Source organism: Periophthalmus magnuspinnatus, chromosome 16, assembly GCF_009829125.3.
Source record: "Periophthalmus magnuspinnatus isolate fPerMag1 chromosome 16, fPerMag1.2.pri, whole genome shotgun sequence".
NCBI classification, from domain to species: Eukaryota; Metazoa; Chordata; class Actinopteri; order Gobiiformes; family Gobiidae; genus Periophthalmus; species Periophthalmus magnuspinnatus.
In genome coordinates this window covers 27,420,692-27,564,870 of record NC_047141.1, presented here as the reverse complement: position 1 = coordinate 27,564,870, position 144,179 = coordinate 27,420,692, and the positions used below count along the sequence as shown (strand labels likewise).

The 144,179-nt window shown below is 40.0% G+C and overlaps 1 protein-coding gene across 1 annotated transcript; it reads right to left on the bottom strand.

Moving 5' to 3' along the window:
• Window positions 1-38,528: 38,528 nt before the first annotated feature.
• Window positions 38,529-137,443, bottom strand: efna3b (ephrin-A3b). The gene is made up of 6 exons (XM_033981306.2): window positions 137,078-137,443; window positions 136,559-136,873; window positions 53,847-54,139; window positions 53,041-53,106; window positions 52,065-52,142; window positions 38,529-40,884 (listed from the first exon to the last, which is right to left on the bottom strand). Exons 2-6 carry the CDS (start codon window positions 136,666-136,668, stop codon window positions 40,766-40,768), a joined length of 666 nt encoding a protein of 221 aa, XP_033837197.1. The 5' UTR covers window positions 136,669-136,873; window positions 137,078-137,443; the 3' UTR covers window positions 38,529-40,765.
• Window positions 137,444-144,179: the final 6,736 nt, after the last annotated feature.

Below are 144,179 nucleotides of genomic sequence, written 5' to 3'. Positions count from 1 at the left end.
GTAAAGCACTGTACTTAAATATAGTACATCTTAAAGTGGATATTTTTTACTTTTACTTCACTGCATTTGAGAGCAGGTATGTGTACTTTTGACTCTACTACATTTTTGAACAGGACTTTTAATGAAAAGTCTGAGGGTTTATTTTTAACACATAGTTCGAATAAACAAAAATATACAAATAAAAACAGCTAGAAAACACAACTGATTCCATTGTTTCTACTGAACAAGATTCAGCACAAATCTTTATCAAAATTAATTCATTTGAAGCATTATAAGGCCTCAAAATCTTCACAAAATGCTTTTACTTTTTACTCTTCAAGTACATTTTTAAACAGGTACTTTAATACTTTTACTTAAGTAGATTTTTTTTTCATGTGATAGTTTTACTTTTTGCCCCAGTATCTGTACATTTACTTAAGTACCAAAGTCGAGTACTTCTTCCACCATTGATTTTCTTATGTGATGTTGGGCAGTTTCTCAAAAAAGCACTGAATTTACAGAAGAAGATGAAGTCATATGCTGTAATCACATTAGTGAGCAAATAGTCACTTGTTTTTTTTTCAAAAGCATCAAGTGAACTAAATGACCACAGGGTGTGAGGGCAAATGTGTAGACTTTGTGATCATCTTCTGGCTTTGATAACGCCCATCTGTTCCCATCATGATACTGGCCAAATCTGTCAAACGTGCGAGTGCAGTATTAGGATATCAGTAAAGAATGTTAGATGTTTGGATTGCAACATATTTTTGTAACAACAAGAATTTTATGACCACCAAGGAACTGCAGTTACAGATGCACAAAGGACCCACAACAAACGCTTGCAATTTGTACATAAGGGTGTAATAAATCAAATGGTTGTTATAGTGTGATTCAGTGCTTTTCTATTTAAAGGTGCATTATGTAACCTTTCTGGTCGGGCTTTTGCAATCTGGTTGTGTCCATGGAGATATTATCGCTTTGCCTGTAACAGTGTGGTATTAAAAAGCAAGGATTTATTCCATTAGAGGTGTTTTTATTGCTCAGAAAAATGCATGCACGTTCGGTCGCCTCTCCACAGATCTGACCTGTAACTGGGCCAGGTGGGTAAACAGCATGGCAAAAGAAAAATTCAATTCTGTCAACTGGAGAAAAGTTTTAGAGTGAAGACGTTTTGCAGCTTCTTCAGTTCTGGTCAGATTTCTACTGGACACAGCCTTATATCTGTCTGAAGGAGGAGCTAACTACATCGAGAGCAACACACCTGTTGGTTTACAGTTTCTGACTAGGTTTACACTAAATTTTAATCATATTTTTGGATAATCGTTCAGACCCGGTGCTCTCACGCCTGTTAGCATAGTGGCTAGCCTGATTGTTCTGATTAAGGTCTGAAGATGGAGTTATAAATAGGAGATAAATGATGTCTAAGACCCTCATTCCTGTTCAAAAAAGGATTGTGACTGTGGAATGTTCTTGGCAAATAAATCATATTTCCATGGACACAAACAGATAGCGGACATCCCATCAGAAAAGGTACACAGTGCATCTTATATATTGTTTTTATATGATTGTTTTGCTGCTAAGTTGTGCCTGTTATTGACGGATTGTTGATGGCGTAACACTTCTGACTTGTTCTCTTCCTGAACTGTAACCTGCGTACACTGAACTGCGTGGAATCACTGAGCTGGAGGTTGGTAGAGGTGATCTGCACTAAAGGGATAGGTCATTACATTACATAATCTACAATTAAAGAGCATAACCGGACGGATTATTTCCTCTTTCCCTGTTCGTCTTTATCCCATTGTTACCTCCCTCAGATTAAGCCCCAATCTCATTAGTATCCTTTCCATAAGAAGAGGAGGTATGAGGAGGATGCTGGGTAAGGCTGCTGCTGTCTGGCTTATAGGGCTCAAGTCTGTGAGCCTCAGAAGACAAAGGATCAGCCGTCTCAATGTCAATATTCTGTCTAATCTTTACAGTTTTTTCTTTTTTTCACAAAGCTTACATCCGCTGTAACTATGATACACAAAACGAATCCAGAGCAGCAAAACAAATATGAACAAGTATTATAGATTTGATCTGGTTTGTCCATTCTAAACGAGATGTCTAACATGTTTGTACTTTGACCTCACTAAACTCTTGGACGTCTCTATAAAAAGAGAGGTATAAAGAGGCACATTGTTTTATCCCTGAACAAGTCACTGCAATATGATTAACAGGATCTCATTTACTTAGAATTCAACTTAGATGAACTTTATTGATCCTATAAGTAAATGTAAACGACAATAGATCAAAAATGTACAAATACTTATGTGTGTTTGAGTAATCTGCATTCAAGGCAGGATGGCTCTGAAAATTCCTGTTTTCCTCTAACCCCATACACGCCCACTGTTCTGTATTTAGATTGCTAGTTAGTTAGTTTTTTGTTTTTTTTTCTTAAATGATACAGATAGTATCCAGCGTGGTTGTATAGCTGGCAAAAAAAAAACAAAAAAAAAAAAAGAATCTTCTCATTTTGACCAGCTCCGCATTTCAGCTCCCCATTTCATATTGGATGCAATTCAATGTTATTCATTGTGTTTAAATGTCTTCACTTTATTTGAGGGAGTTACTGCAGCTCAAAACTCCACCCAGAGCCATGAGGTCATCTGACCAGCTCCTGCTGCTGCGCCCAAAGCCGAGCTCAAGACCAGAAGTGACAGAGCCTTTTCTGTGGCAGCGCCCAGACTCTGGACCAGCCTCCCTCCGCCTGTCAGATCCTCTCAGTCTTTAACATAGTTTAAGACTAGACTGAAAACCCACCTCTTCTCCCTGGCATTTAATTCTAGCTAGACGGAGCAGCTGAAGATGTTTTGAATGTGCTACATAAATAAACTTGAACTGAATTGAACTGAGTAGTAACCACATGTATTTACATTTCTTTCACCTTCAGATATTATTTTTGTAGTTTGTCTGTTTTTTGCAGAATTTGTGCATTATTTAAAATATTGCTAATTACATCAGCCCATAATTACTCAATATTTATACACTCAAGTAATTTGCATCACTACTTTTGAATTGTACTTGAGTAATATTATTTTAACATGACAGTTGCCTACTCTTACTTGTACAATTCTTAAAATCTTTGGCTACTCAGTCGACCTACATTCACACACACTGTCCCTTTTGCGTTTCATATCAAACACAACCTTTAATTTAACAACTGTAAACCTCGCTGGAAATCTCTGGCCCTCGCTATATTTTGAGCTAGAAATTGGTTTAAAAATCACAGCAAATTTAAAATGTCAGGAAAATTTGATGTGAAAAAGTCAAGCTCTCCAGAATGTTGTGAGGAGAGGACGAGGCCTGATAAGAAAAACCAGCAAGTTTGTGGATGCTGCTACGGAGGCATTTTTAAATATTCAAAAAGCTGCCGCCACACTCTGTCCAACTCACCAGTATAATCCCAGGTCAGTGTACAAGCTGCTGTTTCCTCTGCACTTCCCTCACTATTCTGGTGCAGTCTTAATAGCAGTGCTTCAGTGTGGTTAGCTCCCTGTGGTTATAGTCATGTGAGCAGCAGTTTGCATATAGTCCAACTTCACCTCTGTTGTCCCTGTGTCCTTTAAAATAAACTAGACGCCTATAGTTTTGATGGCGCTTATAGGAATGGACGATATGGACAAAAATAAATATCAGGATATATTTGGACATTCTCCTTATATGTTTGATGCGTTCCAAATAGGAAGTGAGCATGGGCACGCTTTCAGCTCCATTGATTCTGGCTCCAATTCACTTTCTATTGAAAAGAACTGTTGCCGCTCTCTCCGTAACTGCTGCTGTCAGGCTCATCGTTTTGGTCTTGTGTCCTCAAGGTTGTTCCCACTACCTTTAGCAACAGGTTTGATTACCAGTGTTTCTGCTAAACCAGCGGTGTGGGCGGGATAGGGGCGTTACCTTCAACAGCTTCGCTCCTGATTGGCTCCTGAATTTCAAATATGGAAAATGGCTCCAAACTCACCCCTATAACTCCTCGATGAGTTTCATTTGACTGGAGCCGAACACTGTGGGTGATGTCACACTCCCTTAGTCCACTTCTTTATACAGTCTGTGGTTTGAAGGTATTGGGCTGATCGCTGGAGATGTGTCCCTCTGTGTTGCCTTGAGGTCTGAAAAACATGGAAAAGTTACACAGAGCACCATTAAAAGTAGTAGTATTATTATTTCTTCTTTGCATCTTGAGTTCTACCTTTTTGGTGACATTAAACGATGTATTGCCCACCTACCCCTGCTGCGCTCTCCCGAAGTCCACGCTGAAGTCTAGACCAGTAGACGACTATCCCGGTCTCAGAGGTACTTGCAGGTTCAATTCCCTCCCTGGCCGTTTGTCCTGCACATGTCTGTAAAAGGTGGAGTAATGGTTGAGCCTACACAATAGGTCAGCAGTGTTGTTTCTAATTACAGAGCTGGACGCAGCACAGGGAGGGCTCTTAGCGCAGTATCCGCGCCGCGCTCTGAGTGAGTACTATAATTACAATCAGGCTGGATCTGGCTGGCAGGGCTGGTCTGTGTGGGGCAGCGGTGTTAAACCACCCGTGGCTCTCATTAAGGACAGCAGCTAACGAGTCTGGTCTGCACGCGCTCAGACAGGGTTCACAGAGCTTTTACGGCGCTCTGGCAAGCACAATTTCACACTTTTGGCTCTCGCAACACACATTTACATACATATATTCTCACACACAGCACTTACCAGACCAAGTGAGATTTCAAATGAACTTATTATGAATGGAGCTGAGAAGGAGCCAATTAAGAGAGTGTGATTCTAATGAGGCCATTGGTTTTACTGCGCACAAGTCCGACAGGGATCTACAAGGGCAGGGGAGTCAGCGGCAAACACGGAGGGACTTTGAAACGACGGATTGGATGTTTAAAACTGGTACAAGCTGAACAGAAGTGGCCAATTTATCATCTACAATATTATCCAAAACAGTCTAGATTAGAAGAAAATTTTATACTAATTTCTGAAAACAACCAAAGTGACAATTATTATTAAATAATCAAACTCAATGAGAATGAAACGCTAATTTGTACATGCTTCTATGGATTTTCAATACCAAAGTATAGCAGTTTGCATGTGCTCTTATACTTGTTCCTAAAGGGTCATTCTTCAAAATTTTATAGAGCACTTTTCCACCGTCAAGGCACTCAAACTGCTTTAAATTAAGGAACCAATCATCCATTCACACGCACATTCATACACCAGTGTACGCAGACACTGGGGGCAGGGTGGGTTAAGTGTCTTACCAAGGACACAATGACAGTATTCATCTGTGCGAGCTGGAATCGGACCGCCAACCTGTGGGTCAGTGGATCTGACCACTCAACCAACAATGTTTATGTCAAGAGAGGCATTCGAAACTGGATGTACAAAAATGTTCTATCAACTGAGCTACTGTTGCTTCTAAATAGATTAAAAATATCCTAAAAACTATTCAGGAAAGATCCAAACTTGTCCTATTTATGTGATTGGACAGTCTCAGTGCTCGATTAACTGAGTATCTAGTCTTGATATTCAATTTTCATAACAGACACGATAAGACAAGATGCAGGAGGTGGGCAAAAGAAGTAGATAAAAAAGATTATATCTGAATCTTTATAACAGTTTAAATTTTTATCACGAAGGAGAAGGAGAAAAGTAGGGAGCGCATTTGAGCATAAAGCTGCAATAAACTCCCAGAGAATTCAGAATCAATCATTATGTCACTCCCCCCAAGTGGTATTATCGTATTTGCTCATTTATTTTACAGCAGATTTTCAAATTTGTACACAAAACAAACACTTTTTGATGCTGAAAACTACACCGTCTCATGTTTCCAATCCAAAGTATATCACGACTTTCATTAGGCCTTTGGCAATCTCACCCACCCCTGAGAGGAAACATTCAGAGATATAAGAAAGTAAGAAGACAGGGAAGAAGACAGCGGGAAGAGCGAAGATAGATAGAGGGAGACAGACAGAAAGAGGGGGAGGGGGGTGCTCGGGAGTAACCTGATATGAGTCCTGATAAAGCCACATTTATTTTGGAGGGCAACAGAAACAGCTCGGTGTCACTACGCAGATCTACGGGAAACAGAGCGGTAACTCAACGCACTTAAGTCATCACAGAATCATCTTATGCACTTACGATTAACACGTGTAATCCAATACAGCAATTAACAGGTCCTCACATTTTTATGGCACCTTTTTTTTTTTTTTTTTCATGGCAATCTCTGTCCAGTTGAGGAACCTTTGATTGAATATTTGAAAGTTATCAAATTTGACCAGCAAATAATTGAGAATAAACAACATTTTCAGAACAGCAATATTATGTTTCTGTCATAAAATCTTTGGTACATAAACTTTCTTGGACCGTCCCAAGTTAGGACAGAGATTTGAAGCCCTTAGGGTCCGGTTCCAGTAGTAGAAAAGACTGGCTGATCAAGTAAATCTTTCATTTCATGCGTTCAGTTATAGTTGTTTATGATGCTAACAAACATACCTTGAAACACATGCATTCTTAGAGTGGGCAGGGACGCCTCACCACAGATCTGACCTGTAACTTATGTTGGTTGCGTCACCTGTTTGACTTAATGGAGATACGTTCAATGCCATACTGTGGAACATTCCAGGCAAGTCAAGTGAAACGTATTTATAAAGCACATTTAAAAACAACCACAGTTGCCCGAAGTACAAAGGCAATAAAAGTGCGACCTTATAAAACAACACATGTAAAAACACAATAAAACAATACAATACAAATGTCCCCCTCGGCTTGTGTTAAAACCAGTGCATACAAATGAGTTTTCAACAAAGATTTTAAAATATTTAAAGATTGGGCTGTTCTAATACCCAGAGGAGGAGTGTTTTAGAATCAAGCTATAACATCTTTATAGAAACAAATTGGTGTTGAATACTCACTAGAAAAGTTACACAGTTTGCCTTTAAGAATATCAGAGGACTTAAACAACTCCTGTGTTTCATGTTTGAACTTGTAAATAGGTGAAAGTTGCTCCTCTTACAGTCTAAGGGTTAAGTCTGTGACAGATCAAATCCATTTGAATGAGAGTAAGATGGATGTTTGTGTTATGGGGTGATATGATCAGCTCGTCCCGCAGTGTCCACGTGCTGCACACACTCCCTCTCTCATGGGCCTGGGCGGACTTGTCTCTAAGTGTCTGGGTGCGGTTTGCTCGGAGCTAAAGCTGTTTTATTTGGACCCATTTCAACTTCTGCTCCATTTGGATCAGCAAGCTCAGATCTTAGTTACAGGGCAGATGTACTACAGTAGTTGTGACCTGACCTATATCAAGGCCCATAGACGGCTAACAGGAGGCTAAGCCCTTCTTAATTCAACATCACAGACACCTAGCTTAAAACAGCCTGTTGGATCAGAGCCATCAGTGCACAATGCTCCAGCTGAAATAAAGTCAGCTAAGCCCAAAGGAGAAAAGTCCACTGTATTTAGGGCAGTTCACAACTCGCTGTCCTTAAAGCAGGGTCCACTCTGCTCCGCTCTTTCAAATCACAAGTTTGGCTTGGCACTTGTGAGACTTGACAAAATAATTGAGTGAACAGTGCAGACAGTCTGGCATGTCCATCAAAACAACACATTTTTCTTGTTTCGGACCTGTCTGAAAAGCTGATGAAGAGAGAGAGAAAGAGAGAGAGACATACAAAGAGCGAGAGAAAGACAAAGAGGAAGTGAGCAAGAGAAAGAGAGATGAAGGAGAGGTTCATAGACAGTAACTAACAAGCACAGACATGGCAAGAGTCTGGAAGAAGACTATAATTAAGAAGCTAGTGTCCAGTGGGTCAGTTGCCTTGGGAACCACAGATATAGATGAATGACTTTATTGGATTATGGAATAAAAAGGCACCTTTTACATTTATCTTCCAAATCAAGCCTAAAGTGCTCATGTTGTGACCTGTTAATCCAGCATATACAACCATAAGAAGCACTAAGCATTAAGACCAATCACTTTTTTCTCACACGCTTGCCCTTCTTTCTTTTAAAGTAACACTGCAGAACGTTCTGGAGGTGTCTACGGAAATAGGAATAATAAATAATCGGAACATGTCATACTATGAAATATTAGGCAAAGGAACACTATTTTCACAGAGACAAACAGGTCAGTTTGAGGCCCTCCTCCAGGTCTGTGGAGGACACAATAATACGTATAATATATACCGGTAGTATAATATATAGTATGTTTTTCAGTGCAATAAAAACATCAAAAGTGAGCAGTTTTATTTCAGTCTATTTTTGGTTTAAACATTACACAGTGGAGCTGAGGGGACAAAATGAAGGACACCCACTGCTTTGGGAGTGGGCAGTACTGTAGAAATTAAATTCTGACCCTGTGAATCAGTGCTTTTCTGGTTGATGGTCAAACAGCACATGCAGTACTTTTCCATACTGGTGAGCCTTTTTCACACTCACTGAGAATTAGCTACAGGCTGACTTGTGCAATAATCTCATCATCTCCTTCTGCAGGTGGTCTCATCCTTTTTTTCATGCTTGGACCCTTGAGGGTTCTGTGCAGTATCTTTGCTGTTCCTAGTACTTCACTTTTGGGGGTCACTGCCCCGAGTGCTCCGATGACCATGGCCACCACTGATGCCTTCACCTTCCAGACCTTCTCCAGCTCTTCTTTGAACCCCTGGCATTTCTCTAGTTTCTCTTGTTCCTTTTTCTTGATGTTCCCATCACTTGGTACTGCAGTGTCCAGCACAACAACTTTGCTCTGTTGTTTATCCACCACCACAATGTCCGTTTGGTCCATCACCATTCTGTCTGTCTGTATCTGGAAGTCCCACAGGATCTTGGCTCGAACATTCTCCACCACCTTTGGAGGCGTTTCCCACCATGACATCTCCAGTCCGTACTCTGCACAGATGTTTCTGCACACTGTGTCCGCCACTTGGTTATGTTCCATGTGTTCTTTCCCTGCCAGCATCTTACATCCTGCAGTTATGTGCTGGATTGTTTCAGAGGCCTCTTTGCACAGCCTACACCTTGGGTCTTCTCTGTTGTGGTAGATCTAGTGCTCAAAGCCTCCTGCTCCTGTGCAGCCAGGATGATGCCTCTGTGCTGTCCTTCAGACCAGCACTCTCAAGTCATTGGTAGGATTTCTTGATATCGGCCATTTCAGTTATGTTCCAGTGGTACATCCCATGTAGGGGCTTGTCCCTACATGGGATGTCCTTTTTTCTCCTTTTTTCACCTGACTGTTGCAATAATGTCATGCTTGGCTGGTAAGCTTTGTATGTGATGAGAAGCATGTCGCTTAAGATATTACGCCTGAAGTGCTGCCAGTGTACGTGCCCAAAGTCAGTCCATTGGAGAGGCGTGTGCAGCTTGTTCCAGCTCTGATAAGCTCCATATAAAACAGCAGCTTTTTTATCTCTCAAGTGTGGGCAAAGTTCAACCCCGTTTCACAAGAAGGACTTTGGAAAACGCTGTGTTGTTTTGGCCGAAGTTGGTGACGTGAGGTGCAGAAAACCAATGTATTTTCTGTCCGAATCTGGAATATATTCAGATGCCACGGAGACAGGCACAGCACTGCTCTCACGGCCCTATTGTCTGCTCATCAAACCACTATTGTGTCCGGTGCATGCATGTATGCTCTGATTGACTGGTGCAGAGGCGGGTGGGAATACAGGCCTGTGTCTATGTACGATGGCATTCCTATCCACTAAAGCTTAGAATGCAAAAACAACACTCATTGAAGTTGGATGTGAGAAACCCGGGACAAAACAACAACTTAAATAGGCACAGGAGAACAAGACAGGAGTAGAAGTAGTACTAGTAGTAGTTGTTGTTGTTGCAGTAGTTGTAGAAGATGTAGGTGATAGTAGTAGCCTATAGTTTTGCTGACTGCTTCAACTTATTAAAAGGTGCACTATGAACCTTTCATACTTCTCAAACTTTTCAAACTTTCTGTGGAAGCTCCAAAAGCAACAATTTGTATTTATTACATTTTATTAAAGGGACAGATCATTAAAAAACAACATACGTACCTATAAATACGCAGGATCATGACCAAGGCCATAATTTTCTCCCTTAGTCCTTTGCTGAAGAGTATGTCCCACAGCATAGCATTACATTTATCAATCTCCATGGAGACAAGCAGGTGCCGCCACCAGGCAAAGATACAGGTTGGGTCTGTGGAGAGGCAGTTCAGCGCACAGTAAAAATGGTTTTCATAGCAATAAAAACATTTGTAATAAACTAGAAAGAGGAGATACATCTAATTCCATACTGCGGGACATTCAAGGCAAGTATATAGTTTTGAGTTTTTACAAAAAAAATTTAAAAAGTAAAAAAATTCAATTTCAAATGTTGCAATTATTCTTGGAAGGCTTCAGTTACTTGCTTGGTTAGCTTTGCAGTTCAACCAGTTAATCATCAACATGGAAGATAAAATCCACTGTTGAAGTACACTGCACTTATTAATACATTTATTATTTATTCGTCTGTGTACTGCTGCAGAGTAGGTTTCGTGTAACCTAAAGTGACGTTAGCATTAGGCAGCATATTTCTTCCCGCATCCCCGCATATTGCCCTCTTCTTATCGCAGCAGATGACATCACGGTTACTGGTCCGGGCGTTCGCTGATACTACACTGTTGACATCATGTGGTAACTCTAGCTGTGTTTACCTCTGCACCTGCGGCATCACTGTGAGCTAACGGTGTGGTCAGCATAATTACAGTCACTGAAACTCAAAACTGTGCACTAGCCTACTGTTAGCGCCGCGGTGTGTTCTCATGGTAAAGTATTATAGACTTTAGCGAGCTGATAACGCCTGTATGCTGCTGCTAATTGTAGCCTGTGAGGGTTTTGTTGGTCTAGTGTGGAGCAGTAGGAGGATTTGGTCTGGTTTCTGGGGACACACTGAGCTGAGTAAACAGTAAAATGTTGTGGGATTAACTTTTGCCTGTAGCCAAGTCTCTTTATAAAGCTGTTCATTAATTGTGAAATCCAAGGCCATATCATGAATTATAGCAGCATTTTAATGAACTCAACATTTATTTTAACTTTGTGTTGTGCATTAACTGTTTTAATTGTGTTTTTCTACAAAATATTGACATCTTAAAATATCACTTTGATACATATTTTTTTCAATATTTATCTAATATATAATTTGGATCTTTGAAGCGGATTACCATATGTTTTTGATGTTTTTAGTCAGTAAGTCAGACCCAAGCAGAGAACCAACTAAACCCTAAGGCCACCATGAGTGCTTTTCTACTAATAAAACTTTATAATTACATTTAGATTTAGCAAATAATCAAATATTGCAGGAGTAAAACTGTATTAGAACTAACTAGGCTAAATCGAATGTATTAAAAAGTCTTAGAATATAACTAGAGACAGACCGACACATTGGCAATATTTGCACTTTTTAGCGTATTGGCTATCGGCCTTAAATCTCCAGCTGAGCCTGGTGTTTTGTTTGGCCATCCAGCTCCCTCCATATCCATAGAGAGTATGTGTGTAAAACTTTATTTGAACACTTTAGTCCAGAGAGGTACTGCAAAACATAATACAGGGGTGTCCAAACTTTTCTCATTAAGGGCCACATATAAAAACACAGACAAAGCTGAGGGCCGATTGAGGGCCAGAGACTGGTCGCCAATACAGTGAATATTTCAAATCTGTGTTATTATTTCAAGTTAGACTGAACCACTAGACCTTTATTCATGCTTACATCCACAATGGGACACAATGAATATTTGATATGGGCAGTAAGTAGACTTTCAGAAATGTACAGTAAAATGTACTGTTTAAGGTAATATGGGCCAATTCGCCTGGAAACTTGAGGGCCAAAAAAAATTGGCCTGTGGGTCGCATTTAGCCCTCGAGCCACAGTTTGGACATGCCTGATATAATAAAACAAGGTTGTGGATGAGTTTGTTCCAAATTCTGACTTGATCATTTGGCTAAACTTACCAAAACTGACCCAAAAAATATCGGTAGAGATTATCAGCCATTGGTTTCTCTGGATTCGAAACAATTGGTATCGGCATCGGCCTTGGAAAACGCACATTGCTCCATCTCTAAATATAACACTATATGATGTCTTGCCTTTGTAGCTGATATTTGGTGATGTTGAAATATGAACATTATATTTTCGATACACAGTGTTGTCTCAGCAGCTTATCAGGAGGCAAAAGTGCTCACCTCTCCCTCCAGCTACTCCCTCTTCTCACACATTACTTTAAAGGTTCACTATGTAACGTTTCTGGTTGAGGCTTTGCAACATGCTTGACTTCCTGCAGATGCTTTTGCTTTGCCTGAAATGTACCACAGTTTAGCATTAATCTTATGTATGTTGTATTTTTCAACTACAGGGTTTTTGATGTTTGACGACACACTGAAATCATCCATGAGGTATCGTCTCCACAGATCTGACCGGTCATTGTCTTCATGAAGATTATGGCCATTTTGAGGAACATTACAGACAAAGCAACAGCATTTCTATGGAGATAACCAGGTGGAGGACAGACTCTCCAGCAGAAAAATGGCACAGAGGAATAATAATACTTATTAAACGTGGAGATGAAAAACCCTCCACATCCTCTCTTACACCACTGTTTAGTTTCAGTGGCGCTTCCTCACACCACAGGATTATGCAGTGTCTGTGTGAGGCGCGCTTGTTTTATGCTCTGTCTGTGTGAGGCGCGCTTGTTTTGTGATGGATGCTGTTTGTGTCCAATGGGAAACAATTAGTCCAGTGTGTGTGAATGGGTCGGTGTGAAAAGAGCCTGTGATCAAGGCCAGGGCTGAACAAACTCATTAACACAGCGCCGGTTTGGACAGGGACACAGCCAAACAGCCAAACATGATATGAAAACCCCGACAGGGGGAGAGGGGGAGACATCGAAGAGAGGAGAGCAAACAGGAAAGTCAAACAATGCCGCTGGTCTGGGCTGAAAAACCTGGATCATGGTTTCTGTTTAATTAAAGGTACACTATTTAACTTTTCTCTACTTGCTTATCTCCATGAAGATGTTATTGTTTGTGTTCCACCAAATCACATTAACATATCTATTTTACATTTAATCAATAATGTGCAAAAATACCTCCTTTTCTCTGAACGGGGCCGCCTGTCCGCAGATCTGAGCTATGTCACGGCCTGGTTGAGTCACCTGGGAATAAATAAGTTTAATACAATACTGCGGAACCAGAAAAGTTACCTGGTTCATTACAGTAGTTCACTTTATGTGCATTTGAACCTCGAGCACATGATGGATTGCAAAACATCCTCCATTTATTAATACTGCTAACATAGGCTGCTTAGATGTTTATTTTGGTCAGCATCGCCCACACCTAAAACCTCTATGACTGCTATGCTTATTCCTGTGTTAACATTTACATTAGGATGTTACTTTTTACCACCGTGACCGTATGCCAGTTAAACAGTAACAGGAAAGGAAGCAGACACCTGTTAAACGCACACGTACAATTTGGACTGAACAGCTGAGGAGCACAGGTGTCTACAGAAGGTCAAAGGTCATTATGTAGGGTGTCACTTTCTGTAGATCTGTATTTCTGTTTTGGGTATTTCTTGGTTTCTTTCTTTCTTGGTTTGTTTGTTTCTTTCTCTGTACAAATTCATTCATCTTACAATTTGTGCCAGATTTTGCTACTGCTACATCTGCAGGGGAACACACATTATAAATACACATTTGATTACAATTACATTATAAGACTAACACTTCATCTTTAACATTAGCAGTAAAATACAAAACTGTCCCCATGTCCATTACATTGTTTTCTACAGTCCACACAAATATTAAAAATCATTATGTGCAGATTTTTACAGTGAATACAGAACAGTACACATTTACATACAGTCAAAATGACATAATGATCAATCTACAATTACAAGCATTTTGTCTTAAGCTTAAAGTTAAGTTAAATTTACTCAACAATAGAGTCATCAACTTTATACATGATTTTGGATCGAGTTATGTGGGTAAATAATGCTCCTTATATCCAGTGCAAAAGACTATAACCAAGAGCAACCGAATTTTTCTTATTGTTTACTTCTGTCTACTATACCAACTGTCCGTCACCCTCTTGTCTCCATGGAGATGCTAATGCCTTGCCTAGAATGTTCCACAATATGGCATTAAACTTCTCTATCTCCACAAGCACAAGCAGGTGACACCGCCAGACCAAGTACCACTTCAGATCTGTGGAGACGAGATCCTCCTCACAGTAAGAATGCATGTTTTTCAAGGTATTTCCTGTACGGTGCTAAAAATGCTTGCAATTTAATCAGTGTAAGATAAATATGTGGATGTGTGGAACATTCCAGGCCAAGGCAAATAACTTTTCAAGGGAGACAAGCAGGTGGTGGCCAGAAATGTTATGCACCTTTAAATGGACATAGGCCTAATAAAACATAGAAGGTTGTTTATGTAGGTTAGCGCATATGCTACATTACATAGTGCAGTATTTGTGTGATTTATGTAGGCTAGCTCATATGCAACAGTACATGGTGTAGTACTTGAGTGATTTATGTAGGCTAACTTATGCACTACAGTAAACGGTGTAGTATTTGTGTGATTCATTATTGATTATAAAGTGTAATCAGAGTGTGTGAGATGTGGCTCCAGGTGCAGGATAAGCACATAAACCTGCTGTGTGTTGACATTAGCATTAGCCCTGAGCTAGCTCCACCAGCTCAAATACAGGTGTTTGTAATTACTAATTAACAAAGGCTTCAATCCCAGAAAGCAGCTGAATGTCATCAGACACAATCAGCTCTGGATCATCCTAAAATTCCACTTCACAGGAACCGTTCTTATCCAGTAACAACAAGTGAGAACAGTGTGAGACTTATGCAGTGTGTCAAGGCTCTGTGTATTTGTAGAGTTAGCCACACATTAAGCAATCATTTTACTTACCATTTTGGAAGATGAGAATGTCTGCGTTGAGTAAATCCAGCCAAATGAACTCAAAGGAGATGTCTGCTCTAATAAGTCCTGCTTCATAACACATAACACAGTGGTGATATGTCAGGGCATGTTCACTTTGATGACAGCAGGTGCTTATGGGAAATGTAGTCTTTCTCGGGCTACTGTGCAAAACAATGCCTTGAAATGCTTCCTTGACAAGCAAATTAGACAAACCACCACTCGCTCAAATTAATTATAACTGAAATCTTAATAACATTTGGGTGGTCTGATTCCATCTTGTCAAGACACTTTTCTCTTAACGACTGACAGGGGGACCAAAGATTAAGAACTCAGGTAACAGTTTAACAATGTTTATTTTACAGCTTGTAATATGCAAATGAAAGTAGATGGATCAGACAGCTGAGAGCGGGGTTGTTTGCAGTAGTCCTTGAGTGGATCGTGGGCAGCGGGGTCAGAGACGAGGTACTCCGTAGCAGTCGTGGAGAGCTGGGTCGGAGGCAGAGGAGCTGAGCGGGATCTGACGAGGAGCAAAAAAAAACATCCAACTTAGTGAAAAGCAACAAAGGCAAAACATGAGACTGAGCCAAGCAGAGCTGTACCACTGTGGATACTTGGACGATCTGGCGCCGAGTGTCAGGTCCTCGGTCCCTTTGTCCTCCCCAGGTGCAGTTTAATTAGCGATTAGTTGCAGGTGTTTATGGGAGGAGCCCGATTCTCCGCCCTGACACAGAAGGGATCAGCACAAAACACAAGGCAGACGGGGATCTTGACACATCTACTCCTCGCATTGGTCATGTCTGTGAGTTCAACCAATCACAAACAATCAAAGTCTGGATTTTCAAAAGAAGCTAATTCCATCAATTACTTCTTCTTAAAAATAATATGATGAACAAACTTGTGATCTCGGGTGGCTCTCTGCACAGATTAGCTGCAACATCTGTGCCAGTCAGCCCCGGGGCAGCTTAGTGATTGAATAATGCAATGTAAATCAACTTTCAGTGTCCCATAGAATATTATATGACACATTATTGCTATTATGTTATTGACTTACGTGTCCCACTGACTTACTGCAGCTCAGAGCATTTGTGTAATCCTTCCTTTCCATGTTTTGGCCCTCCCTCGCATGTGTTTTATTATATTGTCTGCTATTCAGTCCTTGTTAATCTCTTCAACAGCAGCTTACGTGATATTTTTGTCCTAGTATGAGTATTTATAGCCGGTAAACTTGAAATAGGCTAGTTCTTGTTACTTATGATGTTATGATAATATGTTTTGTTGGGTTAAAAGTACATTTTTAATATTCTGATGAAAGCTAACCAGTTGTAAAGTAACGTTTGCGTCATTAAAAATAGTCAAAACAAAGTCTGCAGGTCATGAGGTTCACCTTTATTCTTTATGCAAAAGTTTGAGGACTTATTCACATTGAAAAGATATATTTTTTTGTTTTAAATAGTTCATCACTTTGGCAATGATCCACATTTTTCATATTTCTCCATAGCTGATAGTGATGATACTATAAAAAGTTGAATATACGCATTTATTCTTTCAGACAACTTTCATTTTCCAATCGAACGGTGAAATTGCAGACGCCATATGCTACACAATATGTGACAAATATGTGATATGGTTGAAAAGTGTTTCCATTTGAACTGTGGTATAACTCTATAGCTCTACGGCATATGCGTTGTGTGAGCTGCCTGAGACGCACTCCCTGAAGCCCTGAGCAGAATGAACACATCAGCACGTGCAAGTGTTGTTTGTGATCAGAGCGCATGGCCGGCGGGGAGCAGTGTCCACGCTTAAATCACAATATCAGATGACAAGACGTATTTCCCGTTTTCCCCCTATAGTGCTGCTGATGCCGGTCAAATCATATATACAGAGCAGCGAGAACAATCACCGTCAGATTGGAACGGAAATTTGAATGTTAGTTGTGATTTTAACAACAAAATATCCCGACTTTATTGGGTCTTATTATGTATATCTATAACCTGATACCTATGTAATTTAGACCTTTATAAACTCACCCTCGTCTGGCTGGATGACTTCATATCTGGCTGGAGACCCCTATCCTGGATGAGACCCCTCTGTCCCTTAGTCTTGAGTGTACTCTGGCCCTACAGACTTGTACTTGTACTCACACTCTTTTCTATAATGTACATGATGTTTTTAAAGGTATACTAAATATGATGCCATTATTCAGATGTTTTTACTGCTCAAACACGCATTCTAACTGTGGGCGGGGTCAGCTCTCCACAGATCTGGCCTGTAACTTGGCTTATTTGTCTCCACACAGATGTACATGTTTAATAATGTTTGTGTAATCCCTCAGTCGTCCAGGTCTTATCCATATTAAATACCAAAAGTACAGTACATTTGGCGTTTACTATGTTTAATACTGTACTGTGGAAGGTCCTACACAAAGCAATAACATCACCATGGAGACAGGCAGGTGGCACGGCGCTTGTGTAAAATGTCTTTCATAATCAGAGTTAAGCCTGTATGTGCGGTGAGTTGTAACCTGCTAATACTAATAACATTAGAAGGACAAAACAATTTAATTTGTTACATAAAAATATCGTGGACAAACGTACAGCGAGACCAAACGTATGTACCTGTAATCTGAATAATGATTATGAATCCCTGGGTTATATGATTGTAACAGTTATTCGTGGTTGGCGTAAAGGTCAGAGGTCACAGACAGGCCAGTGGATGGGTTATGAAACCATGGCAACATCACAAGACATATGAGAAAATCCCTTTATGTAGCGGTTGCATAAATGTGATTTTGGATGATGGATTTATTTATTATTTAGAAATGAAGCTACACATGATACAATTTAATTTTCAAGATTTATATATTTATTTTTTTTTATACGTGGCTGGGGTCAGACAGGAATTATAGAGAGTGAGACGGAGGAAAGTGTGGAGTGAACCAGTCAAGCCATCGACTGCAGCTGTGATGGACGAAGTGAGTGCAATAATTGTGATTAAGATTAAAGTTTAAGCCGCTTTGCAAAATCTCATAAATGATTTTTAGGTGGCGTGGATGTAAACACCGAATGTTTATGTCACAAACAGTCAGGGGATGAACAGTGTGAAATGTAGCACGCACAACATTCATACTTGGAAAGGTGGGAGAAGAAGTGACTTGCCCAACCCTGATTAGCTCCAGAGATCAAATGAGATGGGCGTGGATGAAGTGGTATGGACACGTTGAATAAATATGATAAAAAGAAGTGAAAAGTAGTAGAAGAAACGTAGAACTGAAGAGCGGACGCACAATGACACAGAATCAGACTGTGACTCAGAGTCTGAACGCAGCAGCACCGCTCTAATGCTGTAATTACACCAGATAAGAAGATGAACATCTGACTGAAGGAGAGAGAGAACGAGGGAGGGAGGGAGAGAGGGAGGGAGAGAGAGAAGGAAATAGAACGCAATGAGAGCCCGAGAGGGAAAGAATATAGGCATGAAGAGTTAGGGTAGAGAGAAAGTGAAAGAGGGAGAGGACAGAGAGAGAGGAAAGATGGAAGGAGGTAAAGTGTAAGAAGAAAAGAGATAGAGGCAGGGAGAAGAGAGAGAGGGGGAGAAGAGAGAGAAAGAGGGGGAGAAAGAGAAGGAAAGAGGACACAATGAGAGTCTGAGAGGGAGAGAGAGGGAGAGAATATAGGCATGGAGAGAGAGAGAGATAAGGGAGGGTAGAGAGACAGTGAAAGAGGGAGAGGGCAGAGAGGAGAGGAAAGAGGGAGGGAGAGAAAGGGTAAGGAGAGAAGAGAGAGATGGAGAGAGAGAAAGAGGGACAGAGAGAGAGAGAGAGAGAAGGATGCAATTAGAGCCTGAGAGGGAGAAAGGGAGAGAGGGAGATAAAAAGAGAGAGTGAGGGAAGACACAGAGATGGAGAGAGAAGAAAAGAGAGAGAAAGAAGCAATGAGAGACCAAGAAGGAGAAAGAGAGAGGGGGAGAGAGGGAAGGGAGGGTAGAGAGAAAGTGAAGGAAGAGGACAGAGAGAGAGGCAAGAGGGAAGGAGATAAAAGGTAAGAAGAAAAGAGAGAGAGGCAGGGAGAAGAGAGAGAAAGAGGGGGAGAAAGAGAAGGAAAGAGGACACAATGAGAGTCTCAGAGGAAGAGAGAGGAAGAGAGGGAGAGAACATAGGCATGGAGAGAAAGTGAAAGAGGGAGAGGGCAGAAAGGAGAGGAAAGAGGGAGGGAGAGAAAGGGTAAGGAGAGAAGAGAGAGATGGAGAGGGGGTGAGAGAGAGAGAGAGAGAGAGAGAAGGATGCAATTAGAGCCTGAGGGGGAGAAAGGGAGAGAGGAAGAGAGAGGGAGATAGAAAGAGAGAGGGGAAGACACAGAGAGAGAGAGAAGAAAAGAGAGAGAAATAGGCAATGAGAGACAGGAGAAAGAGAGAGGGGGAGAGAATACAGACATGGAGAGAGAGAGGGAAGGGAGGGTAGAGAGAAAGTGAAAGAGGGAGAGAACTGAGAGAGAGGAAAGACCGGAAGAGAGAAAGGGTAAGGAGAAAAGAGATAGAGGGAGAGAGAACAGAGAGATGGAGAGAGAGAGGAGGCAATGAGAGACAGACAGGAGGGAGAAAGAGAGAGAATAGAGCGATAGCAAGAGAGAGAGGTTGGAAGAGAAAGAGATAGAGGGGATAGAGAGAGAGGGGTCATGTGTGCTTTTCCAGATGCACTCGCTGCTGGAGCTTAGGCCCGTCCAGACGTCATGTGACCTCATGATCCTGCAGCTCACGTGTCGTCAAACAAGTCGACTCTGATACTCTGGTAATGCTTAAAGGAGACAGATTGTGCCTCTGTATGCACTATAGTTATAATTTACAACACCCGTGGATCATTATGTTATAATTTCCACATTTTAAATCACAATATTCATCTAAAACGACTTAATAAAAGAAACAAGCCGCAGTGTCCAGTGGGAGCTGATGTCGGCCGTCAGCCTCTCCGATGGACAGCTGCAGATCACACTAGCGAGAAGCGTTTTTTTTCTTTTTTCATTTGTACCAAAATGACTATGCGACGCTGCCAAATCCTGCATGTATCACCGATTAAGAAAATAAAATCTAAGAACAAAGTAAGTACAGAGCAGTGGAATGGGGATTGATCCGCAACGTGGCGTCTGATTAAAATTGCTCAAACATGCACGAATCACTCCAAAAACAACTTCTAGAAGGTAAACGAGAAGAGGAAATGACTATAACATGGCTAAAAGCTCTTGTATAATAGGTCTGTTTTAAGAAATATGTAGTCAATAATTTATAACATTTAATCAGAAATAAGAGCCACAACAATAATCTATACATTTATCTTTATTCTTCAAATGAACCTAATACATCCAGAGTGAATAAATAGTGAACTAGTCAAACGTTTCTGCCTTAACTTTAATACATACCATTTATTGTATCGCCAAGGCCACTGGAGAAAATTCATTGCAAAATCGCCTTGACAACCACATTCAACATTTGCGTGGCTGTAAAATTGAATTAAAAATGATTGAATTGATGTGATAAGGGCGCACTCTGATAAAGCAATTAAAGAAGCCGAGTTTGCGCTTGGTGTCCATCTGTGAAACGCGATAAGGCTTTTAATGAACTCTGTAGACCTGCCATTCATTCAAGACAAACGGCGGTAACATTTTCATACATCCATACCGGAATACAACGCATGAATCTCTTTTAGACTCCGTGTGTCCTTATAAAAACACATTTGTCGTAATGCATTAGTCTGCGCTTGTGCTTACAGACAGAATTGGTAGTCGTAAACAAGTCTTTTACTGTAAGTTTGAATACAGCGATAATAAGTGGGGTAATGAGGCAGGGGCAGATTAAGAGGGAATCTAGGGACACAAAAGGGCGCGATGATGTACCATATGCCCCATGGTCTCCCCCCTGCAGTGAGGGAGGCTGCAGACTGCCAACAGGACAAGACTATAAAGACAACGGGGGGTAGAGATAGACTAAAGTAATACAGCTATTTCACTGTTATTTCAAGACATTATCACTCAAAGTAGTGGTCCAGGAAATTACTGAAGTTAGTAATGGAAATGGTAAAGCAAAAACATGAAACGATGCACGATATCTGGACACACAAACAAACACAAATGTTCAAATATTGTCAACATAAAGCAGATGTCATACTTTTTTGTCGAGAGGGCGGAGACAGACGGTGTTGCCGGGTTAGGCTTGTACAAATAGGGCTTCTGGGTAATTAGAGGTGTGGTTGAGGTGAGCTGTGGTTCGCTGGAGAGGAGCAGGAGGAGGCTGAGGCGAGGTCCTGCTCCTGAATCTCAGTTAATCATGTTTACTTCATATAATATCACACTGTAAACATAACTCAAGGTGGAGTAAATGATGATGTTTGAAAACTACTCTAAGAAGGACAATTTGTTAGTTGAAATATGTGATCCTACCGCCAAAAACAACAAGATTCAACATGATGATGGTGGATTTTCAGCGACTAGGCCTTTGCTCAACATGTGAAATCATTATAGAAAATTCTGACGTTGGCTTTTCCCATAATGCCGTTTTGCGTAAGCCACCTTTAACCCGCTGTATGGTTCATTTGTCTATGATGCATACTTGTTACCGGGGTTGATAATGACTGCCACATCTCCTCTGTCTGCCCCCATGTCAGCTGTACGCTACACATGCACGTCACTTAAAAGGACCCCAGTGTACACTAAGGACACATGAAGTCCAAAGAATAGTTTTATCCCCCTTACACTCAGCTCATAGGTAGATATGTTTCACTGTTGTACCCAGAAAACCTCCAACTCAGTCCTTGTTATCTGGCCTACATCATTAGCGGTTATAATACTCCCTACAACTGAAGCATGGCCCGACTTGAACTGACAATAGGCCTTTTAAAATACAGTGTCATTACCAACTGAAATCAAATGTGCAGTACCATAATTCATTTGAAATTACTCATCAACATTGTCTCTAAAAGCTAAGAATTTTGTATTTCTAACAGTTACTTTATTTCTCTATTACAAGGGACAAAAAAGTACAGTTATCTAGCCGCAAAATTGTCTTTAAACAACAAACAAATACAATTCTAAATGTTTCCTAACCATGCTCTGTTGTTACTTACATTCAAATGAGTTTTATTATTTACCAAACAATTTTCCAACCAACAATTTTCACATTTTATGATATTCTGTTGCTCCTTTGTCCATTGAAATTGCATTGTGTTTGTTTAGAAAAGGATCTATTCACGAGGCAAATAATTCCTTCCTGCTACCACAATGTGTTGAGTGTTCCTGTGGGTCTCGTACTGATGGTAAATAAACTTCTCCTGCATAAGACCTCCAGAGTCTCCTGCTTCTCAAACTCTCTACTACTTCAGGTATTATATGACAACAATACCTGTGTGAGTTTCTATATATAGGAGATGCAACAGTTTGTAATGTAAACAGACTATTGCTGCATATATCTGCTCTGTGCGGAGAGGAGCGTAACCCTGACCTGACATGTGACTCACACAAACATATTGAGATCCATGTGAGAGCCACAAATACATGAACACATGCAGCGCCGAACACAGCATCACACCGAGCCCCACTCAGAGGAGCACTACAGGGATAAGACCATAGAGGGGGCTCAGGTAAACCACTGTCACATGTGAGGTGGCTCTGACGACAAATCTATCGTCATTTCTTAAACGTATGCGGTGGTGGTAGAGTGGCATTTTCACCCCGCGAGGTGCTGGGTTCAATCTCCAGGCCAGCTGGGGCCTTTCTGCTTGGAGTTTTCCTGTTCTACCTGGGCCTGGGAGAAAGGGCTAATCCTACACCTTGCCAATTAATTTCCTCTCTCTTTCTCTTTCTTTCTCTCTTTCATTTTGTATTGCATTGAAAAACATAAAAACATGCACTTGTTTCCATGGAAATGTTGTTCCTTTGGCTACAGTATTCCACAATATGGCATAAAACGTATTTATCTCCATGGAAAATGTTCCGAAGGGTGGTGTTAACTCTCCATAGAACCATGCAACTGAAATGCCACCACCACAAAGTTCAACCGTCTCTCTTTTAGTTTTATTTTCAGCTTTGGTGTTTGTCCTGTGTAGCGTGTAAAGTCTTCTTCTGTCAGTTGAAACGGGTTCGACTGGTTGTTGTTTTTGTCTGGGACCTGGCACATTGCTCAGTCAGATACAGGACAGAGGCTTAAGGTCATCTCCACAGGAAATCTCTGGTCAGATAATCTGGAGATTACAGATCTGAGGAGGAAGACACGACTGCACAGCTCCCATTAATCTGTCTGTTTAAATCCATTAAGTCTATCTAAGAGTGTCTGAGTCCCATAAGACCTGCAGTAGGCCCATGTGAGATGATGGCAGATAAGAGTGCAACATGGATACTGTGTGGCAAACAAAATGTACTTAGTGCCTCTTACCAACAATCAAAAAAAAAAAAAAAAAAAAAAAGTACATTACATACATTTTTAGATGGACTGTACCACAAAACTGTAGGAGAGGGACTGTCAAACAAAATTGTCTTGCCCCAATACAGAATTCTATGATGGAATTAGTCTTTTAACGGCCAAAATGCTCTTTTGACCTAGTTTATGGTTAGTATCTGTAATTCTTTGCCCTATCCACATGAGACTAAAACTGACACAAAGTTCAGCACCTTTTTTTTGTTAGAAGAGAATTACCATAAGCCATAACTTTAATATGGCAATTTATGGAACCAATCCATAACAAATAATAAGCTTCAACGTTTGTAAATCAAAAGTTTAGTTATTTCTTTCTAAACCAGTAAAATTTCCCATAGAGTTATATAGACCCCTGCCCTCCGTCTGAAACGATCCCATTACGCATTAACCTACTGGGCTGTGCTGATGCTGTTGTGCTGCTGATTGTGTGATAAACAGTTTGGAGCTGGGGGAGAGGAGAGAGATAGACGAGGAGGACAGGGACACACGGGGAAGCCATGGTGACACGGGGACTGACGACTGAACGACTGATGGAGCAGCCGTTTAGAGGGAGGAGAGGAAAGAGGAAAGAAGAGGTGTGACAGGGACAAACCCGTGGAGAAACATGTGACAGAACTGACGTACACATTAGGAAGTCAAAGCTTTGGTTACGGTTAAGTTCAAGTTCTGTATTTTTGGGCAAGATACTTACTTCATCCACTTTTATGATTTTGATGTGTGAGTCTTACCGGTGACATGGACTGGAGGTGTCACCCATGTCACACTTTGGAACTTTAGACTGTATATATAAATGTACATTGCTAACTTACAAGCTACTCCTTATTCTCCATCGACTCTGGCTCCAATTCACTTTCTATTGAAAAACTGTCACCTCTCTCTGTAACTGCTGTTGTCAGGCTTGTCATTTTGGTCTAAAAATGTATGATTAACCTGCTCTACATGATCCTGATATTTATATTTTACCGTTATGAACACTAATACCAGACAAATGATGCTTGCGGTAGGAATTCCAAATATGGAACTTGGCTCTAAATTTGCCTCCATAATCGCCACGCTAGCCTTGATGAGCTTCATTTGACTGTCGAACGCTACGGGCGACGTCACACTCCCTTAGTCTCCTTCTTTACAGAGTCTATGTCTGGAACATCTCAGACAAATCAATGCCTGGCAACTACCAAAGTAGTTGATTAAAGCTAATAAGAAATGTTATTGTTATTCAGTCAGTCGTGAGCGCAGATTAGCACGGTGTTTCATTATTTCTGTGTCACGTTTTGGCGACGTAAAGAGAAACAAGAGCCAACTCTGACTGTAATCTGTAATCCAAACCAATAATGTGTGCTGCATGTAAATACGTCAATGATGAGCTCCAGAGAAGGGAGCCTTTTTGTGACTGAAAACTGCGCGGAGCATCCCAGCCCTGTGCCCTCCCTGTGAAAACGTGACACAGGCGAGCCACACAGTAACACGTGAAATCACCAAAACAACATAGTCAGTGTTTTGTCACACTAATATCGGGAAGCATATGGCTGTTATCTCAACTGCAAGTGTGTTTTTACTGGTAATGAATAAAAACGTGCGTCTCAAATTGTTGCTCAAGTGTTGCAGTGACGAAAATACATACAAAACCTGGACCGTGTGCAATAGACCTCTGCCAAAACATCACAACTCCACCCTGGAACCAGTGATCCAAAGCCACACCAATGAATACTCATCAATTCCTTTCCATTGCAGATGTTTGGGAATCCTTTCAAATATGTCTAATACATTCTGAATTAAGTTACTGTTAAAGATGTTATTGCTTTGCCTGGAATACTCCACAATATGTCATTAAACTTATCTAGCCTGCATTTTTAATTACATGTGTTTTTACTGTGAGGGGTGAGCCTCTTCACAGCTCTGACCTGTAATGTGGCCTGCTTCTCTCCATGGAAATACACTCCTCCAGGCAAGTTACATATTGTACCTTTACATACATCCAGTTTTGTCATTGTGTCTTTATGCAGATTTGTGAAATAAAGCTCTTTTGTCTGGGATTTAAAGGGTTAATAATCCAGCACTTGAGTGGAGCATTTTCATTTTACTGCTACATATATTTCGTAGTCATATTCCAGGAAATGGCTATTACTCGACTCGGAAAATCAGAAATATAAAATGTCACAGATGATGACTCTAACCTTAAGGCGTTTAGTTTGAGAAATAGAAGGATCAGCTCTAGTGATCAGTGATGGAATTGCCTTTAAAGCCACAGGGATCTGTCCAGAGCGAAGCAGAGGGTCCTATAGGATCAGACTGTCAGAAAGAATTACAGCAGAGAATGCACACGCAACACAAATGTGAGGGAAAAAGACATGTTATATACAACAGTGGTCTGACCAGTCAAATATTTCCAAGCAGGAGGGAGATTTTTGGCCTAGATAGTAGTAGATAGTGTAGAGAATAGTTGCCTTATAATTGTAGATTAGTGCATACTGTCATTGTGTCCTAGAGCAAGACACTTCAACAACCTTGTGTGTGTGTGTGGTTTCAGGTTTATTTTTCTCTTTAAGGCACACTGTGGAACTTTATATAGCACTTTTTTAGACACTCACTCCAAGCTCTGTGGTGGTAAGCTATATTGTTGCCACAGCTGCCCTGGGGTAGACTGACGGAAGCGAAGCTGCTAATCTGCGCCATCCGACCACCAGCACTCAATGCACACACCACTTCCATACTAGCAGGGCCGGCCCAGCCTATTGGCAGATTAAGCAGCTGTTTAGGGCCCCAAGGCCAACAGAGGGCCCCTGAGAGCCCATACATTTATATTGAAAATAATGATTGGAATGTTGTTGTTTTTTTTTTTCGGAAAACTAAATGGCGCTCGGTGTTTATTCTAATCTAAATATCCTTCTTAGATGATTAGATGTGTTTTATTTCCAGTAGCTACATATGTGCTGCCTACATTTTTGGGTCAGGCAGTGGTGTGGACAGCTACACCGGTGTGACGGACCCAGGCAGCAGAGGTATAGGCGGAAATCACGGGGGGTACGGGGGTCCGGACCCTCCCTTTGCTGACTGGTGTCTCCCCTCTTACTGTCTGTCTCCCCTGTACTGACTGTCAGCAGGGGGGCTCTTGCATTAACGGTTTATGACAAATAGTAAATTATGGTAAAACCTATTTATATATTAGAATATATACAGTACAGTTGACTGTCATTAAATAAGTCTTAAAATGAAAAATCGTCCACCCCTCCTTGTTGTTACACATTGGTTTAATCTGTTGCTCTGGTGACGTGCACGTGTCAGGGCTGTACATTTGCTGTAATTTTTCGCGCCAAAGAGATAAAAAAAATCGACAAAAGTGTTTAGCTAATGCCAATAAAGCCTCATTGTATCATTCAGAAATTCATTTTTCTTATTCTGCTTCGTTACTTTATGTAAAACGTCACATGTTCACAGTAATGTCCAAATATGGAGAAAAGGCGAGTGGAGATTGGGTCATAGTCCAACAAACACAGAGTAAGTTACTAAACTTCACGATTTGCCATATATAATGTTATAGACTTTGAAGTGTGACTATATAACTTAATGTCGTAGGCACGGGATCCTGAAAAGGAAGGAGGAGCAGGCTGTTACAAACCTTTAACCACTCTCCGTCTCACATAAGTTTATAAGTTTAGGTTTATACAATTATGACACAATACCAGAGGGAAACGATGAGTTTATGTTTGATAAGTACAATATCTGAGATAAAACAAATACTGCCAACTGAATAAACAGAAGCTCAGGTCACAACACAAGACACAACTGTCCCTGCGCCAACAAATGCACCACTCACATTTTAGACACTGGGTTTTAACTTTTGCAGTGTATTTTCTTATCGGTAACAGAAGAAACTGCAGCCTCCGTGCGTAAAGTTGAAAAAAACTCCTCCTCGGTCCTCGTAAAAGTGTAATTCCCAGGTAAATGTGGTGTATATCCATGTGGAGCGTGTGCGTAAAGATGCAGCCAAATGAGTGTAAGCGTAAAGCTCCATAATCATCCTCTTTCACTCAGAAAACCCCACAGTAAAATCTAAATCTAGTAAGTTATCAAAATAAAAAGCACGTGCTTCGCAACGCTGCATTTGTTATTGATCCTAAGAAGGAGAAAACGAAAGTGAAACTTAAGTGTGTCCATGTGAGCTTCAGCTGCGCGCACTCGTTGATTTGCGCGTTAGTTATTAGTTATAACTGAACACATCTACATATCACATAGCCTACATATTTTTAATAAAGAAATTATAGTTGATTATAGTAAGAAATTGTAGTTGTTCCTTTCATTTACACTGTTTAACAATAGTTACTTTTATATGTTGTTGTGAATGTTAAACAAGCATCTATTCTTCAGCCTGTTTTTAGACTAATATCTGTGGGGAGAAATCTGGATTATGGGGCCTCCATAATCTCCTCTATTAATGGGACACACTGGGTTTGTGTTCTGTTAAAGTGTGTTTAAAACATTTACCACTTTGATAACAGATTTTTTTTCTAAATCTAAAGAAAAAAAAGTTGAGTTGCTGTGACAACCATACCATACTAACCAGATAAAAAAACAGGTCTAAAAAGTTTTAAACTTGAACTAAAACAGGTTTAAAATGGACAAAATCACAAACACAGAAATAGACCCAATCACACACACAGAAATGCATACACCACATGAATACATGCCTCAGAAAAGCAACACACCAGCAGAGCACCCTCTTGATGACAGGCTGAAATCTGCAGAGCAGACGATTCTGGAACTGAAAGAACAGCTCCAGAAAGAGAAAAATGAAAAGAAAGTGCTCCAAGAAGCTCTAGAGGCCATGAGAGAAGAACTAGGCAATGTGTCTGAGAAGGCCGACAGTTTGGAAGATGACCTTCAGCGCAGCAATGCCAAAATCACCAACCTTTTCCAGAAGCTGTTCTGGAAGAATGAGAAAATCGGCGAGCTTGCAAAGGAGAACAAGAACCTGGAAGCAGAGCTGAAGCAAAACAGGCATTTGAACCAGGAGCTGAAACTGGAGGCAGAGACAGGAGCACAGTAGCCTAAAGGATGCACTGAAGAAGATATGTGAACAAACCAGGGACAAGCTCCAAAAAAAGAATGACCTTTTGCAGGAGATGGAAAAATGCAAGTGCAATGCCTGGCAGGACAGACAGAAAGTTCTACTGCTTGAGCAAAACCTCCAAGATGTGAGTGAAGTAAGGGATGCATTAGAGGAGTCCATGAAAGAAGCTGAAATAGCCATGGACCGGCTCAATGTCGACCTATCCAACTGCAAGAATGAGCTGGAGGTAAAGAGACGTGCTGCTCAGGAAGACAATATCTTGAAGGAAGAGTTACAGAGGACGATTCTGGAACTGGAGCAAACTCAACAAAACACAGAGAAGGAAAGGGTCCAGTTAAACGAAGTCCTTGAAAAAACTTACAGAGGGATCAGAAAAACAAAGAGGACCTGGTTAAAAGGCTTCTGAAAGACCTGGAGGAGGAGAGAGAGCAGAGACAGGATTTACAGAAGGAAATTGTCCAAAAGAACAAAATCATTGATAAACTGCATGAACTGAAGGGAGCATATGAGAAGCGGCTTGATCAGTGGAGAGTCGACCGCAAGGCCCACAGCGACAAGCAAGAAAACCTCAGAAAGCAACATCAGAAGCAGCTGAATTAGATGAGACAACGCAACCAGAGGTTAGAGGAGCGAGTGTGGTCAGGAGGCAAAGGAGCAGAGGGAGGTAAGACACATCCAGGCCACTACACAGACACAGGGACCCAGAGGAGAAGACGCAGGAGCAGGGATTTTTAAATCTCCCGGAGGTCTTGGGATTCGTGTGCGATTAGACTTTGAGTAAACAGTGGAGGGGTTTTGCTACACAGCCTTTTTATTGGTGAATATGTTCTGCCAATAATCCAAGTCATTTCGTCACGTCTGATGGTGCGTTCACACCAGGGCGTCAAAGACGCGCTGGACACCTCTATTTGGACGCCTGTACATTATGAGGGCAGACGCCTTGGACGCACGTCCATGAGCGCCTCTAGAGCATCCAGTGTTTTCCCACTGTTTGTGCACAATGGCAGACTATGTTGAAAGAATAGATTTGGTGTATTTACTGCACAAAATTCATCAACGGAGGCAATCGGCTCGCCGGCGGCGTGTCTGGGTTCGTTCAGAGTTTGGCGAGTTCCATCACTTGCTCCAGGAGCTCCGTCTGGATGATCAGCGCTTTCAGCGGTATTTCCGTGTGACCCAGGCCCAGTTCGATGACCTGCTGTCCCACATTGGTGCGCGGATAACGTATGAGGACACCAACTACAGGAGCTCGATTTCAGCTGCGGAGCGCCTGTCCATCTGTCTTTGGTTAACACATATAAATATTAATATTTCTAAGTGCAATAATAATAATTTATTTAGTATTCATGTATTAGCAGTTAAAAGTAGCTTAGCGCCTCAGAATGATGTCGCTGTGTCACTGGAGCGTGGTCTATGATTGTTTGACGCTGCGCAAAAAGTTCAACTTTTTCAACTTCTGGACGCTCAAGACGCGGCGCCCCGACACCAGATTCGCTCTGCTCTGGACGCTCAAGACATGCCGCAAAAACGCAGGACTCCCGAGACGCGCATCCACTATTGACTTTGCATGTAAACTGGACGCCCCTGATGCCCCGGTGTGAATGCACCATGACACTGTTGGTGAGGGACAGCCTTGAATATCTATGATTTGAGGAAGTCCCTCAAGAGAATCTTGTGTGAAGTTACTGGGATAACAGGCAAAAACATATTCATTCTGAATGTTTGTCAAGTCGACAGATACAAGGCAAATATATTTGTAAAGTACAATTCATACATAGAGCCAAATGAGTGTAAGCGTAAAGCTCCATAATCATCCTCCATCACTCAGAAAACCCCACAGTAAAATCTAAATCTAGTAAGTTATCAAAATAAAAAGCACGTGCTCTGCAGCGCTGCATTTGTTATTCATCTCCAGAAAGAGAAAACAAAAGTGAAACTTAAGTGTGTCCACGTGAGCTTCAGTTGTGCCCGTGCTTGTTGATTGGTGCGTTAGTTATTAGTTATAACTGAACAGACATCACAGTTTACGTATTTTTAATAAAGAAATTATAGTCATAACGTGATTAAAGCTTGAATACAATTATTGTTTAATATTATATATATGTTTAATATTTTTTCCATTCATTTACACACTACAAAAATGAGATGTAGTGCATCTATTTAATCTTTTAATGGTTCTTTTTAACAATAGTTACTTTTATATGTTGTTGTGAATGTTAAACAAGCATCTATTCTTCAGCCTGTTTTTAGACTAATATCTGTGGGGAGAAATCTGGATTATGGGGGCCTCCATAATCTCCTCTATTAATGGGACACACTGGGTTTGTGTTCTGTTAAAGTGTGTTTAAAACATTTACCACTTTGATAACAGATTTTTTTAAATAAATCTAAAGAAAAAAATAAATAAATCAAGAGGCTTACATGGAGTTGTTAGAGTGTGTTGAATTTGTTTCCATATTTTCACATTGTTCCAACAGTATTTTGTACAGTTGCACACATTGTCATAGTTCTACCTGTTTGCTTGTTTTTTCCTCAGTCCGGCTCCGTTTTTCAGCATTTTCCAGCCCTTCTTTTGTTACCTCCCTGGTTTCCCAGCAGCTGCCTCTCGTTTGTTAATCAACTCAGGGTTGTCTATATAAATTGCTTCTCTTCAAGTAGTTCTTGCGAGATTGTTGAACAGACAAAAACAACTATTAAGCCCTGTATCTGTATTACCCAGCTGAAATTCTGAACGTGTTTCTCTCTGTTTGAGTTGCCTGTCCCTGAGTTTATTTCCCCAGCCCCTTTTTGAATTCCCAGTCTTGGATGAGATTTTCGTTGATATTAAATAAGACTTCTTTCCTCAGTTGTTTATTAACCTGATTTACCATATTCTGAATTACCTGTTAAAAGGACACCTTCTGTTGTAGTTTCTAAGACCTTTTGATTTCTCACTTTGTGTTGCATTTGAGTCCAGTTACCTGTGTGATACCCATAGCTTATTTGTAAATAAATTAAACTGTTTACTGAATACCTTTTCATTGTTCAAATGGCAAATCTTTGCTTGTAGGCTAATCATAATAACATAGTTATTGAATTTATGATTAAGTATCGTTACAATGACCTAGAAGGATAGTTCGAATTTCCATCAATTTATAGTCCCCCCTCAGACCAAGCTGACAGTTTTGCCCCTGAGCAGAAGTACATGTGAATGGGTGTTTTACAGATTAAAAGACTTTAGTTAGTGAAGTTAAGTTTATCTAAAGTACAGGACAATGCATTAAGAGCCCAGAGGAAGATTGTTTTGGGGACAGGACTTTTCTATCTAGTCCCATCATTTTACTGATGTTTGATTATAGTAGTAAATCAAATTAATTTCATGGGATTTTCTTCCATCTTAGAATTCTTCCTGAAATCATTGTAGTTAGCATCTGGCTTTAATATTTACCACTTTGTCTTTGCAGCTGCGTTAGCATGCTACTACACAAGCACTGTGCTGATATCCTCTGTGAACTATAAACACATTTTTAGAGTTATGTTTGTTGTAGAGCTAAATATTTGTATATTTCATGTGACCGTCGCATTTGATTACAGTTGTGCTTAATGTTACAGTTAAAGTGCATCTTTATTGCCACCTCTGCCCGGAGCCCCACTGCCCTCTGTGGGGAGATGAGATGTGAGCGTCAAATAAGAGCCAGCACATCTACAGTGGTATCGGCTCTTGGTATCGGCAGTCCATTGACGAGTACGAGTACTGGCACCTAATACTGGTATCAGTATCTGTGCATTCCTGCTCATTAATATGCACATTTACTGAAATCTCTGCAAATTTTGTATGCAAATTTATGTCTTGTAACTCAACTCTGCATCCAAAGCCAAAAAACATAAAAATAATGTGGTCCTAAAATCCTCTTATTTAATGTTCAGTCCAAATGATCTGATTATTATAAATCTGATGTTATGTCCAGGCTGTTTCTGTTATGCCACTCTTAACTTGGATCACTAGTTTGTACTTTCTTAACAGATATGATTTTGAAGTAAGTATACCCTTGCTTAAGTATATCTTCTGGCCACTATATCCGATTATGCATTTTATGACATAACAAACTGATAAATGTAAGCTCTGTTTATTCAAATGGAACACATTAAAATGCACCAGAGACCAAGAAAAAAAAGGGCAGCTGTGGCTACAAATGCTAAACAATTAAGCTCGTTGAAAAGGAGAACTACTACTACTAGACATGACATCTCCAACAGAGGCCTGACCAACCACAACACCGTCAGGAGCAGACTGGATGATTAAGCAGGTGGGTGTTATTTTCTTGTGATTTTTTTTTTTATTTGAATTTGGCCTCGGGGACCTCAACGTGACATGGGCTGAGTCACTGTGCATCACCTTCGGTGGATCTGGTGTTTGGGGCTCACATGGAGCTCAGACCAACACAACGTGTGTGCACATGTTCCTGCCGTCTGCTCGTATATGCTAAGAGCCTGGAGGGAGAGACATTACAACTCTACATGTAGGCACACAGAGGTGCTCGTGTGAACTGAAAGCAAACAGTCCCCAACGGTAATGGTAATGGTAATGATTTTTGTTATTTTATTTATTATAGTAAACTAACAAAGTGGCGTAGGGGTGGATGATATGTAAACAAACAAAACCAAACAAACAAAAAAGATTAATAATAAATCATAATAATATAATTAATAATAAATAAAAAAAAATGTAATTTTATCATAATTAATGTATAAGTGTGTGTCTTTATATTGCCACTTATATTCACACTTTATTAAAATTGGTTAAATGCACTTGTCATTCACTCAGGACATTGAGATCACAATTCAGTTTTTATTTCCATATTGGCCAGCCCCAGTGGTGGAATATAATGAAGTAAAAGTATTAAAGTACTAATACTTAAGCACAAGTTAAGTTGATACTTTTAACTTTTCTTCACTACATTTGAGAGAAGGTACATGTACTTTCTACTCACTACATTATTGTCTGAGACCTGCTGAAAAGTCTTAGGGTTGATTTTTAACACGTTCATAGTTTGAGAAACAACAATATACAAAAATAAAAACAGCTAGAAAAAATGATTGATTCAATTGTTTCACAAAATTCAGCACAAATCTTTATCAAATCTATAAATCTGAAACGCTTATAAGACCATAAATTGTCCACAAAATACTTTTACTTTTTACTCTAAGTACATTTTTAAACGGGTACTTTAATACTTTTTCTTAACAAAATTGACCTTTCAGCAGGATTACATTTATACATGTTCAAGTTTTTTGTTTTTTTATGGTAGAGGTTAGTACAGTCAACTCACTCAGAGGTCCTCAGACTGGGTCAGCAGCAGCACCCTAGTATTATGCCCCTAGAGCACCACTGTAGCCATGGCTGCCCTGGGACGGCCTAAGGACACAACAACAATGTACTGGTCATTGCTGCAATCTCCCTACCTCCTGACCCACTGTATTAATACTCTATATAAGTATATACAGCTCCTCACGCCATAGGTTTCAGAGTTCATGATATTATTTTGCTTTGATGACAAGGGCACAAGAGACATGGGCGTGTTTGCCTAATTGTTGCTCTCTACAAGATGTAATTAACCGTATCGAGTTTTATTATGTCTAGCTTCTGTAAAATTAACACTCATTACAGGGTTTTGATGTATTTGAACTTTAGCCTGATTGTGTGCATGGAATAGTATGAGTCATGACTAATTAGTGATGATGTTTCTAAAGATTCAGGTTTGACCTTTTGCTCTTCATAATGATCACTTGTGTTGTTATCCAGGGTTTCTGTTGACATGGATGCACACAGCCTTCTTGTGTTGACTCGTCTGGGAGGTGGGTTTTCAGTTACATTTAAAGAAAGTGAACTTGTCTGAGTGGCTTTCTAACACCATACCTCTATTAGTAAAAGAGTAAAAGTTGTGGTTACTATAGACTCGACATATTACATGAGTGGTTGTTTACTTTTTTTATTCTTTGGAAATGCTATACTAATAAACTAGCCTATGTAGCTTCTCAGGTGGGTGTTTGCCGCCATAGAGATGCATTTTTTTCAGTTATTCAGAGTGTTTCTTGTGTTCAAAAATGCTTTTAAAAACATAATTCTTGCCTTACCTGTAAATTCACCTGGTGGCATCGCCTGTTTATCATTTATATAGAAGCCTGAAAACAATCACATTTCCATGAAAACAAGCAAATGATCTCACTAAAGTAATTTCTACTACAACTTTGAATAGTAAACAGGCCTACTCCAATAGCACGGACATTACATAGTTATATTTACAGGCTTGACCAGGCATGACATTGGTTTCTTGCAAAAACAAACACACAGAGAGTTGACTTTTCCCTATCGTTCAGCTTGACTCACTGCGCCAAATGAAAGCCCATAGAAAGGCTGCGTACGTGTCCGTGACGGGAGACCTTGGCGCTGAACAGTCATTTGTTAAATCTACGCATGAACAGGCCTAGCAGTTGCATAATTTGAGTGGTAAGCTTTAGTGCACATATAGTAGTAACACCTGTGAGAGAGATGAGTACCTCATGTTCTCCAAATGCATACAAATACATAAGTCAGGGTGGTGCTCCTGATCTGTTATATCACAATACAATGGAATACGTGTTATTCTGTGCGTCTGCTGTTACTCAATGGACCGGAGTGGATTGGTACAGTTAGATAAAGGATTACAAATCAGAGGTAGATGGATCAGATCAGAACAGTGCGCCTGAACTGACTGAACAGCAGCACCTAGTGATCAGGTTGAGATCCTGCATAAAGGATAAACCACCAAAATATGAAGTTATGTGCAGTGTTTTAATATCTTTGGAGAAAAGGAAAAATGTGCTTTAGCTAAATAATATAATAGCTCTGTAACCATCAACACTTCCCCTAACACCAGGACTATGTCTAACCCAGCCTAAATATCACATAGGCTATTTAAAACTTAAAAATGACGTCATAACCAGATATATATGTCTACAATTCCTTTATAATTTGATATTCAACTTTGCTTTGGGGCCTGCTGTTATCATCCACCATTAGCAAACGCACTGACAAAATATAAAAAGAAATACAAAACCTATTCTACCTTCAAACATTCTTCCTGATCGTTTTTTGAAGTGACATACCATTTTGATACAACAGAAAAAGAATATGATATTGCATTTTTTTTGTATTGTAGACCTATACGTCCCAGGATTTCAGGATTTGACCTACCGTTTTACCATGTGCCTGTGGTTTCTGCTTGATATAAGTTTATGAGTACATTTAATACGCAGCAGTGACTCATAAACACTTTCAAATAGTCCCTTTTTTAATGATGTTCTACAATCTGTCCTTGAAAACGTCCATCCTACACAAACGCTCACGCTCAGATTCTGTCCATTGATAAGCGACTCACTTCTATAGCGAATCACTTTCTATATAGTAACTAGTTTTTACTTCTTCTTTTTTCCTCGCACATTTCATTGATATCTGGTAACTGTACTCACCTGTTTGATAACACCTGTTGTGATCACAGAGCCAGCATGAAGCCTCCATATCCCATTATCACACACATTGCCAGTCTGTTCCATTGTCATTCAAATACCACCCCTGTGACTAAAGCATTCATCTGGCCTAATCGGCGTATGTACAGGTATTACTGCAGTGGGGAACATCGCTACGCTAACTTTGATATGTAAAAACGCCATCTGTTAGCTAGCAAACAACATTATCTTCAGAGGAGTGAATGCAGCAGGTAGAAAGGCGCTGGTTTTTCCATCTGCTGTTAAGGATTAGCCTAGCGCATATCTTCAAAGACCAAAAATGGCGCGTGTGAGCTGGGGACAAATAAAGACGCAGATGCACATTGTTAAAAGTAAGATTTGTAAGCTTATTATTTTGTTATGATCATTGTTATAACCTCTGTTACAGTCTGTTCAGTTTACAGTATTTTTCAAGTTCGTTTAAAGTCATTCCAGTCAAAGGTAAACATGATTGTAAATGGTTGTTGCCAACGCTAGTAAATGCTTTTGTTGTTTTGCCAGACAACATTCGGTCACACGCACTGAAAAAGCAGAAACAAAACTTCTCAATCATTTCACCATTCAACTCACATGAAACTAAAATAAAGATCGACACTTTACATACAGCACAGTTATAGCATGATAATAAGATGCTAACAACATGTGTACTTCTGCTAATTACATGGTAACTACTCATTGAAACATCCGTCACTCTTTATTTTATGATAAACGTGAACTGAGTATGAAGAAGCCTGTCCATTACAAAGAACATGGGTATTTTTTTAATAGATTCTTTTATCAGACCAAGGTTTAGTTTGTTTTCATACCAGACAGTTTCAACAGCCTTCCTCAGGGTGGTCATGCGACATTGCTGTGACGATTTAAACAGGTTTTTGGTGGACTAGGACGAAGCAAACATCATTGGGAAAGAGCACAACAAACATCATCACTGGATTAAAGGAAGTTGGAAACTGAAATACGGAAACGTGCCCACGGGACTATAAACCGAGACGAGGGGGCCTTTTTATTCTCACACACCTGGGATACTGTCTTGAAGAAGCCAGACTAAAACCTTGATCTGAAAAAATAAATTAACAGAAGACCAGATGAACCTCATTGGACTAAGAACATGGTTAGTATATTCTTGACACAACCCGGTGAAATGTATTGACCCTCTGTTAAACCATGCTACTCCTACCCGATTAGCATGCTATTACTATGCTGTGCTGTAACGTGCCATCGCAACATCTTTCCGCACTCACGAACCAAAATGGACACATGCATTTTCACGCACACGCTGACTTGCTTTCGTGTCTAAGTTTATAAGTGCAATTTTATGACGAGTGATAAACTTTCTTATACAGATCTAGTAACCACATCATACGACCCAACGCAACCCCCCGAGCCACACTGCGCACACGGGCCGAGGACAATATATATCTGTTACATCATTGGGTGAGTGTGTAAGACAATATAAAACGAGTTGTGATCTGATCCCATAGTGAGATCCTTATATTGTGATGTAGATAGGTTTAATCAACTTAAGGCAAAATAGAGAAATGTAACTTAATTGTGGTAAAAAAAAATCGTGACCATTATGTAGGCCTTTTTTGCGATATCGCTCACCTCTACTTTTGGTGTACAGTTGTGCATCAGTGGCTGTAACTGTAATGACACAAAAACATACAATCAGGCATAACATTATGACCTCCTAAATACTGTAGTAGCAACTCACTCCAATTTGAACCCTTTAAATTTGGTCAATCCCCATGTATTTCTATTTGTCTTGCTTCTATCACAGAGGAAGAATGTTCACTTTATGCAATATAACCCAATAACATGCCTCTCCTCTGTCAGTGGTCTTAATTTTATCCCTGATCTGGGTGTCAACAGGCTCTGTGCACATGGCAACCTCACCGTTTGCGTCACTACTTCCTGTCCAATTTTATCTCTAAGGAGGTTTTTGAGTCATGTTAAAATGAATGAATATTTAAAGATGAAGCAGTGGACAGGGAGCTGCTAAAAACTACACAAATAAAATGAATACTTTACCAGAGGACACATTTGAGTTCGCGAAAAGAAATGTTTGCATCTCAGGGCTAACGCAAATGCTAATTTTGAGGCATAATAAATATGAAACAATGCCACAAACTGAAGCATTCTACAAATAACTGGGTAGTCTTTATTTTAATTACCAATCCATCCATTTTCTTTCATTTATCTGGGGTGGGTCATGGGGGCAGCAGTCTAAGCAGGCACTCCCAGACTTCCCTCACCCCAGACACTTCCTCCAGCTCCTCCGATGGGACCCCAAGGCGTTCCCAGGTCAGCCGAGAGACATAATCCCTCCAGTGTGTTCTAGGTCTTCCCCGGGGCCTCCTTTATTTTTAATTAACTTGCATTTTAAGAGGTTGTTTATTTTACGTTTTCCGATTTTAATAAAAGTGACTGTTAGCTTTGAGACATATCGCGCTAGCTAGCCAACACGATGCTGTGCACAGAGCCTATTGCAGTTTGAACAGAGAAAGAAATAACATAAACAATGCAATGGAAGTGAAAAATAACAAATAACTCTTCATGATAATATTTTTCCTTCTTAAAAAAAAAAAAAAAGAAATTCGACAAATAGTATCTCAGCCCAAGTACCACAGTTTTCCCCCTTCAGTTCAACCAAATATACATCACAGCAACAAAACAAACCAGATAAAAAACACAACCACAAACAAAACTGCAATTCAAGTTTGTCAAAAATGCTTACATCAACGTTCCACCTTCTCGGCACAATAGCTTTACCATCCTTTTTGTCATTTTTCTTCTTTTCAAACATTTACAATAGATTTTCTTCAACATGCCGGTGGGTTTCTTTCACAGTCATTCAAAAGAGCAGTACCATCGCCTTCGTGTTATTGTCGTCAGCTACTATGGTAAGCTAGCTAGGCCCTACTGGAGTCCGTCGGTGACCAGATAAGGGAAGCCATGGTAAGGTGCTAGTTGCTATGGAAACGGCTATCCGGATGGTACAGTTGTTGTTGTTGTTGTTATACTGAAGTTTGAGTCTCCTACCTCACCGTAAGTTCTGTAAGTTTTTCTTGTCGTTTTTGATTTTTTGATATTTTCAGATAAGATGTAGGTGGTGAAAATGCTAACAGGCACAAATGACATAGTAACTTCTCATTCGGACAGATACATGTAGCGTTATAGTGCACCCATACTTTACATGGCGTGAGAAGTGATTTCACATAGAAAGAGTCTAGTACACTGACAGTACACCACTTTGAATGAACGTTTATGTCTTTCTGCTCCCAATAAACGTAAGTATTCCTTTTATTTTCTGTATTTTGAGAAGGCGAAGTCGGTATTGCTGAGTATATCCATGGCTCCTCTCCTAGTCCCCTTCCGCCATGTGCTTCGATAACCTCAGAAATTACAAGAAGAAACGATAACACGATAACATAAAGGTCCTATATGATGTTAAAGAGACTTATTGAGCTTTTGACCACGTATGTTTGCATGTTTGCGTCATCTTTTATGACTGTCAGTGTCTCTTGATCTGAAAACACTCTGTTCCACCTTGTGACATCATCCATACTCTAGAAGAAAAGGCTCCTTCATGTTTTTTTACACCTTCAACATTCTCTTCAAAGCTGAAATTACCTTCAACAAGATGCATCTCAGTTTAGAAGTGGTCAGTTATTGTTTTAAACCTCATTTAAACTACCTCACTCATTAACACAACAGCAGAAAGAAAAGATTTGCTGGCGATGTGTTTTGTACGATCAGGAATCAGGACTGAATTAGACATTATTTAAAAACATTAAGGATTTAAAATATGTCTAGGTGCTCATATCATTCTGAACCGTAGTCTTTTTGTTGCCGATTACGACGTTTTTGTATCTGTAATAACTGAAATCATGGTTTTATTTAGTTAATTTCACAGTCCTAATGTAAAGGTGGTCAAAAATAGTTCAAAAAAGCCTGTATAACACATGATATAGGACCTTTAACAAGATGGCACATTAAAATCTCTTACACAAACAATTGGTTGATTAAATGCTTTATATGTTGCCCCAGAACCCGTCCAGTCCGTGTCTTTCCTTTTTAGATGATTTGACGATGCCCACAGGATGTCAAAGCAGAGCGGAGATGACAACTAAAACTGGCGTTGTACTTCCAGGGATGTGTGTTTTTCATCTAAAAGCTACTTTGATCATACACAAACCAGAACTGTTCGTCATCTGGTTCCTTATGTCTTTAAATTGGGCTTCTTCTTCCTTTTCCGCAGCCTCAAAAATGAACACAAAAAGGCCATTTCGATTCACTTTAGTTCTGTTTGAAGTTTTGTTGCAAGAAACTATGGCAACTAGCCCTAATGAAGTGCGTACAGCCAATCGGATCCATGGAAAAAAAAAGACTTTGAATGATTACTAATTAGATGGGTGGATTTTGAATGTCTATTTTTGTTTTTGTTTCGACTGCGCCATTCTTGCCGTTTAAATGCTTTGTGTGCAGGATCAAACAGGCTGGACTTGTGGCCTGTTTCCACACTCTTGTTTTGACTGACTTAAGCGTATTACACAGTTCTGCTTTTGTCAGTCTCTGCCTTAAGGCTTACAGTTCACACACCCAACACACACGCACATTCACACTATTAGAAAACTTCAATCATTTTGGTCTTCTGGTCCCTCTCTCTCTTTCTTTCTCTCGTCTTTCGTCTTTCTTTTCATCCCCCACGCCCCCTGTCCTGCGCTCAGACGCTGCACCTGCCTCCGCCCCGGGGCGAGTTGGCATGGCGACACCGATGGCGGGGTCGTCGCTAGGAGACGAAGAGAGCGGCGAGGAGGAGCATCGTGACCGTGAGGAGGAGGCGGTCGCGGGACGGGCTGCTGCCGCTCACGCTCTTCTCCAACTTCGGTATGAACGTGTTGTAGTCGTCTGTGAATCAAAGCAGAGAAGGATTAGTGAAAATAAATAGGTCAAGCCGAGGTCAAAGTTTATTTCTGTAGACCTAGAACAGTTAAAAAGTGCATAATATTTTTGACTGAATATAAGTAAAACACAAGATATTGGGCAAGATATTATAAAATCAGTAAATAAATGACATAACTTAAAAAATAACTATGGAAAATCAGCTTGTTTTAAAAGTAAATTAATTAATGAAAAACAAGTAGATTCAAGTTGTAGATAAACTTTTAGGGCCAAAAACAACTCAAAATTCTTTTTAGCGTAAAAAAAAAAGACCAAAATATGATGACATTATTTAACAATCTGAATATATATATATGTATAATTATGCAAATGTATAAAAACACATACAATTGTTGCTATTTTTATTGGTTAGAATAAAAAAAAAGGTTGCCAATCAGTTTGTTTTAGTACATTTGAATAGACATGGCAAAAATATCTTTAACATTGTCAGATATGGTCAAAGTCAGTCTTATTGTTAATTCTACCATGTTATAAGAGTTGAAATCGTTAGCAAAAGACAGAATTTAATTTTTCTTTTGCTATGGATCATACTTGGACGACTGAGGGATTACACAGACAGCTGAAATCCTGTCACTGTCACACTTGTGATGCAACAATAGTAAAGTAAACTCCAACCACAGTCAACATTACGATTCTGATCCAATCCACCGTTCACTTTGTAGTCATACCTTGTACGATCATTTGGTATTTTGATATGTCAGGTCTGATTTAAGTTCTCCTGTATAAACAATGCCACAGTGCTGCCCTGTAAACTGCTCTAATTGTGCTGATAAAGTGACACATTCTCCGTCTGACACCCCCTCTCACACACACTGTGCTCTGTTACTCCCACTATGAGCCTGTGCATCTGCTGTGGGTCCAAAATAACTCTAGTTAATGTGTAATTCAAATGAAAAAAACACTTATGAGACAGTACCTCACAACACGCGCACCTAAGCACGCCCAAACTCTGACTCCAGAAATGACTAAGAGGCATGAACTCACTGGCCCATTACAATCCACTGTCTGCAGGGCATCTGGGTTAAAACAGGTGGTAGAGGACTCACGCAGCAGTGTTCATTTAAAGGTCTGCAATGTAACCTTTTTGGTGGGGGTAAGCCAACTAATTTCCTGGAATGTTGCACTGTATTATATATAGCATTTATTCATTTTCATGTTCATGTTTGTACGAAATATCGTGAAAAACCTGCATTGTAACTGTGAGTGGACTCGCCTTTCCACAGATCTGCCCTTTAACCAGGCCTAACGGTGTTGCATGCTTGTCTCCATGGAGATACACATGTTTAAATGCCATTGTGTAGTAAACTGGACAGGTGTTTTGTCTCATTCACACATGTTTAACACACAAACTGCATATATAGGCTGAGTTCTTCTCTTAAAAAGAAAACACTCTGCTCCACCTTGTGATGTCATCATGTGGTAATACAGGAAGTGCCACTGTGTTTTTAAACTCCACACACCTTCACTAGAATTATTTGAATAATTTCAGCCCTGGAATCGCCAATCTCTACTAAACTAAAGGTAAAAGGTCGCTGTTAACTTGAAAACTACTACTACTACATGACATCATAAGGTGGAACAGAGCATTTTGAGCTTTGGAGGTGTAGACAGATTCATAATGCAAGATTAATTAAACATGTGAATGAAACAGAAGACAACTCAAGTATGTTTGATGAGTTAACAGTATTATATCATGGCTAAGAGTCAATTATGCCTTTTAAATACTTGTAGTCTTTGTAATTTGATAATTTCCTCGATAAAACTACTCTTAGAAGTAGAATTAGATCTAAAAAAGTTAGTTGCGTGAGGGAAACACATTGCTCCGCAGCGCTGGTTAAAGGGGGTTAATCTATGCTAGCCTGTATCTCAGTGGGGCACGAGCAGCTGCTGGCGGGTCACACTGCAGCCTAATATCTGTCTGACACCTGGTTTTAAAGATGCTCTGAGCTGCTCCTCCATAGCTCTTCTAATGAGGTCCGAGCTGCAGGTTAAACGCTTTGACCGCTGTGTAACTGAAACTGCACACGGAGGCCAGGACACTGCTGACGCACACACACAAACACACACACAGCAGACGGGACAAAATCTGGTACAACTGGTTATAGCGCGTGGCTCTGACCTAATGGGGCTATTACAAGTCTGCACACAGAGATGTGCTGTCACGAACTGTCAAACAAACACCATCACACACATAAAAACAAGTTATAGAGTGAGCGCTGTGCTGTGTGTGAATCTCTATATTTAACACAACAATAGATGATTATAGTGAGGATGAAGACTTATTGTGTACAAACTTAAATAGCCTGTATTTATCTAACACTGCTGAATATACACCTACAACTTAATGTGTTGTGTAAGTGTTTCCCAACTCAGAGGCTGGCATGGAAGGGAGTTATGTAAATATATCAAAACATACTGAATTATTCATTATTAGTAAGTTATTAATGAAAAAATCAATTCAACATTAGCAAACCATTACTTGTTACTACTTTAAAACTACCTTCAAGTTACTACATTCATTTTAACCACCGCCTCTTGTGTTTTTGTCTGTCTTGAACCATGAAAGAAAGTTTGTACACAATTCGTACTCAAAGTCATGCAAAGTGCTTTACAGAATAAGAACGAAAAAAAAAAGAAAATCAAAATATAAAGAAATCTAGACAAAAATAATCATCAGAAAATCCAACATTAAAACAGAAGAGTGCAGAATAAAACCCTTTCAGTCACAGGTACAGCTAAACAGAACCTTTTGGATTTAAACACTGTCAAAGTAGAGGCCTGTCCCTGTCCAAAACTGAAACTGGGAATCAGCAGAGGGCCAGTCCCTGAGGTCCTCACAATGAGGTTCACATGGCACTAACATGTGGGAGATGTACTTTGGTGCTGGTCCATGGAGAGACTTGTTCACAAACAGAGCTGCTTAAAAGTCTTTTCTCTGAGCCACAGGACACATGCGCTTGTACTTCCTGGTTCGAGTTAGGACCTGAGCAGCAGTGTTCTGGATGTACTGCAGCTGTTTTAACTCTTAAATTTAGTGTGTTGTGTAAGAGTTTCCCAACTGATAGACCAACATGGAAGGGAGTTGTGTAAATATGTCAAAATGTACAGTGTTATTTATTATTAGTAAGAGAACATCAATTGCATATTCAAACTGCTTTAAAAGTGCCTCCAAACAACCACATCCATTTAAACTGCTCTTAAAATGCCTCTTGTGTTTTTGTCTTGAACTGTGTGTCATGAAAAGCACTAAACAAGTGTTATGTATCATTATACAGTACAGAATGGTAAATTTGTTATTTTTCCTTCCTCTGATGCACAACAGCCACTGCTTTATTACAGCTAAAAGAATGTAACCTTTCAAACAACTTTCTGAAATGATAAGACTGTTATTGTACAGGCCTGTTTTTGCTGTATGTGCTGCAAGGTGATTCTTACAGTTCTGCTTTTTTATTTAGGGCATCGTAAATATCTTAAAAAATATAGTCTGGTTAACTTTACTTTATTGTCGCCATGAAGACGTCTGTCCTCTGCATTTGCCTGCACAGGAGCAGTGGGCAGGGGACCCATATCCTGATGTTGAGCTAGACTTGGTCAAGACTCCCTTAGCTGGAGAATCTTTCCTACTGTGCATGTTTTGGGTATGATCTTTAGACGCTGGCCACATTCATGCTTTCAAGTGTGTCATTTTGGCAGTACCGGTGGTGTAAATGATGAAATCTTTAATGATGATGAAATGATGAAACCTCAGTATGAGCAATGAACATACTGTGTGCCATATATAATTTTACATTGAATGTGTTATATTCGCAGTTTCACCAATGTCATTATATCAATCAGATGTTCCCATATGCCCACAGGATGAGGTCCAATCACCCAAGTGTCTTTAACCAACCTAGATATACACTTTAGAACACTGGACATTTCTGCATCTCTGTACTGATCTTCTGAATCTGGATATTATGGACCTCTTGTCTGTCCATTTGTTTTGTGTTTTTAGTTTTCTTTTATAAGAAAATAAGGAGAGTGTAAAGACTGATGATGCTGCAGACTAGGAGATTATGGACAAGTCAGGTTAATTACTTTTGTATAGGGTGATATTACAACAGCAGTCACCTCACAAGGCTTCAGATAATGCTTTACTTAACCAAGAGAAGAGTAAACTAAAATATATAAGTGAGCTGAAGGACCGTATTCGCCAATTGGCCTTTTTGCAGCTGCTGTGTGTTGAAAATCTCATGTCTCTGCCCAGTGTGTAGTTATTAAATGAGCCAAATTGGTAAAATTGTGAGACTACGGTACTAAAATAACTGTACAGGCCAAGTTAAAGGTCAGATCTCTGGAGTGGCAAGCCCTAATGTCCAAGCCAACACACCGCAGCTTCAAAATTGCAAGACAGGATCATTTTGTAAAACAGATCTCTACAGGTAGCATCTTGTTTATTTCAGTTCGTCTCTGCAGTATTTGACCATTTAAAAGCCATTATAAGAAATAAAGTGGCAGAAATTCTAGACAATCGTGAAAATGACTGCACTTACGGTCCGCTGTAACTCTACGCCTCAGTCGCACGCAGGACTGATGATCGCTACAATAAAAGCCACTTAAGAAAAGATTGTGATTCCTGCTCTATAATGTCCAGAGCTGACGGTAAAGCTGCAGAAACCCGATCACACGCAAAATGAATGTTCTCCCACTGCAGCTAATCACAAGCTAACGCAAGCCCATCTGCGGTGTACATGTGCGAAGTGTAAGCTAATACTAGAGCTATATTCACAAAAGGACCACTGTTGAACTAAAGACACTGCTTTGGTCTGAGTGGTTAGGTTAAAAAAAAGTGAGTTATAATTAAAAGTTTCAGACAAAATTGTAAGTTTAATCAGAAAAAATCAGAAAGGCTGCATTTATAAAGTATATGTCACATGCAAACGACAAGAAACCCAGTCACCACAAGGTCCTATATAGTAATTACGTGCTGATTAAAATGTATACATCGCTGTTAAACTCATTTTCTGTCAGTTTAATCCTTTAATTCCTCGTAAGTGTGTCTGCTTATGTTGATTTTCCTCTGCACGTTTTAAAACTCAGCACTGCTAAAACCTGTCATCCTGCCGTATAAGCTCTTTAAAGGTCCACCATGGTGCTGCCCGATTGTCGCCATGGAGATGTGATTACTACTATGACATTAAACGAACCTATATTGGGTTTTTTAAAATAATAACTGGTGTCTTTATTGCTCCAAAAACCTTGAAAAAATATGCATTCCTATAGTGTGTTGACTCGCCAATCCACAGATCTGACCTCTAGCTTGGCCTGGTCGCGTCACCTGCTTGCCTCCAGATAGATAGAGAGATGGAGAAGTTAATGCTGTTCTGTGGAATATTCCAAGCAAAGCAATTGACCTTATTTTTTGTATTGGTAAAGCGAGAATCTGTTTCATTTCAATGTGAATTTGGGGAAAGTTTTGCCGCTAAAATATGACGTAAAGTAGGTTTATTTGGGTAAAACGCTTTATGTTCATGTCCCTGGGAGGCTTTAAAACAGCTCCGTAGTCCGTTTAGAACTTCTTTACTGTCAAGATCTGCAGCCTCACGCAAAATAATACACAAAACTTCAAGAGTAAGGTGAATAGAAATAGTCTACAGAAATAAGCAGGTATCACACTTACACATTTATCATGAAAAGCCAAAGTTATTGTCAAACTCCAACCCCAGATTCAGATCTCACTTTGTCCATAAAGCCCCCACCATTAAGAAACAATACAAATCGTGTAAAGCGTGTACATACCTTCTGTAGTATCCTAATTAGTCTTTTAAATGTGTGTGTACGCTCTGACCGCACGCTTCTGTTCATTTCACATATCCCTGCAGGTTTCCTCGCTCCCTCAAACCACATGGGACTTCCTATTAATTTAATTGGTAACACGGCACTGCAGGTAAGAGGGACCCAGAGGAGCAGAGTCATTTGTGTTGTGTTATTGCTACTGTAATTCACCCAATATTATCCCAGGATCCCAAAGCGTTTAACACAAAATGACTGCACTCCTGTATTCTGATCCTGTCTTTTTCAGGTGGACATTTATTCACCGCAGCTGCCCGCTCTTATCTCCAGGTGTCACTTTTCTTCAACATCGAGTCATTATTACGTAGGCTTCATCGTTTCAGCGCTCCAGTCGCCTATACAGGTATTAAACTCCAAAGCAAACAGACAAAATCCTACAAATACAGCAACTAGGTTTTATTCCTCAGTCGAAACAATGAGCTTTACTGACAATTGCACTATTTCAAACTATAAAAACATCAAAACGAATGAAACGAAGACTAAACAGACTAAAAAAAGCAAACATGTTTATATAGACTGTCTCCATTTTACTAGAACTGCTTCAGGAATACATTTCAATTACTCACTTTAGCACACGTAATGATAAAACCACAATGTTTGATGAGGTTAGAGTTACAAAAAGCACTCAGAACTTTTCATAATTTGATCAGGAATCGATTAGCATGAAAACAAATTCGATTATAGATGTTAATGTTACGATTTCAACCAGGTCTTTTAGATGCATTTGTAACTGAATTCAAACACGTTCAACATTTCACACTAATAAAAAACTACATTTTTTGGGTTCGCTTTTGTCATTTTCACGGTAAAATAAAGTTTCATTTGTGTAGGATGTTTTAGACGCAGAAGCAGCAGTGCAGTTGAGGTTTTAAAAGTCATTTTCTTTTGTTTATATCGACCTTCTCCATTTGACTAGAACTGTTTTAGCCATAGTTTCAATTATTCATTTTAGCACATGCGATAAGAAAAGCAAAGTGTTTCATTAGAGCGATATTCACAAAGGGACGACTGTTGAACCAGAGACGCAGCTTTGGTCTGAGCGGTCAGGTTAAAGACGACGGTTATAATTAAACGTGTCAGACAAAATTATAAGTTTAACTGGAATGAAAGTGAAATTGGAATTGGAATTGTTCAAACTGGAAATCAGAAAGGCTGCATTTATAAAGGAAATGTCATACGCAACAAGATAATAAGAAATCCAATCACCACAGGGTCTTATCTAGTAATTAAGTGCTAATTAAAATGTATACACCCTGGTTAATTAATTTTCTGTCAGTTTAATCCTTAATTCAATTTAAATACCTTGTAAAAATATGCATTCCTACAGTGACACTTAAGAAAACCAGTGTTTCATTAGGTGAGTGTTACAAAAAGCACCCGGAGCCGCTCATAATTAGATCAGAAATCGATTAGCCTCAAAACTAATTCAATCACAGATGTTATCCTAATAGAAACGTTACTATCTACAAAAAAAATAAATAAAAAGTGGAGGCAAACTCAATTTCACACATCAAAAGGTGAATAAACCGCATTTGAGTAGTTTTCCCCTTCACTGCTTCTGTCCTCCAGCGCCAGGAGTAAAATGGGAGGATGAGGCAGGCATAGGGAGAGAAGAGAAGAGAGGATGATAGAAGGATGACAGAGGAAAACTCATTTGACCTGGGGCTATTTGCAGCTCACAGCCGTTCTGATGACTTCCCTTATGACGCTTGCAAAAACTGACAAATTTATTGCCCACAATGCATTGCTCCTACACAGATTAACAGCGCCGTATTTTACCGGTCGGTGTGTGAAAGCTCCCCCGCCTGACTGTAGCTAATGCCAGCCCTCACCGTCATGCTAGCAGGTATTTTTAATGTTTTTTAGTTGATGTCAAGATTTTTCCCCCAAAATTCCCTAAATTTTCCACAGTTTCAGCAGCAGCAGTAAATGCAGTATGATTTAGGTGATATATAATCCTGACAGAAGCAACAACACAGCACAAAACCATTACATGTCTGAAAAAAGTGCTGTTTTTCTCTTATTTCATTAATTTATTTATTTTATTTAAATGACTAAAGACCTTTAGTATTCTAATATAGGGCTATTTATTGTTCCAGCTCTTTCCATAACGTCTAGGTACATTTATGAATCATTATCAATATTTGTATTTTATAACCTTATTTTTTTAAATGATTGAATAAATAAGTCATCTTTATTGTCTAAAATTCTAAATAGTCTCAATTTTATTTACATTTATCTTGGCAAATTGTCACAAAACTATTGAAGAATTTCACCTTTTCTGGTTTTTGTTTTTTCAGGACTTTTTCACATCCAAAAGAGATATTTTAATCATATTTTGTTACATAAATATAGATATAAAAATAATATTTTGTATACAACTGTTAAGATAGAAGATAAGATACAATACCTTTATTTGTCCTACAGTGGGGAAATTACAGTGCTGCAACACAAAGTTCAAAAACAGTAGGAGAATAAGAATTGTTAATCACTATGATAATGATGCCAATTTTTCATGAACTCCATGGATATATATTGCAAGACAAGGCCATTCTCAGGATATATGGTATGTGGTCCTGTCTCATCCCAAATCCAGGCCCTGAGACTGTACATGAGCCATAAGGAGAAGACTGAGGACTAGATCCAAGACCCATAAGTTCATCAACGATCAGGCCCCAACAGATGACGAGCTCAATGCACGTCTCAGAAAGTGGAGCGCAGAGGAAGACATGCTGGAGGAACTATCATGGGAGGACAAGCTCCTGCATGGGACGTACCACCAGAAATCCTATCAATGGCTTGAGAGAGCTGGACTGAAGGACAGAGGCATCATCCTGACTGCACAGGAGCAGATCTTGAGCACCAGAGCGATAGACGCCCAGATCTACCACACCAGACAAGACCCAATGTGTAGGCTGTGCAAAGAGGCCCCTGAGACAATCCAGCACAGAACTGCACGGTGTAAAATACTGGCGGGGAAAGCAGACATGCAGCGGCATAACCAAGTGTTGGGCATAATGTACAGAAACATCTGTGCAGAGTACGGACTGGAGACCCCAAGATCAAGGTGGGAAATAGGTGAATCATCGAGCCAAGATCCTGTGGGACTTCCAGATACAGACAGACAGAATGGTGATGGACGGACATTGTGGTGGTGGATAAACAACAGAGCAAAATTGTTGTGCTGGACACTGCAGTACCAAGTGATGGGAACATCAGGAAAAAGGAACAAGAGAAGCTACAAAAATACCAGGGGCTCAAAGAAGAGCTGGAAGGTGAAGGCATCAGATCTCTCAGCCCAGAAAAGTGCAGTACTAGGAACAGCACAGATACTGCACAGAACCCTCCCAGACCACTGCTACAGGACCTGAGCTCGGAAAAAAGGTGAGACCACCCACGGAGTGTGAAGAAGATATCCAAGTGCAAAGTCACAAAACTGAGTCTAGCTAGAATGTCCCTGCTAAAAGGCGTATGTATCCCTGTGGTTATACAGAGATTAACCTCCTTGTTGTTCCCCATCTCAACATTACAAAAAGAGATTTTGTCTTTATCTAATTTGGTGAAAGTCCCAAAACTTGGTGTTGTGGTCTTTAGCGAGTGGAAGTGTGCAGTCTGAATATGCATGAGTTCAGTGGGACGTGCAGCCTGCCAGGCCAGCTGGTGCTGTGGAGTTAACACAGTGTCTCTGTAGATGTCACTTCTGATGTCCTTTTAAACAGGTCAGTGGGGCTCTCACTCAGCAGTGGACAATGGCGGCATTAAATGAACAAATACACAAAACATATCTGGTATCACCAGTATGTTTTAAAATCCAAATCTGCATGAAAGTTGAAGGCTTCTTTTCATGTTTGGTTTAAAACTTAAAAGCTGAAGTAGAAATAAACAGTATAAGAAAATCACAAACATAATGATGCTGCTCATTTTAGAAAATACATTAAACAAATTTAGTCTTTTTAAATCAAGTTAAAATGATAAAGGTGGACTGTGTAACTTTTCTGTTGGGAAGTGCACCACCTGCATGTCTCATGTGTTACTGATTTGCCGCAGTGTGGCCTTCAGCACGTCTGTGTCTATTACTCAACTGCAGTGTTTGAATTACTGCTCTAAAATGCCTTGAACCATACTTGGCCTGGTGGCACACTACTCTGCACCGAGATGGAGGAGTTCAATGCCCTACACAAATCAGGCAGTGAAACCGCCACCTGAAAAGTTACACAGTGAACCTTTAGGGATAATAAGAGCATTTATACATCACGTGCACTGTACATGTACTGTGCAAAACACGTGGTCTTAGTATTTAATTACTGTAATCATCCACCTCATGCAATTAGATTTTCAGCGTAAGTGGAAATTGACCAGGAGACTATTCCAGACATAAGATTATTTCAGTCTATGATTCCTTTAAATGAAATAAAACTAATCAGGTTTACAGCATCTAGGGATCATGTATAAAATAAAGAAGCATTTTACTGTCAGCAGTTTGACAAGCCTCACTTATGGATGTAAAAATATCTGAACACTGCCCCCATTTGGCTGACAATGGAGTTATTAAAATGCCTGTGATTTGAAGAGAACTATCTTTGTCTCATTCTTATCCCAGAGCCTCCAAGCCTCCATATTCAAGTCCTTGTGTATATATAGACTCTTTTGTAACAATGAGAATGAGCATTGTGGCTTATTTTCAGCTAATCCTTGATATACGGTTCATGTTCCATAAATACACCACCGCCCGAACTCATTTAACAACATACGTCCCGTGTATCTTCAGTAGGAATGCATGTCATCTGCTAAGACAAGTAGAATTTATGTGATTTTCCTTTGCACCATCCGTTTATTAACTGATGCAGAATAAGACGCTCACTTCGGGTTGCCAGATTCCACGACTAAAACCAGTTATTTGTACAGATTGCGGTTGTGATTGTCGCTGATGTTTTCATTTGGCGCGTTGATTTTCAAGACAATTATCTAATCAGAAAGCAGAATGAGTCTCACAGTGAGGTTCTCATTTGGGTTGCCAGGTTTCATCGCCGAAATCCAGTTGGTTTGAACCTAAAAGGATGATCTGAACTGAATCGTCAGCACCTGCAGCCAATCAGGAGCGAATTCTGGAGGTTTTGAGCGTTCACACGAGGCCTGTCCATGTGCTGAGAGCGAGAAAAGCGTCTATGTGTCTCTTTTTGCAGGTTACGCTCTGGCAGCCCATGTTCAGTTGTGATTCTACTTCATTTTTTAAACCAGTAATTAGTTTAAAGTTTAAAGTTGTCATATTAACTCTAACCTTCATGACTCACCAATATCATCGATCTTTAGGCCTGGTCTGAGCGTATAGTCTGCGTCTGTGGGCTCGGGCTCGTCGTGTGCATCCGAGGCTGAGGAGGAAGAGGAGGAAGAGGAGGAGGAAAGAGACAAAAGGTTAAACTTCCACTCCAACCCAAAGCTTTTAATTACATCTACAAAAGCGACGCGGCGAAAGGGTTAAAAAAAAAAAAACAACCTCCTGCAGCGCACAGACTGAGGGGGCGATCAAACTGAAGACAAGTTGTGAGTGTGAATGAAGAGAGGGAGGGAGAAAGAAAGAAGGAAAGAAAGAAAGAAAGAGGGAGAGGGAGATCGGTGCTGTGGAAGTTAAAAGGACCGGACAGGCCAGGGATCAAAGTGAGTGTGTATATGGGCGTGCAGAGGGTTGTGGAGAGAGGAGAGAAGGAGGGATGGAGTGAGAGTGAGAGAGGAGACGGGGGGGGGAAGAGAAGAGATAAGAAGAGAGGTGAAAAAGAGAAAGGAAAAGAAAGGCAGGGGCAGAGAAAGGAGGATAGAGGTAGATAGGGATGAGACAGAGAGAAAAAGGGAGGAGAGAGAGAGGGAAAAAGCAATAGAAAGAAGGAGACAGAGAGGAAGAGAGGGCTTAAGAGAGTGAAAAAAAAGAGACAGAGGTTATGTTATCAGCACATATTTATACATAGCAACTCACTGACCGAACACGGCGATAAATGAATACTGACAACGAGAGAGAGAAGAGAGGAGGAGAGAGGAGGAGAAGGGGAGGAGAAGTGGAGGAGAGGGGTACAGCGCCTTCAAACATGCTCCTCTCTGTAGTGAAGGGGAAGAGGGGAGGAAAACAAGATGGGATCAGGAGTGAAAATGCCAAAGGGGAAAAGTCACAGTATTCATGAGTGTATTCAGATCGGTGCATACGGCCGTCGCATTGAGATGGGAGGAGGTGAAGAGGGAAATGCCAGTGCGGAGGGTCACGGAGACGGAGAGACTCACCCGTGGAACAGCAAACGTAGACTCGTAGCCTCAGACAGTTGCGGCCGTGGCGATGTGTGGGCGTGGCTAAGCACAAATACAAACACATAGACACGTTGGTACGCTGTTGTGTTGTTGTTATGTTCACTCAAATTTAAAAAGCCACTGCGTAAATTTACCATTCCTACTATATGTGACGATAATAACATGGTTTACAGGCTGCGTGGGGAGGCCTCTCCGCAGATCTGACCTATAACTTGGTCTATGGAGAGGCTATTACTTTGCCACACTCAACGATTTGTCCAGTTAACAGATTTAAACTTTGTCTTTTACATTGCTTTGCCTAGAATATTCCACAGTGTAGCTTTGAACTTATCAATCTCCATGGAGACCAGTAGGTGGAACCATCACCCCAAGTTATAGGTCAGATCTGTGGAGGGGCAATGTTTTTCAAGTGTTTTTAAGCAATAAAAACACCCATAATGATATACCTGTCCATGTCAGTTAGATAAGTTTAATGCCATACTGTGGAATATTTCAGGCAAAGCGATGATGTGGCGTACCCTCCACTAGAAAAAAAAGTTACACAGTGAGTCTTTAAGTACAGACACGATTCTACTTTTGTAAGACAGGACAATTAAAATACCAAATTGTGATTTTTTTTCGTGAACTATGCGTCTCAGACAAACTGCGCTAACGATATTAAAATGGCCGTGCAAATATTGGCGTATCTTTTTGTGTTACATCTACTTCATATTTGAGCTTTACAAATACTCGGATATTTACAGTGATACAGGCAAAGCGAGCCCATGTAGCCGTGTACTCACATATGTAGTAGTACTCTTGTCCCACGTTGAACTCGTAGCCCAGGGAGAAGGCGCTGTACCGCTGGAACTTCTCAGAGAACTTGATGGGCGCGTGGGGGGCGTGGGGTCGGTTGCACTCCCACCTCTTAAAGCCCAGCTGAGGGTCACACGCTCGGTATCCACGGTAACTGACCATGTAGAGGACGTACTGCTCGCTCGTGCCCACCATCCGCGTGCTGTCGTTGTAATGGGGGCAGTAGATGTCCAGGTAATCGTTGACGTTCACCTGCATCGTGTAGCCCTCCCGTCGCAAACTGGAGACGCAAAGGAAACAAGGGAGGAGAGTTCGTTAATAAAGGATAAACCCCTTAATTTGAAAAAGTTTTTTAAATCGTTTTAGGCTGCATCACTGCATTATGAAAGTGATTAAAGTCAATAACTTAAGAACTCGATTCAGTGCACAGCAGGAGGTGGATCGTTCGCCGCGCCTCCCCTGACGAAACAAAGATAAACCTTTTTTTTTTTTTACAATTGTTTAGGAAAACATTTTGCATTTTCACGTCCCAAACAGCACGGTGCTATAATAAAGGTGAAATAACAACAAACTTAATAAAATCTAGTGCTACGTTCAGACCGTGGAGTCAAAAAAAATGAGAAAAAAGCTGCGTAAACAAGACTCATAGCTACTCTTTGACAAACGCAGTCAGCAGAGATGTTGAAAATAATTTAACGGCTTTGAAATAACTCTATGATGCATTAAAGTACACTGCGTAGCTTTTCTGGTGGAGAATGTACGTCATTTCTGGTCTCTACGGATACGTTATTGATCTGACTCCGTAGAAAAAAAGCAGCTGCTGTGTTCTCTCCCAATAAAGTTGCACTGCGCACCTTTAGCAACTGACAGATTTCTTCTAATAATGAAATAATTAAAATACAAAACAGTCATAATTGTTTTCAGCTCCTGCGGGTCTGAGTCAGGCGGTGGTAACTCTATTAAAATGGCGGTAAAATGCTTATTCACGTTGCAAATAGTGGCACATTGAGAGTTATAAATGCTTGAATATTTGCAGTGACATAAGGAAAAGTAAATTAATGAATGAAAAAAAAAAAAAAAACAGTTTGTAAATAAAACTTTGCATTTTCACATCCAAAACAGCAGGTCGCTATAATAAATGTGACATGAAGAGTGAATAAACTGGAAATTTAAGTAGATTTGAAGCTATTAGTAAAATATAATGACATGTTCAGACTGTGGAGTCAAAATCGCACACTTACATATATGAGAAAAAAAAAAAAAAAAAATGTAAATTAAGACTTATACCTACTCCTAGGCATAAACATTTAAACGCAGTAAGCATAGATGTTGAAAATAATTTATAAAAGCTTTGGAAATAACTGAATAACGCCTGATTAACCTAAACTTCTGCTTCTTCTCAGCTACTTTTCCATCGCCGTCCGGAGCAACTTTGACAAAACACTTTCTGTCCTCCATCTTATTTACAGCACAGAGCCGATGTGATTGGACTGTTCTGTGTTCCTCTGCTGCACCCGGAGCTCCAGCTTTAGCATCTGCACCCCAGGGCGCGTGTCTCTTCTCTGGGTGTCAGCGCAGCACCGTCCCCTAACCCCAACGCTCATACATCAACCTGAACACAACCAGTCAGCCGTCAACACGAGCCCGGACACTGTTACCCCCTCTCCAAAAACCCATATATCAACCTCAGGACCAAAAAAGAGGAAATGAGACAGGAGGATAAGAGGGGAGTTCTCTATATAAACTATGTGTGAGCAGAGTCGAGGCTCAAGGCCCCAGTTCTGTATCTTCTTTAATAGACCTGTGTGACAAAGATGGGTCACTGTGAAGTTACTGAACCCTCATGTAGATCCAGAAGGTAATATTGGAATGACTGTTTGGTAGATTGGCAGATGTGGAAAGATAAAAGAGGATCTGGTAAAAAAAAAACAAAAAACCAAAAAAAACAAAAACTTGAAGAATACAAAAAAAAAAAAAAAAAAATTACAAACTGATATTTTTAAGTGTAATAATAATAACAATGAAATAATAAAATAATAAAAAAAATAATAAATAAAATAAATAAATAAATAATAAAAAATAAAATCATAATAAATAAATAAATAAATAAAATAAAAAATAATAAAAAGAAGAAGAAGAAGAATGAATGAATGATAATATTGCCAATGTCGATCTGATGGTATGCAAAATTAGGTTAATTGTTTATAGAAAAAATTAAAAAAATAAAATAAAATAAATAAATCATAAAACTCTTTAAAGTTCTGTAAAAAGATCTAATTAAAAAAAACAAAACAAAAAAAAACAACTTAACATGTAATTAATAAAGTGATAGATCTGCATGTTTGTGAGTAATTCTACAGTTTTTTCATGTTACTTGAAGCTTAACTAACACATTTAAAAACACATTTGAGCACATTTCTGCAGGTCTGCCAAAAACATCATTACTGTACTTAACAATATCACCCAGCCCTAATTTCTACACTTGAGTTAGGTTCAAATGCCGTGAAACGAACCACAAAACATCTATCATCAAGCATGTTTTCAGATGGATGCCAAAAATATCATCTGGCCATCATTATTATGCAGAATAATGCTAAAAGAAAATCCTCTCCCACTCCACTGACACAAGTAGTGACGCTACGATGCCACATGAGGGCGCCAGTGTGCCGTCCTGTTACTCTGCTCTGCCTCTCTGCCTGGAGTTCTAGGTCATGTCTCCAGGGAGATTATTATTCAATTATTAAATGAAGATCGAAACACTGCTTTCCATGTCTCCGGCTCTGCATCTCCCCATTACAGCGCGCCTCCGATCCTGAGTTTGATTCCTGCCTTCACAATATAACAAACATAAATGAGATGATTAATACGTCTTCTTTTCCTGCACTTTCATTACATCACATACTCGCCTGCAGATGAGAGTCAGTGGAGCTATAAAAAGTATACCATGCTTCCAGGGAACTATTTTTAGAGTAAACCCAAGACGAAATCTACTACAAGGGAGGTGCAGATGCAAATTGAGAGAAAAGAAGCAGAGTTTGATGCTCGAAAAGAAAACATGGACAAAAAACAAAAAAAAAAACAAAATGAAAAACTAGAGGCAGGGCAGCTCAGAGCAGCTACAATAATCAAAACACAAAATCGCATCCCGGAGATAAAAAGAACCCGGAGTGAGCACGCGGAAATGTACGTGCGACTTGAAAGCACATCAAATTAATCTGCCAACCTATTATCCTTTAGACTGTGAACTCAGGTATGACACAGTAAACACACACAAACACAAAGAGCTCACGCACAATGGCATCTGTTTCTGTAGGTTTGAGTGGGTTGAGCGCTCAGGTATGAAACAATGTGTAGATGATTGCACTGGAGATACAAGATAACGGGAATATTATATGTTTATAGAGGCGACAATTACTTCATATTTAAAAATCAGGCGTGTTGTTTACAGTGGTGGACGGTAACGATGTACACGTAGTAAATTTTACAGTAGATACGTTTTACTACATTTGAGAGCAAATATCTGTACTTTCTACTCCGCTACATTTTTAAACTGGACTGGAGTAAATAAAAAGTACTTTTCGTATCATTTGAAAGGTTATTTTTACCATGTTCATTCGAGTTCAAGTTTCAGCTTTGAGCAAACAGAAATAACACACAAAATTCCTAAGAAAAATTAAGAAATTGCTACTCTTGGCCAAAATCTGTATAATTTTTAAACAATATAACTACATTTAACACTCGAAATGAACAACACTTGATAAAATAGCTTTACTTTTTACCATTAAAGTACATTTTAAACAGGTACTTGAATAATTTTAAATATCATCTGAAAAATTTGACTTAACAAAACTGACTAATCCAACCCCCATTGCTTATTTCTAATAAAAACTCAAGAATTAGCTAAATAATAATGGAACAAACACATGCTGTAATCTTCAAAACAAACACATAAAAAGAAATAATGTGATATTTCTGCTCTTTTGTGTCTTTTTGTCCCACACAATTTAGCGCGCGGCCATTACCTTTTTATCAGGATACGCAGAAAATATAGATCACTGTTAGATGTTGACATTTTGAAGTTTTTTATTAAAAGACTTGATCTTTGGACTTGAGCTGAAGAAAATGAGCAGAACACGAGCGTAAAGTCGCAGTAGAAACATGACAGACTTGAGGTGGATGTGTTCACTGCTGCGTTGTTTTACCCGTGTGTTTGGTGTTTGTTGACGTTTTATGGGATGCACTTTGGTCGGTTTAAGTTGTATTTAAATGTGATATGGCAGTAAACTTGAATTGTAAGTGTAAAAAGTCATCAGTCCTGTGCTAGAAGTAATAGAACATTTGAGCAGAAACTCAAAAACTGGAACCACATCCACACCAAACATAATATTCGAGTTTTAAACAATTCTATTTACTAAATGATCAATGGAAATTCAGATTTAGCATTTGATTTGAGTTTTAGCTGATCTTAAGTAAACCACAACAGCTACTAAAACTGCTATTATTCTGCGAGAGGAGGGGCGGAGCCTAGACAAACATACAAGGGGCGTGGCCTAAAGGCATAAGGAACAGTTTGATCGGTCTAAGAGGAATACACATTTACGCTTTTATTGTCTTTTGCTTTATAGTTTTTTTTTAAATAAGCTGCAATTTTTCATGTTTTGTTTTGCTTTTCTTTTCTTTTTTTTTTACTCTGTCAGAGCAGTACTTTATAAAATATACAATATAAAGAGTATTTGTAACATGCATGCAACATTTACTCCCCAAAATCAATGTTTTTCCAGCAGTGAAACGCATGTGAACACCGGTGCTGCTGGGTATTCCATTAAATGCCTTGAGGTCTTCTCCTGCATCTATAATTACCCAGAATGCCCTGATCAGATGCACCACAGAACAGCGGTGATGGACAGAGAAACGCAGCGGAGTTCTGGCTGAGACATGGGCCAGTCGGGGTTAAGAGCTGCGCTGTGTGCTCATATGGGACCGGCCTGCAGAGGGGAGGGGGGAGAGTACTGCAAAATCATCTGCACTGTACGCTTCAAATGGATCCAGGAATGTGATCTCAAATATTAATGAAATAGTTTGATGGATCTGTTATTAGTTTCAATTATTTTTTGTGTGGTTTTATTATGTATTTTGTTGCTGGTTGGAAAAAAGTTGTAATAAGTCGACTTTTCTTATTCAGCACGTTACAGCTTAAAAACACACATAGAAATAACTAGGTCAGTGCAATTAATTAATTTTAATAAAGACTGAGATGTTTCAAATCAAATATATCAGTGTCTACAGGCGTCGTCCTACAGTAAAAACACGTGGTTTGTAGCAGAGTTCAGACTTTGGACCAAGAAATGTGACCTTTTTTGCGTTAAACTATAATTTTAATCAATTACGTCCATTTATTACTTATTTTTATATAGCGCTTTTTCACTTTTAACACACTCAAAGCGCTTTACATCGAAGGAACCACTCACACATTCACACACACATTCGTACAACGGAGTACGCAGACACTAGGGGTGAGATGGGTTAAGTGTCTTGCTCAAGGACACGACAGCATTCATCTGTAAAAACTGTAATCCAATTCTGCTCACGGACTACAGATGGAAACTAGCTTCAGATATAATCTGGTGTAAAGCATCTTTAATGTTTTTGCACATTGTCCCTGTCAAATAAACTAATAAAGAAAGAAAGAACCGCTAATCTCTGACTGCTTTACCAATGATGATGTGATGTCAAGGGCGGGTTTGGAACCGTCAACCTTCGGCACGTCACTCTACCAACTGAGCTACTGTCTGAGTGAGTTAATCCTGTAATAATTTGTATTTGAGCCTTGTGATAAGAAAAAAAAGATAATTATTTCCACATATTACAAAGCCATAGAAATACCTGATCATAACGACATAAATAATAAATTGCGTTGTTCATATCAAAGTCTTGTTTTTCTATTACATCACAAGCTCAAAATAAACCTGTACCAAAACCTACCTAGAAACACACAGGAAAACCAAGAACTATGAAACTCAAACGTTTTTACAGTGCAGTAGTGAGGGAGGAGCGCACGGCCGAGGCTCGAGCTAAGAGCGAGATCAAAGCAGCCCTGGATCAATGTGCCTACAGTAAAAGGCAGATGGAGCAGAGCCTATGTAGCCTGTATAAATCAGAGGAGGGAGCATAACGCCACAGTTAGCCTCTGCCCCGGTATCATCTCCCAGGCCGACGCAGCATCAATAAACTGCCCTGACACGAGTGGAGGCAGTCGCTTTGTAACTAGAGCCACTCTGCTTACGCGCTCAGCTCCGGATTTGTACCAAAGAGCGCAGTTTGTAATGAGAATTTGTGACTTTGTCTTTTAAAATCTTCACCAAATACAGCGTGCCGCGATTCTTTGAACTGTGCAGATCGATGCTCCAGATTCAGAGGTGCTGGAGCTCACTGGTAGTATTCACTGGGAACTTTTCACAAGACGTTTTTGCCATTAGTAACTGCTCCTGCTACTACAACCATTACTACCATCACGAATCCTATTTGATTTGATTCTATCTTATGATTAACATGTAGAATTGCTTTTAATATGAATGTGCTTTAACAAAAACACAAACATTTGACACAAAATATACATCAAATTTATTCTGCTCTGAGCCACATCCTTTTATAAACAGAAGAGCAACTCTGGACCTGTTGCTTAAAAAAAACTCAATTTGCAAAGACTGGATCCCAATTTGATTAAAATTCACTTCACTGCAGGGCCAACTACTACTAATAATGATGCTTTACATTTGAAAGGCCTCTCAAAGTACTACACTGCAATCATTATGCACACACAACACGCACTCTAAGGAAAGTGCCTTGCCCAAGTACACAACAGCAGCACTACAGGGGTGTCAAACTCATTTTCACCGAGGGCCACATCAACAAAATGGTTGCTCTCAAAGGGCCAGGTGTAAATGTAAGATAAATGTCACTACGTTTTAATCTTGTTAATTAACCGTTTCTATATTTATTACTTCAATAAATATAGTTACACATATCACATATGGATTTGCATAGACATGAAAAAAAAGTCTGTTTAACTGTGTATCTCCTGATAAACTGACATTTTAAGACAGTCATACCTTTTAATTTACTTTGTCGCAGGCCACATAAAATGACATGTCGGACCGAATTTGGCCCACGGGCCTTGAATTTGACACTACTACCATTACCACTACTACTACTACTACTACTACCACTACTATATGCAACCATGCCAGTCTCCATGCAGTACTTATACTCAAAGTACCTTAAAAATTGCAAGAATTATACACTCGAAGATTTATAGCAAATAAAAGTTTATTAAAAAATGATAAAACTGCTCTCCAAGAAGTACTCAGAGAGATTACTTGTGTGTCTACTTAAACCCCTGATTAACTTTACTGTAAAGAGTGCATCATAAAGACGAGTTTTTCTCATTAGTCAGTTGAACTTTTAAACCATTGTCAAAGCGTGGCTTGTAAAGTGGCTGTGTGAATGCTCTCAGGTGGCAGCTGTTATTAAACCACAATCTGCAAATGGTTAATTAAAGCCTTTTAGTATGACAGGTCAGCAAACAACAAGAACGTCCCTATGCGCCCGTGAAGGAGGAAACCATGGAAACACAAGTTAAAGCACTTTAAAAGTCTGTCGAGGCCGAGGTGAGTGGTCCTGGCAGTCAACACCCAGGGCAGCAAAAAACTACATTTTATCAGACCAACTTTGACACAGTAGTGAGGCTGGAAAAGTGTAATTTTATATTGAGGGAAAATAATATTAAGGTGCCTTTGTGACTTTTCTGGCACAGGGTTCGCCGTGTGTCTCCATGGAGATAGATACATTTAATACAATACTGCGGAGGTTTTAAGGCAGTAACACCTCGATACAGACAAGCAGGTGGTGGACCCTCCAGAGTTATATAGCACTTTTAACAATATTTTATCTTTTTACACATTTCAAAAGTCCTATAACTAATGACTCACTGTTTAAATTATGTAGCCCACAAATGCAGATAATAGTGAGATAGAAAAAAATAGTTGTTAAAAATATAAATATATTTTCCAAGCATAGTTTATGACTTATGTGCATCTCTACGACTGTAAACCAGGACCTGCCCAGTCGATCATTAAAGTCTGAATATACAAATAAACTCCGCCCAAAACCACAAATACAGCTGCTAAACTGCATGGTGGACTAAAGGGAAGAGTGAGGGGGAGTGATACAAGAGTGAGGAGAGTGAGGGGGGAGTGAGGGAAGAGAGTGAGGGGAGAGTTAGGGAAAAGTGAGAGAAGAGGGAGGGGAGAATGAGGAGAGAGTGAGGGAAGAGTGAGGGGGGGAGTGAGGAAAGAATGGAGAGAGAGTGATGGGAGAGTGAGGGGAGAGTGAGGGAAGAGTGAGGGGGGGAGTGAGGAAAGAGTGGAGAGAGAGTGATGGGAGAGTGAGGGGAGAGTGAGGGGGGGAGTGAGGAAAGAGTGGAGAGAGAGTGATGGGAGAGTGAGGGGAGAGTGAGGGAAGAGTGAAGGGAGAGTGATGGGAGAGTGAGGGGGGAGGAGGGGCGGGGTCTAGAGGTATAAGGAACAGCTTGATTGGTCTAACAGGGATCCGCACTTGAAACTCTGCGCCTGCAGCTATGAGTTTGTAATCAGAAACACCTGGCTCAGGGCAGTTTTCTGTGATATCACATAGTACTTGGAATTATAGTGGCCACTGAAAGCAGGACACACTTAGTTTCAGGCGTTTTTGACCATAAAGCAGCAAATCCGCATTAAAAAAAATACTAGTAGCAGTAGATAAAAGGGAGAATATAACTCTCAAAACTTCTTAAAACATAAACTGTGATCAACTCGTCCAAACTCAGGGACCTTATATAAATGAATAGTAACTAGATTCATAATTGTATGTCTTGTGATTACAGGTATAATCTTTGAGCCTTTCTTTGCCCGGTGCTAGTCTTCAGCTTTGTTCTTGCTAACTGCCTTCTCTGTGATCTGGAGCAGCAGCAGCAGGTGGTTGATTGGCAGTGTGCAGAAATGCGCGAGGAGCTGGAAAAGCATGCACGGCTGCTTAAATCAAGGTTAAAGAAATCAAAGGGACGTTTGTGATGGGCACCAGGTTGTGACTGGGTTAGGCCCTGTCCGACCGCGTTACAAATGATTGCCAATCAGGACATAAAAGCCCGCGCCTCCCGAGACCGCACTGCCTAAGCCGGCTTCTCTTCAGGACAGGAGGAGATGCTAACATTGTTGGGGTTGACTCCAATCAGCTGCACATAATTGAACCTCTGGCCTGAAAGTAGACGGGAAGGGATCCACGGTGTCAATGAGGCGACAGGACAGTTTTTGCACTGGCTTTACGCAGGGGTAGTTAGGAGGAACTGGCTCTGTGTAGTGTAGCAATCAGACAGGCAGCTGCAGTGGACAAGGGGGTGTCTCGAAAAAGGTGAGGAGTAAGCTACAACAGAGGACTCCGAGGTAAACTCCAATTTGCTCACGGAAATAACGAGCGGATATATACGGTCAAGAAAGGACGTTATTGTTTTCACGGGTTGTCAAAGAAATAAAATGTATGAAATTGTATCAGTCCTGCAGTAGTAAAAGGGCATGATTATCTTAAATGTAAAGGTTTTTTATTGCACAAAGTGGATTTTTTGCAAGCTATTAGCCATGTTATAATGCTGTTACCTCATCAAAAACATAACCCGAGTTGTGTTTTTCATTCACACGTTTCAGTAATCTTTGTTTATTAGTTTGTACATCTCCAAAAAAGCTCAAAATGCTCTGTTCTACCTTGTGATGTCATGAAGTGGTAGTTTCTAGTTTCTTTAATTAACAGCTCATTTTTACCTTTAGTTCAGTAGAGATTGGCAATTCCAGGGTTGAAATCCTCCAAACGATTCTTGTGAAGATGTGTGGAGTTGCAAAACGCGGTGGAGCATTTCCTGTATTACCACATGATGACATCACAAGGTGGAACACATTGTTTTGTGTTTGTGAGAAAAACTTAGTCTAAATATGTAGGAATTGCTTGTTAAATGTGTGTCAATGAAACAAAAAAAAAGTGTTGTAGTGTTTTAAAAATGTTTTAGATGAGGAAACAACATTATAACAGATCAGAAAATGGCATAACATTCCCCCTTTAAAAGCAGTTTATTGTTGACTTAAGTCATGTATATATCCTTTTATGAGCTGATGAACAAAAACAATCAACACATGTGCCATATTCATATCCATTTTCTCGCATAAAGTCACCTCTTAATTTTAAAACATCTTATTTGTCAAATTTCTGTCTGTCTAATGCACATGTGTCAAACTCAAGGTCCATGGGCCAAATGTGACCCACCATGTCATTTTATGTGGCCCGCGACAAAGTAAATTAAAAGGTATTACTGTCTTAGAATATCATTTTATCAGGATATAAACTGTTTACACAGCCATTTTTTCATATCTATGCAAATCCATATGCAATATTTGTAATGTGAATAAATAATAAATATAAAAATGGTTAATTAACAAGATTAAAAAAATAATTGCATTTATTTTGTTGATGTGGCCCTCTGTTAAAATGAGTTTGACACCCCTGGTCTAATGCATCACTTTGTTGTTGTCATATGTTATACAGTATATACATATTTTTTGCCATGAACTAGAGGTGGATGATATAGACAAAAACTGATTAAATTCTATGTGTTCAATTTGATATATCGTCCATCTCTACCACCGACATAAATATACATTATTTTCCACCAGCAGACCCAGGATCCATGTTTAAAGTAGTCCTAAGGTGCATTTATTGCCACAGAACACTGAATCTTGGATATAGGCAGAGGTGACCCGAGCCTTCCTCAGTAATAAATGACATGTGTGAGCAGAGGCTTGGCAGTTATCACGAGGGCCTGTCCCCGATGATCGCATCCAGGCCAATAAAAGTTGACATTGAGGATATTGACAGGCCTGAATGCTGCTTAGGTCTTTTGTCTTCCCCATCGCTCCGTCACGTCTCCGTGGATGTCTACAGCTCCAGAGGGCTCACTGCTCCACCTGTGTCTGTGCAAACCGCTCCACTGGGCTACAAATTCTCCCCCATTGAAATCAATATCTGTCTCAAGTGTGTCCAACAGACTGGAATACGGCACTGTCTCCCAAGGCCAGAACACGCAAACGCACACACACATACGCACACACACACACACTCAGACGGAGGACGAGACGGTGGAGTGATGGTTCATCATTGGAAAATATATCAAAGTATTAGAGCTAACAGGGCTTTCTGTCAGCCGGCTTCACATAGATTCACCGACACGATCCAACTACGCAGAAGAATCTAGGGCCGTAACCGACTAAAGAAAGTACTGAATTATTAAAGACTACGACAGCAACACTAATCACAATCAAATCGAAATCACAGTTTGAATGGACGCAATTAGCAATTAGCAAAACGCAAAAGCTGCCATTTTTGAAGTACCGTAATTTCCCGCATAAACAACACGTCCTGTCTTATTCTGCGTAAAAAACTGCTATTTCTGTCGTTTTTTTCTGTGCTAACATGTTCTGAAAATGTGATTCTAGTTCATATTTCTGCGTTTTTGTAAATTCTACTGGACACGTTTTGAATGTGATCAAATCTAACCACAATCGCAATACTGTACTACGAAAAGTAAACGTGGCGCTTCTCCAAAAATCAGTACAATCTCGCGCAAAAACGTCTACGTATAAAGAGGTGTACTAGTAAACAGCAGTTCTTTATGCAAAAAAGCTGATTAAACTGGTCCAGAATACATCCTTCTAATCAACATAATGATACAGTGGATGAAAAATTTGCGTAGACTAAGACAACATCGACCTGTTAATCGACTACGGCCGTGGAAGAATCGTACTGAACACATCTCCAGGGTCTTCAGCTCCCGTTGAGGTCGTTTGCATAACAATAGAGATAAATGAGTGAAGACTGGCTCCGAGGCTGAATGCTATAGAACATAATGACATTTAATCAATATTTAGTGAATGATCATTTTGCATCGATCGACATGAATGATTCATGTTTTCTGGTTCTGTGCTGCTTGACCTGGTTTGTAATGTAAATGTGCTTTTATTAAACATTTATGTCAGTTGGTGTCTGCTGCTAAAGGTACTGAAATACACTGGGTTTAAATAAATAATACAGCCTACTGCGTATCTTCAGGCCATATTTTTCATAATTGATTCTTACTATAATATTTGAATAGTTTTGTATTAAAGGGACATGTTTGGTTTGAGTAAAAAGTTGAATAACAAAGTATAACTTCAATTTTTAGGTGTCTGTACTTTACTTTTTTTTTTTTTTACAGTTTTCAGTGGATACGTTTTACTTTACTTCACTACATTTGAGAGCAGTATCTGTACTTTCTACTCCAGTGCATTTTTTAACTGGGCTGGAACGTAAAAAGTACTTTTCATAAGTTTTGATGGGTTAGTTTTACAAAGTTTGTGCTAATATCCTGAAGTTTTTGAGTTTAAACTTTGGCTTTGAGTAACAATAAAGTAAGTAGTTGAGTAACACAAATAAACACACAAAGAAAGAAAAAGTAAGACACTGATTCATATTTCTTCTGTTGAACAAAATACGTATCAATTTTAATCAATATCACCACATTTAACACTAAAAAATTAACAAAACGTGTGTGAAATACTGTTACTTTCAATGTTTAAAGTACATTTTTGAACAGGTACTTTAATAATTTTACTTAAGTAGATTCTTTCCTGTGATACTTTTACTTTTGAGTAACTTTTTACCTCTGTATTTGCACTTTTACTCCACAAAATTGAGTACTTCATTAGGACTCAGCACTTTTCTTTTCAATTTTACCCCCTAAATTGGACCTTGTATGGACCTTATATAGTGGTAGAAATCACACTCAAGTTTAATAATGTATCTGTTATTACACAAAAACAGGAAGAAAATATCTGAAAAGCCCGAGTGTTTTGAGATGTGACACTTTGAAATGTTTTTGTCCCGTGGTTCATACGTGACTTTGTGTTTAGCCTCTGCACTTTTCATTAGCGTCTGAGTACTGCCTCCTCATTGGCTTTCACTTCCTGACACCACTTTGCTCTCTGCCTCCATCACCATTCATCATCCCTCTTACCCTCCTCCCTCCCTGTCTCTCCTTCCATCTCTCTCCTTTCCTCAGTCACTTCCCCGCTTTCTATTTCTCCTCATGCCCTTACTCTCCCTCTCTCTCTTCTTCCATATTTCTCTGTCTCCCTAAGTCACTTCTCTGCTTTCTACCTCTCCTCTTTTCTCTTTCTCTCCTCATGCCCTTAGTCTCTCTCTCTGTCCTCATCCTCACTCTCTCTTTTTTTCCACATCCTCTCTCTTTCTGTCTTTCTCTCCATCTCCCTAAGCACTTCCTTGCTTTCTACCTCTCCTCTTTTTCTCTCTCTCTCCTCATCCTCACTCTCTCTCTTTCTCTCCTGATCCTGTCTCTCTCTTTCTCTCCTCATCCTCTCTCTTTCCATATTTCTCTCTGTCTCCCTAAGCCACTTCCTTGCTTTCTACCTCTCCTCTTTGTCTCTTTCTCCCCTCATCCTCTTGCTCTCTGTCTCCTCATCATCCTCTCTCGCTCTCTTTTTCTCCTCATCTGCTCTCTCTCTTTCCATATTTCTCCATCTCCCTAAGTCACTTCCCTGCTTTCTACCTCTCCTCTTTTTCTCTCTCTCCACCACAGTCTCTCTTTCTCTCCTCAACCCCTCATTCTCTCTCTCTCTCCCTTCCATCTTTCCTCTGTTTTCCTTCTCGGCCTATCTCCACTCTCTCTGCCCTCTTTCCATCTCTTCGCTTCTCTTTCTTTCCCTCTGCATCACCTGCTCTATTTTGCTCCTCATTCTTTCTTCCCTCTTTCTTTCTTTCTCTCACTAAGTCACTTCCCCACTTTCTACTGTATCTCTCTTCATCTTCTCTTTCCCTCGACCACCCTCTCTCTTCCTCTCTCGCTCCTGCACCTTCTATCTTTCCTTTTATTTCCTTCTCAGTCTATGTCCACTCTCGCTCCCTGTTCCCACTTTCTATCTCTCCTCTTCTTCTTTCTCCAGCACCCTGTCTTTTTCCCTCCTCTTCCCCTTACTCCCGCTCTTTCTCTCTTTTTCCATCTTTCTCTCTCTTTCTTTCTCTTCCCAAGTCACACCCCTGCTTTCTATCACTTCTTTTTCTCTTTCTCTCACCACCCTCCTCTCTTTCCATCCCCTCTTTCTATTTCTCCTCTTCTTCTCTCTCCACCACACACTCCCCATCCCCTCTTTCTATCTCTCTCCCACTTTTCCGTTTTCCCTCTCTTTTTACCTCCTCCCACTCTCTCTCCCTATTCCCTCTCTCTCTCTCGCTCTCCCTCCCTTCATCCCATCTTACCCGCTCTCTTCCAACTTCCTCTTTTTCACAGCCTTTTTCTCACTCCTTCTCTCCTTCTCTCTCTCCCTGTGGTAGACCCTAATGGCAGCCATGATGGGTCCAGTCTCACTTCTCTTTCACATCCCTCCATCCGCCTCCCTCTCTCCTGCACATGCTCAAACGCACACACATGTATTTGTCTATTAATCATCGTACGTGCTGTCTGCAGACGGGAGTGATCGGGGAAAAGGGGGAATCGGAACGAACGGCAGCAGATGGCAGAAAGGATGAGACAAAGAGATAAGAGGAAGAGGAGAAAAGAGAGGAGACAGACGAGCTGGATGAAGACAAATGTTGTTTAACCTGTGAATAAGTCCGGCGTTTACCGCTTTTACTTTCATTTACGTCGTTATCGATTTCAGTTCTCGGCGCTAATTCATTGTCTATTCCATTTGCCTCCCACAGCCCATTTTACGCTCGGCTGGACCTAAGGTTTAAGCCCTCCCTCAAATCTGAAGCGACATTCACAAAGTTCCTCCTGATCAGAGATGTTTGTGTTCATTTGGTTCAATTATGTATTTGCTGGAGTATTGATTCAAATCGAGAAAGCAGCGAGAAGCAACACTCAATGCTAACAAACATGCTAATCTGCCAGCGCAAAACATGGAACTAGCATCACAAGTTCTAATCTATGTTATAATGTTGTTTACTCATGAAAAACACACCTGGAGTTGTGCTTTGTTTCATTCACACATGTTAAACACACAAACCCTGAGTTACGCTTCAGAAAACACTCAGTTCCACCTTGTGACGTCATCGTGTGGTAATACAGGAAGTGCTCCACTGTGTTTTTAAACTCCACACACCTTCACTAGAATCATTTGGATCATTTCACCTGTGGAATCACTAATCTCTACATAACTAAAGGTAAAAAGTAGCTGAAAACAATCACTTCATGACATCACAAGGTGGAACAGAGCGTTTTGAGCTTTGGAGATGTAGACAGACTAATAAACCAAGATTACTGAAACTTGTAAATGAAACAAAACATGACTTCTGGTATCTTTGAGGAGGTAACATTATGATGTTTTTTTGTAATATAGGATCCATAAACACTCGATTACTGTCTTAAAAACACAAACAAAACCAAAAGTACTTCAATTTAAACTGTTTGCTAGTTTAAAGTTTTCACAACAACACAAGACAAAACACAGTGATCTCATGTTGCTTCTAAGAGCTGCTTTTACTACAACTACATAGATCATAATGAGCACAGACACTTTAAACTCTACATTTAGACAAAGTACATAAGTAACAACATTGAGTACTTCATCCAGCACAGTTTAAGTAAAAGTACAGATGCAGAGGTGAAAGGTTACTCAAGTAAAAGTAAAACTATCACATGAAAAAATCTACTTAAGTATTTAAGCAAATCTAACAGCAAAAAGTGTTGTTAATTTGTGTGTAAATGTGGTGATATTGATTAAAAAATGATACAGATTTTGGTCATCAGTAACAAAATAAACCAATTTATTATTTTTTACTATGAATTTTGTGTAAGTATTTTTGTTTTCTCAAATCCAAAGCTTGAACTCGAAAACTTTATTCAGGATGTTACTACGAACATGGTAAAAATAACCTCTCAAATCATGTAAAAGTACTTTCTTTTCAGTCTAATAAAAAAATATAGTGGAGTATAAAGTACAAATACCTGCTCTTAAATGCAGTGAGGTCAAAGTAAAAAGTCAAGTCCAAGTTTTAGGCATTTGTACTTCACTACTTGTATTTCGTTACCTTCCACCACTGTGAGAAAATGATGTGTCTTCAAAAAGTTTATGACCTCTTTTAGCCAATTAAAACCAAAAAATCCATGCTAAACTTGCTGATTTTCCAAACATTGCACCTATCAATCCGACAGATGCCGTACCCGGATCATCCTGTCCCCATAACACAGCCAGGAGCCGTACAGGAGCTGCTCTTGATTGATAGTGATCCCGTGTGAGGCCAGTGTATAGACTCAGCATCAGTGAGACATTACCCTCTGACCCGTCCATCGATCTCCTCCCTCAGCGCCCCCCAAAACACCAGACCCGGGCTCCTGACCTGGCAACCGCACCGAGCCGCCCCATGTACACAGCCTGAGTCCTCAGCATCGATCGTCCGCCAGTGAAACCTGATCAATCTACTGCATAACAATCAGTCTTGTCTTTGCTGCTCTCCTCTCCTTATTTGGGCTCGACTTCCTGGCCTGGATCTACACATATCGAGAAACAGATTTATCACTAAAGGCAGAAGACAAAAAAGAGCAAACTGAAGATGTGAAATATAAACAACAGAAAGTTATCGCGTAATATTTTAAACATAAGGTGATGTTCAGGCTCAATATTACACATTTTCTGATCTGTAATAATATAATTCCCTCATCACAAACACACCTTAAGTTGTGTTTTGTTTCATTCACAAATGTTTAACACACAAACCTTGCACATTTAGGCCACTTTGTGATGTCATGCGCTAATACAGGAAGTGCTCCACTGTGTTTTTAAGCTTTTTTTCCCTCTTCTTTTTCAACTGTATAGAAAGCTTAAACAAAACATTGAATTTATGTCTTAAATCAAGAAAGGGGTGGGATTTAAAAAGTTTTCTTCTCCTCACTCCTTTTTGAGTTTATATAACGAATAATTTGTGAAATGTGCTTTAACTCTACCCAATACATGTGCTCGAAATAAATAAATTAAAAACAAAAAAAGCTCCACACACTTTCACTAGAATCATTCGGATCATTTCAGCTCTGGAATTGTCAATCTCTACTAAACAAAAAGTAAAAATGTAGCAGTTAACTTGAAAACTACTGCTTCATGACATCACAAGGTGGAACGGATCATTTTGAGCTTTGGAGATGTAGACGGACGAGTTACTCAAACATTTAAATGAACTCCACGTATGTTTATGTGAAGGTAACAACATTATAACATGGCTAATTTTGCGCAATATGTTACTTAAGGTACACTATGTAACTTTACTGGTCTCCATGGAGATTGTGTTCCTTTGCCTGGAATGTTCCACAGTGTATCTCGCGTTTATTCGATTTCAGTGTTTCAGTATTATGGCTGAAACTGACCTGACGATGCATTTTTACTGTGTTTGGAGTCGCTTCTCCACAGATCGGACCCATAACTTGGTCTGGTGGCACCCCTGCTTGTTGCCATGGAGATAAATTGCGGTGGAACCTTCACCCCAAAAAGTCACATAGAGCATTTTTAAACCACGTATTTAAACCAAAAATATTTATAAGTAAGATTTTGTACAGTTTTGACTTGAACATATAATTGCGGGTGTATTTTTCTTGCTATAACCTGGAAAATGATACGCAGCGCTTTCTTTTTATAAGGTTAACGTGAACTTTAAATAGATAAATTCAAATTCATTGGGATAATCTTGTACAAAATATGGAGATATTCGTTTAAGTGGATACCGCCCGGCTCCACGTCCTGCTGATTGATGTGTTTGGGTCGGGTCTGGGGGATCGGATATCAACGAGGAGGAAAAGAAAAAGAGAGGGAGAAAAAATAGCATCTGGAGCGTTTGGTATAAAGTGTTCTGAAAACGACAACAACAACATAAGTCAGCGCTGTCTCCTGGGCCGTATTTACTTAAGGGATGTGCAGAGGGCAGGAGCGGGCCGCCGGGACAATGGGAGGAGTGGGATCATCCGTCAGGCGCTGTAGGCAAATCATTCTTTATGGGCCGCTCCTGGGTCGGACCGGAGTCAAACGTGACGCAGGGGGGTCCCGGTTTAAGTATCAGAAATAAGACGCGCAGAACAGAAGAACAGATTTTTTTGGGTAGAAAGTAAGACCCCCAGTCAGCACGAAGGACGTCACAATATATATATTTTTAGTTTTGCGATTATTGTGAGTAGAAACGTGATGATTTCAGAGTTATCGAAGTGCACCCAAGTCAGCACGGGACGATATTGAAGTTTTGTGTTGCTTTTGTTGATTATCATGGCCAAAATTATTGCGATTAACGATTAAATCACGATAACAATTAAAGTTCCTGACAGTTAAAAAAGATATAGATATGACTAATTATAATTTTAATATTATGAATAAGTTCCGTGTTTAAACAACTTTCGCATAATTGTACTTGTTATCAGTGAAAACAGCGACGATCCAGAGAAGAAAATTGTGAAAAAACAGGGCCCTCGACTGAAATTTGGGGGCCCGGGATAAGAAGCTTCACCACTCTGGGCCCCTAAAACCCTGGGACAACAGACCACTTTGCCCCCCCCCCCCCATGGCAATTGTCACGATTATATAAAATGTCCCACGAATGATTATTGTGTTCCCTTTTTATCACGATAAACGATGTTATTGTTTATCGTCCCGTCCCTACAGCCAAGCAACAATTCACTATTAAACTCATTCACGTTGATGAATACATGAGTAAAGCTATTGTAGGGTTGTCAAAAGTATCGAAACTATATACTCATTTAGGCAAGTATCGATACTGACAAAAATAATCACATAACTCCAGAACAGTTTCATTTTGAGTTACTGTAAAAAAAAATCTGTATCGAGTATCGAGTCTGTTCTTTAGCATCGAAATTGAGTTTGAAATTTTTGTATCACCAACACTATGGTCTAGCCAAAACTGTGGCCCAGGGGCTAAATCCGGCCCTCAGACCAATTTTTCTCGGCCGTCAAGCTTCCCGGTGAATTGTCCCATATTATTTTAAACAGCACTTTTTACTGTACATTTCTGAAAATCTACTTTAACAAACCCATATCAAATATTTAATGTGTCCCGTTGAGGATGTAAGCGTGAATAAAGGTCTAGTGGTTCAGTCTAACTTGTAAAAATAACGCAGATTTTAAGTATTCACAGTATTCGCGACCGGTCTACGGCCCTCAATCGGGTCTTAGCTTTGTCTGTGTTTTTATATGTGGCTCTTAATGAGAAAAGTTTGGACAGCCCTGGTCTAGTACGTGACTAACTTATATAACATAAAAAGCACTTCACATTTATGAATATACAAACGCAATTTTAAAAGAATTGTAGTTTCTAAAAGTCTCACAATAAAATATATATATACTTTTTTTTTTTTTTTCTCCTTCTTACGATTCTATTGCAACCTGTGTAATCATGATTATTACATGTTTCTAAGTGAAAAACTGGAGCACCATCTGTATTTTATTCTGGCAACACATACAAAAAGAAATCGTAGCCCAATTTTTTACAAAAGAAAAGTCTAATTTTGGTCTATTGTGAGCGTGAATACACAGGCATAATGAAAAACACACTCATTGATGCAAAAGTACCTCATGTTCTGTATTTTACAATGAAAAGCCACTATGAAGCCTCTGAAATACTTTGTCAATAGATTTTAATAATGGAGATCCCACTGCGCACTTAAAACAAAAGAACTGGACGATTTGCATCTGTTCTTTGCCCCGTGTTCGATATCATGCTCCAGCCCCGACGTGGACAGGATATTTCCACTATTGTGCGTCTTTAGGGGGGCAGCCAAAAATAAATCAAGGCATAGACCAGTGCCAACCAAGTCCTGCCTTAATGGGCTTGCAAGACAAAACCACAGCTGGCCTCAACATTAGTCTCCATGGCGACTGAAGAAGCCCAAAAGCGGGCGCTATTGTGGTAAAACGAAAGGGGTACAGAGCGAGGGTCCGTGGCTTTGTACAAAACCTCCTCTCTCCTCTTTAGCACCGTCTCCCCTCTGTCAGTCTAATGGCTAATTAAGTGCCACTTATGACTGGTTCACATTATCACCAATCATCTGCTATTACTGTTGCACATTTTCCACACAAGGAGGTTTTTTAACACCATTTTGGATCTGCTAAGACGAAAAAAAAAGGTTCAAAAGCAACACGCAGAGAGAGAGAGCGGGGTGTAACCAACGGCGACAGGCAAAATGTGACTTGGACATGAGTGAGGGGGTGCGGTGTGTTCGCTTCAAGTTTAAACCTAGAGGACGTGAAAAGAGGGAACTTTTACTGCAAAATGACACAATGATACAGAAAAAGTATGCAGATGTGAGGTGTGGAGGTGAAGGGCATATTGGTCAAAGAAAAACTGGATGAGAACAGTTAAATGGTGAAAAAGTTTAGTTATAGGTATAGTGTATTTTAGTTTATTGTGTGCTTTTTCAGTTGGCTACATTTCCTATAGTATAAAAATTAGATACTCAAAACCTTTGGAGTAATCCTGATCTATATTAGCACTAGTAAAGGTTACAGTGGCTCAGTTGGTAGAGCGTATTTCCACTGATCAGGCAGGTTGGCGGTGCGATTCCAGCTCCCACAGATGAATCCTGTCATTGTCACTGTCTGTGCACAGTTGTCCATCGTTACATCACGGTCTCGCTGTTTCGCTGATTTTCTAAGACCAATTTTCCATGCTTTTTTACAGTGTATGAACGTGCATTGTGTTCTGCGTTCTGATTGGCTGTTGGACTGTAGACCATTCCCCATCAGTCTCCTCCGTTCAGCCAAATTTACATAAACCTTGGATCGCAGTGTGACTCTGAAGTGCTGTATGTTCGCGATTTGTTTTCTCCCCGACAAAACCCACAATGTCGATGAAACGTTCTGCACCGACAAAGGCGCCTACGAAGGTTTTTGAACTTTTGAGAGAGTTTAAACAAGAGAGAAATGTGAGAAAATGTTAACGCCTGTGTGAGAAAAGTGTATAAAGTGTGTGGTGAGGGGTTTTACAGCAAAAAACAAATAGAATAATCGTATAAGATAAAGCTGATACTTCACAGATTTCTCTTATTGCAGGTTATTTTGAGAACGTAACCCCCGTGATAAACGAGGGACCACTGTACGATGGGTGAGTGTTTTATTGTAGTGTAAGTTTTTGTTTAGATTATGCATAATTTCAAAGGCTAAAGACACTCCCACTCTCATTTTTTAAACAGATCTAGGCCTTGGTCATGTCTTTCTGTGATTATTTTGTATATAATGTGTTCTTAGAGTCTGTCATATAAACACTTTTGAATGGCTCTTTGAAATGAATGGATCCAAAAGATTTGGATCCCATAAAAGAGCTGAAAGTCCCATCAGTCCCATTTTAATTTATATAAACGCTTAAATAGCCTATACGCTGCAGCTTTTTTCTCTCTCTATGGAAGACTTTACCCCTGAACTAAAGCATAATTAGCCACTCGTTTCGTAAATTTGTGTTTTTCTCAATTGATTCTCTGTTTGGATGTGAGCCTATGTAAGATTTGTGTTCCAACAGCCCTACATTGAAGTAAATGGTTAGCGTTAAAAGCCCCGTCTGGCACCTGATGGCTGAGCTCTGGTTCACATTCAAACACTGAGTCCTCTTAATGCACTGAAACATGAAGAATTAATTAAACCTAATCATCTACACTCACGCACAAAGGGTGAAATCAAGCCGCTATGCTAATCTGAGCGCTAAGTGTTCAATTAGCCATCCAGGAAAAGCATTTATCTGCTTGTGATCAATGGAGTAAAACAATGCAACAATGCCAAACCTTTGCGGCTCATTTAATCTGCAGACATTTCTGTTTTTGTTTGTGATAAGAGAAGAAAAAACAGCTCGCTCGGCTCTCGTTCGGCTCTCGCTGTGAGGCCCTGGGAGGTAGCGCACTCTAAAACATTATCTGGAGGAGTGAGAGACCCGTCCGTGTCTCTATGAAACCCGCGCACGGTCGGCTTTACACCTGACTGCCGGATGTACGGAGACGATGAATAATTGAGTTGTTTCATATGTGTGAAGGGACGGACATGCCCAGAAATATCTACCCTGACCTCACAAAAACAACAGGAGTTACGGCTGTGCAGGCACCAGTCCAGGATGAAGCAGACCAGCTCCAGAAACCAGTCAGTGCTTCTTACGCAACATCTAAACTAAGTCCAATTTACACATTTATACACATGACGCTGGATATATTTTACATTTATTGCAATTAAAAACAACAGCAACATATTTTTCAGTGTAGTTGTCGTTGGTGAATTCAAATGAGCAGACTACAGCAGGATGAACTGTACGAAGACAGCAGCTCAGTTATAGTGGAGCACATGTGTCAAACTCAAGGCACGGGGGCCAAATGCGGCCCGCCACGTCATTTTATGTGGCTCGCACGAAGGTAAATTAAAAGGCATGACTGTTATTTTACAATAAGTCTATATTGCTTTAATGTTTGCACTGACAATAAACTAATGAGATTTTCCCATCAAGTGGACCTGAGAAATATTTGCAAATAATCATCACAAAATGTTCATGAAGAGGAAAATTGTTGGCATGGAAGGAAGTTGGGAGGAAGAAAGGTGAAGTTGAATACAAGTTTGTGCTTTGAGGAGAAAAAACTGTATGTTTTCTTGTGTTATGAGGCCCCTGTAGTAGAGCGCGTGTCCAAAACCTGCGCTCGATCTTGGTAGATTACGCAGATCCATTGATCCACAGGTTGGCGGTGCGATTCCAGCACCCACAGATGAACACTGTCGCCCCAAGTGTCTGCGTGCACTGGTGTATGAATGTGTGCGTGAATATGTGAGCGGTTCCTTGATGTAAAGTGCTTTGAGTGCGGAAAAGCGAGACGGTGGAAAAGCGATATATATGTGACAATTTATAGCATTTAGGACATTTAATAAAGCTAAAATTAATAAGACTGTTCAAAACTGCCTTGATTTTTCCAAAAGCTGCTTTGACTCTACTCCACTCTAGACATTGTACTTATTTTTATTTAGAATTGGTTGAAATGGTGATAAAAACTGAATCGCGATCAGATTCTTGTCACTTATAAAACTGTCATATAGTAATTCAAAAATACTTTGTTCAAACAGTTATGGTCAAACACAGACACACCTGCTCGTCCTATTGGTCAGTCTGGTTCATGCTCTGAGTGAGTGACAGGTGGATTTAACCAATCACAGCAAAGCATGTAATCACAGAAGAAGAAGAAGAAGAAGTAAAAGAAGAAGAATCAGAAGAAGATGAAGAATCAGAAGAAGTAAGAGAAGGAGAAGAAGAAGAAGGAGAAGAAAAATCAGAAGGAGAAGAAGGCGTAGGAGAAGATGAAGAAGAATCAGAAGAAGTAGGAAAAGAAAAAGGAGAAGGAGAAGAATCAGAAGAAGAAGAAGCATCAGAAGAAGGAGAAGAATCAGAAGAAGAAGGAGAAGAAGAAGCATAAGAAGAAGAAGAAGGAGAAGAAGAATCAGATGAAGAAGAAGAATCAGAAGAAGGAGAAGAAGAAGGAGAAGGAGGAGAAGAAAAAGAAGAAGAAAGCTTTAGGTACCTCTTAATTATTAACTATAAAATAGATAAATTGTTGATATGAACGTTGACTTCTACTTTAGCAAATTGCAAGTTCACTTTAAGTAGGATTACACTTAGCAACTTCTGGCTAATTCTGTCATTTTTACATTGAATTGCTAATTAACGTGCATTGTTTCGGAAATACATACAAATAAAAAACAGGAGAATTTATCATTCAATATAGTTTAGATAATTGTTGTTTCTATCTTTCGTTGTTTACACTGAAGCTGGCACATACAAGTGTGTTGTCCCATCTTGAGAAAATTACCTGCCACAGATGACAAGGTGCACTGGCAGAAACAATACAACAACATGAAAACCCTGCCTTCGAATGACAACGTTAAAAAAATAGATGTTTTACTTAAGGATTTCTGGCAGTGACTTAAAAATAACTAAATAAATCTGCTGTAGCGTCATGTGATAGTACAGCGTGTGTGTTGTGGTTATTTGGGTGTACATGTCAGGTCTGGTGATGAGTTGGCCTCTCTTGGCTGAACACAGACAGTCCATCAGAGGAACATCCCTTCTCTATCTCCAGCTCTGAGTCTTATCAATGTCCCACCATCCGTCTAGTCGTCCATTTTTCATTTCACGTTCAATCTTTTTGACGTCCACTCACTCCTCCTACGATGACACCTCTCCTCTGCCTTTCCGTCTTCCTCTATTGGCTTGTCACTCTGACGGCCCCGCCCCCTTCCTCGCTCCCTCGCCCAGTCAATAAGCACCTTCATTCGGTGGCAACGTGTCAATCATCCGGTGACAGATGGCAGCAGTGCATTCATGTGGACCTTGTGTGGATGTATTTGTAGAGCCTGGGGGATATGAGGACTAAATCAAAGAACAGTGCTGGTAACTAGTATAAAAAACGCAGCGTAAGATGAAGTTTTGCGGGTTGACGCTTTCTCCGATAACTGCGTATTGTAGTCGTGCGCTTGTGTGCAAGATACTTCGTCCATCAGCAGTCAACTCAACGCTTTCACATAGGTGGACGGATGGGTAAGTATCACAGATTGTCAGCCGTGTTTCATCACTCAACTCAGCATTGTCACGCTACTTCAAAGCTGATTATGGCAAAACGTAAAAGGCTGTTTTGATCATGTAGACGAACTTCCTGTCAGACATTTTTGGTTCGATATGACAGAATTTTCAAAAAGCTTTATGCTAAAACAAAGCAGGTGAGGAAAACTAAACCATAGGGACCATTTTCTGAGCAAATGGGAAGTAAAATGAGAAGTTTCTCCATTGTATTTAATAACTAGGTACTGAAAAGTTTAGGTGAGTAGCAGTTAATACACAGCAATAATGTAACAAAACTATGCAGATGACACTCAGATCTAAGTCTCACTGCAGCAGGTGAATATGGACCAGTGGATTCACTCTGACACTGCATCCAACAGATCAGTGTGTGGAGGAAAAACAACTTCAGCTCAACTCAGACAAGACTCAAATCATCATCTTTGGCCCACAGAAACAAAGAGAAAGTGTCAGCAGTCACCTCCAGTCTCTCTCTCTAAAACCTTCAAATCAGGCTAGAAATCTAGGGGTAATAATGGACTCAGACTTGAACTTTAACAGCCACATCAAATCAATAACATCTGCCATCTAAAAAACATTGTGAAACTCAAAGGTATACTGTCAAAACCAGACTTAGAGAGGCGTATCTATGCATTTGTCTCCAGTAGGTTAGACTACTGTAACAGCATGCTCACTGGCCTCTCCAAATGAGCCTTTAGACAGAACAGTACATCCAGAACACTGTTGCTTGGGTCCTGACTAGAATCAGGAAGTACGAGCAAATAAGTCCTGTGCTCAGGTCTCTGCTCTGGCTCCTGTAGCTCAAAGAATAGACTTTAAAGCAGCTCTGTTTGTGTATAAGTCTCTCCATGGCCTAACACCAAAGAACATCTCCGATATGTTAGTGCTATATGAACCATCTCTCACTCTGAGGACTTCAGGGACCGGCCTCCTGCTGATGCACAGAGTCAGGACTAAACATGGAGAATCAATATTTCAGTTTTATGCAGATAAAACCTGGAACAGTCTTCCTGAAGATGTGAGACAGACTTCTACTTTGACAATGTTTAAATTCAGGCTCAAAACGGTTCTGTTTATCTGTGCATATGACTGAAAGAGTTTTTATTCTGCACTGTTCCGTTTTAATAGCAATTTTATGATGATTATTTATGTTTTGATTTGTGTGATTTTAATGTCTTTCTTATCCTGTAAAGCACTTTGAATTACTTTGTGTATGAATTGTGGCTATACAAATAAACTTACCTTGCTTAGCGTGATTATCAAAGTTGCTGATAGAACGCCTTATTTTAGTCACATTTATGTAGCGCTTTTCTACATTTCAAGCCACTCAAACCTCTTTACGTCAAGGAACCACTCACTCATCCACACACACATCCATATGCTAGTGTACGCAGACACTGGGGGCGAGGGTTATTAACAGTCTTGCCCAAGGAATATTCATCTATGGTAACGGGAATAACACCGCCAACCTTCATCTCCGAGCACGAACACTCCAACTGAGCTACTGCCGCCCGGTGCAGCTGTGACTACAAAAGTGCTTACCACCAACAAATTTGGAAAATCAATGAATAATGACCTACTGTAGCACTTTGGGAAACTTGCCAAGCTCTTAAAGTGAAATATAAATCCAAAGACCATAGCCTAAATAGTATTATTATAGAGGTGGAACAAACAGACAAGAGTTTAACCGGCAACTGTTATCACGAAGACGAGAAAAGAACAGCAGACCAATGTGAATATGCAAACATTTATTATTTTATATCTAGTTTCAAAGCCTAAATCTTTCTGTTAGAGGCATTTATTGTTCAATGACAGAAAGTTGTTTAGGCTAAAACAAACCAGGCGAGAAAAACTGTACCATTTTCTTCTATGCGAATGGGAAATGAAATAGAAGCTTTTCCATTGTGTTTTATTAATAGGTAACAGAAAGAAGCAAAGTTAGCATTTTTGTACAGACAGTTATTACTTTAGAGTGCGTTGTTTTGTGAGACTTAGACATAAAACCTGCTTCCGAGACCAGGCCACATAGGTGCTTTAACAAGTTGATGCATTTATGAATATGAAGGTGGATAGTGAATCGTATTGTTTTATTTGCAGATGAATTCAAATGGGACAAACTGGTGGGATGCGATTGGAGCACTCATAAAGTCAGCCCACGTCCCGGTGTAACATCCTGGCCATATAAGCAATGGCCGCTCTGCTTTGCTGCCTGAATATGAAATATGCATGGACCATAAAGAGCATATGGACCATCCATCTCAATATCCGCTCGCCAGACCATCAAAAAACATCATTAAAGCTAACAAACACTGCCGGGCTAACGCACAACAGCACATAAAACTGCACTCCCACAGTCTGCATAATGGCGGATCAGCTTCAGTGCTAACTTTCGGCAGATTATACAACATACTGCAGATTTTTTATTATTCCAATATCAGCAAAATCAATATGCAGATAGTTATTGCAATACAGGTTACGATCCTTATTTGGTTTAGCCTTTGTAAAGTTTGTATTTTGAGCCTGATGTGGGTGTGGCTAGCAAATAAAAGCTTGATTTCATTGCCCAAAAAAGGTGGAATCATAGACTGTATGAAGAAGTGGACTAAGGGAGTGTGACGTCTTCAAAAGCGCTCGGCTCGAGTCAAAAGAAACTCGTCGAGGCTAGCAGTTATAGCGGCGAATTTAGAGCCGAGTTTCATATTTGGGATACCGACCACGAGTATCATAGCAACCAAAGAGCCAATCCGGACCCAGGATGTTGAAGGTAACGCCCCTTCCTACACCGCTGGTTTAGCAAAGAGTCAATAAAACCTGCTGCCAACTCTAGCGGGGGATTTGTCTGTTATTAACGTTCATATCTTGAGTTACGGACACAATTTCGAAATTAAAATCAGTATCATGTCGCGCGGGTTAATACGAACATTTTAAGACCAAAATGATGACCCTGACAGCAGCAGTTACACACAGAGGCGTGACAGTTTTTCAATACAAAGTGAATTGGAGCCGGAGTCGATGGAGCTGGAAGCGCGCCCATGCTCACTTTCTATTTGGAACGCTGCGGCTGGCTATGTCCATTTATATATACAGTCAACCGAGATAAGGGAAAACTTTTTGTACTAGAAGACTTACTTGAACTGTCAATGGCTAAACGATCCGAGTATCTGTGGTGCAGGGCCTAATAACTCTGCTAGCACTGCTCAGCCAGACAAATAGGGTAAGATAAAGTTGGTTTTATGGTTATGCGTTGAGCAGAAGCCAAAAAAGTACATCTTAATATCCCAAGTTTATTTTATTTTTTAGCCCAAGTTTTTATTTTATCGCAAAATTCAGCGGTTTCCATGAATAAAGATATCACTATATAACGTGCAATTTCTTCTCACAGTAATTCGTAACACTGCTATTGACGAGGTGGCGTATCATCACAAACTGGAGGTGTGGGTTCAGTAATAATGTAAATGGCACAAACAGCTGCGACATGACAACAGCGGTCCACACATGAAGAGCCTGAACACGTTCTTTGTCGTCCTCTGACACACTCACACTCTGCTGTCACTCCTCCGTTATGGGGCTTCGCAGGCTTCTCTCTCCTCACTACTAGTGCAGAAAAGATTCCAAGGAGTGTTACCATGATACGTTTGTTCGTTTCATTGCTCGGGAAAAGGCTTCATGCTCAACACCAATTTCAAAATCGCAAATAAAAAAGACAAACTGTAATTTCCTTGCCTCCGTCGGTCAAACATGATCGTGCGTTTAGGTCTGTCATGATAATCACTGTATCAGCTCTTTGTTTACTATTTACTGAACTTTTTCCATGTACTACTGGGGAATCTTTGGCTATTTTTTGGCTATACAATGAGATTTAAGCTCTAAAAGGTTGAATTAACAACTTATATGACTCATTACAGATGCAAAGTGTTTCATTCTGCTGTTTTGTTATTGCAGCTCATGTTTTTTAACTATATTATACATGTAGAAAGGTTTTTGTGGTTTAAATCTGCTCTTTATTGTCTATATTTACCTTTGCAATCTATCAAACTTCAAAATATGTTATCGTGACAGGGCTAAAAGCAATCAGATTTGGGTTTTTTTCAGTGAAACGTGAAATGAAGGAGCTTATTGTTCACCTATGATTTAGCTTAAAACACCAGCCAGAATCACAGGTGTCCGTCCCAGTAATCCAGGCTCATACAAACAGCAAAACAAAGCATTTTCTCTATAATGGAGTTTTTAGCAAACACAAGCACTACACAGAGCACAGGACAGAGATGCTTTAGCTTTTAGCCTCGGTTTGTCCCTCTGACAGCTGCACAGCACGGCTGAAATAACAAATACATTTTATCTCAACTTAGATTAACCGAGTTTACTGCTTTGCCCATTGATTCTGCTTAAATCCGTGATGTTTTTAGCCCCCTGTGATATCTTTTTTCCTTATTTATTTCAGATACGAACATCCTGTGCATGTCTCCAGTTGGCTAATCCATCTGTCAATCACACCTACTTGAAAACGGGGAGATTTCAATACCACGCTAATCTGATATAGACATTTCAAACACTATACAGGTCTACACGCAATCCAGTTCACAAATATCAAACTTTTTTAAAATTTTACACACCGGACCACAGCTGGACTACTGCCGGATTACATCTTTATGAGTGATAATAAAACCGCACACATAGCTGAGTTATGTTAAATTGATAGTAACCCTCCAGTTAATGGGTACATGTTTATCTGAAACTGCCCATCTGGTCTCACTTTCGTTCACAGTTCTCTCACTAACTACTAACTCCAACATGTCACTGAAAAAGAGTCTGACACAAACTCACCGTCTTATTTATCCAAAGTAGAAATACGAGCAAACAGACAGCATCTAATCTCCCCATCACTCCTTCCTCCTCCACCAATCACTCCAAAAGTTGTGAAGGAGAAACCAGGCCAAAGCTAATTAAAGGTGGAATATGCAACTCTCTATGGAAATGATATTGCTTTGCCTGGAATGTTCCACGATATGGCATTAACCTGAACCATCACTCGTTTGTTGTAATATTTAGGAGGTTTCTACTGCTTTTTATGTAATATGATAAGATTTAAGCTGTAGAGCACGCGTGTCAAACTCAAGGCCCGGGGGCCAAATGCAGCCCGCCATGTCATTTTATGTGGCCCGCGACAAGGTAAATTTAAATGTATGTCATGTTAAAATGTCAGTTTATCAGAAGTTGTGCAGTTACACAGACATATTTTGTATATCTTTGCAAATTTGACATGAACCATTTTGCTGATGTGGCCCTTGGTGAAATTGAGTTTGACATCCCTGCTGTAGAGGGATGAAAAAAGGACTAGTTTTTGGTTTATTTTACTATTTATTTGTTGTAGCTCAGGCTTTTTAATGATTCTATATTTTTAGCGGCATAAAGTAAAGTAGTAGTAGAATATTATCGTTTATTGTGATATTTTTACATTGTAATATATTGTGTTTCAAAATTAGTTATAATGACAGGCCTATGCATCACCATGAAGAAAAACAGGGGACACCGCCAAGTCAAATTACTGGTTAGATCTGTGAAGAGGTGACCCCGATTACAGTATATTTCTTGCAGTATAGACACAATAACATCTCTAGCGGGACAAGGAGATAACCCTTTCTCACAAAAGTTATAAAGTGCACTCTGAATGTGTTTACTTTGAATTTGACCCATGTTTCGATGCTGCTGGGCGAACCTGAGGCGCAGTGTTTGAGCACCTAGCTGGAGAATTAGCCTATTATGAATGTTTTGGTGGAACAACAACAAAAAAACTCTCCAGAAAATTAATTACAGAATCAAAAAGGGATATTGCTGGATAAAACTGACCAGGTAAACAAGCTCAAACAATGTCCATGGACTTATCAAATCAAGCAGAACAAAAACCACTCAGCACTAGATGGTAATTACAGTAGTGACCTATTGGTACCATTTGTGATAATTATGCTAAATGCTAATCCATAGTTTTAACTTGGGCTTTTACTGATGACATCACATCCTCTTGAGCGGTGGTCAGGAGCACTCCACGCTTAAATTAGCAATGGTAATGCCTGCACTTGACATTTCACAGTGTTTGGACGACTGCTTTTTAATAAGCTCTTACTGATAATGATAGATTTTAACACCGAGCCACTAAAAGGCCATAAGTATAGTCAACGCAATCAGTGAATGCACATGGAGAAAGGCTTGGAGCTAGGTAAGGCTACTGTAATAAACAAGTCTGAGAGCTAAGAACTAGTACTGCTGAACTAAATGTCCAAAACAGGTCGAAACCAGGACTACACAAGGATTAAACAAGGACTAAACAGGGACTAAATCAGAGCTAAACTGGGTCTAAAGCAGGACTGAACCAGGACCAAAAGGGAACAGAGTGAAAGCAGTCCAAAGTAGTCCAAAACAGGTCAAAACCAGGACTAAACGAGGATTAAACAAGGATTAAACGGACTAAATCAGTGCTGAACTGGGCTAAACCAGGACTAAACGAGTATTAAACAGGGACTAAATCAGAGCTAAACTGGGTCGAAACCAGGACTGAACCAAGAGCGAACAGAACTAAGAGCGAACAGAACGAAAGCAGTCTAAAGTAGTCCAAAACAGGTCGAAACCAGGACTACACGAGGATTAAACAAGGACTAAACAGGGACTAAATCAGAGCTAAACTGGGTCTAAAGCAGGACTGAACCAGGGCCAAAAGGGAACAGAGTGAAAGCAGTCCAAAGTAGTCCAAAACAGGTCGAAACCAGGACTAAACGAGGATTAAACAAGGACTAAATGGACTAAATCAGGGCTGAACTGGGCTAAACCAGGACTGAACCAGGACCAAGAGCAAACAGAACAAAAGCAGTCCAAAGTAGTCCAAAACAGGTCGAAACCAGGATTAAATGAGGATTAAACAAGGACTAAACCAGGGCTAAACTGGGTCTAAACCAGGACTAAGAGCAAACAGAACGAAAGCAGTCCAATGTAGGTCTAAAAGAGGACTAAACCAAGACCTAACACTGGTCTAAAGCAAAGCTAAACTGACATAGTCCAAATCCAGTCTAAACCAGAAAAAAAAAAGGACTAAACCAAGACGTAACCAGGACTAAACCAGGACTTAATTAAGGACCAAGTGTTTTTTCCACATAATCAGAAGTCGGCATATCAAAAATGGCATAATATTGCGATTACTGCTTAGGAACTATGCAAAAAGAGTAGAGTTAGAGTATATAATCTATCATAAAAAGTGTTTGTGTGTGTGGTTAATTCTACAAACTGAGAGATTGACATAATAATTATCATCACATGGATAATACAGAAATAATTAAGCTATTCATTTTTGTCAATATCTCCCACCTCGTAGCCTGTATCTTTATAAACTTGTCAAATGATTGTTTCTGAGCTGCTGGTCCCTGTTGCCTTTAGTTTTCATCTCTAAAAATATCAAACCAGATGCACACCTGCCCACCACTGCTGCTGCTGCGGAGGACCGGTTTTGACAGCGCACCTCTCTGCCTCGTTAGCAACGCTTTGATTCGGCCGTTTAAAAAATGCACGGCAACTGTTCCTCGCTCATGAGTGTTTTGTGTGGGCTCGAGCACAGATGGCTAAGGGCCCACAATGTACCTGTGCAGATGTGGCCAAAGCAATGCAAGAGACCACAGCGGAGGAATGTGTCTGGTTTTGACATTTTAGACGCTTTGGGCAAGGACTAACTCTGGCTCAATGTCCTTCATACTCTTCAAATACCTTTTTTCCCCCACCTGGGCGCCACGGCGATCAATCTGACGTAATGTAAACCGTAATCCGTTTACATTTGACCCTATCTCTGCAATTATCTTTTCGCCCCGTCACCCATCTACCTGCCTCTATATGTAAAATATCCCCATCTGTGTTTCCATTTCCTCGTTCCTTGGTCCTAGCTTATCTTTCTGGACTCATCCCTTCATCTCATCCACTTTGTATACTCTCTATCTCCCCTCCTCTCATCAGCGGCCTCCTCCGAGCTCCTTCCATCCTTCCCTCCTCGCTGTCGTCCACTGATTGAAATTCAAACCTGAGCCTTATTGCCGGTCTGCGCGTCGCTGATTTGCTTAGCGCACCATTCGTCCCGACCTCCAACCCGCAGGTTTTAGGCAATCTGGCGCTGGGTGTTAGCGGAGCAGATAAAGCAGCTTGGCGGGCGTCTGCATCCGTGAGTCTATCTATTAGTTTGTGGTTATGTTTATCATTACACCTCAGCAAACACGGCCGCGGCTCATCTGTCTGAACTCTGAACTACTGTTTGTGGAGGGGGGTTCTACTCACGATGTTTGTGGAAGTACACGGGAGGAGATGGAAGCGCGTGAGTAAAGGAATATGTTACCAAATTTGAAGGTAAGATTAAGCGTGAGGAGCCAGATTAGGATTTTGGTTTCATCAGGAGTCATATAAACCAGAAAAGATTATTGCAAAACACATTTTTTGGCACATCGCTCACCCCTAATGTATCTTTATGTCGCCTGGAAGAAGTAAAGTCAGATGCTCCTTCTTCATACCACTTCATTTCTATGGTTTATCCACTTTTGACGCACAGTTTTGCAGGGCCTGACCAATGGGAGCATGAAAAAAACATTCATTTCTTAAGTCTCGATGAGCTATGAAGATAAAAAGGTTCATTCTTTGTACACGAAATGTGAAGGGCCTGGTACCACGTTTTGAGTAGGACTGACGAGATGGTTCACAATAACAAATGATGAAACGATGTGGTACAACAGACTTCAGATACACAAAAGGCTTCCTGGTGTATGGAGGCAAGTATCTGGTATCTGGATCTGGTTGGTACGTGAATTAAACAAAAACAGGCTATGAAAGAACCTCAATCAAAATCAGAAGACTTATTACTCCCATTGTCACTAGGAACTCTCTTTGGTGATAAAGTGCAACATAAAAACACTGAATAAGTACAAATACGGGGATGCACAAAGTTAAAAAAGAAATGCTTAAATGTAAAGATAGATATATACAACAACATCATAACAGTGCAAACACGGGTTATTGTAAAGTGTCCAGTTTAGTGCAGATATTCTAAAGTGTCAATGGTACAGATATTATAAAGTGTTCATGAGACAAAAACCTGGTCAACCTGAACCTAAACATTCATACATTTCGATTCACCTCATTCTGAAATTTGCCGTGGGCGCTGCCATCGTCTATGGAGTTGTATTAATTTGCATCTTGACAGCAAATATGATCTAAAACAGCTTTGTAGTCCATATAAAACTTATTTTTGAGGTGAAACTAGTTCTCAAACTCCATTGTAATTAATGAAATGCCCAATTAAGCACCACAACGTAGGTGGGTTTGGATGATTTAGAGCACATGTGTCAAACTGAAGGCCCGGGGGCCAAATGCGGCCCGCCATGTCATTTTATGTGGCCCTCGACAAGGTAAATTTAAATGTATGTCATGTTAAAATGTCAGTTCATCAGAAGTTACGCAGTTACAAAGACATATTTTTTTTATATCTTTGCAAATTTGACATAAACCATTTTGCTGATGTGGCCCTCGGTGAAATTGAGTTTGACATCCCTGATTTAGAGGGAAAAGTGGGCGGGGTGGGCCAATATAAATGTAACGTTATGCAACAACGTAGTATTTTTGGCGATTAAAAACTAGGTGAAATAAAACTGATTATCAAGATACAGCCCTATATAAAGTGTCAGTGCGTTTCTGTAAGACGTGCCCAGTGTGTGAGTCTTTGTGTTACTATAATAGGAGCGCAGTCCCGTGTTTATTTGTTCATGAGCGTGTGCAGCACAATGCCCTGTTCCATCTAATGAACATGACAGCCTCTCCCTTGTTCCAGACTCAGTTACATGATTCATTACAGCAGCAGACACAGGGTCATGCACGCAACAACCGCTCAACACATCTCTACACATTTTATCTGTGACCTTTCACCCCTGCCCTCTATAAGACCTCCACCATCTCCTATTACTCACCATCACGCATTTCTCAGTACCTACACGGATACACAGAAACGTATTTGATTGTGTTACGGTAAACAGACATACAAATAATCAGCGGTGGATCACGTAGACCTCGACAAGAACAGCGATTTAATCAGTGTGTTTATGCAGAGGCAGCTTTAGCTCTTCTTCAGTCCAGCCGACCACGACCAATTACAACCGATCCAATTACTTCTACACGCAACACTTATATCAACAAAAGGTCTGGGCTCGGCTCTTCCACAGTATCGATGTTCGCCGTGGACGGTGTTGACAAAAACATTTACAACAATTAGACAATATTTTATCAGACCTTCAAAATAATGTGTGTTAATGTGAGCTGTTATTATATGAGCGGAGAAGGAGATCTACCACATTTATAGTTTTATTATAGAAAATTACAATACATACATTTCCTAATCCTAATCCCAATCCTATCCAATTTCCTTGTCCGTTTTCCCCTGTAGCTATACGTGTGTAGTTTTGACAATCGTTTAAATATCGATAAATATCTGGGTATTAATATTTTTTGATCAACCAAGTGAAAATCTTAAATTAATAAGTGACATTATACAGAACAGCATAACTTTCTGGATGTGGCGTGTCGGTCACCTGCATGCTTCCATGAAAACAAATTAAAACCGTACTTCGGAACATTCTCCTTGGGAATAGACGCCGAAGCTGAAGGAACAAGATTTGCATGGAAATAGAAAAACAGGCTTCCATCTGTCTATTTCTCTGTATAATAAAAGCACCAAAAATGAAAAAAAAAAATGCTTTAATCGTAGTTTGTTTGGCTAAAAAGTTACACAGTGGAGCTTTAAAGCAAAACAAAAGCAGTGAGTGAGTAAAAAGGTCCAGGTCGATGCCTGTTAGAGATCCACAAACCCCCTTTGTGCTGTGATGGGCGACCTGCAAGTTATTCCCCGACTGCAGCACGGTCAAATCTGATTGGCTGTGGGCTCGGGTTTGATCACATGACACAGGAGACGGGGGCAGACGCTCTCACCTGCAGGTGCGGCCCTGTCACGCCTCATGTGTGAGACTCAGTCCGAGTTGGCTCGCGGCGCGTTTGTCTGGCACCAGGAGCAGCGGGGGGCCGTTATGAGAGAAGAGCCCGAACAAAAGCCCCACGCTGAAGTCTGTGTCGGAGCTGTCCAGGCCGCGACAGGCTCACGTCAGGGGTGTTCCAGGAATGAGTCACATGAAATATTCAGATAAAGTATAGGGAGATGTGTTTCACGCACATGTGGCATTTGAATAACTGGATATTTGAGCGTAATAATGTCACTTCAAATGTCCAAAGCTACACAGTGTTTGTAACCTTCACCTACTGCCTTTAATACATCTATGGACTATGTTATGTGACTTTCATACATGCTGATCAAGTATGTATCTGATGGTTAAAGCTTGAACTAGAAATATGAATCTTAAAATAATACAGTGAATTTTGTTTACGATACTTGTATTTTAGCGTTTCTTCCTTTCTAAGTACGGTATTTTCTGAACTATAAGTCACTCTGGAGTGTAAGTCGCACCGGCCAAAAAAAATTTAATATTAATCTTGAAATTAAAATAATACGGTGAATTTATTTAAGATTCTTGCACGTTAGCATTAGCCATCTGCTTCTCCTGAGAGTCCATACTTCACTGTGTTAAAATGCACCAGTTACTCACTCAAGGCTGAGCGATAAGACAGTTTAAAATCATAATTGCCCATTTATCAGCCTCTGTCCGTCTCTATTTTAAAGGTGCTCCGTGTAACCTTTTGACGTTTGCTACCCGCTTCTCTCCATTTACCTGAAATGTGTCGCACTATAGCATTAAACTTATTGTTCCTGCATTAATTCTGTTGGGTTTTTGCTACATGCTTTCTCACTTGTAACTTAGTGCTGTCACCTGCTCGTCTCCATGGACATATGCTTAATGCCATACTGTGGAAGATTCTCCTTAGAGACAAGCAGGTGGCAAACCCAAAACCAAAAAAGTGACATGGTGCATCTTTACTGTATTGCATCTTTTTAAAAAAAGTACTGTATTTTCTGGACTATACGTCGCTCTGGAGTATTAGTCGCACCAGCCAAAAAATGCATAATAATGAAGAAAAAACATATATAAGTCGCACTGGACTATAAGTCACATTTTTGGGGGAAATTTATATGACAAGATCCGAGACCAAGATCAGACATTTTATTTTTAAAGACTGAATATCAGTACAGCAAACTACCATAACACATTTATATTTATTCAGCGACATGAAGCATAGACAGAATACATGTCTGGTTTGTTAACGTAAGATATTAACAGTTAATCACATAAGTTCACTCTGGATCTCACTCAAAATCACTATATCCATTGAATTCCTCATCCTTGGTGTCGCTTCTGAACAACTTCGCCAACTCCGGAGGAAGATGAAGCACCACTTCCTTTTCCGGATTGCTGTCATCAAACTCAGAAGAATACGATTTTCTTTTAGGGGCATTTTAGTTCAGTCTTTCTCAGATGTCTTTTAAATTACCGTAATGTTGAAATTTTAAATGTTCAATGGTACAGGAGGAGTAGATACTGGTGCACAAGCCTAGAAGCCTAGAGTGCCTTTGCGCAGTTGTCAGTGTAACAATAACGAAGATGTGACATTATAGATTTGAATAATTTCACATATAACATCACATCTGAGTATAAGTCGCACCCCCCGGACAAACGATGAAAAAATGCAACTTATAGTCTGGAAAATACGGTGTGTTTGAGTTTGTAGTCATTTCAAAATCATATATTTTGGGGTAAATTATCAAAGTTGCTCCTATATATCAGCATCGCATCTGAGTATAAGTCGCACCCTCGACCAAACTATTAAAAAAAAAAAAGAAAAAGCAACTTATAGTCCTAAAAATACAACAATAATAACTATATTTGTACAGCACTTTTCAAAAACTAGTTACAAATTGCTTCATAACATGTAAATACTTCATCTGCATCAACCGAAACAACCAAACATTACACATGTGACACATTCTGAGTCTTCCCTCTCCCACTGCTGCTGCACATCTTCGCAGACCTCCTTTACGTAACACCCTCCCCACACCTCCACAGTGCAAATATAAACCCCAGTGAGCTCACCTCTCTGCACCGTGGCCTCATACAGCTCAGATATGATATAAGTTCAGTGTGTGCTTTAACTGTTTGTCTTTACATAAGCCCAGGATGGCTCTGGTGTAGACAGTGATGCTGCAGAACCAATCCTCTATTAGAGCCACTCCAGCTCTGAGCTCTGAGCACCAGGGGGCCCATAACCGCCCAGACACTTTAGGAAATGCAAAGAGACAGGCGCTGCGTACAGGAGACAGGAGGTGGAGAGGAGCTGTAATTGTTTTATCGGCCCATTCAATCTGCTCTGTCTATTACAATCATACACATTTGGTCTGGGCCGGGCTCATATTGTAGTCTAGTCATGCTGATGGCGCATATATGATGTTTAATACAAATGAAAAGAGGACAGCCTGTAGTCAATTAGAAGAACGCTAAAAGCACACGCAGGTCTAATCTTACATCGTAAAGAGAATTCAGGACTCAACTTGAACAAGTAACGGGGTAGTTAAGGGGTGAATGCTTAATCTGTCTCTCAACATTCACTTTTTTTTATTTTACTAATGCACAGGAGAGATAGAACACTTTGTTTTCTGATACACTGGGCCAATAGCACAGATATATATTGTATAAGCAGCTCTTGAGGACAAAATAACTCTGTTGCCTGCTGTTTGAATCTAATTATAAAGCGTTTTATTGTCCGACACTCAGGAAGTACATCGTTAACATGGTAGTTGAAGGTTGTTAGCTCTGGTGTCTGAAAGTTGTGAAAAGTACTGCTCTTCACGATGAATAATTGGGATGCACAAGGATCACTTTGGACCACTGCAAACCTTTGAAAATTAACAAGCTGTGTTTTTTCACGTTTTGAAAAAGTCTTAAATCTCCAGAATAGACCAAAATTTGGTTTGATTTGGCTTAAAAAAGACATAAACCTTTATTCCAATACTTTTGAAGAGGGCATTGTATACGATGTGATTACACTACTTCATTACAGGTACTTTATATTTATTTATTTATATACATGTATGTGAAATGTATGGACAGTACCATATTTTCTGGACTATACTTCACTCTGGAGTATAAGTCACACCAGCCAAAAAATGCATAAAAATGAAAAAAAAAAGAAAGAGAACAACAGGCTGAATAGCAGTACAACACGCTAACGTACTTTTGTTCAGTCTATAACAAAGATCTGAAATTATGTATTTTAATAATTTCACATATAAGTCGCATCTGAGTATAAGTCGCACCCCCCGGACAAACGATGAAAAAATGAAACTTATAGTCCGGAAAATACGGTGTGTTTGAGTTTGTAGTCATTTCAAAATCATATATTTTGTGGTAAATTATCAAAGTTGCTTCTATATATCAGCCCAAAAATATCAAATACCTCATTAATTTTTTTATTTGTTTTTAAGGTACATAAAAAAATAAAAAAAATAAAAATATATATATAAAATTAAAAAAATAAAATCATTTAAAAAATCTTTAAAATTAAAAATAAATAAATCGACTTAACTTGTAAGACCAAACAGACCAGAACCAAACCAGAACGAGTGAGAGCACAGTCTTATCATGTGCACTAAATAAATACAGACACATTATTCGGAAAACACATCTTGCAACAAATCCCAGCTTGATATTTCTGACTGCAGGACAAAAACTGAGATGAATGAGGAAAGAAAATGGTAAGAACAAACCAATAGATTTGTAAACAATGTGGCGTAGAGGAGGCCAGCAGGGGGCAGTGCTGGGTATAGTGTGACCGATCCGCCTGTTGAACATAATGTCATTTTTCTCTTAACGTGGTGTCATTTCACGCTCTCCAAATGAAATTTCTGTAACGCCTTCTTCTGTACACATGTCAAGGTGTCCTCGAATAACGTGCTCAACGGCTCCCCCTTTGTGCGAATACAAGAGCAGGCAGGGTGCTCCGCCGACTTAATAAATGTCAAAAATAACAATCTTTTCTCTTTCTTCATGGAAATTAGGCCTAGTCTGTTTGTACATGTAGTAGTGAGGGTTGATTTTTGGTTGGTTTTTCACTAGTTCTCGTCTTTGTTGGAGACTAAATTGCTTTCAAATACAAAGACTTTCCAAAAATTATAAATACTATTGGGCTTGGTGATCATTTTATAAATTTAAATGTATTTTTTACCCAATTAAGGTTAGTTTTTGAGGTTAAAATAAGTCCGTCTGTATCTAATTGTCAAGTGTTTTAGTGTCCCATAATCAGGAAGTGAGTGTTAGCATGCTAGTCCTTGTAAAAAATTCCTCTCTGGTCTCTGAAAGATGCGAGAAGCACTTATAAACTCATCATGGTGAATAATTACAATGCTTGGGAGTGAGAAATAACACTGAACCGCATGTATCTTATAATACGCCTCCATTTTACAGCTTTAAAGTTTGGGCCGTCATCTTTTCTTGCTAATCCAAAAGTCGGTCTCACTTTGTGTAAATAATTTATAGAGCTCATGATTCAGGAAGTAAAAGTTTAAATGTGATGAATAAGGATTCTGCGCAGTGTCATGGTGTCGTTAGCATATATATTAATAGACAGACTATTAGCTGGACCAGACCTCTCTGTCAGGCAGTTCTAACCTTGTCCTCATTCACCCACATTCAGCTGATTCACTCCTGTCCTACACTGACACTTTACTCTTTCTCATCCAGACGCATGGGGGGATTCTGAAAATATATATATATATATATGGATCTCTTGATATTGTTGGTGACAGTCAGATTATTACATTTTTGGAAATCTGTAAAAAAAAAAAAGTGCTGAAATGTGTCTGTAGCATGTTTTCAGGTTCAAGATTCGCTCAAAATATGATCATTCTGTGTAACATTTAAGATAAAACACCCAGACTGAACATAAAATTCACTTTTTCGTAGACAATAAAGTCAAGATACTCACTTTTGCGTAACATTTGGAGTAAGAGAGAAGATCCTCACACCTTGTTTTTAAGACACCACAAACCCTTTGACTCACTTCTGTTTCAACCAAGACATTTGAAGGCCTCTTCTTCTCATACATTTGTTTAAAAGAGAAGTTTTGTTTTTACTTCTATCCATAAGCTTGAGAATGATGAAAAATGTGGATCATTGACAGAGGTGACAATTTAAAACACAATCTTATATCTTTTAAATGGAGAAAAAAAAAAAAGCTACATAAAACAGGAAGTTGATTGTTTTGTTTTTTTTCTTCTTCTTTTTTTTTAAATTTATTATTATTATTTTTTTTATAAATGTGATTATTAAAATTTAGCAAGTTAAAAAACCAAAACATATCAAAGGGCAGGAAATAAAAAAATGCACAAGGCTGCACTACGATATTAAAAAGGTCCAGTATCCAAAGTAAAAATAAACGTGCACCGACATATAATTTCTCTTAGATTCAAAACAACAATTTCCATGATATCTTGTTTACATTCTATCACCTCCTCTTTCCTCCTCTACCTTTCCCGTTCCTTCTGTCACTCTCAGGTTCTCCTCGCTGTGGGCCCAGGCACTCCCCCTGCGGCGCTCACGTTCTAATCCTGTTTTCCCATCATGCCTCGCTCTCTCCACTCTTTTCTCCACTGTAAATCCTAAAACCACTTCTCTCTCTCCACGCATCATTTAATAACACACTCCGGACCCCCTCTGGCCTGGATTCCTATTGTCGATAAGAGCGGCGTACTGTCAGTCAGCCTCGCTCGTGGGGAAGTAGAGCGATACACACGACACACGCATAATACGAATGAACTGTCAATTTTATAATCAATACTTCATTATGCTACGTCCGGATATCAGAGTCAATAATAGAAGTATTCAGGACGGGGGGATGTGGGTCTGGTTCTGATCCGCTGTGGTGTTTGACTGGATTTTGTCTCGTCTTGGCTTAGTCCCGTGTCCATTAGAGCTGCGGCATTAATCAAATTTTTATTTTTAGTGATCAGATCGAGTCCACAGTCAATCACGTGTCAGAAAAAGCGCCGTAAAATGAGGTTTGCAGCAGATTTCAGACTTTGCAGAAAGCGATTTGAGTATTTTTGTGTGTACGGTTTTAAGAAAACTCCTGCACGCCGTCTTACTTTAGTTCACTTTTATTAGTACAACGTTTCGGTCCCTCGCAGTATTTCTGTGTGCGAAATGACAATAACATCTGTTTTGTTTGACGTCAGGAAATGAAAATTGGAAGCAGCTTTTATTTGTTTTTAATAAGACGAAATAAAATTGATTGATTATTAAGGACATAATCTTGATGACTTACTTAGCCGTATCTGCCAGCTCTATGTCCACAGATATTTACATTCAAAGTCAGTGAAGACTCGCTGACTGCACTGCTTTCAGCTAATGGGGTACAAATACATAAACAAAAGTCAGTGTATCCATTATAGACCATGGCCGTACATGTAGGGCCCCTCGTCAAGGTAGTAGTTGTAATTAAAGAAAAGACTAACACAAGATCTTGTTTTTCTGCTTTTCTGCTCCTTTCTAAGTACCATATTTTCTGGACTATACGTCGCTCCTTAGTATAAGTCGCACCAGCCAAAAAGTGTAAATATTAATCTTAACCCTGTGATGCATGAATTAAGAAAGCCTTGGTCAAGATTTTTTTCTGAAGTGTTTTTATTCTTCTTAGGACATGAAACAACATTGTGAACTGCCTGTAAAAATGAGTTAACTTGCCCGGCATAAGAAAACAGTGGAAATTTACTTGCAGTTACACCGACTGACCACTGAACTGACCTCAATGGAGTATGGCAGCAGAGAGCACTCTAGAGGCTGATATGCAGCTCCATCACATAAACCAATGCATTAAAGAAAAAGTAATGTTTTAGTAACTGTCTACTGCAGTGACCACTATGCACCAGAGGGTTAAAATAATATGGTGAATTTCGTTACGATTGTTGTACGTTAGCATTAGCCATCTGCTTCTCCTGAGAGTCCATTCTTCACTGTGCACCAGTTACTCACTCAGGGGTACTGTATTTTCCAGACTATACAATGTGACTACACTGCTTCATTACAGGTACTTTCTGTCGATATAATTAATAAAAAAAAAAAAAAGAATAATTATATATTTATGTATTTATTTATGTACATTTATGTGAAATGTATGGAAAGTACTATTATTTTCCGGTCGATAAGTCGCACAAGCCAAAAAATGCATAATAATGAAGACAAAAAAAACATATATAAGTTGCACTAGACTATAATCTTTTGGGGAAATTTATTTTACAAATCCAAGACCAAGAACTGACATTTTATCTTTAAAGGCAAATTATAATAAAAACAATAAAATAGAGAACAACAGGCTGAATATCAGTACATCATGCTAACGTAACACATTTATATTTACTCAGCTACATGAAGCACAGACAGAACTGAACACGTGTCTGGTCTGACTCAGACTCAGCAGAATACGATTTTCTTTTAGCAAGCATTTTTGTTCAGTGTTTCTAAGATATCTTTTAAATTACCGTAATGTTGATATTTTAAAATTTCAATGGTACAGGAGGAGTAGATGCAGTAATAATGTAGACAATAATAACTTATATATTTGAATAATTTCACATATAAGTCGCATCTGAGTATAAGTCGCACCCCCCGGACAAACTATAAAAAAAGTGTGATTTACATATTGTATTGTTATTCATTCTACAACTGTGCACTTTCATGAGAGGAACAAATAAAAAAGTAATGAAAGAATAGCAGTAGTGGTAGTAACAGTAGTAACGGTTGTAGTAGTTACTAATAACAGTAGTCTCAGTAGTAAAATTAGTTAAGCTAGACAACTTCAGATGAATAATACAACTTCAAAAATCAAGAATTTGAACTGTCTATAAGTTCTCAACAGTATGTCTGAGCGTTGGCCGTGTGCTCCCTCTAAACTCACTCTTCTCCTCTGTCTGTGTCCCTCATTTTTACCTAATTCCCTCATTTCTTCCCAATCTCTGTGTCCCGTCTGGTCCAGTCTTCATCGAGCCCCTTGGACCTCCCGGTACATGAGGGGTTGGGGGGTGATCCTGTTTAAAGTATAGACAGAGCTGCTGGTGGAGAAGTAGGTTTAACATCACGGGTTTCGATTTCACAGCAGACAAATGGGCTGACTCGTGCAGGTAACCTCTGCAAATGGGTTTTTCGATCCCTAATCCTCCACAGATCTCTGTAAACCAGTAAAACATACAAAAGTGACCAAAGATGAACAGAGACAGAGCAAAGATTCTGGAGGGAATGTATGTACGTAGTTTCAGCGTGGGGTTGTGTTCGGTCACAGTTCAGAATTATATGGGAGGATAAAATCACAAATTCTTCTTCTTCTTCTTCTTCTTCTTATTATTATTATTATTGTTGTTGTTGTTGTTGTTATTATTTATTTATTTTTTTGTAAATTGTATTATTATTTTATGTATTTTATTTTAGTTAATTTAATTAATTTTATTTATTTTTATTATTTATTTATTTTTTATATATGGAAATCATAGCACAGAAGACAGCTGCTATGTAAATCACAAAATGAAGGTGAAAAGTGACAAAAATTTTGAACTTTATAATGTATGGATTTAAGTATAGATTTAAAAAAAATGTATACAAACTATAAAAAATTTGTAAATGTTTTGTATACATTTTACAAGTAACAAACTAAGCAAGATTAGTTGTATACAATAATCAATAAAAGTGATAAGATACACCTCATTTTGTCCCATGATGCAGAAATTAGTGTTGCAACGTAAAGGTCAAGAGCAGCAAGAGAACAAGAACGAAAAGAAGAAAAAAATCACGATCAAGATAAAACAACAAACATAAAATCTAAGACTGTGTCAGCAGAGTGAAGCTGTGAGGATGCAACACTCTGCACAGTAAATGGCTCTGACTGTGGTTATGTACAGAGCAGCACATGAAAAAGGAACGATACAGATACAGATACGATTTAGCCCGGGATCCAGAACACACACTTCTTCAATACTTTACTTTACTTTACTTTACTTTACAATGCGTTACTGGCAGGTGGAAATACGGGGGGGAAAAAAATCACACAAGGCTGAAGAACATTATGGATTTGTATAGAATCAATGAACGAAGGACTAAATTCTGTTAATCCGAGGTGAGATACATTTGATTTTATTTGTAAATGAAAGGTCACCAATGAGCACCTTTGTTTCACATGTGCAAGGCCGGCCCAGACTATAAGCAGACTGAGCAGCTGCTTAGGGCCCCAAGGCCAGCAGAGGGCCCCCAAGAGGCCATACATTTACATTGAAAATAATACAGCATGTTTTATTGGACGCAGGGCTTGTGTGTTTACAGCATATAGATTAGATTTGTTTTATATCTATAATAGCAAAATATCTACTACTGCGGATGTTTGTTTTTGAGTTTGGCAGAGGTGAGGGCAGCTATGTGTTTACACCGGTGCAAGGACTTTTTATAATGTAAATGTAAGCTACTGTCGCCAACTGGAACACATTAAAATCCATCAGAAACTTGTCTAGAATTTTTCACCCCCTTTATATGTTTGTGTTCTGTTCTTGTGACTCTCGTAGTTGTGATTTTGGATGTTTTCAGTCTGATGTTGGTCATATAAACACAAATACAGAGTCAGAATGTTGTCAAATGTGAATCACCAATAGCTGAGTCAGGGGCCCCAGAGATAAATTCAGCTTAGGCCCTTCTCAAAGCTGGGACCGGCCCTGCATACGTGTCACTGGAAAAAAACAGATCTGATTGGACGATTACGTCTGATCAGAGATACCCAAGCTCCAAAACCTGAACGTTGAATGAAACAAAACTCTTAAAATGGTCAAATTATGCAAAACTAACGTCGAACTTCATCTTTCCACGCACATTTTGACTTATAACTCATCTGTAATTTCAAACCCCCGCAGTGTGTGTGACTCAGCACATTTCCAGTGGCCCTCTACCTCTAATAAGCCTCTTTCTGTTTATTTCGTCTCAGTCCAAATTGCTTGTGGGTGCAGCTTGTTCTAAAAGTAATTCTGCAGCACCATATTTAATTGTTTTATTATGTCATTACTCCATGTTGCCGGAGCATTACCGCTGTGCTTGTTCCACTATGCCTATTAAACTCAAATGGGTGTACGACGTAATACGCGATCGCACGTACACACACTAACAAATGTACACACGCTATTAAGAGCCATGGTGCCGCCGAGTGATACCAGGCAATATTGCGAGCGAGCAATCTGATGAAGTGTATAGAAACAGTCATTAGCTGAATCCTGGCTCCCGTTCGCTTTTACACTTAACAGCAGCTTAACGAAGAAAACACGGCGCAGCTACACTTTCACAATCGCCCATCCAAACACAGGCTCAAAGATGAAGTTGTTTGTCTCCAGTTTAAAGTATGTACACAACGTTATAGTCATTTACAAAAGGGCCGACGCCGGACACACAAACAGTCGGCAATGGGGTGCTCTATCACACGGATGGTAACGCCAATAGTGTTATGTACAGAGTGGAAATTGTCTCTCGTTTCATGTGTGTATCATTGGAGTAACTGAAATAACAAGGCAATAAATAGAAAGATATGTTAGACTAATGCGAGTATAACGTTTTTGGACTTAGACGATCTGCAGTATATTGATCTTCAAGGGAAATTATTTGGCCGCAGTAGCTCAAACGTTATGATATAATATAAAAAAAGCAAACATATAAATGGTAATTGTTGTAGAATAAACTGTAGAAGCCCAAGAGAAAAGAGCATGACGCTGGAGTTTTAACGCAGGAGAAGTTTATAGACCAACAAGTCTGGCTGTGTTTCTGTTGTAGGGAGTATTAAACCTCTGATGATGAAGGCTAAGATAACAAATACTGAGCTGGCGGTGCGAGCCCTTGATACAGCACTGAAACGTGAATTATTCCAACAGTAATAATATTGAAAATTCACCTCTAGACAAAAATATCTACTAATAAAATGTGTTTTTGTGTGTAGGCCTGTCACGATCATTACTATATCGAGTTATCGTTCAATGCATTTCTTTATTTTAATGGTATAATGTGCTTTTTTTGACCTTTTGTATGATGTTTATTGTTTTTAATTTTGTTTTTAATGTTGTACAGCACTTTGGTTAGCTTTGGTTGTTGGAAGGTGCTATAGAAATAAAGTTTGATTGATTGAATGCATGTTAGATGGAACTATTATTTTTGGGGGTCAATGTTTATCGTGGGGACAGTGAGAATATTTTCGGTATTTTTCGATACTAAGATTAAATTTGAGCTGTGGAGGGTTGAATAAGTAACACTATAGATACAAAATAACTACCAAAGTGTTTCATTCTGCTGTTTATTCATTGCAGTTTGTGTTTTTTTTAACCATATCGCACATTTAGAACAGTTTTCGGGGCATAATCCTGCTTTTATCATTTCTGTGGCATAGATTAGTTTCATTATTATCGTTTATCGTCTATGTTGTGGAAATACAGCTCCTTTTACAGGCTCTGATTGATGTTAAAGCAAAGACAGAGTTTAATTCTTGCAACAAATAGATCCGACAGCATCGCCCCCTAATGTCAGACCCCGAATGATGGAAATCACCAGGTTTATAAAGTTTGAGATGAACCAGAGGACATATTGAGGTGTGGTCAGACGAGCTCCTGGAGGCTTCATGAGCTGGATCACCTCAGGATGGAACATGTGGAGTTAAAACAATACAAGGCGCGATACACTTAAAAGGAGAGGGACCTGAAAGCCAAAAGTATGGTCTGATTGCATTTATCTTCACTTACATTACAAACACATCTTAAGATTAGCAAAACGTGTTATCTGTGTGCGTCTCTGCTGTTTTTTGTCATCTGCTCAGAACATGACAGGATAAGTTGAAGTACAGTGCGTTATTTGTCAAACTATCCATTTTTGCAGATAAGGGGAAGATGGAATATCCTTAAAAATCCTACAAACATGGGAATAACATCCGAACCCCCCGCACAGAACGGCCCCACGCACCGGGAATGTCCATGTGGATATTAATGTGCTACTCATGTCTCCAATAAGGCAGAGCGTGGACATCCAAAAGACAAAAAGTTAAAGTTGAAATAGGCTCAGATCACTTAAAACCCTCACTTGAAATAAATGGTACACCCTGAACACATTTGGTTATTTAGCCACAGCAGGGCCCGTGCGTGGCTTCTACACTTCTGCTGACTTGTAGAGGTTGTAAAATTTCCTCTAAGGTTCCAGTGACATGCTTTATGGAGCGGTCTGTAAAGAGACTGTGCATGTATCATGTGTAGGCGAAGCTCTAAGTGTTTCAGGGACTGCCAGATGTAGCCGTAAGTAAAGAGCGCGTTTGAGAGAGGGAGAGACGGAGGGGTAGAAAGGAATACAGGGGGAGAAAGGAAGGAGAGAGGGAGGGAAGGGAGAAAGGGGAAGACAGAGAAAGTATGAGTGAGGAAGAGGGAGAGAAAGTGGGAGAGAGGGAGATGAGAGGGGGACGACAGGGTAAAAGAGAGGGGGACGAGAGGGTAAAAGAGGGGGGTGAGAGGGTAAAAGAGAGGGGGACGAGAGGGTAAAAGAGGGGGACAACAGGGTAAAAGACAGGGGGACGACAGGGTAAAAGAGAGGGGGACGAGAGGGTAAAAGAGGGGGACAACATGGTAAAAGGCAGGGGGACGACAGGGTAAAAGAGGGGGAAGACAGGGTAAAAGAGAGGGGGACAACAGGGTAAAAGACAGGGGGACGACAGGGTAAAAGAGAGGGGGACGAGAGGGTAAAAGAGGGGGACAACATGGTAAAAGGCAGGGGGACGACAGGGTAAAAGAGGGGGAAGACAGGGTAAAAGAGGGGGATGAGAGAGTAAAAGAGAGGGGGATGACAGAGTAAAAGAGGGCGGGAGAAGAGGCAGAGGAGCTTGAGCAAGAGAAAGATGAAGGAGAGAAACATAAAAAGCGAAGGGTTTGAAGGGAGAGACAGAGTTGGGGAGAGAGAGAAGGAGGGATTAAATGTACAAGAGTGTGGGGAAGAAGAAAGACAGGAGTGGGGGTGAGAAGAGAGAAGGAAGAAAAGACAAAGCAAAGGGTTGGAGCGAGAAAGGGGAGACAAAGAAAGACAGAGTAGAGTGAGAGAGAAAGCAAAAAGGGAGAGTAAAATGAGCAAGTGAGAGATCGAGAATAGACTGAGAGAAAGAGAGAGGGAGAGAAAGGGAAGGAGAGGGAGGGAGTGATGATAGATAGCTAAGGAGCAGCAGGTGAAGCCGAATATCTCCCCACAGCGCTGGTCATAAAACACCAGAGCGGCTCCTCTCCAACAACACAATGAGATCAAATAACCTCCAGTGTCCTGAGCCCAGACGCAGCGCCCTGCTCCGCCCTTAGAGGCCGCCACTCATGCTCACACTTCAGACTGTCTCGAACATCCATCAACTTCTTCAGACCAGGCAAAAGTAAAGAAGGAGAACAGCTCTTTCACACGCTACAAGTGGCAATCTTTTGACCAAAACACATATACGGTTTGGAGTCTGAAAGTGAAAAAGAGTCCTGTAGAAAGAGGAAAGTAGAGTGAGAAAAGAGTGTAGGAGTGTGTTGATACTTGTCAGAGTTTGGTCCTGTTCTAGTCCTGGTTTAGTCCATGGTTTATTCTCAGTTTAGTTTAGTTTCAGGTTTAGTTCCAGCTTGAATGCAGTCTAAGAACCACTAAATACCATTGTTATTTTTGGATCATACCCGAAAATAGCTTGTTTTCCTGTAACAAAACACCGACAAAAACGCAGATAAATTTGAAGGACTACAACCAAATGTATTTTCATCCTTTTCGTCCTTGTCCATTATGAAATTTCTGAGCGTTCAACAAAACTGCAACAGGACAAAGCTAAGTGTCTTGCCCAAGGACATTTTCAAAACATAATGGGTCAAAGCGGAAATTAAAAAGTTGTGCAAAACATTGATATTACTCAAAGTACTAGAAGAAATGATAAAAGATGATGAATATGAACACGACAAGGGAGTATCTAGTTTCCGACACTAGTTTTAGCATCGATTAGTATCTGATTTTCGATACTTTTTCCATCTCTACTGTGTAACAAAAATGGTGACGCTGGAAAACCAAGGACTGTTCCAATATAAAACGAGCCTCACCATTTCCCAAGTGCATCGTTCTGTCGGAGCAGCGTCTACCTTGAAAACTACCCAGAATAACCAACATAAACCACTTTTCGTCATAATCTGGGTTAATACAATAATGAGTGCACTAATGCCTCATCCAGACATTTTTATTAAAGTAGGATTTCTTCAGTCCTGTTCGCCTCCCGATACGTACAACTCAAAACGTGAATACAGCAATAAGCCTGAGATTTTGTATTGTTGTGTAGCGACTAGAAATGTGTGTTTTTGTAAGGACTTTGTGACTTTTTTTGTGTCATTACGAGAACCAAAGATCCCAACCGTCAGAGATAAAAGATAAAAGATGATAGAACAGAATATGACACACTCTCAGATCAGTAGAAAACAGATTTTTTTCCCCTCTTTTATTTTTTCTCCTTGTATTTTTTGCTGACGAGGCGTGATCCTGTGGCTGCTTCTTTGTCGGTCTTGGAACACCAACTTGAAAGATGTTCCTCGAGTGTCAGTAACTCGGAAAAATGATTAGAGGGTCAACTACGGGAGGCGTCTTAAGGCCCCACAATAGATTATGCTCTGTGTGTGTATGAAATGTGGAAAAAAAGAACCAACATAATCAATCTTGAATCTGACCATTGCCTTTTCTTCAAGACAATAAACCCTTGAGCAAGGCATTTCACCAGCAGCATCCGTCACGGCTCCGTTGACACCTCCACAGAGCGTCGCGACCGGAGCGTCCTCTCTGGCCCCAGGACTCATTAACGGCCTGTGTCACTCCTGCTTTGTGAGTGTGTGCTTATTTGTGTGCATTTGTCCACGCGGGACGTCCTGAGGCTTTACAATGTGGGAGGAATTTCATGCTTTAATCAGGGTTGGGAACCGGAACGCCGCCCAGACAAAAAAGATACGAAAACACGCCACGGCTTCATATTTCTTACACGTATGTATCATGTGACTTACGGACAGGAGGGCGAGATGGATTTAAGGTCGCTATTGTGTTCTGTGGGCTCCTCAGCAGATGGTCTTGAGAGCAACAGATGCGTTTTAATAAATGTGGCGCGTATTAATTCCAAAAATTCTAATATTTATGGAAAAATACAATAACTAGAAACCAGGGAATTACTGTAGTTTGTAATGTGAATACAATTTATGACATCTATGGGAAAAATGCAATAATGTTCTACTGGAGGCTTCTTCAACGTCCATTTAGATCGAGTGAGTCTACAGACGGTGTCAAAGAAAGGTCAGTATGGTGAGTTCGGATTAGTTCTTTCACGATATTAAAATTTCAAACTCGATTTCTTTTTTCTTTAGACAACAGAATGTGATTATCAACATTAAATTATAGTAATGGTAATCTATGAACAACAGATCAATTACCAGGGCAAATATCGGTACAAAAAACCCTTAATTAGATGTTCTGTTCTGGTGTGGATCAATGTGAAAATCTATGGGATGACTTTTATATTCCCGTGTGACCTTATATCGGTGTAATCCCTCAGTCTACTGTACGTGGTCTTATACTTGTTCTGATACAGCTCAAGATCATTCTAAAGCTATTCAAGGAAAGGTTGATTTCTGTCCCTGGAATGTGACTTTTTTCGTATCAGTACTTGCTCAAATGAATATATAGTTTGGATACTAGTTTTAGGATCGATTAGCATCAGATTTTCGATATAGTCATAGTAGGATTGTCAAAAATAACAAAATCAACGACAATGTGTTTCAATCCACAGCAAGTCTAACCGTTTCCCTAATGCATTGTTTTGTTGCAGCAGCATCTACTCTACCAGAAATCTACCCTGATGCAATGTTCCACAGCAACAAACACACAGTAATGAGTGCACTAAAGCCTCATCCAGACATTTTTATTAAATAAGTAGCATTTTTTCAGTCCTGTTAGCCTCTCAATATACACAACGATAAGCCTGAGATTTGAGTATTGTTGTGTAGTGACTAGAGATGTGTGTTTTTGTAAGTATTTCATGACTCTTTGTACAATTACGACAACCAAAGATACCAACTGTCAAACATTATGAGTTACAAATTACGTTATGCAAATACAGCAGGTGGATTTTCACTGAAAGAGGCAGATGGACAGAACCAAAAGTGCTAAAACTCCTTTGACCTAAACCATAACAATACAGTTTTAGTTTGATATTTATTTGGCTGCTTTTACTTGGCTCTGATCCTTCCGCATGTTTTTGTCGGCAATTTTAAAAGCCCGCACCACATTTCATATCAGCCCACTGTGCTTTAACCCGTCTATGTAATAAACAGCATACGACCAAAACGCTCTTGTAAACACATTTTAAGGCCTCGCAAACTCTGTATTCTGTATTCAAATCCTGCTTTTATGCTAGGTGCACACGCATAAAGCCACCCAACATAAAAACATCCACTAGCGCGCTTTAGGGGGGTCACTTAGGATTAGCCGGTGCGATGCTAAAAACAAGCTAAAATATGAGCGCATTGATATGGAAATGAGTGCAATCTAGCGCTGGCACAAATGTCTCAAAACAGTTACTTAAATGGCCTATAAAAACACACACACAGAGTATACATGCGCTACCACATTTGTACACACAGATATGCATATGAAAAGGATCGGCGAGGGATCGGGTCTGGGTCTGGGTGCTCGGTTTGGTCTATCAAAGCTTCGCCTCTCCCAGAGACCAGTCGCGGCCCTGCGTTACACACTTAGCATTAGAATACATCAATGGCACCAAAATGGCTTTCATAGTCCCGAGGAGGAACCCACCTTACACCCTCTATCTCCTTCTTTTCAGGGGTCCATCCTTGCCCGCCACCCCCTCATTTCTCCATTTCTCTCCCTCGTCCGTTGCTATTATCTCCCGTTCCTTCTACCCCCCGCCATCGCCGTCTTAAGACCCGACCCCAAGCCTCCCCCCGAGAAGCAAGCCTCTTTAACCGTGACCAGAGCTCCGCACAGCCACAGCGGACAGAGAGCGCGAGACTGACGAAAAAATAGTGGCAGGCGGGCGTAGCTAGCGACGACCCCTTCTCCCCCCCCGCCCCCAACCGAACCGAAGTGTCATTTAGCGTCTGATGTAGCCTGCTTCAGATCTTGTTTTGCTCTGCGGAACTTGGGACATCAACATGCACCCCGACACGCCGCTGACTAACTGACAAACTCCACTTAGAGAAATCAAGCTCGCGGCTCATCAAACGGGCAGCAGGGCTTGTATAGGAGCGGAGTGGCCTGTCAATACCCCGAGACAGCCTTCAGCCAAATAATCAGAAAAAAGACACGCCGCCATCTCTGTTCTGGCTAATTACAAATGACAAAGCTGCTACGAGGAGTCCGCCCGGCACCTGTGACGGGAGCTCACCTCTCGGGCTGTGTGAAGACGCTCCATAGGCTGTGATGTGACTGACGCTTTCAAACATGAACCAAATCAAAGCATTAGGCGTTAGAGATGGGATGATAAACAATAATATCATGTATCGTGATAAAAAAAAAGGTACACCATGATCGTTCTTGGGACATTTTATATAAACACGACAAAGATAATCGTACAAAAAAGATACGTAGCCATGATGCTTCTTCTACATGGTAAATAGTCACGTTTTTATGTAGCGCTTTTCATCCGACAAAGCACTTTACAGCAAGAAACCACTCATCATTCACACACACATTCATACGCAAGTGTACGCAGACACTGGGGGCAAAGGGGGTTAAGTGTCTTGCCCAAGGACACAACCACAGCATTCATTTGTGGGAGCTAGAATCACCAACCTGTAGCTCAGTGGATCTGAACTCGTTGCCAATGATGAATGATGAATGAATGAATTGCGATACATCGATGAATTAAATACAGATGATAAATGACAATATTGAAACTAATTTATGCCACTGACACAACCCAAGAGCAGATTTAAACCACAAAAACTATTCAAAACGTACAATATCATAAAAAAATAATGAGCTGCAATAAATAAACAGCAGAATGAAACACTTTAGTGCTTAGTTAGTATCTGTAATGAGTCATACAAGTGATTAATGCCCTTTTTAAAGTTTATATCTTATCATATAGCCAAAAAATAACCAAAAATGTCCAAGTAGTGCAAAGAAAATGTACACACGATAAATACTGACCCCAAAAAATGTTATTCCAGCTTTCGTATATTGAACGATAAGTCGATATAGTGATTATCGTGACAGGATTTGAAGAGAACATCATCTGTAAGTAGCTTTTTTCTGCATAATCTGGTGGTATAATGGCAATATTTGTGTAAATCATTATAACGTTTAAACAAAATGTGCCATGAAAGATTATTGTAGCCGTGTTTTGTTGTGATAAATGACAGTGTTTTTTTCCATACCACGTCCTGCCTGAGCCCTGACAAAGTCCCTCTCCAGACCTCCTTCTGTCTCTGCAGCTCCACTCCTCATCCTCCTCTTACTCACAGACTTTACTTGCCATTGATTTTCTACTTCCTTGCCTCTTCCTTCTCTCGCTCTGTGCATTTAAAAGGGGCCGCCCTCCGACTCCACATAATCCATTTCCTCCTATTGCGTAATAACAAGGTTACCGGGGAGTTGTGGCTTGTTCAGCCTTGGTGTAATATCTCTAATTACACTGTAATGTTATCAAAGGCCATCCACAGCCAGTGTCATGTGATATTGTATCTCAGAACAGGGCTGCTCCAACTCTACTCTCGTTTAACTTCTGCTTCCAGAGTTATGAGAGTGGACCGTGGCGGGAACAGGAAGTACTAAATGCTTCCTTGTTGTTGGGCAGGACTGGCCAATAACGCAGAAGTGTAATTCATTCACTGCAACTGTTACTATCGTTACTGTTATTTCTGTCCCAAAAACCTTTACAAACATTGTGCTGCTCCATTTCATTTCAGCACCAGCAGCTTCGGCTCCTTAGTTACTGCCTCTTACACCTCTGACATACTGGACCGCGACGAGGTCTTTCCAACTTCACCTTCTATTGGCCCAATGAAACAACTTAAACTACGACGGTTAAGTAGAGGAAAAGACACTGCCGTTTAACACAAGTAAACATGCATGCCATCAAATAAAACTACTTGAACACAAAATGCTTTCCATAAACGCAGAAGAAATGTAAAGAAAGCACCGCCACCTGCCTGCCCTCCCCACACACACACACAGCCCTCAGACACAATCCTACACATCCTCCTTTCACCTATAGCACTGAGCTAGCATTGTCCATTGAACTAGCACTGACTCCCCGCTGAATTGCTGCGCGGAGGCCGATGCTAACCTAAAGGCACTATCGCCAGCCGCCCTGCTCCTTGGCCCAGCAGCCGAAACCATTGATATGCTAATACAGGGGACCATTCGGGGCCAGGGCTTGGGACCGTGGGTGCTCTGTGATCCTTGGAGCCCGGAGAGGACACATCTCGGGGGGCTTTGTGGTTTCCCCCAGTCCAGGCCCTGTGTGCTGGGGATAAGCCGGTCCGTGCTGCTTTAGTCCTGTCACTCAACGGCTATTGTGGTCATGTGAACAGCCATTTTCATCACAATTGACCTCGGATTTGGCAGTACTGTTCTTCAAGACGCTCCTCCTTTCTATCCTTAGGTGCCCTCCCTTCCTTTTCCCTTCCCTATCAATGATCTGTATTCTTCTTATTCCTATGGAGTAGTTTCTTAAGAGTTAAATTGTCCTTTTGTCATCTTGCGCTATGTGGTTGTCAAGGGGCTTTGATTATCTGGGCTGATACAGTATACGCACTTGTAGCATAGTGCAATACATATGCTAGCACTTACAACAGCTCTCAGGGGAGCGGCATGTTCCACAGTTATAAACATAGGCTGAGTGGGTGGACGGGTGTCATCTTTCGATTTGATTGCAAAGGATCGGAGAGTGGGTGGCATTGGTTTATGGGTGTAGGGGAATTCACTCCGAGAATCGTCAATATGTTTGCACGCACAAAGGACGGGACAATAAACAATAATATCGCTTATCGTGATAAAAACGGTTGGCAATAATCATTCGTGGGACATTTTATATAATCATGATGATCGCCAACAAAGATAATCGCCATTATATCACCAGAAAATGCAGGAAAAAAAAAAAACTTATCCACAGGGGAGTCGACAAGGAGGACAAACGGGTCTGTTGTCCTGGAGTTTAGGGGCCCAGAATTGGACTCTCTTCTATTTTTATATTACAAGGGGGGGGCGGGGGGCATGTGAGACTTCTTGCCCTGGGCCCCCAAATTTCAGTTGACGTCTCTGCTCCAGATCCAAAATATCGCAATAATTCAGGCCATGACAATTGTGACACTAAATCTCAATATCGTCCCATGCATAGTGCACACCTTTGACAAATGTGAGGGTTCCTTCACACTTTGGTCCTGGTTTCAGCCCAGTTTTGTCCTGATATAGACTTGGTTTGGTTTTGTCACAGCCTAATCTAAATTTAATCCTAGTTTAATCCCAATTTTAGTGTTGGTTTGTGAATGCACGCACCCTACGACTGTCCAACCAGCTATATTATATCATTCTGCTGGAAGCTGCAATACAACAATACATGAAAAGCAGCGCGTCAGATTTCTTGTGTTAAATTATAGTTTTTTATGTACATTTCCTCTAAAAAGCTTTCCGTCAAACTATAATGGCCGCGCCGACGTTCTGTTCTCCTGTGAGTCAGAGAACAGTGTCACGCATGATGCAGATACTGAACTCTTAAAGCTTCCACTTCCGACGAAATCAAGCAACAAAACTAAGCATTTGCATCTGATTCTGGAAAGATGAAACAGTTTTAAGAAGCTAAAAAACAACAGTATCTCCAAAGTATCTCTGCGAAACAACACCGAAGACAAGCTGAACACTGACAGGATCACGACGATGAAACGGAAAGTGTATCGGCTTTAAAAACACGGAGGTGCTTCAAAATTAAAGATCTCTTACTGATGCAACCAGCCGCATTACTGTAAATAAAACAGGGATGAAATGTCAGCACAGAACCCACATCAGGCAGGATACAAACTCGTAATCCCCCGGTTTCCCTCGGACAAAGCTTAACCCTCGGCACCGCTTTCGTCCCTCGTTATAACACAAAAACTATGCAATAATTTACTCCGAGTTCCTCCTAATCCTTCGCTTTGATTTAATGTAACACACCCCTTATTTTAAGCAGTAAATCCAGAGTCCCGTACCACTTACCCCCTATAGAAAACGAAAAATGTCATTGAAAGAACCCCCATATATCACACCATTATCATACACCGCGTAACATTATCCATGCACGCAGCCATAGCAATAACAATGATATTTGCAGTGAAATGGCTTTTACTGGGGGGATTATGTGCCAGGCAGAGTAAATTGGAGTAGGTGGAGTAGTATGCATATGTATGGGCCCGGTACATGAGGGTAATGTGAGTGGGTGGTACGACTCGGGCTTAGGGAGCTCGCTCACATATGCAGGTCCTCGCTGGGATGGGAGGAGAGTTTCGCCGCCGCTGAAAAACTCCATCAACACAAACACATCCTATTTCACAACATCTCCTCCCACACCTCCGTCTCCCAACCTCCCCCCCTCCTCTTCCTCCTCCCCTCTTTATTTCCACCTCTCGGGAAGTGACACAGAATCCTTTTTAACTACATTCATTACAAGCAGCACCCAACAGCACAGCCCCCTGTCTCCAGCTCCTGCGGCTGCTCCACTGTTCCTCCCAGTCACACTCGGGTATACTAGAAACTAGGAACTCTGTAGGCACACGTCCTGGACTTTTATTACGTTTTTTGGGGGGAGTTGGTGTCTGGTGATAATGATTTGTATGTAGGGGAGGGTAATATTGACAAAATCTGTGTATTTTTTAGAGATTATCCTATTCAGTTTTGTGTAACGTTCAGTCAAAGGCCACACAATCAAACTGAAATCACAAAAGCTATAATTATTTAGATAAGAAAACGTCCTTTGCGAAGAACAAAATGCAGTCTTCATCCAATCTACCGGAAACGTGCCAACATGTGTCTGTAAGTGACTCGACTGACGTTCAAGCATTCGAAAATAATATAAAATAAAGGTAAAAAGTGTAAAAACATCACACTATGCTAGAGATATGTGTGTTTTCGTGGCCAATACCGATACTGATTGTTTAAAATCCAGAGAAACTGTTGGCCGATAAGCTCTGCCGATATTTTTGGGCCAATATATCGACGCGATATTGATTATTTTCCCCAAATTATATGATAAAAATTTCCTTCAAACCAATCCGCAGCTCTTTGTGTTAAAGTGTTAATTTAAAGCTTTGTGTGTATGTTCTAGGCAGCAAATCGACCAAAACAAAATATCGACCTGTGAAGATTTAAGACCGATAGTCGATACGCTAAAAAGTCCAAATATCGGCCTCATACATTGGTCGATCTCTTCACTATACCGTTGTTTGGTACATAGCAACAAGTTTATTCGCAAGAACAGAGGTCTCCATTTGAAAGAAACTGTCTTTTCTATTGTAAAATCAGTAAACGTAAAGTCCAGTGGAAGTGACTGATGAGGAGTCGTTTGATATTTTTACATTTATACTGCACAAAAACAGATTTCCCTGTTAAAAACCCTATTACACAGACAGTCAAATACAAGGCTCACTCGCTTTTATGCTGTCAGATTTTGCAAATAAACTCACTTTTCATTTTCAATTTGATCTTTTTGCAGCTTTTTGTTATCTCTTCTAGACTCAATAATCTAATTTAGCGTATCTTCAAAACCAAGCTTTAGATAATATCTCGCAGACAATAACACGTCGCCCACCTCTCTTGGTATGGGGGGGTGTAAGAGGCCTCCCTGTGCCTGTGCGTGGGCGCAGACAGCGCAGCCTGCAGACAGCGTGGGCGTGTGGACCAAAGCGCCGCCATGTTGGGTCTCCTGCCATTCACATAAGGGACAGCTGTGTACGTTGACTCTCATCATTTGCATAAACGCAGCGTTCTACTCCATGTGGCCCAAAGCAATGCAGTAAAACACATGCGTTACATACATTAATGAGTGACTTTTAATTAGTTTTGGGTAAGACGGCAAAGGCAAGTCCAGAATATCACTTTTTATCCCGCTGTTGCACCTCGAGTCACATTTAGACAGGACAGTGACACCCCTCCTCTTTTACTTTTTTATGTAGAGAGCGGGATTCGAACCGTGGACCTTCGGATCAACACTCTACAAACGAACTTACAGTCACCCGCCATGTAAACAGAAACTTATCTCCCCTTAGATTAACAGTTTAGTGCTTTGGTCAATGATTCTGCAGAAATCTGACGTTTTTCAGTATGTTTTTCCATTTCTTTATCCTCGTACGCCGCCATGTTTGTTTTGATACTGACGGGCCATATGCTTGTCCCTGATTGGCTAATCCGCCCTGTCAATCACGCCCACACGCACATCTTTGTAAAGTATAGAAGAAGTGTAACGTGTATTCTGCCGGAAGTTGCAATACGACAATTTCCACTTCCACACATGAACAACACATGAAAGGAAGGGCATCAGGTTTCTTGTGTTAAATGATAGTGTTTTAAATATATTTCCTTTCTTTCAAACTATAATGGCCACACTGACGCAATGTTTTCCCATGAGTCAGAGAACGGTGTCACACATGATGCCGATACTGAACTCTTAAAGCAACAAATCCAAGAATTTTATCCGATTCAATTGAGAAACGAGGTCACTTTAATAAATGTGCAATAAATGCGTTTTCAGACAATTGTAAATTATTCCAGCTCCCACAGACGCAGTCGTTGTGTCCTTGGGTAAGACACTCAGTCCAGCTCGTTTAATGCTAGTATCACTTCATGAATGTACATTTTGTGTAGTAGTGTCTGTGTATGAATGTGTGTGTGAATGTGTGTGTGGTTCCTTGGTGGAAAGTGCCTTAAACGTGGAAAAGTGTGACCATTTCCCATAATGTGCCCACCTCTACCAGCGACATGATTACTGAAACATTTTACATTTTTAATCTGATTTTGTTTTTCCAAAAAGTCGGTTCATTACATTATCACAGGCCCTAAATGCCAGATTGAAAAATAATGTGCCTGACGTGTACATTTGCTAATGGAAGTTAAACTGTGCCCTATTGTGTGTCTCGCTGCTCAATGTAACCTTAGAATTACTGCAGTGCCACTTTGAGCACAAATCCCAACATAATCCCTTTTGCATACAAAGTATTCTCTTTCATATAAAAATATTTCATTCTTATAATTCTGTTCGGGTTGTATTAGTCTACCACCAAAGCTGTGCAAATCCTATTAAATCTGGGAAAGCTGCTAAAAAATACAGTAAAAATACACTTGGCCCAAGACCCAGAGTCAAGAATCGGAAGCATTCATAAAAACGCAGCCAAGAAATAGTACGAGTCCTCCTCCACAGCAGCACCGGCTCTGAGCACGAGAGAGTGGTATGAGAATGTAGAGGAGGAATAACGAGGAGGAGGACAGGACGACAACGAGAGGAGGAGGGAGGAGAGGGGGAAAGGTGAGGGTGAGGAGGAAGAGGAGAGAGGACAGAGGAGGAGAGGACGGGCGGGAGAGAAGAGAGGAGGAGAAGAGTGAGGGTGGGAAGAGGAGAGAGGAGGAGAAGGTGGGAGGAAGAGGAGAGAGGAGAAGAGAGGAAAGGGTGGGAGGAAGAGAAGAGAGGAGGAGAGGTGAGGGTGAGGAGGAAGAGGATAGAGGAGGAGAAGAGTGAGGGTGGGAACAGGAGAAAGGGAGAGAGGCAAGGGTGGGGAGGAAGAGGAGAGAAGAGAACAGGTGAGGGTGGGAGGAAGAGAAGAGAGAAGGAGAGGTGAGGGTGGGAAGAGGAGAGAGAGGAGAGGAGGAGAAGAGTGAGAATGGGAAGAGGAGAGAGGAGGAAAGGGTGGGAGGAAGAGAGGAGAGGTGAGGGTGGGAAGAGGAGAGAGGAAGAGAGGTGAGGGTGGGGACAGGACAGAGGAAAGTTGGGGGTGGGAAGAGGAGAGAGGAGAGGATGGGAGAAAGAGAAGAGAGGAGGGGAGGAGAGGTTGGGAGGAAGGAAAGAGAGAACGAGAGTTGAGGGCGGGAGAGGAGAGAGGAGGAGAGGTGAGGATGGGCAGGAAGACAAGAAAGGAGGAGAGGTGATGGTGGGGAGGAAGAGGAGAGAAGAGGAGAGGAGAGAAGGAAAGGTGAGGGTGGGAAGAGGAGAGAGGAGAAGGGGAGGAGAGGTGATGGTGGGGGAGGAAGCCGAGAGAGGAGAAGAGGAGAGACAAGGGTGGGGAGGAAGTCGAGAGCGGAAGAGAGAAGGATAGGTGCGGGTGGGGAGGAAGAGGAGAGAGAGGAGAAGAGGAAGACATACAAGTGTGAAGCACCGAGCACAGTGTCTGCGGGATTCCATCGATCCAACACAAACAGAGACACAGGCAGAGCAGAGGCAGCTCCCGGACACACACTGGTACACAAGTACACAGGTATACACACACACACACAAGTACACAAGAGGTACACAGGGGTACACAGGTACACAGGGGTACAGAGCGGTATAGACAGGTACATGAGGCGAACACTGCAGGACACTGACCCTCTATCACACTGAGAGAAGTGGAGAGCAAACACAAACGCTGCAAACTCCTCAAAATGAAATTGTTTGGACAGAAGAGTGAATGTGCAGCAGGTGTCACACACACTGCACACTTCATCACACACTCAAACATTCTAAAAAAAATGATCATAGTAGAGGCAGTAAAGAAAGGGTGCAAAAGGAGGTGTATAAAACAACAGAAACTTGCGGTGGCGTTTCCTATTCAAGTCTCATCTAAGACTTTTAGCTGCACATTTGAGCACATTTCTTCTGGATTCCCACAATATTGTCACTTTTGTCAATTATATCACCCACCTCTAGTATCACCAAACTTTAATTTGAAAAGAATCCAACAATATAGGAGCTGTCAGCAAGAAAACAGAGCACATATCACCAGGAGTATGCCCAAACTCTTTGCAGAATTTATTTTGTAAATGCTCAAATTTGCATTGATTTTCTACACCAAAATTTCTCAGTCCAATCCATATTTTCTTACACCCGCCACAACATCCAAAGGTTTCAGACACTAGGCCCGTCACATTAATTACTGCATCAACTTATCGTTATATTTTCTTAGGGGTATTTATGTAGTGTACTTTTTATTTGCACTACCAGGTCATTTCTGGTTATATTTTGGCAATATGAATCAATTTCCATTACTCATCTAAGTATTACAATGTTTGATTCCGCTCATGCTCATGTTTTTGTTTTTGTTTTTTTTTACAATATTGTACATTTATAATAGTTTTTGTGGTATACGTTGGTTTTTAGGGGTTAATATTTATCATAGGTACTTTTTCTTTGTACCAGCAGGTGTTTTTTTGTAATTTTTTGTGCTTTTCTGAAGATTTGAGCAGTAGAACGTGACATAAATAACTTGTACGACTCATTTTGTGTTTATTGCAACTCATTTTCATTAACAGAACTGCACATATAGAATTGTTTTTTGGGGGAAATCCTGCTTCAGTGGCTTAATGTTTTTTTTTTTTTATATTATCGTTTATCGTCTATATTTGATTCAGCGATATGTCGTATTTCAAAATGTGTTATCGTGACAGGTCTATGAGACACTTTTTGCCGCAGTTTGTCTCAGAAACTTGCTGCCCTTGACCACAGGTGCTTCACGGCGGCCCTTATCCCGTCAGTCCCATTTGACAGCTGTACTTCAGACCGCGCTCTCAGACCCTCCTCCGCTTCTCCCTGCGGTCCACGGGGGTCCGCTCGGTGCCTCTACAGGGAACAGAGCGCTCCCTCCGTGCCCTGATTAAAGCTTTCTGCTCAAACAAGGCCATAATTCACTTAGCCATTTCCCAATTTCCGCATAATTACCCTGTTCCTCACCAGCGCTAACACACTCGCTAGCACACACACGCCTGATTTGTGTCATTACCGGGAGGAGAGTGGTTAAAAGGTTTCAGTGTTGGCCTCTTAGTGACAGCTTAAATGGATAAAACCTCAATTAAAGACTGTCTCACTCCCTGGGTCGCTGCGAACACTGAATAAGCCCAAATCTGCAGTTTTTTTGTGAAGAAGGAGGAACTCTGCCTTCTCTCTCTGCTCTAGAAATCAAATCACGCTAAATTGTTCTTATGAAAAAAGGTGTACTCCAGGTTTTTAGCAACATTGTCCATCATTTCTGGGCAGGAAAGGTTATGAATATATGTTTTTATATTCACAAAGTCACACGTGCGCGTTTATAACATTCAGACTGGTGAAAGGTCTTGCCAAAGGACACAATGTAAGCACTGGTCGAAGCTGGGATTGAACCACTGTCATATTAATGAGAGAAAGCTGTTCAATAAATAAAAATAAATAAATAAATAAAATAAAATAATAATAAAATAATAATAATAAATAATACATAAATTACAACAAAAAAAAAAAATAATGAGAGAAAGCTGTTCAATAAATAAAAAAATAATAATAAAAATAAAATAAAAGAATTAATAATAAATAAATGACAACAATAAAAATATAATAATAATAATAATAATAATAATAATAATAATAATAATAATAATAATAATAATAATAATAATAATAATAATTTAGACAGAACTTTCGCATTAAGAACTTGATTTATTTTAAAACAATATTTTTTAACTACTGATTTAATGCCCCTTCACATATTACTTCTTCCAAAATAGCAGTTATATTTGTGCCTTATTCGACAAAAATCTCTCTCTATTTTTGCTACTTTAATTATTTAGTCTTTGAATTTCATTAGCATCTATTTTTTGCTTCTTGTGCAACTGTGTCTAAGTAATTTCCCTTGTGGATGAATAAAGTTTGTCTAAGTCTAAGTATAATAATCATGAACCATAATTAAAAAGCTGCTTTTTAAGAATTAACAAATGAAGGAATTGCACATTTCAGGAAACTACGGCTTCACTTTTTAGATCCTCAGACGGTACAGAGTCTTTACTTCACCTTAGCTTACCTTAACATAACAGGTAATATTTTTTAACGAGGGGGTATTATGCAACAATCGACTTTTCTGAGCTTTCTACCATGTTATAAATACGCCTGAATAGACAATACATTACAACCTGACAAACCTGATACGATGTGCAGTGGTTTCATTAGCGAAATGCGTAATGTTATTGCACTGTGAAGGGGAGAGGCTTAGCACAGAGAGCAAAGGGACGGGGGGATTCAGAGTTAGTTATTGAGCATTTTAATATGTTGTTTCAGCGAATACTCCATTTTCAGAACAATAAAAGGTAATACGATGATCTATGTGGCATTAACTGCTAAAACAACATATTTAGAAGTGTAATTTTAGATTATCAGATGTGCAGATGGTACAGAAAGTCGTGTTAAAATGTTGTTACCCCTTCGAAAAGATACACGTTTGCGTAATACTTTACTATTAGTTTCAACTTATAGTGTCATGAAGTGATCATTTTCAAGTTAACACCTACTTTTCACCTTTAGTTTAGTGTAGATTGATAATTCCAGGGCTGAAATCATACAAATTATTTTAGCGAAAGTGTATGGAGTTTAAAAACACAGTCAAACACTTCCTATATTACCACATGATGACATCATGTGGGTTTTTTTTCCATTTGAGAGAAGAACTCAGCCTAAATATGCAGGGTTTGTGAGTTAAACATGTGTGAATGAAACAAAACACAACTCCAGGTCTGTTTTTGATGAGGTAATAACATTATAACAAATCAGAAATAGCGCAATGTATGTCATTTAATCGCTATGAATTGATTATCCCGTAAATCAGTGAACACCCAGTCGTCTTCTTCAAAAAAATGCCATAACAAAAAGAATGTATTGTGTGTTGCCACTACACACAAGTATAATTATTACTATATGCAGGCTGGAGTAGACACGGGCCGGTCTCCTGCTGTTCCTCTGTCCAGGTGTGTGACAGCTGGCTCCCGACCGCGTGTTTGGCAGAAAAGAGCTGCATTTCAGCCCTGTCTCCTGTATTGTCTTTGTGCGCAGTTTTCCTAATTGTGGCGTCTGTTGGGTTTATTAACACTGGCCCACTGTGCTCTGTGTGATCAGCCTCAGCATATGGCTTCAGACGGAGGAGAGGCGGCACTGTCATTATCACTGTACGCACATCTGCCCTCGAGTCTGGAGTTTGGGAGTAGAGCAGGTTCAAATGAGACGACAGGGAAAACTGTATAGATAATACTTAAAGAGAAGAAGAAGAAGAGAAGAAAAGAGTTTTAGTGTTACAATTATAACGATTATTCATAATTACTGACGCAGTTAAACTCTCCTCACAACTACCGGTAGATTTCAGATGGAGCGGCTAAACTGGGCAGTACCCGGACGATTAAACAAGAGAGTGAGGTATAAGGAGGTAAAAGGAGGAGTGTGATTAGTCTAACATGTATCCACGCTTGTTGGTGTTTGTAATCCGAAACACCTCGTAGTAAACAGGGCAGTCTTTTGTGATGTTACCACCTACTGGAAATTGAACACTGGAGGCAGCACTGTTACGACCCAGGTGGATCAAACATATTTAAAGAGGACGCAGGAGTCAAACGGGTTACAAAAGAATTAATAGTTTATTTTAAGTTCATTTTAATTGACTTTAAAATGGCCCAAACTCCCTCCCGTGCCCAAAACAAAGTAACAACAGAAAAGTGGTCCCGATGAGTCATACAGAACAAAAGGGCCAACCCCGTACAGGGTCGTAGAAGACGGTGCCGACGTCACTAACCTAAAACCAAAACCATCCCCAAACTAACCTGACTAACCACGCCCCAAAACAAATATAAAACAGAGGGAAGATAATGGGGCAAAGGGACGCCAGCACATAACAAGCACAGACTAGGATTTTTGACCAGAAAGCTGCAAATTTGCCCAGTTTGCACTAAAGTTGCCGAAAATGACTAAGAACAGTAGATAATCTCATTAAAACAGCGTGTACACAGTTTAGTAGCGAAAGAAAGTGGATTTAGTGTTTAGTTCCTCTTTAAATCCGCCATTCGCTTTAATTCACATTGTCTCAGAGGAAATGAGACAGCAAAGTGAAGGTGACAAACAGATCAGAAACTAAACGCAATGCTTTTTGAGTATAAATTGAATGGAAGTATTAATTCAACTTGTTTTAATAATTCAATTTCGATTATATAGCTAACTGAAAAATATTAACCAAACAATCTTCACATTTTTAGAGTAAATATGTTTGAATTGCTCATAAGGTTTGTCAAAGTCAGAGTATTTTTACACTTGCACATACCACACTAAACCTGGACTGGAACAGGACTAAACAAGGACAAAGCCGGGACCAGCGCGACCGCAGCCTCAGAGTAAATATTTTGTGACTAAAACCGGGAGAACCTGAACCCCTCCATTACAGCCGGGACAACAACAGAAGGTGGTCTTCCAGTGATATGACATTCAAAAGAAACTGTTCGCAGGGTGCTTTTTTTAAACTCGAATCAGCACAAAAAAAAAGACATCTTACTTGTTACTGAAACTTCTGCAAACCGCGCACACATCCAGCAGTTCACTGTTATCAGGCGCCACAGTCCAAAGAAGATTCAGCTATTTATTCAGAGGGATGATTTTTGACAGAGTTTTGGATCTGAGCCAAAGGGACGAGGAGCGCTAACTGCATTACAATACAACACAACATCATCGGAACAAAAGCCAAGGTATTAGGGAAGTTAAATATTTGATTTTCAGAGCTGCAAATTCCAGAGAGTATCAAATTATGTTAGGCTTTTTCACGGCCGATGTGATACGATTGTTTATAATCTGACAGTGGCTCAGTGGCTCAGTCGGTCAAGTGTTCATCCACTGATCCGATGGTTGAGTTGTCCCTTGATTTAAAGCACTTTCAGAGCCTTAAAGGTGGAAACGGGCTATATATACATAAAAATATGACCATTTACCATTTAGAAAAACAACGCAACCGATCGCCGATAAGCTCTGGGGGCCAATATGTTGGGCCAGTTTTGATTATTTTCCTCAGGTGATAATTTAAGTGTAATTTAAGACCCTTTTTACCTTTAAGAGAACTGTGTAGTCATGTTTTACGCAGTATTAAAGAGTTCAAATAAAGGTTTGTGTGTATTTTTTAGCCCGCAGATTAAGCAAAACAGAATATCGGCCTATACTGGAGATATAAGGCCGATTGCCAGTTAAATAAAAAGTCCAAATATGTGTCAATCTCTAATTATGAGCCTTAAGGACGCAGTAAATTGCCATTCATAACACGGAGACAAAGAACTGACCCTAGCACTTATATGAACAGTTGATTTGTACTGAAATATACAGTATTTTTTTATGATTTGCAATTGCTTTAATTTTCAGTGCCTTTTTAATTTGTCTTGTTGCTTTCTACATTAATAAAGACCCTCAAATACTTTCTCTTTATTGGAATTTGAAATGTTTCTGAAAAATAGGATCTTTACGAAACCGAACACACAAAAAGTTGACGAAATACACTAAGGATTCATTGTTCCACCATCGTCTTGGCAGAAAACCTGAGTGCTGCTCGATCAACTCTTTGAACTTCGCAGCCGACAAAGAACAAACTCCAAATCAGGCCATCATCAGAAGTTAAAAGTAAGAATGTGGAGATGGCATTCCAGCTCTGTCGGTGCACCTGGCGCTCATCAGCAGCACAGGTGTAGCAAACAGAAGTCCCTTTTGGAGAGCGATGCTAACAAACGAACAACGAGCGACCTTCTCACAAACATCTGAGGCACAGTGTCCACCCAGCACTTTCCACGAGCCCTAATAAAGATCATCAGTCACTAACCTTCACTTGTGTACAGGCAAATTTGTATTCTAATGGAGCCGAGAAGAACAGAAAGACAAACAGGAGCGCGGCTAATGATGTCATCTATTAACCGTCATGGCCCGAAATACTCACACATCAGGTCACACTGCCAAAAACAGCATCAAATCAGCACTTTGGGATGCACAGAGGCGGCTGCGGCTGGCTCTGTAATCTATTAGACAGGGGACAGGTTCACCAGCTTTCACACGACGAGGGAAATAAATAAGACTTAATCACATATTAACTTAAAGCCCCACCGTGCAACATTTTCACCAAAGAACAGACTCAAAAGCTTTTATTTCAAGCTCAAAACGAGTCTGTTTAGCTGTGCGTATGACTGAAAGGTTTTTATTCTGCATTTTATGATGATTATTTACGTTTTGATTTGTATTTTTAATGTCTTTCTTATTCTGTAAAGCGTTTTGAATTACTTTGTCTACGACTTGCTCTATACCACGTGTCAAACTCAAGGCCCACGAGCCAAATGTGGCCCGTCACGTCACTTTATGCGGCCCGTGATGAGGTAAATTAAAAGGTATGACTGTCTTAAAATATCAGTTTATCGGGAGATGCACAGTTCCACAGATATTTTTTCATATCTATGCAAATTTATAAGCAATATTTGTAAGTAATAAATAAAGAAACAGTTAATTAACAAGATTAAAAAATAGTTCTGTTTATTTTACATTACTTTTGGTTATATTTAGCTACATTTATTCTGTCTCATTTAAACTAATTATTTAAATACAATCAGAAAATAGTATTAAAGAGCGCATAATACACCCAAAGCCTTGAAAGAAATGGACTTCTTATCTTCACACACAAAATATGTAAAATATGTTTTTGTTTTTTTTCTGATATGGGTTTGACTCATGTGTTTCAATGAGAAGCATGTTTGCCCCTTATGTTTATGTTTCTATCATTACAAAATACAGGAATACAGGAGGATGCTGATACACACACATATATATATATATTTGGTAACATTTGTGCGTTTGTGCGTCGTATATTTTTATTCGGTAATCGCTCACTAATTTAGTCTTGCGTAAAAAGAGCGATGACACACGCACATCCCCAGCGCTGACTCAAACTGTAACATACTTAATGCCGTCCCATATCCACATGCAAACACAGATCATGTCATTACATAAACAGCCTAATCCTAATTATTCTTTAAGCGCGTACAGTATTTGAATTCATAATGGCGTCCAAGGACAGCAGCGCTAAATGAAAAATGAATAGTAATCTGCGAGAACAACACGGAGACAGAAGCAATTTGCGCTCTTGCTCTATAAGTCAAGGTTCACGTAAGGCTATAATTGAGTGGTTCGACTAAATAGATTTGCACTCGCTAATAATAATCATTGTTTCCAATTCAATTTAATCTTGCCATCTGCTTGAATAACCTCGGCTACCTTGCATTTATTTATCTGCAGGTGTATTTATTGCCTTGAAAAACTTGTATTCTCACGTCACCGGCTTTTGTCCGTGGAGGAAGATTAATGCCTTACTGTGGAAAAATCTAGGCAAAGCAATAATAATAAACACCGGGAAAGTTACATAGTGCACTTTAGAGATCCTATATTACGTGAAAAACACTTTTGTGAGCTTTAAAACATGTTAGAATGTTGTTACATCCTCAAAAACATACCTGGAATTGTCTTTTGTTTCATTCACACATGCTCTGTTCCACCTTGTGATGTCATAAAGTGGTAGTTTTCACGTTAACAGCTACTTTTTTCGCTTTTATTGAGTAGAAATGGGCAATTTCAGGGCTGAAATGATCCAAATGGTTCTAGTGAAGGTGTATGGCGTTTCAAAACACAACAGAGCACTTCCTATATCACCTCATGACATCACAAGGTGGAACGGAGTGCTTTCTGCTTGAGATAATGTAGGATTTGTGTGTTAAACATGTGTAAATGAAACAAAACACAACTCCAGGTCTGTTTTTGATGAGGAAAACACATTATAACATAGATCAGAAAACAGCGTAATAGTTTAATACGAAAAAGGAGAAATTAATATTGAAATTGAAAGTTAATTTTCGCAGGTAGACACAGGGAGACAACATATTACCCATTACACCGTCTGGCCCAAAGACGCTGCATCTGTATCTAGTGAATAAAGATCAGCCCACCTCACCACTTCCCCTGAGGGTGAAAGACCAAAAATAATTGTGCCGCTAGTGGGAAACACAACTTTATGTTTCATTTTATTAATTCACTAGATGTGGATCAGGTGGCTGTGGTCTTAATGCGCTGAACACATCATCGGGTTTAGAAAGCAAAAAACAGTCTCCATGGCCTATTTACAATGCACCAACACAACATCGGAAACTATGTGTGACTTTAAAGGATCTATGCTACACAAAACTGACCCTTTTTAAGAGTTTTAAGTCATTGTAATGGTGTTATCTCATCAAAAACAGACCTACAGTTGTGTTTTGTTTGAATAATCCTTTGTTATTATTCTGTCTACATCTCCAAACCTCAAAATGCTCTGTTCCACCTTGTGATTTCATGTAGTGGTAGTTTTCACGTTTGTTCAGTACAGATTGGCAATTACCACATGGAACAGAAAATGTTTTTGAGGAGGAAACAACTTTTTAGCATAGACCAGAAAACAGCGTAATACCGGCCCTTTAAGAATAAGACACACTTTAAAATTCTTACATCTCCGCTGCTTTGAGTCGAACCATTACAACAAACCTTTTGCTTTTGACACGAGACCAAAGTCGAGGATTTTGTGCATCAATCCCACATATTTACACAGCAACGCTTCAGATTAGCCACTCATGTAAGTTTGAAGATATAAGAGACCGTATCAGGGCAAAACGTCTACATTTGATAGTTCCACTTCAACCTTTCAAACGGATCATAAATGTGAATATTTTGTCAGAATAAATGAAAGCTCATGAGGTATTCTGCGAGTGAAGTGCTGGAAATCTCATAATATGGAAGCAGAGGATAGAGGGAGGTGAGCCGGGGTGAGCGCTACGGCACAATTTCAGAGCTTCGATCACAATTTTGATTTTTACACCGGTTCAGATAAGTGCTACGTGTCATGTGGTGATACAGGAAGTGCTCCGTTGTGTTTTTAAACTCCATACACCTTCACTAGAATCATTTGGATCATTTCAGCCCTGGAATTGCTAATGTTTATTGAGCTAAAAAGGAAAAACAGGTGCTAATATGAAAACAACCACTTCATGACATCACAAGGTGGAACGGAGCATTTTGAGGTTTGGAGATGTAAACAGATAAATAATGCAGGATTTCTCAAACATGTGTGAACGAAACAAAGCGCAACTCCAGGTCTGTTTGTTATGAAATGACAGCTTTATAACATGGCTAAATCTCACAAGAATATAGGACCTTTAAATAGTTGGTTTTGCTTGAATCACACTAATCAAAACATAAATAATCACAAATAATCATCATAAAATTAACATTAAAACAGAAGAGTGCAGAACTAAACCCTTTCAGTCATATGCACAGCTAAAAAGAACTGTTTTGAGCCTCGATTTAAACATTGTCAAAGTAGAGGCCTGTCTCACATCTTCACAAAGACTGTTCCAGGTTTTAGCTGCAGAAAACTGAAACACTGATTCTCCATGTTTAGTCCTGACTCTGGGCACCAGCAGGAGGCCAGTCCCTGAAGTCCTCAGAGTGCGAGATGGTTCATATGGCACTAACATGAGGGAGATGTTCTTTGGTGCTGGTCCACAGAGAGACTTGTGCTTTAAAGTCTATTCTCTGAGCCACAGGAGCCTGAACAGTTCTGAAAGTGCAGTTTGGGGTGATACATGGTCAGATCATAACAGTTTTTGCCACCCCCGTCTCATTTCTTTACTCCACTACAGCCACACGCTATGCATTGTAATTGTAGAAATATCCAGCGCTGAGTTAATTTGACAAAAAAATGCTCTCGCTTCCGTCAAATTAACCAGACAATGCCCAAAAATACCACAGCCGCGGGAGTGTGTTTCTATCTGAAGTTACGATAAGACGAAGCGGAACTACAGAAAACTAGCTCATCCCCAAAGAGAAATCACACAGCAGATGCAAGAATAATTCACGGCTTTCTTCTTCTCTTGTACATGTCATTTATTGCTCCGCTCACCTCCCGCACAACAGGCGTCCAATCAGGAGGAAGTATTTACCCAAACGCGGTTATAGCGCAAGAAAGAGACGGCACGCTGGATCTTATTATGCAAACACGGGCCATTCTTCACACAGGTGCTCCTATTGCTTTTAATTAATGATGTTTTCATACAAGTCCATGCGCACAACATATCACACAACCTGAACAGTCACACAACTCTATGGAGCTCATTATTCTTTAGTAATGAACACATCACTGCAGCTATACGGTGTTGCGGTGAGGGCCGTGCGATGGTGCGAAGGCGGTTCAGCGGGAAACAGAGCGCGAGAAAACTAGAATTTGAGTTTTATTATTTAATTCAGCTGATAAGGGCAATCCAAAAATATATATGTGGAACTTTTGGGGTGTTTGGATGGGTGACTTATTGTTCAACACATGACTGAGGCTATTGGGACGACAGTAGCGTAGGTTGAGAGGTCAGTTCCCACATATGAATGCTGTTGTTGTGTCCTTGGGCAAGACACTTAATCCCCCGTTGGCCTCAGTGTCTGAATAAGTGAGTAGTTCCTTCATGTAAAGCGCTTCGAGTGACTTGAATGTAGAAAAGCGCTATATAAACATGTGACCATTTCATTTTTGTTGGTCAATATTTATCGTTGGGACTTTTTCTTCGTACTAGTTGGAAATAATTGGATCATTTTCTGTACCACGATGAGATTTGAGCTGTAAGAGGTAGAATTATGAACTTCTATGACTCGTTATAGTCACAAACTATGTAAGAGTTGCATTCTGTAATTGTTTTAATCAGTTTTTGTACGTTTAGAATACTTTTTTGGGATAATTTTGCCTCATGTTTTGGGTTCAATATTAGCGTTTATCATCTATATTTACTTCACCAATATATCGCACTGCAAAATGTGTTGTTCTTACAGGTCTACGGATTGGTTAAACTTGTATAAAACATGTTAAAATCTAAAAAACACATTGGATCTCTGATGAATTTCTAAATACTACAGTGGTTCTTGTATCCCGGTTTAGTTTAAGGGACTAGGATCAGACTAGAGGACAAAAAAATTTAAATCTCGTGTTTCTCAAATACAATCTCAAAAAAATTCTTGTATAATTTTTTGTACGTTTACTTCATTGCGTTCAAGAGCGTGTATCTGTACGTTCTACTCCAGCACTAAAAAGTTAAAGTATTTTTTATTACAGTTTGAGACCTGCTGAAAAGGCTGAAGGTTTATTTTTAACATGTTCATAATTTGAGCAAACAAAAATATGAAAAAAGATCGATTCAGTTGCTTCTGTTGAACAAAAGTCAACACAAATCTTTATTAAAATCACTACATTTGAAGCTTTATTCGACGTAAAAACCTGCACGAAATACTTAAACTTCTTACTCTTTAAGCACATTTTTAAACAGGTACTTTAATACTCAAGTTGATTTTTTCATGTGATACTTTTACTTGAGTAATTTTTTGCCCTGGTATCTGTACTTTTACTTAACAAAATGGAGTACTTCTTCCACCATGTCATTCAAAATAAACTCTATAAACTTCTTTTACCTGAGATACATTCAGAGCGTGTTTCTTTCATTGTTAATTCTACACAAATCCTTGCCGTTTCTTATTCCTCCGTGTTATTTCTCTGTCTTCCTTTTTTACTCGTAATCCGCCAAGTTTGTTTTGACACGAATGGACTATGTGTTTCTCTGGATAAAAATAATAAGTTGATTTCACCTATAGATCAATCATCAAAACATGAGTTGTTGTCTCTCTGTATATGGCTGCGATAACCCTCTGGTATAAAAAGTTTCAAAAAAGTATTTTTCATTCAATTCCAAGTTTTGAAGGGCTACCTGAGACAGCACTATAAAAAGCTGCCTACGTGTCTGGGATAACATTATTATTTGGAGAGGGTGCCCATAAAGTTAACTGGCCCCATACGCGTTACTAAAAAGGCAATTGTGTTTGGACTAGGGGCGAGGGATCGGACGAAAGTTTCAGAGCAGATTTTTTGAGGTTTTTTTTTTTTAGACTAGAGATACTGATGTCAAACTTACCATAATTCATGCTGTTACTATATTTTTATTTTTGTCTATCTGCCACGTGTCACTCAAAGCTTGAACGAGGCCGACCAATAGGAGGCGCTGATGAATTGAAAAAAAAAAAGCAAAAAAAAGCATACAGTCACAAGATCAGATCATATTTTTTTCTATTATATCCTAGTTCTGAATGATTTGGGAAAAATGTCTAATTGTGATTTTTCTGCCAAACGTTTTAAAATTAGGATTCTGTTCAAAACTTCACATTTTAAACACGTCCAGGACAATTGACAAAAGCGCTAAAACAGGCTTAAGAACTGACAAATACAAGAATCACGTGTATTTCAGAACATGTTTGTACAGAGATAAACGACAGGGTGAGCCGATTTTATGCAGAATGAGACAGGAGATTTTTTTTTGAGTAAATTGCGGTACCTCAAACCCTGCAGCCTTTGTGACTTGCTGAGTGCGTCAACTGAAGGTGCGATTTCGATTCAAATTGCAATTTCGATTCCAATTAAAATTTCGATTCAATTGCGGTTTCACATTGATTGTGATTTCAATCTGATTACGATTTTGATATGGTTGTGATTTCGATTCAAATTACGATTTCAATTTCAATTATGATTCTTATTGCGATTTTGATTCAAATTGCGGTTTCAATTTGATTATGATTTCGATTTGATTGTGATTTAGATTTTTTTTTTGCAATTCGATTCAAATTGTGATTTCGATTCGATCTTCTGCTTCAATTTGATTGTGATTTCGATTCAAATTGTGGTTTTGATTTGATTGCGATTTCGATATGTTTGGGATTTTGATTCCAATTGCGATTTCTATTCCAATTTCCATTCCAGCTGCGATTTCGATTCAAATTGCGATTTCGATATGATTGTGATTTGTATTCCAACTGCGGTTTATATTTGACTGTGATTTCGATTTGTTTGCGATACGATTCAAATTGTGATTACAGTTCCATTGCGATTTCGATTCCATTACGATTTCATCTCCGATTGCGATTTAATTTCGTTGAATCTTTCCTATGTACTCGCCCTATAGCCCAGCCTCATGTGAACCACACTTATTCTAAACATACGCTGTGTCTGGTAAAGCTGAAAACACTGTCCAGTTAAATGATTGCTCCCTTCTACAATTAACACGTCCGCCCTGTCGCAGTTTGATTACACCATCACAGCACACAGTAATGATAGATGGTCCTCACACACACACACACACACACGGCTCAGACAGGCTTTGACGAACCCCCTGTTTTGTGGTGATATTCATAAATGTAAATGTTCTTTTCTTAAGTGGGGCTGGGAGACAGATAGCCTTGTGTTGCTGTCAGGGGGATGTTTGATTGGCCTGTTTAATTCACATGGCTCTATTTTCTGTCTCTCTAACATAAATTCACCATGAGCAGTTTTCGCCGCATGGATCAGGCCCTGGATAGGTGTATGATGGTTATTATGATGACCCTCTTCACAGAATTCATTTGTATGCTTTTGTTTTGTTTTGTTTTTTTCTCCCGTCGGCCTCCTCACAGTCATCTCCTCTGCTCGCTCTGACAGCTTAGGTGAATACTCCAGTGCTCATTACCGCATACATTTACGACACGAGGATCTGACTACTCACTCAGATTTATTTGAATAACAGTTTGAATTTGTAGTTTTATCACAGCAGAGTTTTACTTATGTTATTCTTCACTTCCCTTATGCATTCTTCCCAGCAGCATTAGTATTCACTGCGATGACTTCGTAAGCCCTTTCCACAACTTTCAGAGGCCAGGGTGGAGTTTTTACATTTTTGCTGCGCCTCAAAAGACTTACCTTTATGTCAACATTTGCATTTCTTGCATTTTACAGTCTGTTTATATATTATATACTTGAAAACTGTCCGTGCCAAGTTTTTAGTTTTACCTGAATGGTTATAGTGTGGATCACGCCTCTTGTTTCTACTTGTGTCTCTCTTGTACTTACATTTTGAAACATCTTGCCTTAAATTAAATCAAGTTTTTTTTTGTTTTAGTTTTTTTTTGTCAAGTGAAACTATTAGATTACATTGACTTTAAATTATAAACCAGATTTTACCACCAAACCAAACAGTTACTCGGTACTTGACCTTTTTTTTTTTTTACCTGATTACTTGGATCATAATTTAAAATAACAATTTTTTTTATTTTTTTATTTATTCATATTTTTTATTGATGTATTTTTTTTAATTATTTGTGTATATATGTTTTTTATTTTATTTTTATTTTATTTTATTTATTTATATAAGGAGACCCAATGATAGCACTTAAACTCTTTTTCATGGGCGTCCTGTTCAAAATACAGAAAAAACACACAAAAAACAAAGAAGCCCATTTAAAACATTAAAAACATTAAAAACAGGAGCAGTTATGAGCTTAAAAGTCCGTTTCCAGATTATAAAATTGCATTTGTAGCACCAAAGTATCCAGTTTGGCTTGTCCTTGAAATATAACACTACACTTAAACCCGTCACGATAAGTACAATATCGACTTTGGACAGTAGTTTTTGGGGGTCAATATGCATCACGGCTACTTTTTCTTCGTACTAGACGGGAACTTTTTGTTATTTTTCTGCAGTACGATAAGAGTTGAGGTACGCAGGTTTAAATAAATGACTTCTATTACTCACTACGTCGATAGAATCTAACTCCAGAAGTGTTTCATTCGGCTGTTAGTTTATTGCAGGTCGCGTTTTTAGCGGCGTTGCTCGTTTAGAATCGTTTTTGGGACAATCTGAGTGTAGGGCTATTGTGTCAGTGGCATAAATTAGTTTCAGTATTATCGTTTATCGGGTATATTTTCATCATTAATACCTCGTGCTTGAAAATGTGTTATCGTGACAGCCCTAACGAGACTTTTTTACATTTATTGCTGCTCTACGCACCAACGAGCAGTGGATTATCTCGCCTCCATTGTGACTCCGGTGACGTGCAAAGTCATGAACACGTTTTGTTTGTTCCTGATCTGATCACTGCTGAATATACAAGTGATAAATGAAGAGATATCAGTGACATTTATTATGCAAATGGATAAGTGCTGGTGTGATATTGCATTAGCGGTGCACAGTGGTCTGGAGGCGCCGCTGCACTGAGGGGCTGCTTAATTGCCAGGTGTTGGAGATAATGTTTGATTTAACGCGCCGATGGCTCTGTTTTGGTTCCGGTCACCCATCAATGAGCACAGACGTCTGTAATACACACACACATATCGTACCACCAAAAAAAGGGGCGCAGCAGCAGTGCACCATGGGATATCAGTAACAGCGGGTAGATAGTGAAGAGGGCTTTCCATAATATTAACACAAATCAGTGAGATAGCTTTATTGAATTAAATGAAAATGTAAGTTTGGAATATGTTTTTTTACATTGTGGAATGAAATGACTGAGGCCAGTAGGGTCGTGTTAGGGAGGGCATCTGGTGTAAAAGCCTCATTAAAAGGGTCCCAGATAACGCAAACTTGACTCTTGTGAGCTTTAAGCCGTGTTAGCATGTTGTTACTTCATCAAAAACAGACCTGGAGTTGTGTTTTGTTTCATTCACACATGTCTGAGTTTACATCTTCAAAGCTCTAAATGCTCTGTTCCACCTTGTGATGTCACGAAGTGGTAGTTTTCAAGTTAACAGCGACCTTTTAACTTTTGTTTCGTAGACTTTGGCAATTACTTTGGCAATTCCAGGGTTGAAATTGACCAAATGATTCTAGTGAAGGTGTATGGATTTTAAAAAACGCAGTGGAACACTTCCTTTATTACCACATGATGACATCACAAGGTGGAACAGAGCATTTTCAGTGTGTTAAACATGTGGGGGGAAAAAAAACAAAAACTCTGGGTATGTTTATGATGAGGAAACAACATTATAACAGATCAGTAAAAGGCGTAATATGAGCACTTTAAATCAGTAAACAAAAGAAAACTCTTGATTTTTAAACAAACATAAAAAGTTCAGGGCAGTGGGCGTATATGGGGGGTAGGGGAAACTGGGAATTTTAGCTGTAATGGCATCTTGACGGAAGGAGAATACTCAAACATTCATGAATCACTTTAAAAACACAACTTCCAGTACATGAGAAGGGATAACCACAACCAGCATGGATAAAACCTCTTAAAAGTCTCCTTTAACTTTTAACAATGCACGAATAATGAGTTAAAACATGATCATGATTGAGGCCTTTTGGTTTTCTTTACTGAGCAGCTCTGTGCAGCAAACAGACATATTGCATATTTAGTGTATTATAATTATCAGCAGTGATGCATGTGGGGATTTACTCTGCAGAATTGGTTTGGTGTTTACATGTGGAGCATAAAAGCATAAAGCGTAAAGATTGTTTAATGCGCCGGATATAAAACTGTATGATGAAAATGACTTAATTTGGGGCATAAACACATAAAAACACCACGCAATATATTGAAAAAAATGTAAACAAATGAAAAATCATGCCACCAAAACTGTGAATTAATCCGATTATTGTAAATTATTTCAAAATCGTGTCTAAATCCTAACATTTCAATACAAACTTTCTATTCACACACATTGCATTCATAAAAAAAAACAACGCGGTAATATTGTGAAGTTCTATTAATAACACATTCACACTTCTCTGTTAAAAATAGCAGTGAGGAAAGTGTGGAGCTGGAACACAAATATCCTGAATATAAATGCCGTTGTGAGCAGCTAATCCCGACCCGTCTCTGGTGGTTGATGAGGGCCCGGGGTCAGGCTTTACACTGTGTTTACTACAGCGCCTGACAGACACACTACTGCGGAATATTGGCCCCTCAAACCTCCGACAGCACTACAACTTCCACCAACTCCAGAGAGGCCCATCGCTGACGGCAACACGCACGCATGGCGACGCTGGCAACGCTGGATGTGCTAAAATATTGAAACAAATAAAGGAAATGGAGTAAAGTTGCGAGGCTGCTGCAGTGGTGTGCGGGAGAAGTCGTGGATTATGGGGCGTAACGAACTTTATAACTGATTAAAATCATCGTGTCCGTCTGTCAAATATAAAAGTCTTTGGGGAGTTTAAGTTTAAGTTTGGACACACCAGCTCATTCAGTCTCATTCAAACATTTTATAAACATGTAGAAGACATCAAAAATATCAATTAGAATCACGTAGCAAAGAAAAAATGTTGAATAACTCTATGAAATACATTGTTTTTTTATATTTTTGATTAAAATCCTCGAAGTAGCCACCCTTTGCTTCATCAAAAAAAGTTATAAAATGTTTTCTTTACTACATAATTTCATATTTGGTTTTGTTTATATTTATCTAGAATGTAGAAAGTAGTAAAAGTAAAGAGAAAAAAAAAAAACATTGAATGAGAGGGTGTGTCCAAGTTTAGACACGCCCACTCATTCAAGTTTTTTTTATTAAATCTTTTTAATCTACTTTCTACGTTTTAGATACACATGGAAGACATCAAATGCATAAAACGAGACATATTGAATCATGTAGTAAAGAAGAAAGTTAAATATCTCTACTAAATATTTTTCGGACGAAGCAAATGAGGATTTTAATGCAAAATATGTTTAAAAATGTTATTTACCTTTTTGCTTTCCTACATAATTGCATTTATCTTACACCACATATTCGATGCCTGGAACATGTATATAAAATGAAGAAAGTTGTACAAATAAAGAAAAAAAACAAACATTGAAAGAACGAGGGTCTAAGGACGGGATGTTCTGGGACAGCTCTTCATTTGATTGTTTTCTGTTGATTAATTTGCTCGTCTGTTTCTGTTTCATTGTTGATTTTGTAACTTTCTGTTGGTTAAATTTTTGGCTTTACAAAAAAAAAAAAAGAAAAAAAAAGAGGGCGTGTCCAAACTTCTGTCTGATAGTGTAGATTTAAATAGCCAAATGTTTCTCGATGGTTTAAAAGTGATAGTAAAGTAGTAAAGTAAGTTCCTTGCACTCGTTTGATTACAGAGCTGAGGAAGAATGCTGACAGAACAATGAAGCAACTAAGCTTGGGAACAACAACAAGACATTTTGAGTAAATTGCATTTTCAATAAAAAAAATAAAAAAAAGTGCTGACAAATTAGTTCTGAAACACATAAAAAAACAACTATCAATGTGTTGGGTTTTTTTTTGCTTTATGTTGCAAAAGTAAAGTGTCCCAATAACACTTTTAAGACTGGTACATTTTGCTTTTTTTCTCAACTCAACAACGCAAAACCACAGCATTAGTAGTAAAGTAAAGACACATTTGCAACATTCTGTGCTGAGATGGAAGCATGAACAGAAAAACTTGTCCCTCCTGGCTGCTCTTCCTCTGTCCCTGCGCTCGGAGGAGGTTAGTGCAGGGGAAGGATGTGAGGATCAGGGACGAGGCAGGTCCTTGGAGATGCGCTATTCTTTAATTAACCACTGTCTATTCCTCAGACGCACACACATATACACTCACACACAGAGCTAAGAATACTGTCAGGGAGCAGGCAGCAGATCACCCAGCTCACAGCGCACAGGTCGGGTTAAGGGTCAGGCCTTTTCACACTGGTGCGCTCCCATCTCCGCCATGTCAGAAAATAACAGCATATTTTTACCCAGCGTACTGTCAGACGAGTTACGGATACGTTTCAGAATAGATTAGGCATGCTAGCGGAGCGGTTTGCACGTGGTTTATTCCTCAATGCCTCTGAGCCCTCTCTCATTTTATCAAAATCAACTTTAGTCTCTCATATGAAAACCGGTAGGTAGAATTTCATTAGCGTTTATCATCAAATTATTACGCAGCAAAAAGCCTGGAACATTACATGAGATGAGGCTATATTAAAAGTATAAGATATCAGCTGAAATGTATGAGATGCAGGTCCTGAATGCAATATGAGCAGCTCGAAAATGAGTAGAAACAATTTTCTCACTTCCAGGAAAACTAATATTGTTTACAATATCCAAACAAAACCAATAACTTTATATTTTACGGGTCCATTATTTCACACAGTGGCTTATGTAGTTGTCCCGTTATGAGCGATTGTTCAGTTGAGAGGTATAAATCTACTTGTTTCACATTATTTTTTGTTTTTTTCTGAGGCTTTTGTGCGTGGTTGGTACACTGTCAAATCAAGTCTAGCGTTAACCTCAGATTTGGAAGCAAACGTGGTGTAGTTGCCGCCATTTTATATCGTTACTACCGCTAATAAATTTAATAAAGTTTGAGAGTAAAAACAGCAGGGTGCACGTGGAAAAAATGAAAGACATGAGCGTTTCAAAATGGAGAATCTGCACTCGAGAAATGATGGACGGCAAATTATATACTGTAGAAATAGAAGGTAGAATACTGTACTAAACATGGACCAGCGTTATGAGGAACCACTCAAGTTTTATGTGAAAAAAATTACATATTTGCCAAAAGTGAAGAGTGCAACAGCAGCCGCAAAACAGGACCAAACCAGGCCTGATCCCACTGCAATATTCTACTATCAAACACCTATAAGTCACTGTATTTATTACTTATTGCATTATACTTAGAGCTGTCACAATATCGCGTTTTAGTGTTACGATTATGTTGAGAAGAAACATCATTATTCCACCATTTGTCACAGTTATGGATCCCACAGCCAAACAACAATCAAATCCTTCATTTTCTTTGATTAGCGTCGTCTATTACATTTACATTCTTCTTGGATGTGACCAGCGTTATGAAATGTAACATTCAGAAGAACAAAGTAGTTAATTGGGCACAAGTCTCCAACATAAAACAACATTTAAGTTTTATGTTTATGAACTGAAATGACTTGTAACATCCTTCACGAATTGGATTATGAATTGTTACAGTTATATTTTGACCTGAACACTCCTGATGGCCATCCGTGTTCGACATGTTGTATTCAATCTCTGCACATGCTCCCATAAGTCTGCTGTGCCAGTGCGAGCCATAGCTCCACTCCTCTTAGGATCTTGGACTTAGGAGGACAGTATTAAAGACAGCTTTCAGCAAAGAAAAGAAAGACTATCCTCTCCCCTTGAATCGCGATGGGGCGAGGAGTGAAGGATTACAGGGATAACCAAAAGGCCAACGGACTGAGTGTAAACAAGAGAAAGGAGTTAGCGGAGGATAGGAGGGCACTAGAGAGAGGAGAGAGGCAGTGGCAGAGAAGAAGAAGAGGAGGAGGAGGAGGAGGAGAGATTGAATAGTGACACTGCTACTACACAATGGGGTCACCATGAAGAAGTACTCCTAATTGAACCAGATAGTGGCCAAGACAGCTAAGGCTTGGGAAAGCTATAGTGAGAGACAGAAGAGAGAGGGAGAGAAGGACGGATGGAGAGAGGGAGCACACGAAACACACGCTGGTTGGGTTGTAGTTCACTTGGCAGCAGGAATAAAAGGTTGCATAGGCGATAGAGGGGGAGGTAGAGAAGCAGAGAGGACGTTTGTTAGTGGGATGGGGATTTGCAAAGTCTGCTAAATGTTTCTGTGCAAGTGATGAAGTTTAGGGGGAAGAAACACTTGGGATTTCAAAGATTTTCACTGTAGCTTGTCTCTAAACCCAATAGCTTCACGTTTGGGTAAATGCATAAGCTGAACGTGACAATGGGTTGCAAAAGTAGCTTTGTTTTAACACAAAAACACCAAATCCATACTGTGTAACTTAAGTGGAGGGTTGGTCACCTTTTTGTTTCCGTGGATATGTTATTACTTTGTCAGGAATGTTCCACAGCAGCTTAGAACTTTATCCTGAAGGTGTTTTTGCTTCAAACATCCACATATGTGGCCTGGTGGCATCATGAATATAAAGTTTAATGCCATTCTGTGGGCAAACTAACAACATCTCCATTTGCACAAGCAGGTGGCAGACCATCCTCCTCCAGAAAAGTTACACAGTGCACCTTGGAGAATCAGAAAAAAGTTAGAGTCCATTAAAAACTAAATGTTCTTACTGGATGTTGGAGCTGTTCCAGTAGACCGAGTGTCTGTTGCCTGACACCTGCAGCGGATTGGCCCAGGTGAAACTCGTTAGCACCCAGAGAGAAAGCAGTACCACCGCCATCCTCCCCGCTCCTCTGTCTCTCCTTCTTCTTCTTCCTCCTCCTCCTCCTCCTCCCCTCCACGCCGCGCACGGACTCTCTCTGCCTCCGTCCCACGAGCTCTCTCCGGTGGCCACTCTCGTCTTGCTTGTCTTCTTCTTCTTCAGCCTGGGTTCCCTTCACTCACCCCACCACTGAACAACGCCTCTCAAACATCCCAGCGACAGCCTATCAACATGGAAGAATTTGGAACAAAAGCTTGCATAAATAAAAAAAAAACCTCTCTTGTTAGATTTTCAAACTATTCTGTTACACATTTACTATAGGAAAACCCCTCCCCCACAATACTATGAACCCCCATGTGCAGCCCCACATCCTTGCGCTCTAGACACAACTCCTCATAAGTCTCCCTTCTTTTCTGCTCCTTCTCACCGGGAAAAGCTGCATCGGAGCCCGCCAAAGGAGTGCACCACGCGGGGAAGAACCGGTCCAAGCGCGTCCTCTGCTCAAGTCGTGCGCATAAACCGTTTTTTTATCCTGTTAATAGCCTATTTTAAAAGCAGCAACTGTGGAGTTTTGCACAAAAATAAGTCCCAGGAAAATGTTGCACGAAGTACTGCAGCGGCGTATCTCCTCCAAGTGCAGGAAAAAACACGCAAAGTAAGCCCGCAAACGTGAGCTCAGCGAAACAATTTACGCAGCCAGTTTGGAGAGTCTCTTCAAGACGCCCTCTGACCGACCACCATCTCTACGGTGAGGAGCTCTGCCCACAGCGTCTCTCCTATACCCTGCGTCCTCTCTCGCCTCTGTGTGTTTGGTAGGCAGCTCTCGTTCACTTCTTTCTAACTCCACCCCCTTGCGCGCGACAAAAGAGCATTCCTCCGATATTGTGGCATCACTGTGGCACTTCAAGTTTTTCCTCCGCGCTTCTGCGACCTTCACCTCAGCTAAAGTCGATGTAAATAGCTTTAAATGTTCCATCCATGGCACCAATGCAGAGGCTTTACTCCGCAGTATGTCCCCATAGTGTTGCTCCCACGCGCGCACGCTGGTTTCGCATTTTACGCACACGTTTTATTCCCTGGTACTCGTCTTTTTTACTCTGCACATGCTTTTTCCCCCAGTCATTTCTGCTCGATTTTAGCTGATTGTAATTAAACTGTCCAATGCTGTTAACTTATATCAATTTTATGGACATTTACAGATCTTCCCAGCAGATGCGTACATTTATTTCCAATTTCAATTTGACTGATCCCCCGAGGGAAGTTGAGGCCTGTTCTTTAATTAATTAGACTTGACAGTTTTATTGAATACTGAACAGTTAAAGACCTGTCCAGAATAGTGTGAGTTTCAGTGGTGTGTGTTGGACAAGGTCATCTCAAGAACAGCTCATCAAAAACTGTGAGATTTGTTAGCTCTGCAATTATTACACTTCACCAAAATACTGTTTACCAAGTGTATTTTTACAGCTGTCCACTCGCCTCTGTAGAGATGTCACTGCTTTGCCTGGAATGTTTCACTGTACGGCTTTAAACGTACCTTGTGTATCTTGGATTTATTCAGTGTATTGCTTAAAAACACACAGGAGACACGAGCTGCTTTTCTCCGTCGACATGGACCATTTTGTCGTTTCAAATCACCGCGTGTGTGGGTTGTTTTAAAATATAATTGATTTCAAGCTATGCCATTTTATTCTCATTTTCTGGCATAAGATAAACCTGTTTGCGGATCAAAGCAGAGATACACTCTTACATTTGTTATCTGCGACATCATAAATATTTGATTGTGGATTTATCGAGCCAGAGTCTGTTCATTGTTGACACACGGCGTTGTTGACGTTACAGACAACTGTCAGAGACCACAAAGTTTGGCATCTTCTGTCAGCTACAAACTTTTACAAAGAACTGTTCGAAAGTGGTGCATTTATCAGACAAACATGTTTTAAGTTGAGTCGACACGGCTCTAGTATAGATATAGTACACAGCCCCCCCCGGGAGAGGGCTCGGGCTGACGGACAGGAGGTCCTCTCGCGGGTCAAGCACTCGGGGCTGGGGGCTAAGTGGCCTCTCCGCACTCAGATAACACAGGATACACTATAGTCAACTACAGCTGAAGGACGAGTGGTTTGATCTCTGCTTCTTTTATTGACGCTGAAGTGTCATTGGGCAAAACACTTATCCTTTCTGTAAAAACTCAGCTGAAGTTTTATCCATTTTGAGAACGACTTGATGTGATTAGCCAAAGCCGCTTTAGATTTAAAAAATACACAATGTAAATTTTCTTGTAGAGCAGTAGTCTCAAACTCGCAGCGCGGGGGCCAGTTACAGCCCGCCAGACGATATTTTGTGGCCCGCAGGACACTATGAAAGTTTAATGTTGGTTGCGCTGTGTGCTCCCGTCACAAAAGATTCAAAAAATAACGATGCACAGCGATAAAATCCACAAGAATTGGCATATTTCCTGATGTACGTTAAAAACAGTGATGACTTTTGAGATTTTAACAACACTTTTTTAGTGAAATACCTGATGCGGCCCAGCTTCACCCAGACTCTACGTCCTGCAGCGCCCAGATAATTTGAGTTTGAGACCCCTGTTGTAGAGGGTCCAGTACGTACAGGGTTATTGCTTAGCTTAGAATGTTCCTCAGTGTGGTTTTAAACTTCTCTCATCAACAAGACCAATAGGCGAAGTTACAGGCCAGATCTGTGGTGTTCCCGGTATTAATTAGGTATTTCTTTAGCAATATTCACAGCATACACTCACTGCATAAATGTAAGATATACCTGTTTAATACTGTGTAAAATTTCAGGAAAAGTAATACATTTCCACAAGAACAAGCAAAGAGCCACAAAAAGGTTACCCATATTTACACTATGTTTTATTTCTAATTACCACCATCTGCAGAGCTTCATTATAAGTTCAAACCCTCACTTTTAAAAAATACTCTTTTGAAAGTTTAAGATAAGTTTTGAACCACATGGGCACACTTTAGCCCATGTGTGTGGAAGAGAGACATGGGCCGACGCTACAGACACGAGCACACACCGAGAGAAGCACAGAGAGAGGAGAGAGACACTGCAGCTGGGAAGGGATTGGTACAGTTTTCTTGTTGCCTTTTGGGAATGAGTTGGTTAAGGAGAAGTCAGAATGATTTATTGGGGGAAAAAAGGGAGGGAAATGGGGAGAAGAAGAGGTGTAGAAGAGGTAGAGAGATGAGATGCCATGAGGGAGTCCTGGTGTCTTCTGCCGTCTTGAGCTATACATTCGCCCAGCCTTTCTCTCGCTCTCTCCCCCTCTCTATCTCCTCTCTTTCTTTCTTTCTCTCTCCTCTGTCACCAGTCTCCCATGCAAACGCTGCACACTCCATCCACTCTGCTATTTTAGCCATGTCTTTTGTTAGCGACGTCTCTAGTGGGCTACCTGTCTGCTCTTCTCCTCTCTCTCTTTCCATCTTTCTCTTACTCTCTCTCTCTTTCTTTCTCCTCCCCCCTTTCTCTCTCTCTCTCTCTCTCTCTCTTGCAGTGAAGCTATGCAACTTTTTAATGAGCACCTCTCCTTTGCCTTTCTTCATTTCTGTTCTGTCCACATCCTTCTCTTTAAAGGCTATTAAATGATGAATCACTTTAAAATACATGAATATTCACAAACGTATTTGTTTCACTGATTAATAAGGATCATTTTCCATAGAAACCACAGCGTCTTCAGTTGTGAGTCTATCTCTCTAATGTTATTGTTTTATATTGTGCTGCATCTGAAACACTCACAATGATCTGAAATGACTGTCTATTCAAATAATATTATGTAATAAATGAAGATAAATGTACGCAATTTAACAGGCCTGGGTTTAGTCCTGGTTTAGTCCTGGTTTAGTGCTGGTTTAATCCTGCTTTAGTCCTGGTTTAGTCCTGCTTTAGTCCTAGTTTAGTCCTGGTTTAGTCCTGATTTTGTCCTAATTTTGTCCTGGTTTAGTCCTGGCATAGTCCTGACTTAGTCCTGATTTAATCCTGATTTAGTCCTGGTTTAGTTCTACTTTAGTCCTGGTTTAGTCCTGGTTTAATCCTGGTTTAATGCTGACTTGGTCCTGGTTTAGTCCTGGTTTAATCCTGATTTAGTTCTGATTAAGTCCTGCTTTAGTCTTGGCTTAGTCCTAGTTTAGACCTGGTTTAGTCCTGGTTTAGTCCTGGTTAAGTCCTTGTTTAGTCCTACTTTAGTCCTGGTTTAGTCCTGGTTTAGTCCTGGTTTAATCCTGGTTTAATCCTGACTTGGTCCTGGTTTAGTCCTGCTTTAGTCCTAGTTTAGTCCTGGTTTAGTCCTGGTTTAGTCCTGATTTTGTCCTAGTTTAGTCCTGGTTTAGTCCTAGTTTAGTCCTGGTTTAGTCCTGGTTTAGTCCTGGTTTAGTCCTGGCTTAGTCCTGCTTTAGTCCAGGTTTTGTCCTGCTTTAGTCCTAGTTTAGTCCTAGTTTAGTCCTGCTTTAGTCCTACTTTAGTCCTGGTTTAATCCTGGTTTAATCCTGACTTGGTCCTGGTTTAGTCCTGGTTTAGTCCTAGTTTAGTCCTGGTTTAATCCTGATTTTGTCCTAGTTTAGTCCTGGTTTAGTCCTGCTTTAGTCCTGGTTTAGTCCCAGTTTAGACTAGGACTGTGTCTCAACAAAGCAGATCTGACGTGAGCATGTGTGGGTAAAGGATGTGTCTGCTCCATATGTGTAATGACCCTGTACACTGACCCTGCACATGGATGAGTGACAGCTCTGAGGTTACCACGGAGACAGGTATAAACCCACAGCCCCCTCCTCTCTGATAGCACAGTACCAGAGTCCAGAAATACTTACACTACTACATTTGGATTATAATGCCTTTCAGTTATTTTGTGACATAGAGTGAGCTTCAGTATTATCGTTTATACTGTAATATTTTAAGTTGTAACCAAATGTGTTATTGAGACAGGCCTATTTGCAGCCTTCTGGATACTTGTTATCTGTGATGTGGACATATTCAGGGATTTCTCGTTTATAGGAGCCATTTTGAGGACTTTTGACCATTCAAGATAATTGAACGGTGCTGTTTTTCCTTCACTGTGAAACCTATGGATAGCTTCAAAATTAGGTAGATATGGTAGAATTTGCCTCTGCCGCACTGCAGATAACTTGGCCTGACTTTTTTTACTCTTTGTTACCAACTGGCCCATTCGCACAAAATAAGAACTGACACAAAGTTCCATGTTTTCTCTGTTAGTAAAAGATGAACCTTGGTGGTATAATTTTTTTTTTTATCGTCAAATCTTTAAGAAGTAGCGTCTTTTTAAATTCTATCTTGAGTATTGTTAAAGTGAAATCATATTACTCTATTTCCTGATCTATGTTTTAATGTTGTTTCCTCGTCACAGACCTGGAGTTGTGTTTTGTTTCATTCACACATGTTTAACACACAAATTCTACATGTTTGGTCTCTCAAACTGAAAACACTTGATTTAGTCCTGGTTTAGTCCTAGTTTAGTCCTAGTTTAGACCTGGTTTAGACCTGGTTTAGTCCTGGTTTAGTCCTGATTTAGTCCTAGTTTAGACTTGGTTTAGTCCTGGTTTAGTCCTGCTTTAGTCCTAGTTTAGCCCTGGTTTAGTCCTGGTTTAGTCCTGATTTACTCCTGGTTTAGTCCTGCTTTAGTCCTAGTTTAGACCTGGTTTAGTCCTGATTTAGTCCTGGTTTAGTCCTAGTTTAGACCTGGTTTAGTCCTGGTGTAGTCCTGACTTAGTCCTGGTGTAGTCCTGACTTAGTCCTGGTGTAGTCCTGACTTAGTCCTGGTATAGTGCTGGTTTAGTCCTGATTTAGTCCTGGTTTAGTCCTGGTGTTGTCCTGATTTTGTCCTGAATTTGTCCTGATTTTGTCCTGGTTTAGTCCTGATTTTGTCCTGGTTTAGTCCTGGTGTTGTCCTGATTTTGTCCTGAATTTGTTGTGATTTTTTTCCTGGTTTAGTCCTGATTTTGTCCTGGTTTAGTCCTGGCGTAGTCTGGTTTAGTCCTGATTTAGGTCTCCTCTCAAACTGAAAACACTCTGTTCCAATTTGTGATGTCACGAGGTGATAAAATGAAGCGCTCCATTGTATTTTTACATTCCACACAACTTCACTTGAATCTTTTGGATCATTTTAGCTCTGGAATTGCCAATCTTTACTGATCACAAGATAAAACGCAGCTGTTAACTTGAAAACTACCACTTCATGGCATCACAAGGTGGAACAGAGCAATTCGACCTTTGGCGATGCAGACAGACCAATAATAATAATAAAGTTTTACTCAAACAAAACGCGACTTCAGGTATATTTTTGATGACGTAACAACATTCTACCACGTTTTAGAGTCCATTTTGCGTAATAGATGACCTTTAACATTTTTTCCTTTGTTTTTGAAATGACAAGTCTTCTTCACAGTTCTGCTTTTCTCTCTGTACCTGTGGATTACTTGTGTATTGAGGTTATGATGAAGAACGACCCCTCTACTGCCTGAATACGGCGACACGGACGGCCTTACGAGGCTTTTCCAACCCAACACGCAGCAACAACACACCCGTCAAGAGCTCATACATGCGCCCACCGAAATCTAATCCCTGCCTCCTCTCAGCGTTCATAATTGGATGTTAGCCGTTCTATGGGCTCTCATCCCGGTTCTGGGTCTGTGCAGATAAACCACGACTTTCCGAGACCCCCATATATCTTACGAATACTTGATTTTTTCCCCCTCTGCGCTTGTATGTTCGCTGCATTTCAATGGAAGCCAAGCTATTCTTCTGGTTCACTCCGGCAGCGCGCTCGGAGTCTTGGCCTGCGTCGCTGTTCACTGTTGTGTTAGTAAATTGTAGTGACACTCCTTCCCCCCCTTCGCCTCCTCCCTCCCTCCTTCCCTCCTCACCTCCCCTCCCTCCGCCTCCTCTCTCACCCGTGCTGACTGACATGAATTTTCAATCTTTCTGTTTACCTTTTACCGCTGTGCCTAAAACAACAGCGTACGGGGGGCTAAGACAGCGTGGAGAAGGAGGGAGGGACGGAGGAGTAGACTCGGGACAGGGGCAAACAGGACAGGAGGGGCTGGAAGAAGTACAGAAATACAAATCAGGACCTCCTTCGTGTTTTGTCAAGAATCCAAAAGGGAACATGGGTTAAAGTAATTCAAGTTTTCTCAGTTGTATTTTAAATCTATATCAGCCATATTGTGATATTTACAACATGGGAAATGGTCATTGAAAGCATGATTTTTGTTTTATTTGTTTTACTCTTAAACCTCATGGTGAATACTGCACGTTACAAACATTGATGTAAACTTGTTTCTCAGTAAGAATGCGACACGTACTTATTTTAAAACGTCTACACTGGAACCTGCTACTTCGGTTACATGACACAGCTCTTCGTCTTCAGGTTGACAAGAGGCTTCGTAATCCATCTTTTCAGTGACAGCGAACATCTTTTAGTGACGTATATACATATAGTAACGGTATATCCATTTATGAGCTTGTACGGACAGTATGTAAAATGAGTTAAGTTGTTATAG

What these genes read in the sequence shown, in the direction of transcription:
- efna3b (XM_033981306.2), bottom strand. Translation starts at nt 136,668, where the DNA reads ATGGCGGTGGTACTGCTTTCTCTCTGGGTGCTAACGAGTTTCACCTGG. An exon ending in ACAAGAGTACTACTACATAT is followed by an intron (nt 53,107 to 53,846) that starts GTGAGTACACGG and finishes ATTTGTGCTTAG; the next exon opens with CCACGCCCACACATCGCCAC. An exon ending in CCTAAAGATCGATGATATTG is followed by an intron (nt 40,885 to 52,064) that starts GTGAGTCATGAA and finishes TTTGATTCACAG; the next exon opens with ACGACTACAACACGTTCATA.